Here is a 143,203-nt window from a genome sequence, read left to right on the forward strand (position 1 = left end):
GCGTTCTGGCCTGTGTTCCCCCCCCCCCCCCCCCCCCAAATCCTCGGTCATCCCGTTGCTGCTTCCACCTGCCTACGTGGATGTCTGCTGTTGCTGCTTCCGCCTGCCTGCACCCCCCCCTCTGGTCATCCCGCTGCTGCTTCCACCTGACTGCTGTGTGCTGCTGACGCCCCTCCCCCCCACCTCTGGTCATCCCGCTGCTGCTTCCACTGGCCTGCTGTGTGCTGCTGACGCCCCTCCCCCCCACCTCTGGTCATCCCGCTGCTGCTTCCACCTGCCTGCTGTGTGCTGCTGACGTCCCCGACTCCCCCAGTCTGGCCTTCGGCAGGAGGGTCCCCCCTTATGATCCAGGTCCTGCTCAAGGTTTCTTCCCTCCTAAAGGGGAGTTTTTCCTTGCCACTGTTTGGCTTAAGGCTTTTCTCCCACTAAGGGAGTTTTTACCTGCCATTGTTTATATAATAATTGCTCGGGGGTTTATGTTTATGTTTATGTTTATGTTCATGTTCATGTTCTGGATCTCTGGAAAGCGTCTAGAGACAACATCTGTTGTATTAGACGCTATATAAATAAAATTGAATTGAATTGAATTGAAGAGTAGCTCTGGATGAAGGAGTGAATTAGAGGGAGAGTAGCTCTGGATGAAGGAGTGAAGGTAGAGGGAGAGTAGCTCTGGATGAAGGAGTGAAGGTAGAGGGAGAGTAGCTCTGGATGAAGGAGTGAAGGTAGGGGGAGAGTAGCTCTGGATGAAGGAGTGAAGGTAGAGGGAGAGTAGCTCTGGATGAAGGAGTGAAGGTAGAGGGAGAGTAGCTCTGGATGAAGGAGTGAAGGTAGAGGGAGAGTAGCTCTGGATGAAGGAGTGAAGGTAGAGGGAGAGTAGCTCTGGATGAAGGAGTGAATGTAGAGGGAGAGTAGCTCTGGATGAAGGAGTGAAGGTAAAGGGAGAGTAGCTCTGGATGAAGGAGTGAAGGTAGAGAGCCAAAAGCTGTTTTAATTCCTGCTGTAGCGCTGTTAATATGGCAATTTATTAAGTTTTAATATTTTTTCAGGCGTAAAAGTCACCTTTAAGATCCCCAACCTGGGCTCAGTTTATCCAAATAACGCCTGTTAAGAAATTTGACTGGAGAGCCGGCAGCCCCGGGGCACAGCAGCTCCTCAGACGGCTCAACCTGCGCAGTCTTCCCGGGGGAGAAACCTGCAGCTCTGTTGAGAATTACGCTGGATGAAAAAAATCAATTAGGAAGATAAATGTTGGTTTAATAGATGAAATCTATCAGTTGTAGCTACGCCTGTTAAGAAATTACGGCGTACGGCACGCGTCGCCGCGTACATCAACGCAGAGCCTAGGCGTAGGTTACGTAACCTACGCCGTAGGCTCTGCGTTGGTGTAACGCGGAACCCGAACCGCGGGCTGGGACGCAGGCTGGGAGGCGTCCCCGCGGGCCGGGAATTTTTATTAAATAAATGGATGTAATAATAAAAGAGTCTGCTAACTTAACCGCCGTCTTCAACACTCGATCGGCGGGCTGAAGGCTGGAAGCGGGCTGAAGGCTGGAGGAACCACGGATCGAGCGGCGGGGGACGCGTCCCCGCGGGCCGGGAACCCGCCGATGGAGCGGCAGCCTCGCGGGCTCGGACGCCAGGCTGCCGCTCCATCGGCGGGCACGGAGCCCGCCGACGTTACTGTTGATGGATTGTACCGTAGACCACTGCTGCTTCTGTTTTACATCCATTATTAAATAAATTGATGTAATAATAATAGAGTCTGCTAACTTAACCGCCGTCTTCAACGCTCCGTTATTTAAAAACGGCGCTCTTCCGTGTTTACTCTGCTTTCCTTGTTCAGTAACACCGCCCCCAGCCCCTGGGGGGGGGGGGGTTCTGAGGGTAGAAGGGGGGGGGAATAAGGGGAACTGTTTTATTGTTACAGTGGAAAGTTAATTATCTGTCGGGTTCTTTAATAATGTTATAAAAGAATTTTGAGTTATGGCTTACTTGAAGAAAAGAGAGATGTTATGGGTGGTATTAGAGTACCACCTATTGGATGTTTAGTGTAACTGCACTTTACGTTAGGCCTGGCAACCTCCTAACATGCTTTGCACGGGCGCTACTGTCATTGTACTGTGATCTGAGTCCACGCAGTAAAACTGGTATATTAAAAGGAACCCTGGCTATTAAGACATGTAGGTCTTAAAAGATAAATGTTGGTATCAATTATAACAAAGTGATATAAAAAACCTTGTTGATGTCTTCGTTTTTATAAAATTTGAAAATATAATTTAACTCGTAGGTCGCCATTGTTGTTTACATTCTGGGTAGTGACGTCAGACGGTGGCACCTGCTAACCCCCGTACACTGTTTTGACACCCAGAAACAGATGAAAACACAGCTAAACAGGTGACGGCGCACCAGAAACACAGATCAAAACACAGCTAAACATTAAGGTGACGGCGCACCTACAAAAAAGTAAAAAAAAAAAAGAAAAAAAGTGCTGCGCCATAAAGCATGAACTATAAAAACACCATAAAACTCAGACAGACTAACAGACCACACGTTTCAACTAGCAGATAGCCGATGCTACAATAAAAACCCCAGCCAGATCTGGCGACATTAAATTAAATAAAGATGTTCTTGCCTATTTGAAGCGAAGTCTGCGCCTCCCGTTTCGTCAAAGTCCCAGGCCAGTCCCCTCAGCCTCTGGTCTGTCATCACCCAGCACCGAAGCCGGTTTTAGGGGGGGGCAGGGGTGGGCTATGCCCACACAAACGTGCATATTGCCCACCGGCGTCTCCATCCCGGCCAGAGCGGAGAGCGCAGAGCGGATGGCGGTGCGCTGCAGGCTCTAAAGCCCCGGCTACGCCGTCTACGCCGTAGCCTACGCCGTAGCCTACGCCGTCTACGCAGGAGCCTAATGCACTGGTAAGATGCGCACGACATTGATCATTTTTGCAGATCTCCCGTGCATCACAGAACTTTGATCCAGTTTGCCTGAACCGAGACGTCTTATGGGCTCCCTCGTCAGCCTCCACGGCCGGGAGAGTGCTGCTCATCTATGTTTTAGATACCTGTCCCAGTTAAACTAACGGGGCTTATCTTCCCAGAGCCACCGCTCTACGTCATCGCCCCCAGAATGCATTGCGCAGGTAAAACATGGCGCATCCCGCAGGTCAAAATATGTGATAAACATTGTAGATTTTTAAAGCAATTAGATTATTTTATGTGTTTCTAACAACATATTTTAGTATAAGAGAACAATTGTGGCTAATTAGGGACTACATGTCTTAATAGCCAGGGTTCCTTTTAACAAGCTACAAGTGTGCTGTTTCATCTTTAATACACCACACACTCAAACAGTAGGCTGCATTCAGGTAGGATAGCTATTATTGTGTTGTTTTATTGGTCAGAGCATTAAAAACACATCCTCAGAGTTTTTATGCTTTATTTGGCATTTTTAAATATGCAGAGGCAGAGGGAATTGCACTCAAATGCCACATGTGATCTGACTGTAACATTTTTATTGTGCAAAATTCAAATAATCCAAGGTATGAGAATGTAACCCACAGCGTTGAAGTGGAAGAATACCACCGTGGCCTCTCTACACATCCCCTGTACTCTGCGTTGTGTTTTAATGTGGTCGTCGTGGGGTGTTTTGTAGAGAGAAGGAGGCACCACACACTGGATTCGGGATTGTGGTTGAGACTGGCTTCGCTTTAATCCTTCTTCAGGTCACCTTACAGCACATGGAAGATGAACTGACTTTTAGAAATAAATCAATAAATCCCTCAAACAATAATAATGTAATTTCCCCCAAATAATATATAAAATATATAAAAAATATATAAAAATAAGGGTTACTGTCAAATTAAATTAAATACACCTTAAAAAGGACTCAATTATAAAATATGAGATACAAACTAACAGAAAAGCTGATAATGTGCTGGCCGAAATTACCATGTCTCTTAAACATCACAAAACACATCTAAAAAATATTCAAAGTCATGGCAGAACGTAGTGTACAATGTAAACAAACAGAATCATAGCACAAATTAAGTGGATGGGTGGTTTTTAGCACTGATGTTTGAGGATAATTCGGGGACCCAAAAACCATGCTTACCTTACAGCACATGGAAGATGAACTAAAAAAATGGCGGCCCGCACGGGACGTAATTCAGAACCGCGAGAACTGAGACACCGACAGTGCAACAGCGACACCTACTGACACACTCAGACCACTGTCCTACATCTGCCCCTTCTTTAATTGATGGCGTCCCCGTCATCAGAACCAACTAATTGCAACAGAAACCACCCAACGCACTTGAATAAAGCATAACCGAAAGAATCTAAAATAGAATCAAAGAAGGGTTGGTGATTCACAAAGGTGTTCTACCATCAATATGCACATCCACTGTAACACAGTGTATGCAAAAAAAAATGTGTTGTGTTAGGCAAGTCCTGTTGTTCGTTTTGCTTTCACCCTCTGCCATAATTTCCATCCTCTCTCTATCTTTTCTTGGTCACTCTCCAACTCCTTCACCCGTGACTCATAGGACAGCTTCTTTGGGGGACGACGATTTCTTGGGGGATTTCTCCGAGGGGGACTGGGACTTTCTGGTGTGTCAGCACCACGGACAGTTCCATCTGTCTCTCCTTCGTCACTCATTTGCCCTGCCTCCAGGTCCACATCCTCATCCTCTGAACGTTCATCCTGTCCATTTGTTGCCTCCAGTTGTGCTCTATCCACATCTTCCTCTGTATCGTCCATCCACACACCCTCTGCTGTATCCGACACTGTTTCTGCCTCTCCTGCATCCAAATCCAGCTCGACAACTTCCCTTGCTTCATCGACCTGCTCAACTGGAAGAAACATGCACTGTGTCAAGAGGTTACGGTGCAACACTCTTTGTGTTTCACCACCCTCTCGTTGCAGCACGTACACAGGCATGCCGGGTTGCTTCTTCACCACAATGTATGGTCGAGACTCCCACCTGTCTGCAAGCTTCTGTCGTCCCTCCACATGACACACTTTGACGAGGACCCTGTCTCCTGGGCTGAAGACTTGACTCTTTGCCTTTTGGTCATAATATTTCTTCTGCTGGCTCTTAGCATGTCGAGACATCTGGTTGGCTTGGGCATACGCCTGTGACAGACAGTCGTGCAGAGTCTGGACATACTCACTGTACCCACATGGCTCAGTGTTAGTGGGGAGACCAAAAATCAGGTCAACAGGCAGTCTGGGATGTCTACCAAACATGAGATAGTATGGCGTATAACCAGTGGAGTCATGTTGGGTGCAGTTATAAGCATGAGTCATAGCATCCACATACTCATGCCAGCGGGGCTTCAGGTGAGGCTCTAAAGTCCCCAGCATGTTCAGGAGTGTTCTGTTGAACCTTTCAGTGGTCCCATTTCCCTGGGGGTGGTAAGGGGTTGTGTGGGTCTTAGTGATGCCAGTGCACTTACAAAGCTCTCTCACAACAGCACTCTCGAAATTGCGCCCTTGATCTGCATGCAGCTTTGCTGGGAAACCAAAACGACAGAAGAAATTTCTCCACAACACCCTGGCCACTGTACAGGCTTTTTGGTCTTTAGTGGGGTAGGCTTGGGCGAAGCGGGAGAAGTGATCTGTAACAATGAGCACATTTTCAATACCACCCTTGGACTTCTCTAGAGTCAGAAAGTCAATACATACAAGCTCCATGGGGGCACTGCTGTGGATGCTGACCAGGGGAGCCCTGAGACCTGCTGTGGGGGTCTTCCGAAGGCAGCACCTCTCACACTGCTCACCCCAAGCCTTGATTTCCTGGAACATTCCTGGCCAGTAAAATCTCTCTCTTATCATCTGTAATGTCCTTTCAAATCCAAAGTGTCCAGAGTCGTCGTGCAGAGCAGTTTTCACTGCTGTTCGAAGCTTTTCTGGCAGTACTAGCTGCTCCACTGCACCTCTCTGGCGGTCCTGAATACGGCGATACATGATGCCATCCCTTATCACCAACCTCCTCCACTCCTTTAAGAGAAGGCAGACCTGCCTACCACCTCCGACTCTCTCACTGTGATTTGGTTTGTGGTCACGGCTTTTGAAGTGCATGACAGGGCCAATGACAGGATCTCCTCTCTGCTCTGCACGAAGTTCCTGTGTTGTCATGGAAGGGAGCGACTCCGTCCCCACACCACCATAGGGCTCGCTGGGTTCCAGAGGCAGCCTGTGGTCAGGTACCTCAGACGCTGCAATGCTCTCAACTGGGGGGCTCTCTGGCTCTGGTGTTCCACCCGACCTCACCCGCTGAGGGCAAGTTTGCAAGACCTGGGTGACCTCCTGATTAGACAGACGGGAGAGGGCATCTGCATTTGCGTTATTCCGACCCCTCCTATACTGGATATCAAAGTCAAATGCAGACAGACGAGACACCCACCGCTGGCCTGTAGCATCCAGCTTTGCCGAGGTCATCACATACTTGAGAGGGTTGTTATCAGTCTGGACAGAGAATCTGCGGCCATAGAGATGGTCATAAAACTTATCAGTCACAGCCCATTTCAGAGCAAGGAATTCCAGTTTGTGCGCAGGATATCTCGTCTCCGCTGGGCTCAAACCCCTGCTGGCAAAAGCTATGACCCTCTCAGTCCCATTCTGCACCTGAGCCAAAACAGCACCAAGTCCTCCCCCTGAGGCGTCTGTCTGGAGAACAAATGGCAGACTGTAGTCTGGGTAGCCGAGCACTGGCGCAGTCGTCAGCTTCCCTTTAAGGGACTGAAATGCCTCCTCACACTCACTCGTCCACAGGAAGGGCGTGTCTGGATTTGCACCCGATTTTCTCCCTCTCCTCTTCTTCCTGGGGTCGCCACTGGTGAGGCGATACAGTGGGGCAGCCATGGTGGAGTAGTTCTGCACATATCGCCTGTAGTATCCCGCAAATCCCAAAAACTGAAGCACTTCCCTCCGGTTGGTAGGTCGTGCCCAGTCCTTGACCCTGCAGATCTTTTCTGGGTCTGTACTAACTCCCTCAGCAGACACCAAGTGGCCCAAATACTGGACCTCCCTCCTCACAAGCTGGCACTTGGAAGGCTTTAACTTTAGGCCATGCTGCCGAAGCCGATCAAACACCAGCTGCAACCTCTCCAGGTGCTCATCAAAGGTTTTAGAGAAAATAATGAGGTCATCCAGGTAGATCAAGAGATGGGTGAAGTTTAGATCACCAAAGCAGCAGGTCATTAGTCTCTGAAAGGTGGATGGAGCATTTTGCAGCCCAAACGGCATCCTGTTAGCCTCGAATAGCCCCATAGGAGTGCTAAATGCTGTCTTGTGTCTGTCCTGCTCCGCTACTTCCACCTGCCAGTAACCAGATGTGAGGTCGAGGGTGGAGAAGTATTTTGCTTGCCCCAGAGCCTCCAGAGCCTCCTCTATCCTCGGCAGTGGAAATGCGTCCCTTGTGCCGCAGCAGTTAAGCTTCCTATAGTCTACGCACAGCCTTAGGGAGCCATCTTTTTTTGTTACAACAACCACTGGTGATGCATATGGGCTCTTACTAGGCCGGATGACACCTGCAGACTCCATCTCTGTCAACAGCCTTCTGACATCCTGCCACTGGGCGGGGGGAATTTTGCGATATGGCAGCCGAAAGGGCTTTGAGTCGACCAGCGGGATTTCATGCTGAATTGTTTTCGTGTGACCATAGTCCGTGGGATGCTGAGAAAATACACCTGTGTTTTGCTCCACCAACTGTTGAAGGAGAGAGCGCTGGTGCTCATCCTCCACTGCTGCCTCGCTGAGGTCCACAGGACAGCCTGTGACCACCTGACCAAAGCTCAGGCAAGCCTTGTCATCCTCTAACTTGTCACCTTCTTCCTGCTTCCCATCAGGAACCTCCACAGCACTTTCCACCAGGAAAGCCTTAGCGAGGTGAGTCTGTGGCTTGATTGTAATCACTCGCTGTGACAGGTTCATCACCCTGACAGGGGCACAGCCTCTTTTCACGTCGGCAAGGACCTTGGCAACAAAGAGGTCGTGGGGGAGGCGCAGGGAGGGGTGGCCTTCCATCAGGGCTGTGTAAGTCTTTCTCTGTGGGCCAGCTTTAATTTTGCAAGTTAAGTCCATTTCTTTTCCTGCAGGAATGCGAATCTTATGGCCAGTGTACACAGCTGGGCCCACCATGTCATCTATTTCACCCTGTTCTGTGCCACCAATCCCCTGTAGAGCCGAATACCACTCTGGGTGGCTGTCTTTGACCCTGTGGAGATACTGCTGGCCAAAAGTTGCTTGGAGGTGTTTTATAGAGGCCCGAATGACATTGGTCCCTATAAGTAGGGGGACCGCTGAGCGATAATCGGAATCTGGAACAACAAAAGCTGGAACAGTCTCGAACTCTTTTCCCAGCGCCTTCAGTGTAACATGTAGGACACCATAGTAGGGCACAGTCTGCCCTCCGGCACCTTCAATGGGTATTTTAGAGGGCTGAAGCTTTTGCTCCCGGAGGGCGGGGTGGTGAAGCCAGTAGCTGTGGGTGATACTGGTTACTTGAGAGCCTGAGTCTATGAGAGCTCTGCATTTTATACCATTGACATCCACCTCTCCCTCGTTCCTGGGGCCCACCAAGGACGGGCCCTCTCCTCCATCAATGTCCTCTCTGTCCAGCGATAGGGGACCTCGCTGCTGGCCCATGGTTGCCCCGGTTACCATGGGCTTTAGGTGTTTAAAGGATGGGTTGACTGATGGATGGTACCCTCTGCAGGGGTCCCTGGCTGGGGCTGAGGGTTCCAGGTTGGGTGGGAACCTGAGAAAACTGCTCTACAGACCCGGGCTATATGTCCTTGCTTTCCACACCGGTGGCATGTAACACTTGCACTCTGGGTGGGCCTTACAGGAGATGGCTGGGGTCCCGCTGGGAGGATGGGAGGTGGGGCAGAGATTCTCGATTCAAGGTGAGACAGCTTGGCCATGTGTTCCTGTTGATTGAGGGCTAACTTCCTGACCATCTCAGTCAGTTCTGATAAATCTGAGGCATGCTTTGTTTTTTCTGCTTTCACAGTTGCCTCACATGCCGGTGTGACATGGACTTGGGCATACGTTTTCTTTGGCTTCTGTTGTGACTGAAATTTTTTAGCCTCTCTCGCCAAGTTTCTTAGCTCAGCCTGCAGTTCTCTGAAGCTTAGAAGCCTGGGCTTCATTGGTGCAAGTCTCGCATAGACCTCCTCATCATTAAGCCCTCTTAGAAACTGTCTGGTGAGTTTACTGTCACGATCAGAAAAGGGTTCACCTCCTCTCTGACTTTCTTCCACAGCCCGCAATGTGGACTCTAGCGCAATAGCATAAGAACATGGAGACTCTCCTGGCCGTTGACTACGCTCGTAGAAGTCAGCTAGTGGATCCAAGAGGCTTTGTGCATCACTGTACTCTGCCCTGAGCTCCTCAAATGCCTTCTCTGGGATCTGTTCGTGGGGGGGCAGGTTAAGAATCAGTTTTCTGGCCTCACCACTTAAATGTCGCACCACAGTAGAGAAGCGGAGGTGGGCAGGAAGCTCTATTGCTTCCAGGAGATACTGCATGTCCCGTATCCAATCATCAACCAGCATCTTGCTATCAGCACTACCTGTAAACACTTGGACATTCTTGACCTGATGGGTCTGCATGAACCCACCGTATGTCATCTGGGGGGGGGCTGAGTTAGCAGTGGTGATGGCAGAGGTCTTCGGGGGTGGGTTGGATTGGTATGGGTGCCAAAGTGGGACAGAAGGAGGAGGCAGTGGCGTGGAATGTCTGAAGTCACCAGGGAGTGTGGCAGCTCGAGGGTTATTGGCCGGTGTCTGATAGTACACAGAGATAGGGGTATGAATGGGGGCTGTGTGACCGAAGGTTGCACCTGCCGCATTTAGGGGGCTGGGCGTTGTCGAGTTTGGGTCCCATGTATGGGCAGGAAGTTGGGGTATGGGGACTGTACAGTCTTGAGAATTATAGGCGGGGGCTGGTCCTGGCTGCACGTGGGGAGTTGGCCCAGCAGGAGGGGTGGTATTCATTTGGTGGAGTGTTTGAGGGGTTTGATATCTTAGCTGAGGATTGTGATAGATTGGGGTAGATTGTGAGTAGCCACTGTAGCCCTGGGGGCCAGGCTGGGTGGTCTGGGAGTAGTGGGAGGGAGATGGATGAGCCATGGTGGGCTGCGGTATGGTTTGTACATCTTGAAGGGCATGGGCTGGAGGCCCTTGGGGAGACAGGGGCGCAGGGGGCCCATGGAGGTGAGCTTGGGGTGGGCGGGAGTAGCCCGTCATAGACTGCACAGCTGAATGGGTTATCGGGGCACTTGAGGGGGGCATCACGCTTGGTGGACTGTCATCCGATAGGTATACCTGGTGTCTTGGCTCTGTGGCTGGGGGGACATCAAAGCGGGGCAAGAGGGTTTGTCTTGGGGCTGCAAAGCCTCTTTGGGTGGGCGTACTGGCTGGAGTGACACCATGTTTAGCATAGGGTCGGGGTACTGGGGGTAGTGGGGAAGGTTGTAGGCCTAGTTCAGACCCCGGGGGCTGCTGGTAGGTCTGGCGGTCTTGGATGGGGTATATCAGGTGGGGTTCAGCAAACCTGGTGTCGTGTTTGACCAACTTAGGTCTCACAGCTTGTTGCCCACTCACTGAGCCGTCCTCCACCACTATTCGCTCACTCATAGGGTTGGAATATGTATTGTGCGGGTCATGATCATGGCTTGTTGCCGGACTGTGGGCATGCTGACTGCTTGGGGCTGCGGCAGAGGGTGACACTAAACTCATTTGAGAATCTGCAAAATTAGTCGACATTTTTTTTTTTTTTTTCAATGCACACTATCTGGGGTAAATGTATAACTTTACATCAAACATGAATTAAACTCAACTATGCAGATATGGTCAAAGAAAAGAGAAAAGCTACTAGCAATGTTAGCTTGAATACTTTCCCTTTTTTTTTTTTTTCAAAATACGTAATATGACAGAATTAAACACCCCATTTGTCCTAATATAGTACAATCAAAACAGGCAATTCAGTTCTTCCCTTTTTTTTTCTTTTTTTTTTTTTTTTTTTTAACACCAAAAATACAGATAAAGCAAACACATTAAAGTTCCATTCAACACTTCAGAAGGATATATTGATGCTTTATCACAGCAAAGTCCCTGGAACAAGGGGTTGTGACTGCAGGGCACCGTCAGGCTCAGTTTACAGTCTCAGAGGGACACAATCCGGGGTCACGGCACCAAAGATGTAACCCACAGCGTTGAAGTGGAAGAATACCACCGTGGCCTCTCTACACATCCCCTGTACTCTGCGTTGTGTTTTAATGTGGTCGTCGTGGGGTGTTTTGTAGAGAGAAGGAGGCACCACACACTGGATTCGGGATTGTGGTTGAGACTGGCTTCGCTTTAATCCTTCTTCAGGTCACCTTACAGCACATGGAAGATGAACTGACTTTTAGAAATAAATCAATAAATCCCTCAAACAATAATAATGTAATTTCCCCCAAATAATATATAAAATATATAAAAAATATATAAAAATAAGGGTTACTGTCAAATTAAATTAAATACACCTTAAAAAGGACTCAATTATAAAATATGAGATACAAACTAACAGAAAAGCTGATAATGTGCTGGCCGAAATTACCATGTCTCTTAAACATCACAAAACACATCTAAAAAATATTCAAAGTCATGGCAGAACGTAGTGTACAATGTAAACAAACAGAATCATAGCACAAATTAAGTGGATGGGTGGTTTTTAGCACTGATGTTTGAGGATAATTCGGGGACCCAAAAACCATGCTTACCTTACAGCACATGGAAGATGAACTAAAAAAAATGGCGGCCCGCACGGGACGTAATTCAGAACCGCGAGAACTGAGACACCGACAGTGCAACAGCGACACCTACTGACACACTCAGACCACTGTCCTACAAGAACATGTGTAAAAATAAACCTGTGTTGACACTGTACTAGTTGTCCATGAGCAAACTATGAATGTGATGGTTATTTTCATTACTTCAGGTTTCTCACCTAGTGAGGAAAATGGTTCTGATGTTGATGATGAAGAGGCTCCTCAGACACAGACTGCCCCACCTGGACCTCACCGTATGTTGTGACATTTCATCTTTCAGTCTACACTACATTATGAGTGCCTTCAGTGTAAATATCACGCAACAAGTTGTTATACTGTCTACTATCCATTTTTTTGTGTTTACTATTTTTTTCTCTGTACATTACACATTTTTCTACATTTTATATTGCTCTTTTTTTATTATTTAGCTATTTACTGGTTATTTCTATTTTATTTTTTTACATAAACCGTTGAGCGTGTGTGTGTTTGGCTGCTGCACGATTTAATTTCTCCTCTGGGAGATCAATAAAGTCTTCTATTCTATTCTATTCTACTTAACCTTATAACTAATCTGTTTGAATGCAATTTGAATGTTATATTCTTGCTCATATGTTATAAAATTATGCAACAATGCATTGATACATTGTAACAGTTAGCCTCACACTGATGGACTTTTGATTTTGATGATTATTTGCAGATCTCTCCCAGTCCAGAGCAGCAGGTCCAACAGTCTCATCTGAAGGTATTTCCTGAGACCTGCAAGGTAACAGGAACAGGTGCTTCCAGAGAGACTGGTACCAACAGTATCCATGGCTGGAATATTCCCAGAGCCAAGACACATCAACTGTGCAGTGCAATACAAAAGCAAGTGCTTATTGGGAACCTCTTATTGTTCTTGACTTTAAAAGTTTATAGAAGAGTGTGTTGTTGTACATAGTGTATTCTTATCATATTGTGTTTGACTTATTTATCATTTATTTAAATCAATATTCAAAGGAATCATTACTTTTGACCTGTATCATTTTTTTAATGATTATACATTATACCTGGATATAATGTATAATCACAAAGCCTACCATGGATAAAGTTAAATCAAGGACCGTAACGTCGCCCGGATCGGCGTCACCGGGGTCCCGCCCTGGAGCCAGGCCTGGGGTTGGGGCTCGTAGGCGAGCGCCTGGTGGCCGGGTCTTTGCCCGTGGAACCCGGCCGGGCTCAGCCCGAAACGGCGACGCGGGTTCGCCTTCCCATAGGCCCACCACCCGCAGGAAGGACCATGGCAGGCCGGTGCATTGTGGACTGGGTAGCAGTCGTGGCGGGGTGCCTCGACGACCCCTGTCACCTCGCTGGGGGGGAAGAAGCCGGAGCTTGTGCGTGAGGTTGAGAGATACCGGCTAGAGATAGTCGGGCTCACCTCCACACATAGCTTGGGCTCTGGAACCCAGCTCCTTGAAAGGGGCTGGACCCTCCACTACTCTGGAGTTGCCCATGGTGAGAGGCGGCGGGCTGGTGTGGGCTTGTTAATAGCCCCCCAGCTCAGCCGCCATGTGTTGGAGTTCACCCCGGTGAACGAGAGGGTCGCTTCCCTGCGCCTTCGGGTCGGGAAAAGGTCTCTCACTGTTGTTTGTGCCTACGGGCCGAACAGCAGTGCGGAGTACCCGGCCTTCTTGGGGTCCCTGGGAGGAGTACTTGATGGTGCTCCAACTGGGGACTCCATTGTTCTACTGGGGGACTTCAACGCTCACGTGGGTAATGACAGTGATACCTGGAGAGGCGTGATTGGGAGGAACGGCCTCCCCGATCTGAACCCGAGCGGTGTTTTGTTGTTGGACTTCTGTGCGAGTCACAGTTTGTCCATCACGAACACCATGTTCAGGCATAAGGGTGTCCATCAGTGCACGTGGCACCAGGACACCCTAGGCCGGAGGTCAATGATCGACTTTGTTGTCGTTTCATCTGGCCTTCGGCCGCATGTCTTGGACACTCGGGTGAAGAGAGGGGCTGAGCTGTCAACTGATCACCACCTGGTGGTGAGTTGGATGCGCTGGCGGAGGGAGAGGTTGGACAGACCGGGCAGACCCAAACGGATTGTGAGGGTCTGTTGGGAACGTCTGGCTGAGCCCTCTGTCAGGGACATCTTCAACTCCCACCTCCGGGAGAGCTTCTCTCGGATCCCGGGGGAGGCGGGGGACATCGAGTCCGAGTGGACCATGTTCTCTGCCTCCATTGTCAACGCGGCGGCTCGAAGCTGTGGACGCAAGGTCTCCGGTGCCTGTCGTGGCGGCAATCCTAGAACCCGGTGGTGGACACCGGAAGTACAGGATGCCGTCAGACTGAAGAAGGAGTCCTACCGGGCTATGTTGGCCGGTGGGACTCCTGACGCAGTAGATAGGTACCGGCAGGCCAAGCGGGCCGCGGCTCGGGCAGTCTTGGAGGCAAAAACTCGGGTCTGGGAGGAGTTCGGGGAGGCCATGGAGGAGGACTTTCGGTCGGCCTCGAGGAAATTCTGGAGGACCGTTCGGCGCCTCAGAAGGGGGAAGCAGTACTCTGCCGGCACTGTTTACGGTGTGGGTGGGGAGCTGTTGACCTCGACTGGGGACATTGTCGGACGGTGGAAGGAATACTTTGAGGATCTCCTTAACCCGACTGACATGCCTTCCACTGAGGAAGCAGAGGGTTGGGGCTCGGAGGCGTGCTCATCCATCACCCAAGCCGAGGTCACTGAGGTGGTTCGTAAGCTCCTCAGTGGCCGGGCACCGGGGGTGGATGAGATTCGCCCTGAGTACCTCAAGTCTCTGGATGTCGTAGGGCTGTCTTGGCTGACACGCCTCTGCGACATTGCATGGAGGAAGGGGACAGTACCGCTGGGGTGGCAAACCGGGGTGGTGGTCCCTCTGTTTGAAAAAGGGGGACCGGAGAGTGTGTTCCAACTACAGGGGGATCACACTTCTCAGCCTCCCGGGGAAAGTCTACGCCAGGGTACTGGAGAGGAGATCACGGCCGATAGTCGAACCTCGGATTCAGGAGGAACAATGCAGTTTTCGTCCCGGTCGTGGAACACTGGACCAGCTCTATACCCTCCGCAGGGTGCTCGAGGGTTCATGGGAATTTGCCCAACCAGTCTACATGTGTTTTGTGGATCTGGAGAAGGCATTTGACCGTGTCCCCCACTGTGGGGGGTGCTGAGTGAGTATGGAGTCCGGGGCCCTCTACTGAGGGCTGTCCGGTCTCTGTATGATCGAAGCAGGAGTCTGGTTCGCATTGCCGGCAGTAAGTCAGACTTGTTCCCAGTGCATGTTGGACTCCGGCAGGGCTGCCCTTTGTCACCGGTCCTGTTCATAATTTTTATGGACAGGATTTCTAGGCGCAGCCAGGGACCGGAGGGGATCCGGTTTGGGAACCTCAGGATTTCATCTCTGCTTTTTGCAGATGATGTTGTCCTGTTGGCTTCATCAGACCGGGACCTCCAGCATGTGCTGGGGCGGTTTGCGGCCGAGTGCGACGCGGCAGGGATGAGAATCAGCACCTCCAAGACCGAGGCCATGGTTCTCGACCGGAAAAGGGTGGCGTGCCTTCTCGGGGTGGGTGGAGAAGTCCTGCCTCAGGTGGAGGAGTTCAAGTATCTCGGGATCTTGTTCACGAGTGAGGGAACAATGGAGCGTGAGATTGACAGGCGGATCGGTGCAGCGTCCGCAGTAATGCGGTCGATGTACTGGACCGTCGTGGTGAAGAGGGAGCTGAGTCGAAAGGCGAAGCTCTCGATTTACCGGTCAATCTACGCCCCTACCCTCACCTATGGTCATGAACTTTGGGTAGTGACCGAAAGGACAAGATCGCGGATACAAGCGGCCGAGATGAGTTTCCTCCGCAGGGTGGCTGGACGCTCCCTTAGAGATAGGGTGAGGAGTTCGGTCACCCGGGAGGAGCTCGGAATCGAGCCGCTACTCCTCCACATTGAGAGGAGTCAGCTGAGGTGGCTTGGGCATCTGTACCGGATGCCTCCTGGACGCCTCCCTAGGGAGGTGTTCCAGGCATGTCCCACCTGGAGGAGACCCCGGGGAAGACCCAGGACACGCTGGAGAGACTATGTCTCTCGGCTGGCCTGGGAACGCCTCGGACTCCCCCCGGAAGAGCTGGAGGAAGTGTCTGGGGTGAGGGAAGTCTGGGCATCCCTGCTGAGGCTGCTGCCCCCGCGACCCGGTAACGGATGAAGCGGGAGAAGATGAGTGAGTGAGTGAGACATTATACCTGATATTATCGGCACATTGATTTTGTTAAGGACTTTAATGTTCTACGAGATGAGAATGGCTCTGAAAATGTGTAACTACCATAATAGGTTGAAATGGAACAGGAATGGGAAAACTGTCAAATGTCAAAACAACAGTTTTGCTAACATGAGTTCTAGAATTCAATTATTATACATATATGTAGATGTTGATGCAAAGCAATGCGATATTTACACATTTTGATCACATGCCATTCATAAAGGTTCTCCCGGTATGGCCACCCCAGTCTGGCTCTGTGTCCCATCTTGGCCACCCCAGTAAAAATGTCCTGGATACGTCACTGCAGTCAGCTGGACGTTCATTTGTTCCTATGGAATCATCTCCAGCAGGTGTGTGAAAGTCCATCCATGGTTTACTATTTAATCTGGGACCAGGCTGTGGATCTACAGACCTCCTCACACATTTACTTACTCCAGCTTTAACAAAGACACAAGACTTTACCAACACAACCGAATGTGGAACTAACTGGCCTGAAGGGGGGTGCTATAATTAAAAATATATCTGAAAAACACATCCAAATAAAGCAACGGTTATGTGCATCTTGAGTATTTAATATTATGCTGGATTCAATAGTGTACGTTTTTTTATTCGTGTGACTGCCTTTTTGTGATTCCAAAAAGACTCAAAACCGTCCTCCCGTCCGACAAACTGATATTTAGTATGTAAAAACTACCCAAAACTTCGTGGTCATACACTTCTGACCTCCTGTGGTCAGAAGTTGTATTGCTATTGAGGTGCAAGAAAGAATCCTACTTCCAGATTCTTCATAATTTCATCTCATCAAAAGGCTAATAACATTTTTTTAAACTGTCTCAAAGTTATAGGCCTAAGACAATTAAAGGCTGTTAAAGGCTGTGTGAACAATATTTTCTGATAATTCTATATTAAAAAATAATTTGGACTATATATATATATATATATATATATATATATATATATATTTATATATATATATATATATATATATATATATATATATATATATACCATATATATCCATGTATTATGGATCTATACCGATAGTTGTCAAGCCAGGGTAAAAGCATAACACCATCTGTCCAGCAGGGGGCGCTAGTGCGTCGAACATCTGTTGTCCAACCGCACTGACGTCAGACAAGAAGAAGAAAACAGCCAGTATTGAGCTCCGTGATTGGCTCCGTGAGCAGCCAATGAGGGAAGCGTTTGTTCACAAGACTCTGCAGTCCATGTGAGCGACATTAGCAGCTGGAAACATGGTGAGTTGAGACAAATGTAAACAGTTTTGTGGGTTTTAGGCGATATAGATGATAAATGTGCGCAGGAGACATACTTGTTTAACGACAGCGTGGCCTGAGAGCCTTGTGATCTTTGTTTTCTCTCATTAAAGGTTCACAGAGCTAGCTGGTGGGAGACTTGCTGGTGTTTTACACGCCAGCAAGTCTCCAAGATTGTGTTTAGAAGATGATTTAAACAGTTATTTCTTGGGATGAGTTTGTAAATAAATCAAAAAAGTAGAAACTAGTTCAGATTCAGATCCTAAACTTTTTCAAAAGACCCTACTCGGCTAAACACCGTTTATTAATTTACAAGGATCACAAGTGAGAATGTGACCTTATGAGCCTTTATCCTGACTGGAAACGTCTTGGTTGAGACCGTTTTTTAACTGGTATCATGAAAGTATGATTAATTTCTGTCTTAACTTAGCTCCATGGGGTTCAGGTAGTGACAATTAAAAGTATCAATCATATCACATACAGGACTGTCTCAGAACATTAGAATATTGTGATAAGTTCTTTATTTTCTGTAATGCAATTTAAAAAAAAAAAAAAAAATGTCATACATTCTGGATTCATTACAAATCAACTGAAATATTGCAAGCTTTTATTATTTTAATATTGCTGATCATGGTTTACAGTTTAAGATTAAGATTCCCAGAATATTCTATTTTTTTTAGATAGGATATTTGAGTTTTCTTAAGCTATTTTTGTAATTGCATTACAGAAAATCACAATATTCTAACTTTCTGAGACAGTCCTGTATCTTACTGAGTAATTAACATGATTGAAAGTAGAGGTACATATGTGAAGCACGCGTAAAAATTGGACGTTTGGATGCAAATTCTGACTTGACATATTGATGCTTTCCCTTGTAAAGCAGCCAAAATCATTTGTTGTTGACCTTTTTTTTATTAGAAAGGCAGGATTATGGTATAACAAGGCTGTGTCTTTGTTTTAAGCAACTTTTGTATATTCTTATGATGTAGCTTCGTCGAGAAGTGAGACTGAGGCGGGAGTATCTGTACAGGAAGGCACACGAGGACCGGCTCCGTACAATAGAAGACAAGAAACAGACCCTGAAGGGCGCACTTGATGGTAAACTGGCAAAACCTTTACATTCAAGTTCTCTTACTGCATATTGTGTTGTAAGTGCTTTGCACTGTAAGTAACACTTGCTGGCTTTTTCTCACTTGCAGAAAATCGTCTCATCCCAACTGAGGTGCGCAAAGACGCCCTGCAGCTGCAGAAACTGCTGGAGTATGACGATGAAGGGGCAGAAGGCGAGTGTCTGTTAATCCCCCTGGCATCAGGAATAATCTAATTCTGTCTAACCATCAGTTATTTTGTGCGCGCAGGAGTCAGCTCTCACATGGACGATGAATATAAATGGGCTGGAGTGGAAGATCCCAAGCTCATGGTTACAACGTCCAGAGACCCGAGTTCAAGACTAAAAATGTTCACGAAGGTCTGTCACCTTTCTCTGGGTTGCATTTTAAAGTCAGATTAAGAGTATTAAGATCTGTACACGAAAGAGAGCATCATATAAGTCGCTGTATTATATTTATTTTGATATTAATAATGTCGCTTACTGGAAAATATTATTTCCCTTTGGGGATTAATAAAGTATCATTGAACTGAATTTAGTCCAGATTTAAGCATACACATGCTTATATCAGATCACGTGGAGCCCAAGACATTTCCTACACGAGTAAATAATTAAATTTTATTAAATGGATCTATTCTTTTATGAGAGAAAATGGATAGATTGATTTTATTGTAGCAATCTAAATGCTGAGCTTCTGAGGTCTCTTTAAGGGTGAATTAATAAATACAGAACGGAGAGCTCACTCGTTCCTGTCTGTTTGAAAATGAAGGTTTAGAAGAGCGAGCAGAGAGTAAATTCCTGTCTTCCAGGAGGTGAAGCTGATGTTTCCTGGAGCCCAGCGCATGAACAGAGGAAACCACGAGATAGCCGCGCTGGTGCGGGCCTGCAAAGCCAACAACGTCACAGACCTCGTCATCGTTCATGAGACAAGAGGACAGCCAGGTGTGCTTACTCTGTCTATATTTTAGATTTATTTTTGAGATATCTGTGGTATTTTCCCGATTTATTCCAGGATGTTGCTTGAAAGTGTGAACTCTTATGTGTCTAACTCGTCTGTCTACCCATGTATGTTTGTTCTTCTGTCCGTTTCTGATGTCGTTCTTTTGTATTCCCAGACGGCCTGGTGGTTTGTCACTTGCCATTCGGGCCCACAGCTTATTTCACACTTTACAATGTGGTCATGAGGCACGATGTTCCCGACATCGGCACCATGTCCGAGGCCTACCCCCACCTCATCTTCCACAATTTCACGTCTCGGCTCGGCAGGAGGGTGAGTTTACAAGAGCACGCCCACACGTGCTCACGGGCCAGTGATCTTCTCTGCCAACACTCGGCTTCTGCATACCGCTAATTACTTCTTCTTGCACAGGTTTCAAATATCCTCAAGTATCTCTTTCCAGTACCAAAGGATGAGAGTCGACGTGTGATCACATTCGCCAATCAAGAAGACTACATTTCTTTCAGGTGAGTGCAAAAACACCTGCTTGTTCTAGTTCAGGGGTCAGCAACCTGCGGCTCTTTAGCGCCGCCCTAGTGGCTCGCTGGAGCTTTTTCAAAAATGTTTCACCTTTTTTTTTTTTCCCCTTTTTTTTTCTTCTTTTTTTAGAAATGTTTTCCCTTTTTTTCCTTCTTTTTTTCTATTTTTTTCTCATTTTTTCTATTTTTTTTCCTTTTTTTTTCTTTTTTTTCTCTTTTCTTTTTCCTCTTTTTCCCTTTTTTAATCTCGCCATTTCGACTTTTCTCAACATTTTGACTTTTTTTCTCGACATTTCCACTTTTTTCTCGAAGTGCATAATGAAAAAAAAAGTCTTCCCCCAGTTCTAACTAATATAGAAACATGCAGCATGTGTTGTCTTCATGCTAAGACTTATACAAGGCTTTTCATTTTTTGCGGCTCCAGACATATTTGTTTTTTGTATTTTTGGTCCAATATGGCTCTAAAACATTTTGGGTTGCCGACCCCTGGTCTAGTTGTTCTCAGGCGCAGCGTTTGTTGTGCTAAAAACCAATGTTTTCTTTTTAAACAGACACCACACTTACAAGAAAACGGACCACAAGAACGTGGAGCTGACAGAAGTAGGACCACGGTTCGAAATGAAATGTAAGCAATAAGCATGCATGTATAGTTTTTGTCTTGTTTGTTTTTCCCCTCCCTCTCTTTCTTTAGTCATTCACCCAGCTCAAAGATTCTCCCTTGAAATAAGGGCCATAATCAACTGGGGAGGCTCTGAAGTGGCAGTCGTCAGACAAACGGAGGAGCAACTGTAGACGTGTTAAGATAACCAAATATATAGCTCACCATTTAACAAGATGGAGGACGGGTACTGCGTAAGGAGATGAAGCGAGCAAGGTTGGATTCCAACGCATGGATTTCCAGTGACGTGAAAGTGGCTCTAGTTTAACCTGGGAATGTCGCCAGGTTGAAATCATGACCAAATCGCAAGTGAAAGGTCTCTGTGGATGTTGAATAAACGTTGAAAGTGCTGAATAGATACACACCCGAGATAGACTATGACATGAGTATATCAGAAGATTCAGTCAGCAAAGTTTCACAAAAATATTTTACGGAACAATGTGAGCAATGTGCATGTTTTGGACTCGTGTAAAAAGCTTTAGAGCGCCTGACAGCTGCACCACACAAACTACAACATTGACAGTATGTTGTTTTGCATTGAACAGACCATAGAAAAATAATACCTTTTATGCTGCATTTTATGTCGTTTGGATTGCAATTGAAATTACGTTTTCTACTTAGTTTTTTCAATTCAATGTTATTTATATAGCGTCTAATACAACAAAAGTTGTCTCTAGGCGCAGCTTCTGAAGCTCCGGCCTGCAAACATGCACAAAAGAGAAAAAAGGGGGCCAGCACAAGAAACTATGGGAACGATGGACAAAATTGATGGCTATGAGATATTTATAATAAATAAAAATGGAAAAGGAGAAGAGAAAAAGGGTGATGTTCACCGCCCAGTGGATCATGTCGGTGCCCCCCTGCAGCATAAGCCTATAGCAGCATATCTACCACGGAGCTATGTTTGAGACTAACTATTAGTCTTGCGCTATAGCTGCAACTATAGAACAAGAACCTTTTCACTCTCAAAAACTGCCCTTTTTAGGTGTCGGGACTTGGGAGGTTGGTGAATTTTATGCTAAAGTATCATTTAAATGACACATTTTTACACCATGGTGCAGGAGAAAGCCGGAGTTAAATTCAGTGATGATCACTGGTCCAGGTTGTGTGTCACCTATAAGTTTCATGAGTTGACAGTCTCTAAAAAATAAGAATAAAAACCTGGCCTGGCTTTATTGAGCAGGCTTTTTAGCATCTCTCTGAAACTGGGTACGTTCTGGTTACGGTAATTGTGATTTTAACATTGTTGAGCGTGGACTGGTGCAAAATTCTTTCTTTAATTGAATTCATCAGATGTCCCTTTTTCTATATGCATTTTAGTTTCCATGGTGATGTAAACTAGTGGTAAACCCCCTTTGAGACCAAAAATAATGAGACAAGCCTAAAATGACCAGACTAAGCTACATATTGCTCCATAGTACCGCCCCAGGCCTATGTGAACGTTTGTAGTCCCACAAGAGCTAATGAAAAAGTCGTTATCACGGTAGTTTTTAACAGGACAGAAGAGTTGTTTCTCTTCTGAACCTTTTATGTTCTTAGATTGGTAGTTAAAATAACTGTAAGGAACTGTCTTTTTTTTTTTTTTTGTCTTAATGCCATTTTAGCACTATAATCACACTAGATATATTTATAACCTATTGTACTGCGTAGAAAACTTTGGCTCCAAGTCAATATATTTGGCTCATTCAATTCAAAAATAATTAATTTCTCCCCAAAGGAAGATTAATAGTCAAATGTAACCCAATGTTATCCAATATAAATGTGTATGTATGTATATATATTTATTTTTTCTTCTGCGGGCAAACACGTTAATGTCAGGCATAGCATGCTTTCAATTGTGAGAAAGACTTCAAATGTGAATATTGTTTAATGCAATGCATGGAATGGATGTGGGATGGCCCCTCGATGTCCACAAACATGGTGAATATGCAACTAGGCATCCACACCCACAGATGCAACTGTTGAATAGCAGTCCACTGTACTGATCATGATTCATGAAGGTGTTAATCAGGGAAATAGATTTTTTTTTCTAATAGTAATCCATAATGATAATTTATTATCATAATGATATGATAATCTAGTGATTTCACTTTTTTTATGTCATTCTCTGTGGTTCATTATTGAATGTTTTCTTCTTTCTTAGTGTACATGATCAAACTGGGCACCCTGGAGAATGAGAGCACTGCAGATGTGGAGTGGCGCCACCATGCATACACACACACGGCAAAGAAGAGGAGGTTCCTCAGTGTGCAATAAGAAAAACAATAAAGGAATACATAAAGCATAAACCACACATTTTATATTGCACCATGTCTGAATTTGTAAGGTTTATTTAAGTCTGACAAATTAGAGAGTGGAATTGCATCATATCCTTTTATAAGTAACAGTACTGTTTGAGTAAATTGGGGCTTTTATTTTGACATCCCTACATGCAAGACCCATACTGTATTACATATCCCAAGATGTTTTGTAATAAAGATCAGAACTACTAATTTGCGTTGGTTTTTTTTCCATCTACCTAAAATCATACTTTGCTGTGAACCACTAATTTTTTGAGGGGGGCGGGACGTACTTAATATTAACTGACTTGTTCTCATAAGTCTAAATAGAAATTACAATATATATATATATATAAATATATTATTTAACATTTGCAAAAAGTACAATGATTACAAATCCTCACATTATGCAATTTCAAGTTGAATTATAACATATAAAGAGTATAACTCAAATAAAAAAAAAACAAAACAAAAAGCACAACACATTATAAACAGCCAGGGAGGATGAAATTATAACAGAAAGCCAAAACATTTACATGCATTTATGGTTTTGATTGCTTTTGAATTAATAGAAAACAGTAGAGCCCAGATACTGATTGAGTTCACAATGAAAAGTAAAAAAAGAGGGTTTACACATATCACTCCAAAAAAGTTTGAACAATGGGGCACAGCCAGAATAAGTGGGTATCATTGTTTCCCAATTTGCAAAGAAATTACAATATATTCTGCTCAACGCAAACCAAAAATTACATGACAAGTTGCAACCAGCAACCACCTCTCATGGCTCAAGGCTGGTATTTGTCCAATTACGCAGCGTAGCTACGCGAATCAGCCTATCAGGCTGCAGAACCAGCCAGAGCGACGGGAACATCAGCCAATCAGGATGGAGAATCCGCCAACGAGGGACAGAGAATAAGCCAATCAGGACGGAGGCTTTGGCGTCTTCCTCAAACTTCTTCTGACAGATCAACTGCAGAGAGTTCAAGATGGCGGCTACAGGTGAGCGCTCAACTTATCCAAACTCCTCGAAAACACCGGGGAGCACGGAGAACGGGACGTCGGTTCAACGGGCGCACAGCGAGGACTGGTTCGCGTTGTCTTAAGCGTTGTCAAGTGGTAAACCGGTGTTGCGGTGAGAAGACGGTGTTTGAGCAGAAGTGTCTAGACCCAACAGGTCGGCTATCGTTAGCTCAGGCAGAGCGGGTCTCTACGCGGCTCTCGGGGGTTTAAAGGTTGTTTAACTGTCGGATCCAGCCAGTGCCCGGCTCGCTGGCTCGGGGGGGGCAGCTGAGGGCAGGTTTTCTGCGCTTTATTAACTTTTCATCGCGGGGATTAAATGTTGCCATTGTCTCCTTTTTTATCTCTTTGGGAAAGACATTAAGGCTGATTTAGGGTTCCGCGTTACACCGACGCAGAGTACGGTGCGCGTCGCCGCGTACCTTACGCCGTAGGCTCTGCGTCGACTCAACGCAGTACCATAAATCAGGCTTTAGAAGTGACGGCTAGTTAGGGCCGCGAGGCCTCGGGATCTGCGGGGATTTCTGCGGGATCTGCGGGACCTCAGGTCCCAGATCAAGCTGCTCATTACACCCGCCAACCACACGGCTGGGAGGCAACTTTGCTTTAATTTAAGTAGAGTAAAAGTAAATGTAAGCCAGGCAAACAGATAAATACTCACCAACCATGCTGGAGATTGTGTAACCACATGGATCCAGATCACACACATATTTTGGAAATGTATGAATGTACACTGGGGGAATGTTCACTCAGTTCTCTGCAATGTACTGGGATATGCAGTACTCGAGTTGTAAAACACCTGCAGGAATGACATAGCAGCAGTTAAATGCAGCCTTCTGTAAGCTTTAAATATCCACTGGGCTTACATCAAAACACAACAATAAAAAACAGTTTTCTGAACTTATCAATATGACTCTGTCTTTCACAGGATAAGTAAAATGGATCACTGCAAAAACTCAAAATCTTAAGAATATTTGTCTTATTTCTAGTTAAAATGTCTCATTTTAGTAAAAAAATCTTATTACACTTAAAACAAGACTCATCACTCGAAAAAAACAACACTTTTCACCTGTTTCAAGTAGATTTTCACTTAAAATAAGTAGAAAAATCTACCAGTGGAACAAGATTTTTTTGCTTGTAATAAGAAGATAAATCTTGTCCCACTGGCAGATTTTCCTACTTATTTCAAGTGAATTTTTTCTTGAAACCGGTGAAAATTGTCAAATAAGTTATTTTTCTGGTATTATTTTTTTTCTGGTCATGACTCTAAATGTTGAAATAGCAGTAAAACCACATTCATTGATGAAATGACATAAGGGATGGAAAGGGGGGATGATTTGGACCGTTTTTATTTCAGGGGGGATGCCATCCATCCCCCCTCAACTCCAGTACTGGGTATATGTTGGAGACGGATATCTGGTCAAGATTCTCCTTGTGGCTGGGAAAACTGGCTCAAGTCTGATTCCCCCCCAGTAACAAACAATGGATGTCAATTATAGATGATATACTGATGATGGAACATCTCACATATAAGTTGAAATGAAAGATCTCTTTGTAATGAACTGGGGGAAAATGGTTGTCATATAAGGAAAGAAGTGACTCTACATAACTGTGCACAGGCTCTCTGCAATCTTTCTGAATGGTTATGTTTTTTTTTTTTGTATCAATTTGTTTTATCCTCTTTAAGGTGCGGGTATGGTTCTGCGTCACACACACGCAGAGCACACGGCGCACCCGTGACGCCGTCACGAATCGTTCAGAGTTCTCCGTCTCTCCATTTGGTCGCGGTGCAGTACCCCCCGCGGCCACTAGTTAGCGATCTTTTTCTGAATGGTTTATCCGACTTTTTCCGGTCACAGTAAATCAAAGAAATAAGGACAACTATTGTGCAAAAAACAAAAAAAATCACATATAAACGAAGAAAAAAGCCCTGGAAGTTCACTACTGATTCAAACCGGAAACCGGAAATGCTTCGCTTTCAAACGAACCAATCACAGCCCTCTCGGTCTGCGTGTGGACGGCGTCTCCTCGACGCGTAGTTACAATTTTCGGGAGGTGCACGTCACTGACGGCGCATGTGACGGCGTGTTCTCTGCGTGTACAGAAACCACACGCCGTAGACACGGCGTCGTTTTGACGCAGAAGCATAATTCAGCCTTTAGTATCATAATTATTGCTATTATTTTCTATTTGACAGTTTCTTTCCTGATCCGTAGATCTGAGGAATTCGTCTTAAATATGTTTGTTAACATTGATAATTGAAGTAAATAAAAATTGATTAAAAAAAAAAAGTATGCCAGGCCTGTCTAAATCCTAGCGAGGGGCATGTGCGATACATTAGTTTTATTTGCTGCTCTCATACCCAAGTGTAAGTTATTGCCATTAACCGCTATGTACCAATATCGTCTGTATCTATTTTATCATATTTTTAACAATATGTAGAAGTTGCCGTTGGGAAATGAATTAAGAACCATAATACAGTTCAGAAACAGTTGATAGTGTTAATTCGGCGTGATTCTATTCACCACACAAACTCACTTATTGATGTCATTAAGTCTAATGGGTTCCGTTTTGAGTTTGTTTCCAAACCTGAACTTTTCATAGCATACATAAATACATTATGTATGCTATGAAAAGAATAAAGGTGTTTTGCTGTCAAATTCTTCTTTCCTCATGGCTTTATTATTATTCACATTGGTTTTTTATTGAGAGACTTTTGAGACTTTATTGAGTTTGAAACTGTGGTAAAGGTAGATGGTCAAGACCTGCAAAGCTTTTACGTGATTGTGCTGCCTTGCTGTGATCTACCTGAAGCTTTGGTTTAGTTTTTGATTATTATAATGTAATGTTGTCACATGGGAAAGGCTTTGCATAAATACGCCCTCAACTCCCCCTTGCAGTAATTGTACAAGTGGTGTCCTGTGCCTGAACCGAGACATGTCTTGGACTTTGCAGGACCTAATTAAAGGGCTTCTCCAGGCGCCGCCGTATATGAAGCTCTCCTGAGGTTCCAGTGCTGAAGTGCCGTGACGTCCCCCTCCCTCCCAGCTCCTCTTGGACATCATGTCCTCAACCTCGTCTTCGTACTCCTCCTCAGGGGAGACCAGCCCTGAAGATGTCCCCCGAGGTGGGGGTACCATCCGTGTCTACCTCCCCAACAAACAGAGGACCGTGGTGAGATCATTGGCTCCGTACTCATTCTGGTTTTATAATGGCTTTATTTTGAGAAACACATTTTTGTATTCAACATATTTAAAGTACTGTATTTTACGAACTATAAGGCGCACCTAAAAGCCTTTAATTTTGTCAAAAACCGGCAGTGCGCCTTATAATGCGGTGCACCTTATATATGATCATTAGAGTAATTTCAGGGGGATTGTAGCTACTATAGTTGGTGTCGCCGAAGTAATGGCACTAAAAACGTCAGGAATCGTCACAGACAGCAGCGACGCTGACTCGCATAATGGCGACGTTGACGAGACGGAGCAAAGCATGTTTTTATTTTGTTAATAAAGTTTGACATACAGTACTTCTTGTTTTTTTTTTTTTTTGCATTTGCTGTAGGATTTTGTAGCATTTCCTGTAGCGCAGCTCCATCAGGTAGATGCGTAACTCAACCTCAGCCACTATAGTACGGTATTTTACCGGATATTTGGTTCGCCTTATAATGCGGTGCACCTTATATATATATATATATATGGAAAAAGTTTAAAATGCGTCATGCATTGAAGGTGCGCCTTATAATGTGGTGCGCCTTATAGTTCGGAAACTACGGTATAGATATACTGCAAATAGGTTCAATTCAATTTTATTTATATAGCGTCTAATACAACAGATGTTGTCTCTAGACGCTTTCCAGAGATCCAGAACATGAACATAAACATAAACATAATAATATAATAAATAGGTGTATTGGACAACATTCTTCTGTGGAGAAAAAGAGATTTGAGCACCATTTGTAGTTAATCACAGGATCTCTGGCATCTTTTACAACATGTGAGTTCCCAGATGGTGCCAACCACCATCCTCCCATTTTACTTGTGTTTTGTATCAGTCATCAGCATCGCGTTTTGATAACAGAACATGGTGGTCAGGGTGTCTTTTCACCTCGTCATTGTGCTGAGTCGTGACATTTCTGATCATGAACCACAGTGTGGAGAACAGCGTCACAGACACCGTACCTGTGACTGCTCAAACAGCTTTCCTAACTTTTATTTCTCAAGCAACTTTGGGATTTGAATGGTTATGTTTTTACTCATAGGTGGACTTTAGTTTTTAAAGAGTCAGTGTCAATGAGCTGCCCTGGTCAATGTCTGTCTTTTAAAAAGCTTTGCAATCAGAAATGATTTCAGATATTTGTCCTCCAGGTCAAGTTTGAAAAAGCTGTTGCAAAGAACTCAAGTAATCTTCCTTAGAAATAACAAACTGCAACAGGAAAGACAAACCAAAAGATTCAAAATATCAATAAGTGCAGTTGAGAAGGTGCTCACTCAATAGTACCTCATCTGAGCCTTCCCCTAAAAGGTTGCTCACATTCCCCAGAGTTCCTTTCCCCGCAGAAGATAAGTTAACCTGTGTCTAGTCTGAGTGAAGCACTCTTAGTGGTTCCACTTGAGGACTTGTGTCCAACAAAAATCTCTGCACAATCTATTTACTCCAGGTAGGAGACTTCATAGAAAGACTTCCTTTTAAACCACACCAAACCCCCCCCCCAAAAAACAAGAAGTTGAAGTAGACTAATGCCCCGTTTCTACGTAGCAAAAACGGTGATGTTTTCATGCATTTTGGTCGTTCGTTTACACAAAAACGAAGCTCAAAGTCACCAAAAACGACCATTCCTGAAAACTCCGGCCAAAGTGGAGATTTGCAAAAACTTCACGCTTGTAAACAGAGGGAAACGGACATTTAGGCTTCAGAACGTCACATTATGAGACAGAAACGTCACCAGCGTCATGTGTGAGACCTGTGTTTACAATTTGTTTGACAACGTGTCATTTTTTGACGTTTTTTTCCAGGATTCTGATTGGCTAGCATGACTTTATGCTTCTCGTTACACTGCCCCCTGTAGGTTTGGCTGCTCATAGCACCTTAACGGCGTATTCATGCGGGTTCGTGTAAATGATGGTATTTTTACAAACGTAGAGGGGGAAATATCAATAGTTTTTGTAAATACTATGTGTGAACGTGGCCTAAGACACATCTGTATTAGACTGGGGATGAGTGGACCACAGGCTTATGTATAAATTAGTTCAATATCTTTGGTTTGGACTATTGTGTACAACCCCGTTTCCAAAAAAGTTGGAACGCAGTGTAAAATGTAAATAAACTGCAGGGACATTTTCAAATGTAATAAACCCATATTTTATTCTCAATGGCACATAAACAACATATCAGGTGTTGAAAACGAGACATTTTGCCATTTGATAGAAAATATTCTCTCATTTTGAATTTGATGGCAGCTGCACATTTCAAAGTTGGAACAGGCTGATGTGTACCATCCCCTCTTTAACCACTGCCTGTAGATATCTGGGGAGTGAGGAGGCTGATGCTGGAGTTTTGAGAGAGGAATGTTGTCCCATTCTTGTCTGATATAGCAGTCTGGCTGCTTAACAGTCTTGGGCTTTCCTTGTTGACATTTTTTGTTTCATGATGTGCTCAGGACCCAGACTTAACCAAGCCATGCTGTTATTTTGGATGCAGTTTGTGGTTTAGCATTGTCTTGCTGAAAAAATGCGATGCCTTCCCTAAAATAAATGTCTGGACGCCGAGGACGGGGACATATGTTGCTCTAAAACCTCAATGTACTTTTCAGCGTTGATGGAGCCCTTTTAGGGGTATAAGCTGCCCACACCATGGGCACTACTGCAGCCCCATTCCTTCAGACATGCAGGCTTTTAAACTAAGGTCTAATGATGAGCTGAACTGTCTCTTCTTCAGTTTGCAGTAGTGATGCACCGATTGTTCGGTAACCGAAATTGTTCGGCCGAAAATGGCAAAAAAAACACTTTCGGTGTTCGGTGGAATAAGTGGGGGAAAAAACCGAACAATTAATAACGGCGTTGTAAAATAAGGAAATAGACTGGCCGCTCCGTCCCGTAACGTTGCGCACTACATAAATCGTTGGCCAACCAAAAACTAACCCCATAAGAATTTTACCTAATAGACTGGCCGCTCCCGTTATAAATCGTTGGCCAACCAAAAACTAACCCCATAAGAATTTTACCTAACATTCACCAGGAGGTGGAACCAAAACAACATAATGCTGGGAAATTAAAACATTTTCATTTTTTTATGTTCAATAAATATTTTCTACCTTGTAATTTTGTAAAAGATTTTTTTCTTTGAAAAGCATGCCTAAATCAATATGTATTTGATTTATGCAATGGTGAAAAAATTGGCAAAATAAATGAAAAACTGCTGAAGAACCTTGTTCGGTATTCGGCCAAGTGTTTATTATTATTTTTTTGGTTTCGGTTTCGGCCACAAATTTTCATTTCGGTGCATCACTAGTTTGCAGGGCATGGCATCCACAGTTTCCAAGTAGAATTTCTAATTTTGAACTCAGAACAAATTTCCATTTTGCATCTATAAGTCTGAGAGCGTCTGTCTCACTGAAATGCTCCTATTTATATCCACTCATGTTACTGACCTGTTGCCACTAATCTAATTAGCTGTCAAATGCTCCTCTAGTTTGATTTGTGCAAATCACTTTTTCAGCCTTTTGTTGCCCATGTTCCAACTTATTTTGAGGTGAGATAATGCCATCAAATTAAAAATGAGGAAATACTTTTCATGAAATGGCGTAATGTATGTTTCACCATCTCATATGGTATATTCAATTGTGAATAAACTATATTTTATTTATTTTATTTTTTCAAGATTTGGAAATCATTGCATAAGGGCTCTATATACATTTTTCACAGCTTTCCAACTGTTTTGGAATTGCGGTTTCTAAAAAGATCATGATTGGGGGCACGGTGGCGCAGCTGGTAGTGCAGCCATCTCACAGCAAGAAGGTCGGTAGGAGCACTGGGTGATATAATAGGGATAAAAATATATAAAAAAAAAAAGATCATGATTCTTGCGTGTTCCTTCGTCATACTGTAAAGCCAGGGTATCAGGAGGGTATTAAAAGGTGATACATCAAAATTGCCAGCTTTAAGGCCATTAAAAATGTTAGTTGGTTTTAGAGATATTTAATTTTATTTTCAAACTATGAGGTGTCCTATTTTGATTGAAAGATGTGCGTTTGACCTCTCTTTGCGCTCTCAGCACAGCTGGGTAGTCAGCTGGCTGGCTTATGTGTTTTTTACATGTTCAGTGTCCAGGCAGCCATCATTGTCATGGGCAAATGCGAGTTTTCTGACTGCTGGGTAGAAGACCCAGCATTTAAGGACTGGCTCAGGCCTGTAGTAGGCTATAACCCACATCAATATTAACTGGATGGGAGCAAATGCACCTCAGTCAAGCAAGTGCAAGTGGAATACGAGGTCGGCGAGAGCAGTTATTTCTGCCACTCTCAACTCTGCAAACTAGTGTCACGGTACGCGTGCGAGCGAGAACTGTATACTTGACTTGCGTCTCAGTCTAGGCAAAGCTTAGTTTACTAGTATAGGGCATTTTATCTTAAAGTGCTTTACACAAAAACATTAAAGTGCAAAAGCAGAATTAAAAAAATAAATAAATGGAGACATAAGTTGGAAAAAAAGTGGTTCATTGTGGTAGATAACTGAAACTCAAATTTGATTTAAAGGAACTGAGAGTTTCAGCAGCCCTGATGCATTCTGGGAGTTTGTTCCACAGGTGAGGAGCATAAAAGCTGAATGCTTCCTCACCAGCTTTGGTTCCAACTGTGGGTACAGAAAAAGTAGGCCTAACCCTGATGGTACTGGTTGGTTCATAATGGACCAGGAAATCAGAGATTTTGAAATCAGCAGCGGGATGTTACGTCTGTTGTAACAGGCAGAAACCCAGTGTAAAGATGTAAGAACTGGAGTTACATGGTCTGCTCTCTTGGTCTTGGGGAGGATTGGGGCAGCAGCGTTCTCAACTACCTGCAGCTGTTTGATGGATTCTTTATAAATATAAATCTGAATAAAAACCTCATAAATAGATTGAATCAAAGCGCTCTCCAGCTCTGCGTCTGATATACACGTCTTTTTCTCCTCAGATCATGCCGAGCACAGAATCTTTTGACGCTCATTTCTGAGCATTGCAGGAGACGCATCTGCTGCAACGTGCAGGAAATGTGTTTGTGCGTCAAATCGCTGTGGAACAAGTCCTTAATCAATCTTTAAAAAATAATTCTTAATCTGTTGTTCCAGCGCCGCCATGGTAGCCATGGTTACCCGAACTGCCGCGTACCATGGATGTAGAACATTTCTGGGTCACGTAAACCCGAGCAATTAAATATTAAAATCAAATTCAGTCCTGTGGCCCGTTTTTTCTATTTCGTATTTTTGATCTGTGCCTAAAATTGAAATACGAAAAACCAGACGTTTTTCCGTTTTTTGTGTTATAATAAAAAAACAAAATAACCAGTCACTTTTTCATGTTTTGGTTTTTGATTGTAAATGGAAAGAACGAATGATACACGGATTGAATTAGATCTTGATAATCGATTTTGAATCTTAAGAATCGGAATCCAATCGATTCTTGACATTTGAATCGATCCCCAGCCCTATGTGGCAGATTTTTGAGGAAATTGCTTAGGGTCTTATGTGCCACATTGTAGCTGCTCCGTTATCAGCACAATCTACGATCCACTGGGAGTTTTCCAGAAGTGGAGGACTGTGCGAGCGCTGCATTCATAACTCAATCTGTGAGATAAAAGGTTCTGCTAAGATGAGCATCTCTTTATCCTCTTTGAAATGTCTTCAAAGACCCTTTGATTTGTTTAGGTGGCCTTCCTTCCCAAAACTGATGTAAAAGTCAGGGTCCACTCATGGTGGTTTTACTTTTTAAATCAATCATGGTTCCTATTAGGGCTGGGCGATATGGCCTTTTATTAATATCTCGATATTTTTAGGCCATGTCACGATACACGATATATATCTCGATATTTTGCCTTAGCCTTGAATTAACACTTTGATGCTACAATCACACCAGTATGATGATTCTATATGTCTACATTAAAACATTCTTGTTCATGCTGCATTAATATATGCTCATTTTAAACTTTCATGCAAAAAGGGGGAATAAGTCAAATTGACCAAAACTGTATTTATTAAACAGTTACTAAGCAGTGAGTGGCACAAACATAGAAAGTGTAATTTCAAAATAGAAAGTGCACATTGCATCTCTGACTCCCCGTCTGAAGAATATCTGTTAAGAACATGTTCTGGTCCTGGTTTTACCTGGTTTTACCTGGTTTTACCTGGTTTTACCAGGATGAGCTGCTCTGAGCAGCAGGGGCCCCTTTAAGCAGCTTTATATTAAATTGTAGGTGCAGGGACTGCAATGTTTCATCCTCTCCTCCTTTACTTTGCATCACTTTCATTTATTGTTAGAAATATGATGTCATATAGTCTTGTTTGACTTTGTTTTGATGATAGTGATTGATTTCATGTGGCCACATTTAAGCAACACTAGGTGACGTTTCTCAGTTCTGGAAGAGAAAAGTCTGAATTATGGTTCCGCGTAAAATCGACGCAGAACCTACGGCGTAAGGTGCGCGGCGATGCGAGCTTACGCTGTAGGCTCTGCGTTGGTGTAACGCGGTACCATAAATCAGCCTAAAGGCTCGGCTGCGTGTGTAGCGCTAAGCGGCTCCTCGGCTCGGAGAGAGCCGTGCGAGGAGAAAACATCCCCTCCCGTCTTTACTAAGCCGGTTAGCTTTGAAAAGAGTCCGCCGCGCGTAGCAACCGCGCAGATGAGCTCACGGCGCAAACAGTCCGAGTTTGGAAAAGTTAAGTTAAAGTTAAAGCGGGGAAGTGACCGGCGGCATGGATGTATTAAATAACGCGGCGTCCCGGACAGCAGCGCTGACACCAGCAGCTGGTCGGGGGCCAATGATAATACACACACGACAGCACGTGACTGACATGTGTGACAGGGTGCGCTTGTTTTATGTCTCAGAGAAGGAGAGACGAGACGAGAGAGCGAGAAAAGCCTGTAATTTAATGCCCGCGGTTAAAAGCAGAATGCGTGAAAATTTATATTCGAATATGCACGATAGAGTCATTTTGTACATCGCGCAGAGTAGAAGCCGAGATACATCGGCTATCCTCGATATATCGCCCAGCCCTAGTTCCTATGCCTTTCATGTGCCAGTTGGTGCAGCTTGATGCAGAAATAGACTTATCTGTACTGGATTCTGCAGGGCTTCAGGTATGACTTACCAGTGAATGTTGTTTGAACAATACACATAATGAACAATGTGTTTCTGTTGACAGGTGAATGTCCGGCAAGGACAGACGGTGTACGAGAGTCTAGACAAAGCACTCAAAGTGAGAGGCCTAACCCAAAGCTGCTGTGCTGTATTTCGCTTCCTAGAAGGGTAAGATCTCAGGCTGCTCTGAATATTTCCCATCAGCAACCACTGATAAGCGAGATGTCATGTTTCTCTTGGTTAACGTGTCACGTTTTATCACCAAATGCAAATAGGTGAATTCATACCACCACAAGTTTAAAGATGTCAGCCTTGTTTAATACCCCCACATTACGATTTTAAAACAAAAAGTTTCTGTGCTGTTTTAGTCACAAGGTGCTGACAGACTGGGAAACAAATGTCACTCCTCTGGTCGGAGAGGAGCTTTTAGTCGAGATCCTGGATGATATTCCTCTCACTATGCACAACTTTGTGAGTAACATTCCTACCTCAATGTTTCTAAATATTTACTTGCTTCACAAGTGTATTTTATGGTGTCTTTGTCTTTCACAGGTACGGAAAACTTTTTTCAAGTTGGCTTACTGTGATTTCTGCCACAAGTTTCTTTTTAATGGCTTCAGGTGTCAGACATGTGGCTATAAGTTTCACCAGCACTGCAGCAGCATGGTCCCCACTGTGTGTGTGGATATGGAAACAGTAAGCAAACGGTAGGTTGGACAAATTTGTCTATAAATGTATCATTAGGTGCTTGTAGTAGACTCTTGTCATACAACACAAATAAGAATGAGTTGTTTTTACCACATTCTGTCCAGAAGTTTGAAGCATCAAAACTACAAATATCTAAAACCAATCTTACAGATACTCAAAACCCTGTTAAATAGGACTGTAAACTGAAGTACATTTTTATGGGAGCTTTCTTTGTCCTTTTATGATTTGGTTTATGGTTGTTTTTCAGAGCAATGAGGTTTTAGGTGGATTATAAGGGCACATGACATGCGTCCCTTTTGAGTTTACAATCCTGGTTGGCATGAGAGCTTTTGATGATCCAACAATGGTGACTGAACGTTAAAAATCACTGGATGCAAGTCAGTTTACATCAGCTACCTTTACTCTCCTTACAGAGTTAACATGTTAATTTTCTTTAATAAAAACATGAGGTATTTTTGGGTTGGCCAAAGAAGATGCCACATCCCATTTACATATGTTAATTTAAGGCCATCACTTGCGGTAGTTTGTAGACGCATGTGGAGCAAGAAACCCTCTTTCATCAAACTCAAAGCCTCTCTGACAGCCCAAAACCTTTAGGGTAACTTAAAACTTAAAATATACAGTTGTGTGAAAAAGTGTTTGCCCCATTCCTGACTTTTTTTTTTTGCATCTTTTGAAATGCACTTAAATGTTTCAGATCATCAAACAAATTTAAATATTAGACAAAGATAACACAAAATGCAGTTTTAAATTAAGGTTTTTATTATTAAGGGGGGAAAAAATCCAAACCTACATGGCCCTGTGTGAAAAAGTGATTGCCCCCCCTGTTAAAACATAAATTAACTGGTTTATCATCTTTGGAAAGCTGAGTTCAGTTTCTCCACCACACCCAGGCCTGATACTGCCACACCTCTTCTCAATCAAGAAATCACTTAAATATTACCTGCCTGACAAAGTGAAGCAGACCAAAAGATCCTCAACAGCTAGACATCATGCTGCGATCTAAAGACATTCAGGAACTAATGACAAACAAAGTAATTGAGATCTATCAGTCTGGAAAAGCCATTTCTAAAGCTTTGGGACTCCAGTGAACCACAGTGAGAGCCTTTATCCACAAATGGAGAAAACATGGAAGAGTGGTGAACCTTCCCAGGAGGAACCGACCAAAATGACCCCAAGAGCAGCGACGGCTCATCCAAGGGTCAGTAAAGACCCAGAACAACATCCAGAGACCTGCAGGATCACCTGCCTCAGTTAAGGTCAGTAAAGACCCAGAACAACATCCAGAGACCTGCAGGATCACCTGCCTCAGTTAAGGTCAGTAAAGACCCAGAACAACATCCAGAGACCTGCAGGATCACCTGCCTCAGTTAAGGTCAGTAAAGACCCAGAACAACATCCAGAGACCTGCAGGATCACCTGCCTCAGTTAAGGTCAGTAAGACCCAGAACAACATCCAGAGACCTGCAGGCCTCACTCGCCTCAGTTAAGGTCAGTGTTCATGACTCCACCTTAAGAAAGAGACGGAGCAGAAATGGCTGCATGACAGAGTTCCAAGACCAAAACCACTGCTGAGCAAAAAGAACATAAAGCTCGTCTCAGTTTTGCCAGAAAACATCTTGATGATCCCCAAGACTTACTCTGTGGACTGTTGAGATAAAAGTTGAACTTTTTGGAAGGTGCATGTCCCATTACATCTGGTGCAACAAACATGGAAAAATATAAGAAATCAGGAAGGGGGCAAACACTTTTCACACACCTGTAGGCCTCCATGCCATTTTTTGATTTTTGTCAGTTGTCAAAACGTGACAAACACAAAGTGTGTACGTGTGTGTGTACCGATCGTAGCTTTTCGACCGATCGATCCGGTCGCCTGGTCACAACGAAGTCTGATGGATCTGATAAGTCTGATCTACGGTAAAATACTGATGTAAACAACCACCACAAAATGAATAAATTTTATATCTTGTTTTTGTTTATTTATTTTATTTTGTGGTGGTTGTTTTAGATGCATCTTTTATCAGACTTGGTTGTGACCAGGCAGCTCATTTGAAGTGACCTGCATTCACCACCACACCCCCCCAGAGTGGACACATTTATGAACTAATTATAATAATAAGAAACCTGAGGAAACGTTTAACTGGTTATGTGTGGAGCGGTGGCTTCAACATCTGTGCAAAGACGTGTGTAGATCAGCACTGACCTGACCAGCTTTAAGCTTTGAACATTACACATTTAGTTAAAAACATCCCGCCAGTAAGGAATTGTGACATTAACCACATAACGGTGACATCAAAGGCAGATTAGCTGTGACCCCACAGTTCAGACTGATGATTGGACAATATCGGATATTAGTACTACATATGAATGTGACCCAGGTCTGGTGCGGCTCATTTTCTGTTTGAGTTTGAGATTCTGAATCATAAAAGGAAGGTTATTGTTTTTGTTTTTTATCTTTGCATTGATCAAGTGTCATATCCTCTTCTGTCTTTTGGCCAGGTATGATTCCATGTCCTGTGCAGATGAATGCCCACAAATAATGTTGTCAGAAAATTCCCCATCGCAGAGCAACCTAGCCTTAACCCCAGAACCTGCTGGGTGAGTTGTCTGTTAAAACTAATCACATTTGGGCAGCGTGGGACTGTTCTCCATATTGAAATTGTGCCTGTTTTACTTTTATCCACCAGAATGGACCACCTGTCCCCTCCCTCGACCTTTCACTTCCCCATAGCAGATGGAGACGGCCAGTCTCTCCAAAGGCATCGCTCCACGTCCACTCCCAACGTCCACATGGTCAGCACCGTGGACGCGGCCGGCATCAGCATCATTGAGGTCAGCATTGATGCCTGGTGGCGTTATCTTTTGCCGCTTTTCCACTAGTACCTACTCAGCCCGACTCCACTCGCCTCGCCCTCGTTTCTTTTCAACACCCAGATCAGAAGTAGGACGTTGGAGTGAAGCTGCTGTGACGTATTTGATTGTGTATCTAAACAAAGAAGACAACAACACTAAAGATGTAGAACCTGGAGGAGATGATAGATGTGCTGCTGGATCTGTGGCTTGTGTTTGATATCAAGTTAAAAATGAGAGTGAGAGAAGCTTCAAGTGGCGACGCTTATTCATTTTTTTTTTGTTAGTTTGTCTCTGTGCTGCTGAAAAGTCAGCTGGAGCCGTGAGCAGCTATGAAGAGACAGAGCTCCTGGTAGATCTGGTCGTTCCTTATCGCCGTCTAGATCGCTTTTTAATTTTCTCCTCAGCACCAGGTTTATGAACATCTGACCCTCAGAGTTGGATCATGAAACAGACTTCTGCTGCCGTTGCTGGTTGAATAAAATGAACAATAATCCGTCCGAGTCTCTTTCTCTGATTTCCTCCTCCTGACTCAGACGTCTGACTCCAACCCCCTGACCAATCGGTGGCCTGTAGTGTGATGATGTCAGATACAGCCCACTCAGCAGCTTAGAACCTCGACGGAGTAGATACAGAAAAGTATCTACTCGGCACGTTAGACCCCTGGTGGAAAAGAACCGAGTCGGGCTGAGTAGGTACTAGTGGAAAAGTGCCTTTTTTTTTTCTTTTTTTTTTTGGTAGGTTGTTGTGCCAATCTTTTATTTTCTGTGAATTGTAAAACGATAATCTTGTGTTGCTTCTCCTCTGTTTAGGAGACGCTGAAGTACAACACAATAGGTACTGCCTCGTCTTCTTTTTTCAGAATTGGTGAGCATATTTGATTTATTTATTTCATAAATGTTTCCTGTTTGCATATTTGACGTGTCTGGTTTTGCTGCTCCACTCCCAGCAGGTCCTGAGCCCTCACCGAAACCCTCCACTAGTCCACCATCTTATCTCAGCTCTCCTGGAAAGAGACCACTTAAGTCTCCCTCCGAACACAAGGACCGCAAACCCTCCTCATCTGATGACAAAAAGAAGGTAGGTAATCTTAAATCTTCTCACGTGAAATAACTTGTCTCTATAGAAGTGTACAGGGTTAACAGTGGGGGAACACGGAGGTTTAAACAATGTTGTGTTGCAGACCCGAGGCATCAGAGATTCCAGTTACTACTGGGAGGTCCACCATAAAGAAGTAAACTTCCAGAAGAGGATAGGTACTGGCTCCTTTGGAACGGTCTACAAGGGAAAGTGGCACGGTGATGTGGCTGTAAAGATCCTTAAAGTTAAAGAACCAACACCTGAGCAGTTACAGGCCTTCAAAAACGAAATGCAGGTCTTGCGGTGAGTCTGTCTTTTTGATTAAGTAGTAGTTTTTATATTTATGTATTAATATTTGGTACAGTTACCCCAAGAACCAGTGGTCCATGGACATTAATATTTGGTACAGTTACCAAGAACCAGTGGTCCATGGACATTAATATTTGGTACAGTTACCAAGAACCAGTGGTCCATGGACATTAATATTAGGGATGTTAATAATTAATCGATTTTCGATTAATTGCCGTTATGAAATTACCCGATTAAAATTAACGATTACAATTAATCTTTTTTTTTTTTTTTTTTTTTATCCCGGTTTTGTCCCCATTTTATCACCCAGTGCTCCTACCTAACAGTCCTGTGCATTGCCATCCTCTACCAACCCTGGGAGGGCCCTGCACTGAGCTCAGGTCTCCTCCTTAACCTGAGGAGTGAGCAGCCGCATCTTTTCACCAGACAGGGTGGGGCTTCTCCGGCCGGACGTAGCGCGTGGAAGGATCACGTTATTCTGGCCGGATCCTCCCTACCCCATCTGGCGCCCCGGTTGGCCGGAGGGGGCATGTATAGCCCAGGACTGTGTGCATGTTTTTTTGAGGGTAGCTCCCATTAGCTACCCAGGGGAACACGGGGAGAACATGCAAACTCCACACAGAAAGATCCTTTCCAACCCCACCCAGGGTGTGGGTGCTGAAGTCATGGGGGAACTAACACGCACTTCAGCGCCCACAGCGTCCCCGGCGGGAATCAAACCCAGGACCTTCTTGGCTCTGCGTTGTTGTAACGCAGAACCATAAATCAGCCTTCACCCGGTACATACATAGGTTTCTCTAAACATCTGTCCCCGCTACAGTTTTAACTAAAAGAAAATGTGCTCCAATACAGCAGGTCTCATCATTTTATTTTGAACACTGCCAAAACTCTAACTTAAAACGTAACTAGAACTTAAAATTAGCTTGACACAAATGACACTATTATGGCTGCTGCTACTACTAATAGCCTTGAAGTGCACTTTATATTATATTCCTTGTGGTACAAAAATGTCTTTTTGTTACTTTTGTATCAAATAAATATTTGATTAAGGAATACATTAAAATGTCCTTTGTATTTTATATAAGCAAAAAAAATTATGTTTGTATCTCAGATGGGGGAAAAACGCCGCTTATCAACTAATCGTTGATCGATCGATAAGGTTATCAACTATCAATTAATGAAATAATCGATAATTTGCATCCCTAATTAATATTTGGTACAGTTACCAAGAACCAGTGGTCCATGAACATTAATATTTGGCCACCAATCCAGTTTCCTGATATTTATATGTAGGCAGGATTTGTTCTAGAAATTTAAGTGATGAGGACACTGAACTTGATGATTTGACCGTTTAACGTTAGCTACCCAAAAATCCAACATTACCTGATACAAAATGGGAACCACAAATCCACGTTTTGGTGTCTGGAATCCAGTTGTTTCTGTGAATTGCAGCGATCCATTTGTCTCTCTTAAGCTTATTTTTCGGCAGTCTGTAAAACAATAACTCCAATTTCTTGCTAAATCTACAGTCGATGGCACACCATCTTTTTCCCATTTCAGATGTTTTCGAGTCGCTCAAACTGAAAGATTACACTGCCGCTCAGTCTTTCTGCCGCTCAGTCTTTCTGCCGCTCAGTCTTTCTGCCGCTCAGTCTTTCTGCCGCTCAGTCTTTCTGCCGCTCAGTCTTTCTGCCGCTCAGTGGGCGTAACCCGCTGTGAAGTTGCGTCTGTGACGTCATGCTCATTCCCTCTATTGTTTACTCACATGAGTCAGAGGTGACTTATGGTGTTTTATTTTGAAAATCCACCAGATTCTTTATACCATTCTCATGACTTCCTGGCAGCTTGATCTCCTGTGTGTAGTTTGACTCGGATAACGAGCAATCACGCTTGGGAATAGACTTGAAGTGTATTTTCAGCAGCGCAGCGTGGACGGCTGCTTCTGTGATTCATGGTAGCTGCTCACATCCTTTGCTAACACGGCTTCAAGGATACACCAGCTATAACTTCACCCAATTGTTTTTGGTAATGAAATGATAGAATTTTTTTAATGTTTTCCCCACTTCTGTCTCTCTGCAGCAAAACCCGCCATGTCAACATCCTGCTGTTCATGGGCTTCATGACTGTTCCCGAGTTCGCCATCATTACGCAGTGGTGTGAAGGGAACAGCCTGTACCGCCATCTGCATGTCACCGAAACCAAGTTTGACACGATGCGGCGCATTGACGTGGCCCGCCAGACGGCACAGGGCATGGAGTAAGACCTGCTGCACAATCTCACTCTGATATCAACATGCAGTGGAGTTTTGATCAATCCAGTTCTTTACGAACCTGTCCACCTGTCAGAATGGACTTAAAATAAGCATGTTCCAACTTTAGAATAAAGGCTGAAACTTTATTATAAGATATTTTTTAGAGTTTTGAGATTATTTTAGAAACATTTTTTTTAAAGGAGCTTGAGGCTCCTTTTAAGAAATTAGACTCTCTAGCGCCACCCTTCACCACGACGGCCGTTGGGGGTACTGCAGCCAACAGTGAAGCTGGCACGGGAGAACGGGGAGAACGTGCATGCAGCGTCATGTGACGTCACATCCGCAGCCCAGCGCGGGAAATTCGGGCCCCGAATTGCAGCACATTTTGCAGCACACAGCCTGTTCAAGGCAAAGGAGAGATACACTAGAGGGCTCATTATTTTGGGTTTGGAACGCTTCATCCTACATTATTACTAGAAAACTTAAAACGTATACGAATCTTTTTCATAAATCCTGCCTCAATCCGGCCTCAAGCTCCGTTTAATGTTTTGCAGGCTTTGATAAATGCAGTCAATACATGTCAGAGTTTGGTTTCTAAGTTGATTTATTCTGTCCCTCTCTTACAGTTATCTTCATGCCAAGAATATAATTCATCGAGATCTAAAATCAAACAGTATCCTTTCCCTTGCCGGTCTGTATGCTAGTAACTGCTAATGCCAAATCGGTGTAGGTTTCTGAGCTCGGACAGATGTAGCTATAGCCAGTCCAGCTCCAACTTTAAAGCACCAGGTATGAAGAACAGTGAAAGTCTTTTTGATCAAGCTACAAACAGTTGAATGTGGATTGAACCGGTCCATTCTGGTTTAGTCTTTGTTGGTTTTCTCTTTGACTTTTCCTGCATAGTTTTTGTGGTCACTGTTATAATGAACGTGTACATCGGATGTCTGTAACATTTTCTTAGCTAGGCTGCCAGATATTTTTCTCCACGAGGGCTGGACTGTCAAGATCGGTGACTTTGGTTTGGCCACAGTGAAATCTCGATGGACTGGCTCTCAGCAGGTCGAACAACCAAGTGGATCCATTCTCTGGATGGTAAGCGTGAAACTGTTTGGAAATACGTCAATCAGACCACAACTGAAAGTGTCATCTTTTTGTCTGAATAGAGTGTATGCTTTGACGTCACTTCCCCACTGGACCAGCCCCCTTACTGCACTGAGTGGCAAAAACAGCTGCAACTAGTGGAGAAGACGGGATATCAGCTGATTATGGGCTTAAATTAAAGGCAGTTGGACTTGACAGTGACCCGTACAGTTACCAAGAACCAGTGGTCCATGGACATTAATATTTGGTACAGTTACCAAGAACCAGTGGTCCATGGACATTAATATTTGGCCACCAATCAGTTTCCTGATATTTATATGTACTTGATTTCTACGCTGGGGAAATACACGAAGCAAAGCTTGAAGGCTTACAAAAGTCTTGACGCTTGCTCCGACTTCAAGGCAGGATTTGTTGTAGAAATTAAAGTGATGAGGACACCGAACTTTATGATTTGACTGTTTAACGTTAGCTACCCAAAAATCCAACATTACCTGATACAAAATGGGAACCACAAATCCACGTTTCGGTGCCTGGAATCCAGTTGTTTCTGTGAATTGCAGCGATCCAATTGTCTCTTATTTTTCATCAGTCTGTAAAACGATAACTCCGATTTCTTGTTAAATCTATGAGTACAGTCAATCACACAACAGCTCTTTCCCATTTTATATGTTTTCCAGTTGCTCAAACTGAAAGTTTACGCTGACACTCGGCCTTTTCCGACACTCGGCCTTTTCCGACACTCGGCCTTTTCCGACACTCGGCCTTTTCCGACACTCGGCCTTTTCCGACACGCGGCCTTTTCCGACACGCGGCCTTTTCCGACACGCGGCCTTTTCCGACACGCGGCCTTTTCCGACACGCGGCCTTTTCCGACACGCAGTCTTTCTGCAACTCAGTGGGCGTAACCCGCTGTGAAGTTGCATCTGTGTCGTCATGTGCATTCCCTCTATAAGCATCCTGGGGCCTCTTGTGGACGTCACTTTCCAATCTCACGCTTGGATGTTCAAGTATTAACTTTGCGTGGGTTTGTGTAGATTCTCAGTTGACAGCAGCCAACTGTAAAGTAGTGAAATTTGCTTTTAGACTCAAATAGTTTCCTCCAGGTTCTGCCTAAGTGAAAAGAGATTTGGAAAAAAAAATAAAATAAATAAATAAAATTCTTCACCTATTAGCAGACTCACGATTCACCCGAACAACGAAAGAAAAACCACACATAACCTAATTACCCTTAAAGTGATTACTCCAACCTAAATCCAGAGTAAATGAAAGGGTTTTCCGTCATGTGAAGACGTCTGGACATCCATCACAAGAATGAAATGAACACTAAATCTCATTGAGAAGAAAACGGATGATCATATTAAGAACAGGTCACATGAGATTAACTATAAAAATACACTGTTAGACAATTATGTTTCCTGCAAATTACAGTGTGAAGTCGTGTGTAATTGCACAACTGTGGAAGTGTTGGTCCAACTAGGAGACATTGAAGAGTTTGGAGGGAGCGTGTCTCCAGGGACCAGGCCGACCTGCTGGTCCAGGGTCATTGGTCATTACTGGATCCAGCTGAAAGAGGAGACCAGGACGCTGCTCCTGGATCTCTCTCTGCAGGACTGGACCCAGCCCCGCTCTGGTTCCCAGCGTTCTGAACCGTTCAGCCTGAGCTGCTGTGAACGTGGCCCCAGGTCTCCTCTGGAAACTCACCATTTTACAAGGCTGGATCTTGTAATCCCTGGTTTTTGGTGGGGATTACGTTCCAAAAAGAACCAGTGATAGATGAAATCCGCGAAGTAGAAACCTTTTATTTTGGCTGCGTCCGAAATTCCATATTTACATCCTAACGAGTAGCAAAAACAGTATGTGAGATTTTTTAGTGCGTCAGAAACATGAGTACGTACACAATAGTATGTACTATCCATACTCAGAAATGTATTAGTATGGATTGATGGACACTAGCTAAGCAGAAACTTCCCACAATGCAATGCAGCGGTGTTTGGTTGCTAAGTGCTGCACAGATACGTATATGTCATAAGTATAATAATAATAATATTATATAATATGATATAATGTCATCTTGTTTGGGCCAGGATGAACGGAGCGGTGCTGCTACTGCTGCCGTTACCATGGTAACAGCAGCGGTGCTGCTACTGCTGCTGTGACAGGAGTCGTTACCATGGTAACAACTCCCCCTCCCAACGGCAGGAAGTGCCGTGTTGCTCTGAGTAGTACGCCTGAATTAATGCGTGCTACTGATATTTACTCAAAAGTTTGCCGAACTTAAGTATACTTTTCGAGTATATATTGTTTAGTATGGCATTTTGGACGCACCGTTTGTTTACAATTATTATACAAAGCTTCAAATTGTGGAGATCAGCCCCGCCCCACCGCGAACGGAGTAACTGGATTTGAACGGGAGAAAATGAAAAATTATTCTGAAAAAAAATACAATAAGTAAAGACGGGCAAATTCAATTTTATTTATATAGCGTCTAATACAACAGATGTTGTCTCTAGACGCTTTCCAGAGATCCAGAACATGAACATAAACATAAACCCCCGAGCAATTATTATATAAACAATGGCAGGTAAAAACTCCCCTAGTGGGAGAAAAACCTTAAGCCAAACAGTGGCAAGAAAAACTCCCCTTTAGGAGGGAAGAAACCTTGAGCAGGACCAGGCTCATAAGGGGGGACCCTCCTGCCGAAGGCCAGACTGGGGGAGTCAGGGATGTCAACAGCACGCAGCAGGCAGGTGGAAGCAGCAGCGGAATGACCAGACTCAGATGAATTTTTTTGTCCCATCAGATCTATTTAGTGACGTGAAGACTTAAGAGTAGTGTGATCAAGACTCGGCTGCTCTGACGCCTGCGCCAGGAACTTCTTTGCATTGCAAACAAGACGCTATTGTTGATGCTAAATCCCCAGCGCGTGTATTTAGTTTTCATTCACTCAAAACTGTACGATGTAAGAATTTTTTTTTTTTTTTGTTAAAGAAATAAAGTCAGCCATACAGGATTTACATCATCGCAGTATCAATATTGCATTGTTTTTCATTAAAAAAAAATAAATAAATAAATCAACCAATGAATAAGAGTAATGACTAATACCAAGTTAATAAAGAAATCAAAAAGAAGATGCATCTGTAAGGGGACAGCAAAAAAGGAACCTTCACATCCGTCTCTCGAACAGTCAGAGGAGTCACCTTAAAATAGTAAATACCCCCCTCCAGAAAAAATAAATAAAGTAAAATAAATGTTTCTTTGGTACACCATCAGCACCAGTTATCGGTCAACAACAATAGCTACAGAGTCAATATATACATTTACCTCATGTAAACTGTTTGGCCTTCATATATATTTGTGAACAAAACCCTTGGTTGATAATTGTACTGGCAATAATAAAACAAAATATAATTGTAAAACAGTAGAATATTGCTAGTATGACTCTTATTAGAAAGAAACGATGGAAGAATTTTTAAGTTATATAAACAGAAAATAAATTGAATTCAAAAACTCGCTAATGACATGGGCGATAAATTTGCCCCTCAGTTTTTTGAGACCTCCCACACCCCCCTCCACCTGAATTAATTGGAGGCGTGGTGGGTTTTCTATACCATCTAGAGGGGCGGCAGACCAGGGACGTGTTTTTAAAGAGAATTGACAGGTTTTCAGTCTGGAGGCGAGCAGACGATCCACCCACACAGCATACAATGTGCAATTCACTGTTAGGTCCGGAGACTTGTCATAACCAGCAGGGCCCCATTAGGGGGTTCAGTGTAAGCACGAGCATGCAGATCATATTACCTCAATGCAAACGTGACGGCTGCCAGTCAAATGTTAAATGACTTCTCCTTCGTGTGTTGGCTCATTTTTTCTGTGCTGTTGAAATCAGACCTCTGTCATATTTCATGCTTAGTTTTTGTTAAAGCCAAACGGCTAACTTGATGTAGCCTAACCAACAATGTTAACTCGAGCACCTGCTTTTGTCTTGGTTTGGTTTCCTCCAGGCTCCTGAAGTGATCCGGATGCAGGACAGCAACCCATACACGTTCCAGTCTGACGTGTACGGTTATGGGGTGGTGCTGTACGAGCTGATGTCAGGAACTCTGCCTTACTCCAATATCAACAACAGAGACCAGGTCTGACACCACTTTTACCTCCTGCTACAACACAAGTAATGCAGTGAATGAAGCAAACACAGTAGTAGTGCATGTATAGCAGTGGCATAGCAGATGTGGTGATATTAATCACTGTAGCACCCTATAATGTAATAATTACCTGAAAATGTAATAAAGCCAGAAAATGTAATAACATTTGCACTTAATTCAATTGAAAATGTAATAAAATCCAATAATGTAATAACTTCACCAATAATGTAATAACATATCCTGACTGATATTGTAATAACATTTTTACCGATGTAATTATTACATTATTGGGAATTTATTACATTTTCAGGTGGGTCTTTTTTTTCCCCAAAACGGATAATGTAATACTTTACAAATAATGTAATATATATGTTCATTTTCAGTCCAGAGTTCTACATTTTGTGTTTTAAGTATCTAAGAATGTTTTATACGCTGGATTTGAAACACCAGAATGAATATTGGGTTAAATAGCAGACTTTGAATACCATGTAATAAATTCCCAATAACGTAATAAGGTATTACATTATAGGTAAAAATGTTATTACAATATCCGTCAGGATATTTTATTACATTATTGGGTTTTATTACATTTTTGATTGAGTTACGTGCAAATTTTATTACATTTTCAGGAAATTATTACATTATAGGAAATTATTACATTATAGGGTGCTACAATCACTTTAGTTGATCTGACACCTGCAGGGTAAATGGTAAATTGTGCATCTTTTAGATTGTTGCACTTGCACTCTTTTATTTTGTTTACAGTCTTTCTTTTTCTCTTTTGTTGCCCAGATAATCTTCATGGTTGGACGTGGTTACTTGTCCCCAGATCTCAGTAAACTGTACAGTACCTCGCCCAAGTCCATGAAAAGACTCATTATTGACTGCCTGAAGTTCAAACGGGAAGAGAGGCCACTCTTTCCACAGGTAAAGGTGTAGAGCTGATCACTGTTCCTGGTAGAGCCCGGCTATAGCGGGACTGTTTTCTTCTGACCATTACCACCCGCAACCTGTGTGTTACACTCCCGCAGTGTTTATATCCGCTCCCGCAAAACTGAGAGTTTATGCCCGTAATAATAGATATGCATTGACTATGTTTCCATGCAGTCAAAATTGGTGTTAAGGTCAATATTCCGGTTACTGAAACATTGGGAATAATGTGTTTCCATGCGTTATTCCTGTTTACATGGTAATTAATCATTCGGGATATCTGGATCAAACCAGCGACACACGGAGAACATCATGACGCAATTCCCGTCATTTCTGCTTCTTCTTCCTGTATCCAAATCCAAAACAACAACAATAACAGCAGCACGGAGGATAATCAACAGCTCAGTAGAAGTCGCCTTTTCCAGCGTCTTCCAGCGGAGCTTGATCTGGTCTGGCGTTCCTACAAATCCTGCTTCGCGCAACTTTTCACTCAACTTTTTGTAAATCTGGCTATCCCGGTACTTTCTACCGTCTACAAATGCAGAAATGTTCATATCCTTCATTACATTTATAAAGTGATTAGTCTCCTCCTGGTCTTGTGTTTCTCCGTGTTTATAAGAACTTCCTGGACTCAAAAGACCAGGATTCCTTACGAAAAGAACAGAAAACAAATCCCTGTTCCGTTTGATGGGGATATCCCGTTAGGTTATACATGACCAAATAATCTGGTTTTAAAAGGAGTAACCCAGGGGTCATTTTTGGGTTTTTAAAAAACAGAATATGAGCAAATTCCGGTTATTCAAAGGCGTCGTTGTGTTTACATGGCCGTGCAAAACCGGGATGTTGCTAATATTCAGGTTAGAAAAAGGTTGTTGATGCATGGAAACGTACTCATTGATGTTGTGTCTTCTCCCGTCCCGCAAGAGAAATGTCCTACACAAATCTATCTGATTTAATGTTAACATGATCATTGTGGAGCTTGATGGATAATTGACAGTTCATAGGTCACCTGACTGAAAGTTAGATGCAAATCCATCATTTTCATCATCACACAAGCTATTTCACCTTCGCGCATCAATTATCTGATTGAGGTTATAACAACGAGAGTAGCTGTGAGTGGCTCGAATAACACTAATAAATAACATAAAATAAACAAAGTTAATGAATGAAATGAATTAATTTAACAAATGAATCACTTGGCCATTACATTGCTGTGGAGGAAGAGAATGCTGCTGACTGACTGAGGTTCCAATCCCTCGTCTCTCTTCCAAGATGCAACACAGACACTAAACGCAGTTTCTCCAAATATCTGACCTTGTTTGAGGTTGTTTTCCACCTCATTGATTTCCATCTTGTCGATAGACTACATCCTGATCCTGCAGTGTTTTTTTTTTTTTTTGCCGCCCGCAGCAAAGTTCAAACCGCCCGCTCCCGCCGGATTTGCGTTGGGTCCCAATGCAGCCCTCTAGAACCAAGCATCACCTGCTTCATGCCAAATAAACCCCAACAATCTTATTGTCCTCAATAAATGTCTCATACTTCTGACTGGCCAAGGTTACATGATATTTTTTAATTCAGAATAAATTATTCCGAATTAAATAATTCAGAATTAAACTATTTTCCATCGAGTTTACATGGAAACAGTAATTCTGAATTCAGGTTTACATGGAAAACACGTTTGATGGTCTTTCTCCAATTCCTCTACAGCAGGGGTGCCCAAAGTCTGTACTCGAGGGCCTGCATGTTTTAGATGTGTCCCTTTTTTTTTTTTTTTAATCAAACCGTGATACAAGGAGCTTGGTCATCAACAGAACTATCCAGACTTTGATGACAAGGTGGTGACAACCGTTAATTAGAATCAGGTGTGTTGATGCAGGAAACAAGTAAAACATGCAGGACACCGGCCCTCGAGGACCCACTTTGGACACCCCTGCTCTACAGGTCTGGGGGTTGGGAAGGTTCTGATTGGATAGGGGGGGCGGCCCGGAAGCTAATCCACCTGGAAGAAAAACTAACTTAGCCGCTACAACTTTGAAAAGCTCACAATGTTTATATTCTATTCAGATTTAAAATCGGAATAAACCAGCCACTTACTTCGGAATTAAGTTTAATTTGGAATGGCCATTTTCATTCGGAATTAGGTGTTTACATGGTAATTTTTACTGATTTTTAAATCTGATTTAATTTTAATTCTGAATTAAAGAGTTAATTAAACTCTGTAAATTAAACCTCCCATGTAAACGCACTGAATAACAGTTTTCTTCCGTTGACTTGTCTCCCGTCAGATCCTGGTAGCCATCGAGCAGGTACAAGACCTGTTGCCAAAAATCGAGCGAAGTCGCTCGGAGCCGTCGCTCCACCGGGCCGTCCACGCCGAGGACCTGAACCCTCTCCTGTTCCACACCACCCGGCTGATGCCCCTCTAGGTCTCCCCAGCACCGGCCTCACGTCCCCACTGGCAGCATTCCCGTGACCGTCTGGTCACACCTCCACCCCCATCTACTCTCCACCTGCACAGTCGTGGAGCTGCAGCACTCGCTGGCACATCCCAGTAACAAACTGTAGGAGTAACAGTAACTATTTGTCTGTTAGTGAACGTCCTTGCCTTTTATACAAAGTACAAACACCGGCCCTTTAGGGAGGAAAGTTGGCAACTGTGTAGAAATATCCTTCTAATATCTGAGCAGGTGAACTGAGACCAACGGTAGAGTGGGCCCACTAGGACATGATCAGTGTTTGCAGGAACATATGAAATCCACGTTTTGCACGTTTTTTTTTCTTAATACTGCATAAATGGAAGAGCCCTGGCACATGAAACGAGAGGGTTGAAAGCAATAGAATAATAGAATACCTGTGATTGCATTTTAATAGGATCCTCCGTAATTTAGTTGTGTTTAAAAAATAATAGTCCCACAGCTCAGAAATAGATCTTAATGAAAACACGGGAGTGACGCTCCAACCCTCACACGTAGTGTCAGAGCCGGGGTACCAGGGACTATGCAAGGTAACATGTAGCTTAGTTTCAGAGCAAATAAGAAGCCTTTTCTTTTTTCCATAAATTGGATCAAAAAGCACCTAAAGTGGATGGATTTGTTTGGCCAGCACTCATCTGTCTCTGAAGTGTTTAAATTAATCTGGGGACCAAATTCCTAATGCCCTAACTCCAGTGTTTATATGGAGCTGCAGCCCGCCCCTCACGGCAAGACTGGACGTAGAGCCACATCTAAACGGTTATTTTTTGTTTTATCACTCTGTCAAGTTGCTTGAATCTTGGACAGACGTCATGGGACCATGTTTTTTCATCGTGGGACGGTTAGGGCACTAATGACCAAGCTGATCTGTACCAGCCACGGTGTTGTAGTAGTTCCAGGTCTTGGTAGAGACGGCGTAGTTATTGACTGAATGTGTACGTGTAGTGGTGTCAAACTTTCCACTGGTTTGTCGGTGTAGCCCTAAAGAACAGTTCTTACAGCCTCAGTTTTCAAGGAACAAAAAACCCTCCCAGGACTCGTTAACCCACTTCCCTTCTCAACCCAGGCTCTGAGACAGGAAGTGAGGTTTTTATCATGCGTTTTCATCAAAGGACTGTAATTTATATCCCGCCACGGAACTTGGGAAGCTTTGCAACATGATGTGTTAATTCACATTTTTAGTTGTGTTTCTGCTCTGTTTTGTTCCCTGCACTTCGTAGATCAGATTGAAGCTTCAGCAGCAATCCAGTATACACTCCTTAGTATTTTACTAGCGTGTACGCACACATGAACGCCACTGTTTGGGGATGGTTAGTATAGTATATGACTACGCTTCAAATGAAGCAGAATGACAGCTGTGAGTGTGTGTGTTTCCCCGCTCCTGAACCCTGGTGTTGAACGTGACGCTGATGTTTCCTGGCCAGGCCGGTGTGTTGGAACTTTGGAGGACTTCATGTTCACGTTGCACCCCTCGCTACCGAGTCCTGACTGACAGCGAGCCACGATCGTCACTAACACGTAATCTCGTTGATTTGCACAGACGTGTGTAGTTCAGGACTGCATTTGCACAGACGCGGTTCAGCACTCAGGTGTATGTCGCTTCACAAACCGCCTGCTTTCAATAAAAGTGGATGTAAAGTGACTGGCTTAAAAATACTAGATAGATAGCTGCCTTTTAAACAACTTCCAGTTGAACGCAACCTGTCCTGTTGCTATTTGTCTTGTGTTAGAGGTGGATTTGACATCAGCAGTTTAAACATGGAGGGGCATCAATATTCGGGTATCATCACTGTGCTCCTCTGATTCCTGGATGACGAGCTGTGCCTTTATTGATACGGGTCTAGTTGATAAAGCAGTGCCCCTGTACGGATCAGGACGTGTAACGTCATCACAGCTGGTAGTTTGGAGTCAGGACAGGCTAAACTCTTCATCAGTCCTGGAAGGCTTTACGTGCATTTGCACGATGCTGCTGTTGTCCACATTACTGGTTCCTATAGTAGCTGCATCATTCTAACAGTAGTGTGAAAAAACATCTGGTTTGAATTTAAAGTGCAGTCTCCAACTAGATGGTGGTTATCTTGCTTTCTTAGTTCTCCTGTCAATGCAGTGGGGCAGGTTCGTACAGCAGATGTCCACTAAACTCTGGGGCTTGGGTCGTCTGGTCTGATCGCTGCTGTTAAATGTCCCTGGCCTGAACTGGTGAACTGGGTTTCCCCGTCAGGTGCTCGGTACCAGACGGACGGATCAGCCTGCAACGTCTCGCCCTCACAATCTATGCATCTTGTGTTTGAAGACGTCTTTAAAGTTAGTTTTCTTGCTGGGAGGAGTTCCGGTAATAAGTGACGGCCCTCGCTGTAGCGTGTTCTCAGCGAGTGAGCCGGGTCTCAAGCCCGTTCCTGCTCCGGCCACTGGACCTGGGATCCTCTGGAAGTCCAGGGGTTTTCTAGTGAATGTGAATAGCCGTGTTTCTGTCCAACAGGTGAAGGAGGAGCAACACGTCTCTTGAAATGGTCCTGCAGGTCCTTCCCCCCCTCCTTCCCCTCACATTTCCACGATTGTTGCTTTTCTTGATTTCAGACAGACTTAATGAATTGCTGAGGCGCAGGTTGTTGCTGTTGCTGATAACTCTGGAGGTATTTGCTTTATGGTAGTCTTGGTGTTGGGTCGACACTCGAATGGAGAACCGTGGGTTTGTTCTGCTGCTCTGACGGCTCTGTGACGCTCACCACCACCCTGGCGAGCACTGGGGACCTTAATCTGCTAGTAACTCTGGGCTGGGAACCCTAACTCCTCTCACGTTTCACCAGCAGGCTCTCAGTGGACCAGAGAAGTCTCTGTACGTCTTTCTCTTATTTATTGATGTTTCTACCGCAGATCTTTGAGGTGGATTCAACGTTGACCAAGATTGTTTTGGTCACTGAAGCTTTCAAGTCATTGCCAGGGACTTCTCTCTCTGTCTCTCCGTCTCCGTCTCTCCATCGAGAAGGTTATGGTACTGTCTGCTCCTCCTTTACCTCCGACACTGCTGGGGCATTTCTAATGGCGTTGCTTTAAAACAGTCAGAGCACAAACTAGTTATTGTACTTTTGAGCAAAGGTCTGCTCATGGGGTTTCACTACAAGGCACTTGTTGATAACAGAGAAACTGTAAAGAAACATGTATTTATGTGGTGAGTTTAAACTGGAGCCTCTTCAGTGATTCAGGGTTTAGAGCCAGAGGCTGACGAGTGAAAGCTGCTTTTTAACTATTCAGCAAGTGCGTGCGTGCGTGCGTGCGTGCGTGCGTGCGTGCGTGCGTGCGTGCGTGCGTGCGTGCGTGCGTGCGTGCGTGCGTGCGTGCGTGCGTGCGTGCGTGCGTGAGCTTTCCATCATCAGAGCAGGTTTTCTTTTGAATCAGTAGTAGTGCATCGCCACTTGGAGGGACTCGCGTTAGAAGTTTTTTCTTTTCCTGCTTGCGAGGCGTCTCAGACAGTTTTGGTCCAGTTTTGCGGTAGCCTGGTGTCTCCTGGGGGAGGGGAAGGGGGGCCCTGTACCTGTACAGCTCCACCACAGTGACGTGCTACACCTGGAGGTTTCCGAGGGAACAACCAAACCCTACACAGAGGACCAGAGCCGTTTCAGATTAGTCTTTATTTTGTCTTTTCATATCTGTAGGTGAATCGCAATACTTTTGTTGATAGGTTCTGCGGTGTCAGGGGTGTTCAGTTTGCAATAAATGGTATATTCTGATGTGTACAGTTACATTTTTGTAATTACAGAAATTGTATTTGGGTTTTGTACATTTTTGTGATGGTTTCAAAAAGAACAAAATTTTAAAGTTTAAAGGAGATCTGAGTATTTTTAGCTTTTTGTCTTAAGATATTGATGCAGGATTTATTCTTGAAATAAATAAATTCATCTGTGTTACCCTTCCTTTTAAATGTGTTGCACATTTTTGTGGTTTCCATCACGACCTCAGTCTGGGCGGGGTTGAGGCTTCACGTCAGAGAGCAGGAGGAAGTGGAGTGAGACGACACGAGCCGCTCAAATGAAAGGGACAGCCGTTTATACAGGAAGTGTACTTTATTATTCAAACTTTCAGTTCAGCTCAGAATACTTTGTGAAAATATTTTACAGATATTTCTTTAAAAAAATTTATTTTGACAAACGTACCTTGTAGAGACGCATACAAAAAATAAAGTAGAACAAAATAGTTAACGTGTTTATAGATTTTTCATATGTACACAAAAACGCCTTGATGTCGAATTTAATGATACCTTCGTCTTGTTTTGAACTGTTAATGTGGTCAGCCTGTCAATCATTTTAAGACTTTTTTTTTATTGAACACAATTTATAAACAAGAACACACATTTATACAAACTGCTAGTGGAGGAAATACAATATAAGAAAATAGAAGATATTTTTTGGAGGTATCATGAACAACATATAACATGGTGTGTTGAAACAGCGGGTGTAGCCCCGCCCACCTTTCTCAGTACGGGCTAAGCCCCGCCCCTCATTACCACGTGATCGGCGGACCTGCGTCTGATTGGTTCACAGGAGCCGGAGCCAAACTCCGCGCTAACGGAGCGGAAGAGGAAGACGCAGGTTCCTGATCAACAGGGCCGGCCCAAGCTTCCATGAGGCCCTCTATTACTGCCAATAATACTGATTATTGATCATTCACACACCCACTATAAACTTATTTCATGTTCTTCCCTGTTAGTACAAATACACTTGTAAAACTAGATGTAAGAACTTTTTGTTGTAGTTAGATTGTAATCCACAGGGATTAAGACCATGGAAGCAAAAACGGATTAACAAACTTGTAGAAAAATCTTTCAATTAATATTTTGCAAAGTCAGCAACTGCCCCTACTGGCCACACAGAGAAGCAACAGGTCAAAGGTCAGAGAGCTGCACAGTTGCAGCAGTGTTGTTTCCATCATCCTACTGTCAGCCTGGCAGGTTTTTACCATCTATGGTTTTTAATCTGAAATGGGAGAAAATTCAGCTACAAGAGCGGCCTGGGGTTGATTTACACTTAATATTTAAAGTGATATAGTACTAAGTGTGATGCTGAGTGTCATCTACAGTGTAGGCCTACTAAAAGAAACAAAATAATCAAATAGATCATTTATAAACCATTTACTGTAAACACGTTATCTACTTTATTTTTGGTTTTAAATAAACAGCAACAGCAATTTGAAGTACCACAACAAAGTACTACAAAAACTAGAACTATAATTAATATTAATAATTGTGTTTTTGTACAATAACATACCTTTGATAATGTATGAATCATCACTCACACATTAAAAAATATATTTTTTAACTCTTGGGGGCCCCCTAGTGGTCACGGGGCCCTTGGACCGGCTCTGGTGATCAACATGAGCGGGGAGACGGGGCGGGGTGAGAGTGAAGGCTGCAGGTTCCTGATCAACATGAGCGGGGACGAGGACAGGGGGGTCAGGGCAAGACAGGGTGGGACGGGGACCTTTAAGGAGCCTATAGCTTGTATCCCAGTCCAGATCTGCTGATGTGGCAGAAGAGCGTCATGGCGAAGCACATCCCCAACACCTGCAACAAACAGGAAACATGAGCACCATCACGCCGCCAGGGCCTGACGCTTGTCCTGGTTTAGAGACAATGATGATGACGTCCCTGCGTGGGACGTGAGGACAAGAGCAAAGCACTGGTCTGTCTCAGAGAAGGGGCTTTGAAAATATAGCTTTCTCTCTGGACTTCTTTAAAAAAAATAGTCCTGTTCATAGTAAAATAGCATGATGTAATTACATGATTTAAGGGAATTTACCTTTGAGATGAACATGTTTAAACTGTTTTAAAATGGAGGCTTTGGCTGAGCAGCGGGAGGACTAACGTCTGCACTGCTGCTGACAGAAGCCCCGCCCACGCACAGCCACGCCCACGTCCAGACCACGGAACATCATTCAGTTTAAATATGAAAAATTCAAAGAGGCAATATTTGAAATCTGAGGAAGCTGTAGTTCTACATTTTTGGAATAATAAGTTGCGTCCGAAATTCCATCCTTCCACCCTAATAAGTAGCAAAAACAGTATGTGGGATTTTTTAGTGCGTCCGAAACATTAGTACGTACACAATAGTATGTACTATCCATACTCATTCGGGAGAAATGTATTACCGTATTGGCCCGAATATAAAACGGTGTTTTTCGCATTGAAATAAGACTGAAAAAGTGGGGGTCGTCTTACATTCAGGGTCTACACGTTATACCCATTCACAACGCTAAGGCCAGGATAAACGGGAAAGAGCGGAGCGGGGCTGCTACTGCTGCTGTTACCATGGTAACAGCTGCTACTGCTGCTGTGACAGGAGTTGTTACCATGGTAACAGGAGTTGTTACCATGGTAACAACTCCTGTTACCATGGTAACAACTCCCCCTCCCAACGGCACGAAGTGCCGTGCGGCTCTGAGTAGTACGCCTGAATTAATGCAGACTACTGATATTTACTCAAAAGTGTGCCCAACTTAAGTATACTTTTTAGTATACTGTTTAGTAGGGAATTTCGGACGCACCGATAGACTTATTTTGTCTGAAATCTGTCCTTCATATAATCATGCTATTTTAAAAGATTAGCGGAAAGTAAGCATTTTTATTTTAGCCATTCCACAAGAAAATGCAGAATTAGACCAAATCCTGCCGAGGCCTCTAACAGGCTGGACGTGTGCAGGTGTCCATGGGCAAACTCGACAACATCCTGCCGCTGCAGCAACAACAAGGAAGCTCAAAGAAAATCCAGAAAACTAAGCTAATTTGGCAGTTTCAGTACAATAAAAAAAAAAAAAAGAAATCTAGGCAGCGATTAAAAGTGAGACATGCAGTCCCGGCTGTGGCCCCTCGGCCCTCATCACCTCACCTCGATTATGCAGAGAACAATGACGGAGATGCCGGTGGTCAGGAAGTTCTCCTCAAACCAAGCGTTCAGCTTGGTCAGGCAGCCCTGCAAGTTCAGCACAAGTTTAGAGAGCTGGAAACCCGTGAGGGAGCCACTTCTTTGACCTCAACCCTCGTGTTGTACTTGTGCTTGTGTACCTGGGGCCAGTACTCGGGCCGGGGCTGCTCACACGGGCTGTTCATGCAGCAGGACTTCGGCACCGGATTCCCCCAGTCCGCCGAGCCGTTCACACCGCAGCACTGGAACTGTGAATTTTATGAAATTGTTTAAGAGTTTGAAGAGTTTTTCTATAAGATTCTAAACTGGTGGTTTTTCTCTATTTGCAGAGTCTCCTGTTCAGGAGTTCAACTATACAGGACTGTCTCAGAAAATTAGAATATTGTGATAAAGTTCTTTATTTTCTGTAATGCAATAAAAAAACAAAAATGTCATACATTCTGGATTCATTACAAATCAACTGAAATTTTGCAAGCCTTTTATTATTTTAATATTGCTGATTATGTTTTACAGCTTAAGATTAAGATTCCCAGAATATTCAAATTTTTTGAGATAGGATATTTGAGTTTTCTTAAACTGTAAGCCATGATCAGCAATATTAAAATAATAAAAGGCTTGCAATATTTCAGTTGATTTGTAATGAATCCAGAATGTATGACATTTTTGTTTTTTTAAATGCATTACAGAAAATAAAGAACTTTATCACAATATTCTAATTTTCTGAGACAATCCTGTAAATTGTCTTCAGGCCTGTTTGGACTTTCTTCAAAGCAGACAAAACCATCCACAAACCTGTGTTTGACACAATTAAAACTGTTCTTTGAAGGAATAAGTGATGCATTTTTATTTTCTTCAGAGTAACATTAATAGTACTCTTAACAGATACAAAACCATAGAGTGCTTTACAGAGTGCTGCACTATAGATGAACATGACATTAGGATACAGTAACAAAAAAGAATAGCAACAAACAATAATAAATGATAAGAATAAGTCCACCAAGTTGACTGAGAAGTGCTGAAGTCCCTGAGTCTTGTCCTAGTTTCTCTAGTTGCAGGGTCAACTCTTGTTTTATGACCAGGCTGTTAAAATAGTTCAGATATTTACTCTTCGTTAGGTGAAGACAATGAAGAGAAACAGATGTTTTAACACTGATGGGTCTTATCCGTTATCTGGGTTGACATGTAGGAAGCAATAAACAGGTCTGAAGGTCTGATATGTTTGGCAGATGGGGTTCACGTAGAAAGAACACCTCCCTTTTTAGTATAAATACGACTGGATCCATGACCACGGTGTGCATTTCTCTCCTACCTTTGTGGTTTGAGAAAAGTGTTCCTCCGGCCGTAAAACAATGTGCAGATTATAATAAAGTTTGTAATAACTGATTGTGTTCACTGGTTTTCTTCTGGTGCACCAGACAAAGGAACACGAGGATCTTTCAGAGTGGTTCTTACCGTCTTCTGCACCAGGTCCCAGTCGCTCATGCTGCTGTTCTTACTGCCCTGCCCTTTCACTTTCTGTAAACCTTCGTTGAGGTCTTTTCTTATCACGTCACCAATCTAGAGAATAAAAGGGGTCAGCAGAGAAGATAACAGGTTGCCTTGGTTCCCGGAGTACCGTGATGGATGAATCCCTACCTGGTCCTCGTACATGAGCAGCAGGCAGGCTGCCGTCAGCTCCACCAGCATCAGCAGGAACAGCACCAGGAAGAACTGTGGGCAGTGTCCAAGAATAATATTAAATCCAGTTCAGAAGTCCGTTGTGGTGTAGTGAGTTTTATTCAGTAGCCGGCGGTGAGCAGACCTACGCAGAGCGTGTCTGGGTTGGTGTGCCGATCCAGAGTGGTTGGAATCATGACTTTTTATACAGTAAGTTCAAAGTACAAAAGGCAGGAATAAACAAGCCAAGTGAGAGACAAAAAGCAATTTACAGTCAGATGTGATCTGTGGCCAAATGCCGTTATCGGGCATTTGGCATGACTGTCACTTAAGCTTGAGTCATGGTTCTGTTTCAAAACGACGCCGTGCCTACGGCGTGTGGTAGGCGTCGACGCCGTCACTGACGCCGTCACTGACGCCGTCACTGACGCCGTCACTGACGCCGTCACTGACGCCGTCACTGACGCCGTCACTGACGCCGTCACTGACGTGCACCTCCAGAAAATTGTAACTACGCGTGGAGGCGACGCAGACCAAACACAGACGGAGAGGGCTGTGATTGGTTGGCTTGGACGCAACACATTTCCGGTTTCCGGTTTGAAGCAGTCGTGAACTTTCAGCGCTCTTTTCTTCGTGTATGTGTGATTTTTTTTTGTTTTGTTTTTTTGCACAATAGTTGTCCTTATCTCTTTGATTCACTGTGACCCGAAAAGTCGGATAAACCATTCAGGAAAAGATCGTAAAACAGCGGTCACGGGGGGGTTAAAGCACCACGGAGAAATGGAGTGACGGAGAAGTCCGAAGGTTCACGACGGCGTCACGGTGACGGCGTCACGGTGACGGCGTCACGGTGACGGCGTGTGCTCTGCGTTGGTTTGACGCAGAACCATAACTCAGGCGTAAATTGTAAATTACCCCATAGGTGTTCTCGTGGTTCAAGTCTGTGGCCAAATGAGTTGGTATTAACATATCAGTCAGTCAGGAACTTGGTCATATGGCATTCCCGTGGTTCAAGTCTGTGTTTGAGGCCAGTTCCAAGGTGTGGCCCCTGCAGGGGGTAGGAAGCTGGAGTTTCACGTCAGCCACGGTGTCACAATGCCTCTTCAGCAGATAGCAGTTTAACAGCAGCCCCGCCTGGGCCCCTGCTTGGGCCCCAGGCGGGGGCCCAGGCAGGGCAAGCGCTAGCGCGAGCGAGCGTGGGCGGGCCTACCGTCAGCAGCAGGCAGCGGTTCTCCTTCAGGGCCCCCAGGAAGCCCAGGAAGGACACGCAGGTGATGATGATGCCGCTGATCAGCAGCATGTTGGGGATGTTGATCTGGGACAGGCTCGGCGTCAGAGCAGACAGCCTGAAGCTCACCATCATGTAGGCACCAAATCCCAGAACTGCCACCCCAGACATCTGTGAGAGACGGACAGACGTGAAGCAGCAGACCGGATCTCTGGCCGGGTCAGGACTCGTCATTAGGACGGCTCATCTGAACCGCCAACACATTCAGGTGGTCTTGTGCCCTCCCTCCTCCACAGTAGGTGCAGTTCAGGTAGAGCATCATTTTCACTTTACACACACACACACACACACAGTTACACACACACACACACCTGCTCACTCACCTACACAGTTTGGGGACAGATAATCGTAGTAGTCTAGCTCTGATTCAGTCTCAGGGACCTGGAATGGTTGCTGTTTGTGTCTCTGCTTGTTCTAGTGTCTGTTTGTTTTTTCTCTTGCTCTCTTGTTTTTTCTCTCTTTTTAACCGGGCTGCAGCCTGACATCAGTTAACCTTGTTTGAAACTGGTCATGTGAGACTCCAGCTCCTCCGAGGGAGCTCCGGATTTAAAAGGGACCTATTATGACCTACAGGTTTTTTCTTGCATTAACATATATAAAGTGGTCTCCCCTCAGCCTGCCAACTCAGAGAAGGAGGAAAGCAACCAGATTCTGCAGTGTCTGTACAGCCGCCCGGATGAGCCGTCCAGTGTCATGTGGATCTACGAGCCAATCAGATTCTGCTCCTGTCGTTACCTAACGACAGGAGCGATGTGTGAAACCACGCCCACAACTAACTCCTCCGGCCGGAGCTTCCGCCATTTTTTTCGTAGTGGTGTATCGCGTCAGGCAGCCAATCAGCACAGAGCCTCATTATCATAGCCCCGCCCACTCAGAATCCCTCATAGATAATGAGGTTAGAGAATGGGAAGATAAAGACATGGCTCAGAGGCTGAATTTCTAATTTATTTAGCAAAAACAATCAAAAGCTTGTTTTTAAGACATTCAAGGCCTGTTTAAAATAGGTATTAGATGCCATAATAGGTCCCCTTTAAGTTTAACTACACACAATGGACTAAAGAAATGCTCAATAGCAATAGAGTGTATGCATTGATGGACCTTTCCCACTGGACCAGCCGCCTAACTCACACTGCAACTAGTGTGTTAGACGGGATAACAGCCGATTATCCTGACCTCCTGACCTCCTGGTCTACGCAGCGCTAACGGCTCACCAGCCACAGGAAGGGCTGTTCCCGTGGAAACGGTGACTAGGGCCATGTGAGATGTGAGTGTGATGCTCGATAACAGACTTGTACGTACAAAAATGAGGAAGTTGGCGGCACACATCGTGTACTTTAAGCACTTGAGGCAACCTTGAGCCATCGTTGATGCTGATCAGACCTGCCAAAAGAAACATTTTGTGTAAACATATTGATCAGTACAGGAGAAAAGCCAAGGAGAGTCTATTTTTGTAATTTGTACTGTTTCTAACAGGATATCAGGTCTATTTCAGGTCTTATGAAACATCGTGATCTCGCTGACATATATCACTTCCTCTTCTTTTTGTGTTTAAAAGGAGAACTCAAATGGTTTTTGTTCATTAAACACGCCTCAAGTGTTTATAGTTTAAGATTATATAAAAGTACAGTGAAAGCATCAGGATTTAGCCCAGAATAGACTGAATACTTGTGAATACTCCTGGGTCATCAACATTCATCATGAAAATGAAAACAAACTAAAACCTATAAGACAAAATACGAGAACCAAACATTAAATGTTTGATTTGTTCATAATTAATATTAGCTCTGAGAATAACTTAACATTTTAAAAATGGTATATTTGAGATTTTGGGTTACTGAATTCTTTGAAATATATTCAGTTTTTCAGTTAAAAACATTTCTTTTATGCACATTTGACCCTTTCAGTTACTTAAACATGCCAGACTCCATCAAAATACACCTATAATCTGTTCTTTCTTTCTTTCTTTTTGTCTTGATAGTAGAATAAAACTTTTGCATCAGTCAAAAGTGAGAAATTTCACCACATTGTTATGAGGTGGAAGTGCCAGCTGGGAGGAAGACATGAGGCTGATTTCTTACCGGACTGAAGAGATGGGGACCCGCTGGAGCTGGAGACGTTTTCAGGGCAGCGTTTTCAGGCCGGTGTTCAGTGGAGTTTGCTGCTGTTCACACTTCCCTCTCTCATCACACGTTCAACTGAGCAAAATGGCTCATCATGGGGCTTTCTGCTGCCGCTCTCACTTCCTCCTTCCTCCTCGGTGCTCACCATGTCTGACAGAGTGCAGCGGAATGGAAAAAATAGAAAAGGGACACTTATTCATATTTAGATAAGAAGTTCACTCAGAAAAATACCCGACATGTTTACGGTCAAACTGGTACGGAGTTGATCTCTGGCCTCGTCACTCAGAGGGTTGGGAACAGATTCATATATATATATATACATATATATATATATATATATATATATATATATATATATATATACAGTATATAATGTATATAATGTATATATATATATATATATATATATATATATATATATATACATACATATATACACACATATGTATATATATATAATGTATGTATATATGTATGTGTATATATATTTATGTGTATATATGTGTATATATATATGTATATGTGTATGTGTATGTATGTGTGTGTGTATGTATATGAGAGAGAGAGTGAGGTGTGAAGCCGCTGACTGATTTGTGTCTGGGCTTGTGTGTTGCGTTGTGTTGTGTTGTGTTGCGTTGCGTTGCGTTGCGTTGCGTTGCGTTGCGTTGTGTTGCGTTGTGTTGTGTTGTGTTGTGTTGCGTTGTGTTGTGTTGTGTTGTGTGCAGAGGTTGCAACAAGCATTCACTTCCCCTCCAGCTTTGGCTTGAGTATAAAAAGAACAGCGACAGTAAAACCCTTCTGCTCATGGTGGAGGTGATGTCACCCTGTCAGTCGTCGTGTGTGACGGGAAGTTCAACTGTGCAGCAGACAAGAGAAACAGCAATGTTGTAGGGCGTAGATAGGAAACATAAAAACAACAGAAAACAAGTGTAAAACACAAACATCAACAATAATGCAACAACCGTCTTGGCCTGCACTTCGTCTGACAACGTTGGGGCTTCAAATAGCAGCGTATGTGGGTTTAGACGGGGGATTCATGTGTGGGCAGCGTTCATGCTTCTGGGACATGACATAACCACAACTAGCAGACCAGCACAAGTCCTCCAGCACAAGTCCTCCAGCACAAGCCCTCCAGCACAAGCCCTCCAGCACAAGTCCTCCAGCACAAGTCCTCCAGCACAAGTCCTCCAGCACAACCCTCAACCCCTTCATGCCTGATGGATCACACTTGATACGTCATAATGAATAATAACGTTGTAAACAGTAACAAAATCTCTCTCTCTCTCTCTCTCTCTCTCTCTCTCTCTCTCTATATATATATATATATATATATATATACAATTTATAAAACTCTTTTGATGAAGAGAAAATTAGAAAAACTGATTAAATTAAAACATTGATTTTTGTGTATTATTTCCTACGTTGGGTATTAAAGGGTTAAAGAAGAGAAGGGACAGAAGAAATAAAACCTAATGCATGATGGTTCTGTTCTGCAGTGACCACATCCTGTGTGGTTTGTGCTGTTAATGTCATTGGTTTTGTTACAAGTTGAGCTCATGTCCGTTTTTCTTGATTTGGACTATTTACTTAGTGGAACAACACTGAAGTCATCATCTCTCTGAGTCATGGAATATTCTCGTCTTCATAGGCTGATTTATTGATTTCAGTATTCATCACCTGCTGTTGTTGCTGATGTCCACCTTTAGTCCGCTGTTTTCAGTCCAACTCATTCTATTTTTTCTTTTTTTTTCTTTTTAGTGACATTCAGCATTAGACATTCACATCCGGTACATCATGTATGCTACATCTTACATCTGTTGTCTGTCCTAAATGTCGGAATAATGTTTTTGTTTTATGTCCAAACAATGAAAACTACTACTGTATGTAAAAGTAGGGAGTGAACTTTTCAACATAACACAGTCATCGACTTGAGAAAATAAATTCTGCCCTGTGGAACGTGACGTAGTTGACCCAGTTTTCCCAGTATGAGGGGAATTAACTTATTTATTTATTTATTTTTTTAATATTCAATATCCTCAGGTGGAGGAGTTCAAGTATCTCGGGGTCTTGTTCACGAGTGAGGGAACGATGGAGCGGGAGATTGACATACGGATCGGTGCAGCGTCCGCAGTTATGCGGTCGGTGTACCGGACCGTCGTGGTGAAGAGGGAGCTGAGTCGAAAGAAGAAGCTCTCGATTTACCGGTCAATCTACGCACCTACCCTCACCTATGGTCATGAACTTTGGGTAGTGACCGAAAGGACAAGATCGCGGATACAAGCGGCCGAGATGAGTTTCCTCCACAGGGTGGCTGGACGCTCCCTTAGAGATGAGTTTCCTCTGCAGGGTGGCTGGACGCTCCCTTAGAGATGAGTTTCCTCTGCAGGGTGGCTGGACGCTCCCTTAGAGATGAGTTTCCTCTGCAGGGTGGCTGGACGCTCCCTTAGAGATGAGTTTCCTCCCTTAGAGATGAGTTTCCTCTGCAGGGCGGCTGGACGCTCCCTTAGAGATGAGTTTCCTCCGCAGGGTGGCTGTACGCTCCCTTAGAGATGAGTTTCCTCCCTTAGAGATGAGTTTCCTCCGCAGGGTGACTGGACGCTCCCTTAGAGATGAGTTTCCTCCGCAGGGTGGCTGGACGCTCCCTTAGAGATAGGGTGAGGAGTTCGGTCACCCGGGAGGAGCTCGGAGTCGAGCCGCTGCTCCTTCACCTTGAGAGGAGTCAGCTGAGGTGGCTTGGGCATCTGTACCGGATCCTCCTGGATCCTCCATAGGGAGGTGTTCCAGGCATGTCCCTCCTCCCTAGGGAGGTGTTCCAGGCATGTCCCTCCTCCCTAGGGAGGTGTTCCAGGCATGTCCCTCCTCCCTAGGGAGGAGTTCCAGGCATGTCCCTCCTCCCTAGGGAGGTGTTCCAGGCATGTCCCTCCGGGAGGAGACCCTGGGGAAGACACAGGACACGCTGGAGAGACTATGTCTCTCGGCTGGCCTGGGAACGTGTCTCCCCTCGAAGAGCTGGAGGAAGAGATGGAGGAAGAGATGGAGGAAGAGCTGGAGGAAGAGCTGGAGGAAGTGCTGGAAGAAGAGCTGGAGGAAGAGCTGGAGGAAGAGCTGGAGGAAGAGCTGGAGGAAGAGCTGGAGGAAGAGATGGAGGAAGAGATGGAGGAAGAGTTGGAGGAAGAGCTGGAGGAAGAGCTGGAGGAAGAGCTGGAGGAAGTGTCTGGGGTGAAGGAAGTCTGGGCATCTCTGCTGAGACTGCTGCCCCCGCGACCCGGGAACGGATAAGCGGCGGACGATGGATGGATGGATGGATGGATGGATGGATGGATGGATGGATGGATGGATGGATGGATGGATGGATGGATGGATGGATGGATGGATGGATGGATGGATGGATGGATGGATGGATGGATGGATGGATGGATTTTTATCCCGATTTTTTTCCCCCATTATATCACCCAGTGCTCTACCTAAAGCTGGGCATACACTGTGCGATATTTTAAATCGTATGAGACTGCCCCATCTCACACTGCATGACTAGGTCGCGTAGTTCAAAAGTTCACAGCCCACGATTTATGTTCTCACACTGTACGAGCAGATGCTCGGATGCGACCCGTCTGCTCACACTACGCGATCATAATCCTCCCGTTGGACCTCTGTGTACTGGAACTCGAGGCCGGTTTTGGGGCAGGGGTGGGCTGTTCCAACCCAAACGTGCGTCCTGCCCACCTGATCAAAGGTTATGGGGATCCTTTATTTTTTTATAATTATATATATATATATATATATATATATATATATATATATATATATATATATTTTTTTTTTTTTTTTTAATTTTTTTGACACAACAAAGAACGCATACCGCAAAAGTTGTGTCTCGACGGAGGGACCCGACGTCCCAGCAAAATGAGAAGAGAAAAAAGAGTTGTCCCGAACAGCAGACAGCGCACACACTAAAGGCTGATTTATGGTTCCGCGTTACACCAACGCAGAGCCTACGGCATAGGGATCGCCGTAAGGCTGATTTATGGTTCCGCGTTACACCAACGCAGAGCCTACGGCGCAGGGTACGCGGCGACCCGCACCATACGTGGAAATGCAGTCTTTTTTTGCTATTAAAACATGATTTGTAATGTGAATTTGCAACACTTAAACTGCAAATAATAGTTTTTGACGTGACATCAGAGATTGCGCATGCTCTCTGTGAAAGGATGAGGCAAATCGGGTCGTAGCTGCTTCAACTGTGATTCCTTCACGAGGAGCGACCAGGATTTCAAACAGGCTTGATTTTCTTGCGAGCTCACGATTTGTGATCGGGAGCTCGTCGTGAGGTGTTAATCTCTCGTCGTTACCCCACGTATACTGCACGAGGCACGAGCAATGATTGGGTCAAAATCGGGCCCGATCAAAAAAAAGTCGCACGACTGGAAAATCGGCTCAAAACGAGCCGATAATCGCACAGTGTATGCCCGGCTTTAAGTGACAGACCAGGGGCCTCATTTATAAAGCTTGCTTGCGCACAAAACAGGGCTTGAAAGATGTGCAAGCCACCTTCTACGCAAAGGTTGGGATTTAAAAAGAAAAAAATAACGGGAAAATGTGTGTATCCCTACGCCAACCCTGACCCTCGCGCACAAACATTTTGAAGATATGGAGAACTGGCGACGCAGGCGGTGAGGTGGTGAAATGAAGCCAGATTCATGTCATACTGTTAATGTCATCACATATCAGACTTATAGATCCATGTACACCCAAGCCAGTGTTCTGCCGAGGTGTCCTACCTCGGCAGAACATACTACCGTACCATCCCCGTTTCTTTTATCTCAGTTTCTTTTTTTTCAAAGGCTTTTTCATGCAAATAGACGATTTAACAGCAGGAAGTCAGAATGTGCTTCCACATAGATCTATGTGTACGACGCTTTGGCGGAAGAAAAAAAAAAAGTCAAATCACGCTTCCACATAGATATTGGCAGGTAGGATGATTTGACAGATGAAAATATCCCGTCAAGCGTGATTTGACACCGGCTCGACACGTCTCATTCATCCCGACGCACGGCAGAAACAGGCTGCAGGAGCCGCTGCGCATGCTCAGCAGGCTCATTTATATGCAAATACAGTCATCAAGTAGTAACAGCTGCACCACCGTGCCCCCAAATTTCTCCAATTTATGATTAATAAATGCCATTATCCTCTCCATTTTATAAATGTCCATTGTAATTTCCATCCATACCTTTAAAGTTGGGCTCTCCTGTGATAAACATTTCCTTGTAATAGTCTTTTACAGGCCACTAGCAGGATATTCAATAAATGTTTATCTCTTTTTGGCCAGTCCTGAGCTATGTGACCAAAAAACATGGTCTTGCATTTGTAAATATCCTGTAGGGCTTTGTGTATCTCTTTCCAGTGATTCTTCATGACAGGGCAGCCCCAGAAAACATGGTAAAGCTTTGCATTTTGATTCCTAAAGTTTCCCCACCAGACAGAGGAGTTATTATCATAATGAGACTGATTGTGAAGCGTCCCTACGTGTGCTGAGGCTGAGCTGCCACGCGGCCACGCGGCCTCTGGCTCAGGGCGTGAGCAGAGGCAGTCAGGTGGAACAAAAACACCATCTTTCTTTCACTTTTAAGGGGTTTGAACATCAGGATTCGCTTGAATGATTCAAAGAAAAACAGGTTTACTCTGCTTCTACATTTGCAGTTACCTTTCCAGCCACGTCCTCACCACAACCGGGTCATCACAGCATGTTTAGTGTTTGTTGTTTATTGGATGGATCTCCATTAGCTGCCGCCTTGGCGACCACTAATCTTCCTGGGGTCCATAAAGTACATAAAATATTACATAAATGATAACATATAAGACATAAATACATACAGTCATACATTCCTAGCATAACTACACTTATAATAAAAACAACAATAACAACAATAATACACATGCTTGTACACACACACACACACACACACACACACACACACACACACACACACACTCTGATTGTTCCATATCTGACCTACTGTGTTGAAGTTTGGGGAAATGCCTGTAAAACATTTATATTCAGTCAATTTTCATTTTGCAAAAAAGGGCCATAAGAATAATCAGTAGAAAACGATATAGAGATCCAACAAATCCATTATTCCTTCAGTTACAATTGTTGAAATTTCATGAATTAGTAGACTATAGTATTCTGCAAATTATGTTTAAAGCTCATTAAAAAACTTTACCGATCAACATTCAGAAAAGATTTGAAAAAAGAGAAAGCAAGTAAAACTTAAAAGGAACAGAGATTTAAAAAAAAAAAACAAGATTCAATTCAATTCAATTCAATTTTATTTATATAGCGTCTAATACAACAGAGTTGTCTCTAGACGCTTTCTAGAGACCCACACCCAGAACATGACCCCCGAGCAGTTATTACATAAACAATGGCAGGTAAAAACTCCCCTAGTGGGAGAAAAACCTTAAGCCAAACAGTGGCAAGGAAAAACTCCCCTTTAGGAGGGAAGAAACCTTGAGCAGGACCAGGCTCATCAGGGGGGACCCTCCTGCCGAGGGCCAGACTGGGGGAGTCAGGGACGGTAACAGCACAGCAGGCAGGTGGAAGCAGCAACGGGATGACCAGGGGTGGGGACTGCAGGCCAGCACGCAGCTCCCGAAGCTCCGGCCCAATCAACAAGTCCCAGGTTGGGGTGCAGGGTCGGGGAAGACCCTGCACCCCAACCTCAAGATTCAGGACTAAATTGATGGAACGTTGTGTTTCTGTGAAAGGAATCAGTTTATGGAACAATCTGAATAAAGAACACAAAGAATCCAAATCAAACATTACATTCAAAAGAACAATTAAAGCCTGTATGTTAAAGAAATATAATGAAATATGTTAGTTAAGTTTGATTGACATACCTATAGACGGCGGTAATCTTTCTGCTCCCTTTTCATTCACAATTTATGAACATTTGTATTTGTAATTGTACTGAATTGTATGTTTTATTTTTTTTAATGAAATAAAAAATAAAATGAAAAAATGAAACAACACACACACACACCAGTTATATATGCATAATATCATAATATACTGTATAATATCCCATCTCTGCTCCAGGACAAGCTCTCCCAGCTGAACGTGCCTGACTCCACCTGCAGGTGGATCACTGACTTCCTGTCTGACAGGAAGCAGTGGGTGAAGCTGGGGAAACATGTCTCTGACCCTCGGACCATCAGCACCAGATCCCCTTAAGGCTGCGTTCTCTCTCCTCTGCTCTTCTCCCTGTACACCAACAGCTGCACCTCCAGTCATCAGTCTGTCAAGCTCCTGAAGTTTGTGGACGACACCACCCTCATTGGACTCATCTCTGATGGTGATGAGTCCTCCTACAGGTGGGAGGTGGACCAGCTGGTGACCTGATGGGTCAGAACAATCTAGAGCTCAATGCTCTAAAGACAGTGGAGATGATAGTGGACTACAGGAGGAACGCAGCCCCACCGGCCCCCATCACCCACTCCCCAGCAGACACTGTGGAGTCCTACCGCTTCCTGGGCTGAACATCACCTCCCTCATCTTCCTGGGGACCACCATAACCCAGGACCTCAAGTGGGAGCTGAACATCACCTCATCATGTAAAATATGCCAGAATTAGCCAAAAAGGATATTTTGCATCTGCTGTCCCTGGACTAGTGTAAAATAGTCAACCTAAAAGAAAAGTTATTAAGATATAATCAATAAAACATTTCCAAATAAGAAGGCTACATCAGAATAAAGATTAAAAGGTAAGAGACTAAGCTAAAATACATACACACACAGGTTAACATACGCTCAACAACAGACAATTGCTACAAACGAAAACAGAAACAACATGAAGCAGCAACAGTAACATCAACATTAATAGCACGAGACACAGTAACACACTAACAGGCCTGAAACAAACCAGACAAAAGCACTAAACACAGAACAAAAAGCCATGCACAAAAAGCAACAGTGTAGCTAGACAAACTAATAGGCAACACGACAGGTGGATCAGACAAACACCGACAGGCAGGGCAGCAAGCCAGGACAATTAAGCACTAAAATGTAATGTTGACAGCCTTGGCCACTAATTAACCACTTTTTTAGATAAAATTTAAAAGAAGCATAATTTGATTGGTTTCTAATCTCAGTTGGTATGAAGTTCCACTCACGAGCAGCCCTGATTGAAAATGCAGACTGGCTAAAGGCATTTTTCCTAAACTGAACCACACAATCTCCTGTAGCTGCTCCGTGTGGATGTTGATGCCACATTGCCACCTATTAACTGCCGCTTGTGACTTAAAGGTTAATTCGTGTCATCCAGCAGCCTGTGATTCTTCTCCATGAGCACTTTTACTTCTGTCACCTGAATGGCTAAACTTTCTATGCACTAGTACTTTAATACTTGGGTCTTTTTTGTGACCTGCTGCAGAACCTTTCTGATTTAAACCTGAACCAAAAGCTGCTGGGACACATTTCACACTTCCCCAACACAACAAAATAGCAATGTGCAATACGAGGAATTTATTTGATCTGTGACGGTAAAAATGAATCCAATCAGACACATACATGTGATGCACCCATCATTTTGATTCGGTTCAACACCGGTAATGTTCTTAGATGAACTGTGTTTGCAGCTTCTTTTCAACTGAAGTAATAAAACATGTCTTTTATGACATGAAGGCAGGAGTGTCCCAGCTGAGCCCTCCAGTTCTTCTCCTACGGCCCTTTCCTCCAAACCTCCTCTCCAGAGATGTACCTGGCTCTGACATTGAGCTGGCCATCGAGCAGAACCAGGTCTGTGAAACAGGAAACAAACTGTCATACGATAACTTGGAGGGTGAAGTCTTAAAAGTGCAAAACAAGAAGCGAAAGAGTGGCTTACAGTGATTGGTGGAGTTGATAAGACAATTTGAACTTGGAGGTCAATGAGATGAACTCACTGATGGATTGTTACAGCCGCTGCCCTTTTTGCTATGTTTTAATTTGTTTTCTCCCCCTGCAAATGCCAAGCTGCACAGCTCCTCCCTCGTTGCCTTGATTGGTGCGGCCTCCCGGCTCCTGGCAGTCCATCCCTCTGATCACCTGGGTCCCTGATTGGTGCGGCGTGTCTGGGGCTGGCCAATCCCAGCCGCCCAATCAGGAGTGAACACCTGAAAAGCCCCTGCCAGGCTGTCAGTCTGGGCGGCTGATTGTGGGACAGCTCGCCTCTGTGTGTTGTGCAGAACTTTGTGCTAAAGTTAAACTTTGTCTTGCAGCTATTGTGTGGTCCTTTGCTGTAGTGTTTTGTTCAACCTGTGAAGTGTGGCCAGGGTTTAGTTTGTGTTCTGTGTTTGTGTGACAAACACCTAGTAACCTTTATGTTAGAAACTCTAGGTGCAGGGGTGCTGTTTTTGTTCTAGTTTGGTTTTAGTAAGTGTAGACAGCCTTTGTTTTCCTTTTTGGTTTTTGAGTTAGTTGGGTTATCCATTTTGAGTCCTCTTTTGGTTATATTTGTTTTTTGATTTAAACAGCACCCACCGGCCCTCTTCCTTGGTTTGTTTTTTCCTTTTGTTAATCTGTTAACCGGCATTTCTGAGTAGCAAATAAACTACCTTACCTTATACCAACTGGGTTTTGTGTTGCTTCCCTTTTCCCCTGTGAGCCGGGTTGTAACATAAATGGGGGCTCGTCCGGGAATTAATATCCGTTAAAGGATTCCCGGTGCTAAAAGTAGTAGTTGTTGCTTGAATTCTGGTAATTTTGGTTAATCGATTGTGCAGCTGTGCACCTTTTGTAATCAGTCATGTCTCAGTTTGACTTGGATAGCTTCTCCCTCCCTCACCTTGATTGATAGCTATCGTAAGGAGGATTTGGCTCAGATAGCGAATCACTTTTGCCTCACGTACTCTAAACAGATTCTGAAAAAAGAATTGAAGGCTCTTGTTGTTGGTGGAATTGGGGTTTATTAAAATGTCGGCACCGACAGAGTCAGCTGTGCCGGAGGATGGCATCCTGGGTGAAGCGGCTGGTAGCCGACCACTTAAGGTTGATCCTCCAGGTGGCACTGAGGAGGAGAGTGAAACAGAGGAGCGGCCACCAACTCCTGTACCGCTGCCTCGCTATGACCCTCTCCCTCCCAGTCTCGCGGCTCTGGGTCCACAAGGGAGGCTCGGTTGAAGGTCCGCCTCCAGATGGAATCCCAGGAGAAAGCCCGAGGCCAGCACGCTGAAATGCAGTATCAGCTGGAAGTCAAAAAAATGGAGATTGAAGCTGAAGTCAAAAGTCAGTTAGAAGCCAAAAAAATTGAAGCTGATACAGCTGTTTGGATGCGTCGGTTGGAGCTTGAGGCTCAGAGGTTGACTCATGTGCCGAGTGCTGCTGATGGTCCTGTGACTAAGCCTTCTTCTTCCACCACTTTCCCACCAGGAACCTTTAGTGTTGGTAAAAATATTGTTTTGGTGCCTACGTTCCTTGAGACTGAGGTCGATTCCTATTTGAGCGCATTGCAAAAGCTTTACAGTGGCCACCTGAAGTTTGGGCTATTTTGCTCCAGTGTAAAATTCATGGGAAAGCTCAAGAGGCTGTAGCTGCTCTGCCTATTGAAGACAGTCTGAAATATGACTATGTAAAAGCTGCCATTCTGCGTGCCTATGAACTGGTCCCTGAGGCCTACAGACAAAAATTTAGAAATCATAAAAAAAGCCTCAACCCAGACTTATGTTGAGTTCGCTAGGGAAAAGGGGACTCTCTTTGATAAATGGTGTACAGCTTGTAAAGCCAGTGACTTTGACTCTTTAAGGGAGTTGGTCTTGATGGAGGATTTTAAGAAGTGCCTCCCAGAACGTATTGTGGTGTACATTAATGAACAGAAAGTGTCACAGCTCTCTTCTGCTGCTGTGTTGGCTGACGAGTTTGCTTTAACCCACAAGACGGTTTTTTCTTCAGGCTCTGATGAAAAGCCTCGTCAGCCTCCAGCTCGGCAAAACTCTCACCCCACAGCTAGTACTAAGAAAGAGGACAGGGAGTGTTTTTATTGTCATAAACCTGGACATCTCATCTCCAACTGTCTGGCCCTGAAACGCAAACAGCAGGTTTCTCCCAGCGTGTTGCAACCAAAAGGCGTCGGTTTGATTAAGGCTGAGCCACGCATCAGTGCTGTTCCTGGCAGTGAAACCCCTGACGCCTGTTTCAAACCATTCATTTTTGATGAGTTAGTTTCACTGACAGGCGAGTCTGATGATCAGCGTCCGGTGCGCATTCTGCGTGACACTGGTGGCTCTCAGTCGGTGATCCTCGCGGACGCATTGCCTTTTTCGGAGCAGTCTACCTGTGGTTATGGTGCTGTTTTCCGCGGCATAGAGATGGGTTATGTTCCCCGTCCGGTACATTGCATACATGTTCAGTCCAAATTGGTTAATGGTTTCTTCCCTGTTGCTATCTGCCCTGCGTTGCCAATTAATGGTGTAGTATTTTTAATGGGTAACGACATAGCCGGTGGCAAAGTTACTCCTGCGCTGGAAGTGTTGGACATCCCTCAGTGCCCACAAACAGAAAAAAAATCTGCCACCTACTGATCTGTTTCCTTCTTGTGTGATCACTCGTGCACAAGCTCGCAAATTTAATGATGTTTCTCTCTCTGACAGTGTGCTGATGCCCGCTTTTTCAGGAGAGGTTGAGAACGAGGCGGAGAGTGGCGCTGACTCTCTTTGTATAAGTGCTGCTGAGCAGGTGCGTCCTGTCAGCCCCGAAACAACCTCTCCTGACGGCTTGTCTCTCCCGGTGTCCCGAGATCGCCTGTGTGCTGCGCAAAGGGCTGATCCGACACTGCAGAAATGCTTCTCAAGTGTGGTGAGTGCCGACAAAGCAAAGGGTGAGAAGGTGGCTTATTTACTAGACAGTGGCATCTTGATGCGTAAAATCACTGCTACTTTTGTTAACGCTTTGACCAGATTATTTTCCACATTCGGCCTTCCCCGTGTAATCCAGACTGATCAGGGCACAAATTTCAAGTCCAACTTGTTTAAACAGGTTTTAGCAACTCTGAAGGTGCATCATGCCGTTTCCAGTCCTTATCACCCCGAGTCTCAGGGCGCGTTGGAGCGCTGGCATCAGACGTTAAAGTCGATGCTCTGCAAATATTGTCTGGAAACTGCTAAAAGTTGGGATGAGGGAATTCCTTTTGTTGTGTTTGTGGCTCGTGAAGCTGTGCAGGAATCCCTCGGTTTCAGTCCTGCTGCACTCGTCTTTGGTCACACACCCCACGGTCCATTGAAATCCCTACAGGAAAAGTTCCTGTCATCTGCCTCTTCTCCTCAGAAGAATGTGTTAGACTACGTCAGTAAGTTTCGTGAGCGTCTGCACCATGCCCACACCTTTGCTAAAAAGTCTTTGTCTTCACAAACCGTGATGAAGCACCGTTTTGACCGCTCCGCTGTTCCCCGACAGTTTCAGGTTGGTGACAAAGTTTTGGCGTTACTGCCCATTCCCGGCTCCGCACTCTCGGCCAAATTCTCCGGCCCATATGACATCCATGAGCATCTTAGCGACACAGATTATGTCATCCGTACTCCCGGGAGAAAACACAAAACCCTTGTTTGTCACGTTAATATGTTAAAGCGGTATTACTCCAGAGACGCTTCCCAAAAGCATCCATAGTTCCCCACGGCTGTGCCAAGGCCCATGACCTGCCCGATGTGACAGTGCATCCATCCTCACATCAAAGTGCTCGATTGCCAAACTCAGAAATGTTGAAAGTGTTGCCATCCCGGTTATCTCACTTGTCACCTGAGCAGCAAGTTGATATAACTGCACTAACAGATCGTTTTCCTTGTCTCTTCAGTGATGTTCCGTCCCGCACCACAGTTACTCAGCACGACATTGATGTTAACAACGCTCGGCCCATCAAACAACATCCGTACAGTGTAAACCCCGCTAAGCATGAGTTAATGGGGAAAAAGGAGGCTGAGTATCTCCTCCAGCATGGCTTAGCCATACACAGCTCCAGCTTCTGGAGTTCTCCGTGTCTCCTTGAAGCTAAGTCTGATGGTTCACCCCGCTTCATCAATGATTTCCGAAAAGTAAATGCAGTTACTGTCCCAGACTCCTACCCTCTGCCCCGGATGGAGGACTGTGTAGATAACTTGGGTACAGCTAAATTTGTGAGCAAGCTAGATCTCCTCAAAGGCTATTGGGACGTGCCATTAACCGAGCGCGCGTCACAAATCTTTTGCCTTTGTAACTCCCAACTACTTCCTGCAATACACCGTTATGGCCTTCGGTATGTTCAACGCTCCAGCCACCTTTCAGCGCTTTGTAAATTCTGTTCTGGCTGGCATATCAAACTGTAATGCATATTTGGATGATCTGGTTGTGTATACCACCACTTGGGAGGAACACATTCAGATCTTGGAGCAAGTATTCGCCCGTCTCGCCGATGCGTCCCTCACTATCAATTTGGCTAAATGTGAGTTCGGAAAAGCTACAGTCACATACTTGGGGAGGCAGGTGGAACAGGGGCAGGTATGCCTAATAGAGGCCAAAGTGGTTGCCATTTCAGAGTTCCCCGTGCCCTCCACAAGGAGAGCCCTCCGCCGGTTTCTACGCATGGCCGGTTATTATCGCAGTTTTTGCCGCAACTTCTCCACTGTGGTCGGTCCGCTAACTGACATGCTCAGCCCAAAAGTGTACTTTGTGTGGTCCCCAGAGTGCCAGAATGCTTTGAGTGTAAAATCTCTCCTGTGCTCGACGCACCCGACCTTTCTCGTCCCTTCAAATTGGAGGTTGAGGCCGGGGCCGGCGCTGTGCTGGTACAAGATGCTGATGGGGTAGACCATCCTGTATCTTATTTTTCGCGTAAGTTCAACAGGCACCAAGTCCACTACTCCACCATTGAACAGGAAACCCTTGCTTTGTTGTGGGCACTCCAGCATTTTGAAGTTTACCTCAGGTCTAGCTCTTTGCCAGTAACAGTGTTTACGGATCATAACCCACTCACTTTTCTCACTCATGTACAACCACAACCAGCGACTGATGCGATGGGGCCTGCTTGTGCAGGACTAACTTACGGATCTGTCACAAGAAGGGGTCAGAAAATGTGTTGGCTGATGCCCTGTCCAGGCTGTGAGTATAAGAGACAGTAGTCTAGTGCAACTTGAAACCTGGTTTAAATTTTAAGGGGGGGGGGGGAGTGTTACAGCCACTGCCCTTTTTGCTATGTTTTAATTTGTTTTCTCCCCCTGCATCTGCCAAGCTGCACAGCTCCTCCCTCGTTGCCTTGATTGGTGCGGCCTCCCGGCTCCTGGCAGTCCATCCCTCTGATCACCTGGGTCCCTGATTGGTGCGGCGTGTCTGGGGCTGGCCAATCCCAGCCGTCCAATCAGGAGTGAACACCTGAAAAGCCCCTGCCAGGCTGTCAGTCTGGGCGGCTGATTGTGGGACAGCTCGCCTCTGTGTGTTGTGCAGAACTTTGTGCTAAAGTTAAACTTTGTCTTGCAGCTATTGTGTGGTCCTTTTTCTGTAGTTTGTTCAACCTGTGAAGTGTGGCCAGGGTTTAGTTTGTGTTCTGTGTTTGTGTGACAAACACCTAGTAACCTTTATGTTAGAAACTCTAGGTGCAGGGGTGCTGTTTTTGTTCTAGTTTGGTTTTAGTAAGTGTAGACAGCCTTTGTTTTCTGTTTTGGTTTTTGAGTTAGTTGGGTTATCCATTTTAACTCCTAGAGTCCTCTTTTGGTTATATTTTGATTTAAACAGCACCCACTGACCCTCTTCCTTGGTTTGTTTTTTCCTTTTGTTAATCTGTTAACCGGTATTCCAGCATTTCTGAGTAGCAAATAAACTACCTTACCTTATACCAACTGGGTTTTGTGTTGCTTCCCTTTTCCCCTGCGAGCCGGGTTGTAACATGGATCCAGACCCTGGTGGCCGGTAGAGGAGCCGCGGTTCTGGATCCAGACGTCTTTGATCATAGACATATATAAAGGCTAGATGACTCAAGGCGGAGTCTCCAGCGTCGTTCACCGGTGGCCATCTTGCCACAGGAGAGACGCTCACTCATAACATTGTGTTTAATGGAGCATGTACTGCTTAAACAACCTTAACTTGCTCAATTCTCAACAGATTTTCAAACAGTTTGGTTTGTTATGAACGTCAGAGATGTAGTTATGACACTGCATACTTGTGAATAATTATAAACATTGAAAAACATACTTTTGTATGAAAATAACAGATAGCTGTGACATGGTATTTATATTAAATATTTCTATAGTATTCTTAGTAATAATATTATAACATATATACATATATTACCTTATAACATGTATATACATTATAACCTGTTTATATATTACATTATGATGTATTATATTATGACATAACATGTGTATATGTGTACATTATAACATGTGTGTGTGTATATATATACACGTTATAATGTCATAATATAATACATTATAACATGTTTATATATTATTACATTATGATGTAATATATACATGTTATAAGGTAATATATGTATATATGTTATAATATAAATATGACTAAGAATACTATAGAAATATTCATTTAATATAAATACCATGTCACAGCTATCTGTTATTTTCATACAAAAGTACGTTTTTCAATGTTTATAATTATTCACAAGTATGCAGTGTCATAACTACATCTCTGACGTTCATAACAAATCAAACTGTTTGAAAATCTGTTGAGAATTGAGCAAGTTAAGGTTGTTTAAGCAGTACATGCTCCATTAAACACAATGTTATGAGTTCAATTTTATGTATATAGCGTCTAATACAACAGAGTTGTCTCTAGACGCTTTACAGAGACCCATACCCAGAACATGACCCCCGAGCAGTTATTACATAAACAATGGCAGGTAAAAACTCCCCTAGTGGGAGAAAAACCTTAAGCCAAACAGTGGCAAGGAAAAACTCCCCTTTAGGAGGGAAGAAACCTTGAGCAGGACCAGGCTCATAAGGGGGGACCCTCCTGCCGAGGGCCAGACTGGTGGGTCAGGGACGGCAACAGCACAGCAGGCAGGTGGAAGCAGCAACGGGATGACCGGGGGTGGGGACCGCAGGCCAGCACGCAGCTCCCGAAGCTCCGGCCCAATCAGCAAGTCCCAGGTTGGGGTGCAGGGTCGGGGAAAGACTTGTGCTCCGTAATGCAAGCTACAAGCCACCCACGACCACCTGCAGGTTCCGGTGTCCGGCAAAGGATGCTGCAACATGGACAAAAGAGAGAAAAGGGAGGAGAAGGGGGGGCCAGCACAAGAAACCACAGGAGCGACTCTGACACACTAAAGTTTACACTACCTAGAGATTTACCAACACCAGCTAGAGGTTTACTAAACACTAACTATAGGCTTTACTAAACAGAAATGTTTTAAGTTTAGTTTTAAAGGTGGAGGTGGTGTCAGCCCCCTTAACCCAGATTGGAAGTTGGTTCCATAGTAGTGGTGCCTGATAGCAGAACGCCCGCCCTCCAAATCTACATTTAGATACTCTAGGAACTACGAGTAAACCTGCACTCTGAGAACGAAGAGCTCTGACAGGAACATAAGGCACTATCAGGTCTTGCAAATAATGCGGAGCTAAGCCGTTTTGGGCTTTATACGCAAGTAATAAAATTTTAAATTGGATTCTGAATTTTACGGGTAACCAATGGAGCGACGCTAACACTGGAGAGACGTGGTCTCTCCTGCTAATTCCTGTCAGTACTCGTGCTGCTGCATTTTGGATCAGCTGGAGCCTATTCAGCAAATTACTTGGACATCCTGCTAATAACACATTACAGTAATCTAGTCTAGAAGATACAAACGCATGAACTAGTTTTTCTGCATCACTCTGCGAGAGGATTTTCCTAATCTTTGCAATATTACGGAGATGGAAAAAGGCTATTTTACAAACCTGATTGACATATGGTTTAAACGACAAATCCTGATCGAAAATAACACCAAGGTTTCTCACAGTTGCACTGGAAGCCATCGCAACACCATCTAATCCCTTCCTAAGGTGCTCTGGACCAAGAATGATAACCTCTGTTTTATCTGAATTTAGAAGCAGGAAATTTCTGGACATCCAGTCCTTGATGTCCCTAAGACATGCCTGAAGTTTAACTAACGGTTCTGTTTCATCCGGCTTCATAGACAAATAGAGCTGCGTATCATCAGCATAACAATGAAAGTGTATGCCGTGATTCTGGATTATACTTCCCAACGGCTGCATGTATAAACTGAACAAGATTGGCCCTAGCACTGAACCCTGCGGAACACCATAACAGACCTTCGACTGTTCTGAAGAAACCTCATGTACATGAACCTGTCAGATAGGTATGATTTAAACCAACATAGAGCTGTCCCTTTAATCCCAACAACATGCTCTAACCTGTGCAGTAAAATGCCATGATCAACAGTGTCAAAAGCAGCACTGAGGTCCAGTAGAACCAATATGGAAACTAATCCCTTATCTGAGGCCATAAGGAGGTCATTCGTGACTCGAACCAGTGCTGTCTCTGTGCTATGATGCATTCTGAACCCTGACTGAAAGACTTCAAACAGATCATTTCTATACAAATAGTCACATAACTGGCTTGAAACTGCCTTTTCCAGAATTTTAGACACAAATGGAAGGTTGGAAATTGGTCTATAATTAGCTAAGGTGTCTGGGTCAAGAGAAGGTTTTTTAAGTAAAGGTTTAATTACTGCGACTTTGAAAACCTGTGGTACATATCCTAAACTTAGGGATAAGTTAATTTGGTCCAGTATTGTCGCACCAATAAGAGAAAAAACATTTTTGAATAGTGGAGTCGGGATGGGGTCTAACATACATGTGGTAGACTTAGCTCTATTAACGAGTGAAGTCAGCTCAGGGAGGTCTATAGGATCAAAACAGTCTAGAGACAAGTCAGAGCCTAGGGAAGTCGCTAAAGCTGAAGAAACACCTACAACCGGCTGGTTGATTTCTTCTCTAATTCTCGCGATTTTACTGTTGAAGAAGCTCATAAAGTCCTCACTACTGAGAGCTGCAGGAATGCACGGCTCAACAGAGTTGTGACTCTTTGTCAGCCTGGCTACAGTGCTGAACAGAAAACGTGGGTTACTTTTGTTATCCTCTATCAACGTTGAATAATAAGCTGTTCTGACTTTGCGAATGGCTTTTTTATATACTATTAGAATATCTTTCCATTCACGATGAGAGTCTACAGACCTACAAGAGTACCACTTCCTTTCCATTTTACGCACGTTTTGTTTCAACATGCGGATATCTGAATTATACCAGGGAGCACTGTCGTAAGATAAGCAATGGCCTCCCTAAATTTAACAATAACTTCATCAGACAAACATCTGCTAAAATAATACCTCCTATTTTGCACTTCAACATCAACAAAATTAAATTCAAACGTTATTAAGTAATGGTCGGATAAAAGGGAGTTTACAGGTGACACCAACAGACCATCAGTTTCAACACCGTAGGTGAGAACGAGATCGAGAGTATGATTAAAACAGTGCGTCGGTTTATCCACTTTTTGTGAGATACCCATTGATTCTAGAAGAGAATCGAAGGCTAATTTAAGATTATCGCTTTCAACAACCATATGAATGTTAAAATCACCCACTATGATGAATTTATCTGTGCTGATCAATAATCCAGAAAGGAAATCTGAAAATTCAGACAAAAACTCCAGATACGCACCAGCAGGGGGCCGGTACACTACCACTAACACAACTGGCTTCTCTGATTTCCAGCTCGGAAATTTCAGACCAAGCATGAGGCTTTCAAATGTATTATAGTTGCACTTAGGTTCAATTTTTGTTTGGAGACCGGAGTTATAAGTTGCTGCGACTCCTCCGCCCCGGCCCGTGTTTCTAGGAATGTGATGATTAAAGTAGCCGGGCGGAGTTGATTCATTCAAACTAACATACTCTTCCTCCTGTAACCATGTTTCTGTTAAGCAGAAAATATCACTCCTGCTCTCTGTAATTATATCATTTACTAACAGAGACTTGGAGCTTAACGATCGTATATTTAGTAGTCCGCGTCTAATTTTTCGGTCTGTAATTGGTACCAAATATACATTGGTTTTAATTTTTACAAGGTTATCTTGGTTAACGCCTCTATAACGCTGCACCTGGTGAACTTTTGGAGGGCGGGGAACTGCAACCACTTCTATTTTGCTAGGCACCTGGCCAGAGTCGCCAATATCATGTAATCCTACAGTTTTAGAGTCGCTAATTACATAATGCAATCCTACAGTTTTGTTGGCAGGCGTTGGTCCTCGAGAAGCAGCAGAGAAGTGTGTTAAACTACAGCTCTGCATCCTGGCCTGGACCCTGCATTGTCAGGGGGAGTGTCTAATAACATTGGCCAGATTTCTAGACATAAGAGCTGCACCATCCCGGGTGGGATGAATGCCGCCCCCCAGTAGCTTCAAATTTGCTTCTATGTCGCCCGCTCTGGCCCCCGGGATACACCTAACTATGGTCTCTGGAGTCGGTGAGTGAGCGTCTCTCCTGTAGCAAGATGGCTGCCGGTGAACGACGTCGCTCTGCATTGGAAGCAGCGCGGACGAGTCATCTAGCCTTTATATATGTCTGTCTTTGATAACCAGATGTTTCTCTGTGGTTGTATTGCTACATTTATTCGTAACATCAGTATCCTGATGAATGTAAACTGGGTTATTTCAACTAAACAGCAGATGGAGACTAATGTTCATTTTAGCTGTTTTTATTTCATTAAAGATCCTTCCTGTGGTCCTCTAAACTAATGAAACTAAAAACAAGTCACTGCCTTATCCATGTTCTCAACCTGATGCCTCTCAATACCGTCCCCTTCCTCGTTTTGGTCTTACTGACGTCAACGTTAACACACCTGCATCACCGTCTCCTCCAAAAGAAAAGCTTGAACTTTAGAGGTGGATTACAGGAGCTTTGGTGCTCATGCTGCCTCCAGCACTTCCTTCTTTCATCACTCATTCTGGCACGTTCTTGTTACCTGTATTTTATTTCCTGTTTGTAACTGTCCGTTTCAGTTTGAGCAGCCGTGAAACATCTATGTAAACTTTTGGAGTCTCTTGAGTGACAGCAGGAGAAGAGACGAGCTCAAACTCTGCAGTAAACCATAAAAATGATACTAAGAGTCTGTCGGGGCTGGGAGCTGCACTCTGCAGAGGGGGATTATTGCAAATATCAGTTCAATTTTCAAAGTGCAAATGTTCTCTTGCCCTTCTTTATAACTGACTGGACTTTTTTTTTATTTAGGTTGTCATAAAAAACTCAAGTGACCAGTTTCTAACTTCCGTACTGAAGCCAACAAGGAAGTATGAAAAGTTGCAGTTCTTCTACGGACCACTAGGGTCATGAGTGGAAACGGTTCCACATATGTTCTACTGCTATAGTACTATACTGTACTATACTATACGGAGTACTTTTCTGACAGATGATGATGGAGGTAGCAGCTGGAGGAGGGTCTGACCGGCATCCGATCCGTAGTCCAGCTTGCCCGACAAACTTTGTTTAGCATGTCTTAAAAAAAGAGCAGTAGTTCAATTGTCTTTATTTGAAACAGTTTCATCAGTTTTCAGGTGAATCTTCTGATCCTCTGCAGCTTTTTACCACAGTGTCAGAAGAAAATAAAACAAAACACTGAGCATTGCTGGGCTGCAACCAGTTATTTCACATTCATGGTCAAATATTAAAAGTTATACCTCATAATTTTATGTGAAGATCCAAACATAAATCACAACAAAAAGACCTTCTGTTGACAAAAAGCCACGTATACTAGCATCAAACAGTGAAAACACAACTCAGAATCTCATAGACGCTAACAGGACGCTTCTTCCTCCCTGCCCGTCCTAATTCTGGGGACGGAGTTGGGGCCAAAGCCCGCTGTAACCACGGCAACAGCAGCAGCAGCAGCAGCAGGATCACAACTAGCTACTGGTGAGTTAGGAAAGACCTTCCTGCCACCCAGCACTTCTTCATCAACGCCGGTATGAGTGATGAGTGCCGGGGCTTGTGGTTAGGACAGAGACAGATAGCTTAATAACCATTCAGATAGAAAACAATCTCTTGAGAAAGTGAAGCAACGGCCCTCGTGCCCAGAGGCAACGGGCAGGGGAGGGGTAAGGCAGAGGAACAAAGCTGGACGGAGGGCAAGAGTCTGTCCATGCAGAACATTCAGTACCGGGGTTGTTGTGCCCGGTCAGCGTTTACCGAGCTCCGGTCACGCGGTGGGCCGACATCAGGGCCCTGAGGAATCCCATCACTGGTAACACTGGCAACAATTTCAACTTCAACTTCAACTTCAACACATTCAACTGACTTTTGCATTTACATGAAACACAAACAATATGAAATGAAAATAGTGAACCGTATGAGCTCCAATTAAACATGGCAGGAAGGTCAAACCCACAGAGCTTCTGTCTCTGTGGGGACCAAACTTTCCATTATAACTAACAGATCTGCACGTTTTCACAGGGCCATGTTTGAGTGCAATACGAGAGGCGTTTGGGCAGGGACGTCCTCTGTCAGTGCTGAGGGGACGGAGCAGGACCGGGACGTCCTCTGTCATCAGTGCTGGTGAGGGGACGGAGCAGGATCGGGCTGCTACAGGCGTGTTAACGGCCCCTCCACCAGCACAGAACCACCAGCGATCTCCACGTGGTGGGCTCGCCGTGCAGCTGGGGGTCAAAGGTCATGACAGCCACTGCCTGCTCCGTCAGCGGTGCTGGGGGTGTGGGGGGGTCACGGTGGGGGTGGGCCCGGCAGGCCCGGGGTCACACAGCTTCCCCTGAAGTCACTCGTGAACATTTTCATCGCCATTCTTGGGCCGGCGTCGAACCCGGGCCGTGAATTCTTCATCCTGTTGGAACAAGCACAGAAGTGAGTGGTGGATGTTCAGTCCTCCCTCTTTAGCCTAGGGACGCCACTGCTCTGAACCCCGGACGTCCCTGACCGTCCCTCACCGTCTCTGCAGTGTCGGCCGTGTCCTCTCCTTCAGTGTGCTCGCTGCCGGGCAGGAACGGCTCCAGGTCCGAGGGGGCGCTCTCCCCCGCCTCCTCCTCGTAGTCCGTCTGGTACTCGTCAGACAGCTCCTCTGGACACACGGGACAGGACAGCATGAGGACCCGGCCCGACCCGACCCTGCCCCAACTAGCCCCGACCCGGCCCTGACCCCAACTAACCCCGATCCCAACTAGCCCTGACCCCAACTAGCTCCGCATTATTTGCAAGACCTGATAGTGCCTTATGTTCCTGGCAGAGCTCTCCGTTCTCAGAGTGCAGGTTTACTCGTAGTTCCTAGAGTATCCAATCTGGGTTAAGGAGGCTGACACCACCTCCACCTTTAAAACTAAAAACTGACCCCAACTAGCCCCGGCCCTGACCTAGCCCCGGCCCTGACCCGGCCCCGACCCCAACTAGCCCCGACCCCAACTAGCCCCGGCCCTGACCCGGCCCCGACCCCGACCCCAACTAGCCCCGGCCCTGACCCGCCCCCGACCCCAACTAGCCCCGGCCCTGACCCTGACCCAGCCCCGACCCCAACTAGCCCCGGCCCTGACCCGGCCCCAACTAGCCCCGGCCCTGACCCGGCCCCAACTAGCCCCGGCCCTGACCCGGCCCCAACTAGCCCCAGCCCCAACTAGCCCCGGCCCTGACTCCAACTAGCCCCGGCCCTGACCCGGCCCTGACCCCAACTAGCCCCGGCCCTGACCCGCCCCCGACCCCAACTAGCCCCGACCCCAACTAGCGCCGGCCCTGACCCGGCCCCGACCCCAACTAGCCCCGGCCCTGACCCGGCCCCAACTAGCCCCGGCCCTGACCCGGCCCCAACTAGCCCCGGCCCTGACCCGGCCCCAACTAGCCCCGGCCCCAACTAGCCCCGGCCCCAACTAGCCCCGGCCCTGACTCCAACTAGCCCCGGCCCTGACCCGGCCCTGACCCCAACTAGCCCCGACCCGACCCTGCCCCAACTAGCCCTGACCCGGCCCTGACCCCAACTAGCTCCGCATTATTTGCAAGACCTGATAGTGCCTTATGTTCCTGGCAGAGCTCTCCGTTCTCAGAGTGCAGGTTTACTCGGAGTATCCAATCTGGCTTAAGGAGGCTGACACCACCTCCACCTTTAAAACTAAAAACTGACCCCAACTAGCCCCGGCCCTGACCTAGCCCCGGCCCTGACCCGGCCCCGACCCCAACTAGCCCCGACCCCAACTAGCCCCGGCCCTGACCCGGCCCCGACCCCAACTAGCCCCGGCCCTGACCCGGCCCCAACTAGCCCCGGCCCTGACCCGGCCCCAACTAGCCCCGGCCCTGACCCGGCCCCAACTAGCCCCGGCCCTGACCCGGCCCCGGCCCTGACTCCAACTAGCCCCGGCCCTGACCCGGCCCTGACCCCAACTAGCCCCGACCCGACCCTGCCCCAACTAGCCCTGACCCGGCCCTGACCCCAACTAGCTCCGCATTATTTGCAAGACCTGATAGTGCCTTATGTTCCTGGCAGAGCTCTCCGTTTTTTACTCGGAGTATCCAATCTGGCTTAAGGAGGCTGACACCACCTCCACCTTTAAAACTAAAAACTGACCCCAACTAGCCCCGGCCCTGACCTAGCCCCGGCCCTGACCCGGCCCCGACCCCAACTAGCCCCGACCCCAACTAGCCCCGGCCCTGACCCGGCCCCGACCCCAACTAGCCCCGGCCCTGACCCGCCCCCGACCCCAACTAGCCCCGGCCCTGACCCTGACCCAGCCCCGACCCCAACTAGCCCCGGCCCTGACCCGGCCCCAACTAGCCCCAGCCCCAACTAGCCCCGGCCCTGACTCCAACTAGCCCCGGCCCTGACCCGGCCCTGACCCCAACTAGCCACGGCCCTGACCCCAACTAGCCCCGGCCCCAACTAGCCCCGGCCCCAACTAGCCCCAACTAGCCCCGGCCCTGACTCCAACTAGCCCCGGCCCTGACCCGGCCCTGACCCCAACTAGCCCCAGCCCTGACCCGCCCCCGACCCCAACTAGCCCCGACCCCAACTAGCCCCGGCCCTGACCCGCCCCCGACCCCAACTAGCTCCGGCCCTGACCCGGCCCTGACCCCAACTAGCCCCGGCCCTGACCCTGACCCGCCCCCGACCCCAACTAGCCCCGGCCCTGACCCGCCCCCGACCCCAACTAGCCCCGGCCCTGACCCTGACCCGCCCCCGACCCCAACTAGCCCCGGCCCTGACCCGGACCCCGACCCCAACTAGCCCTGACCCCAACTAACCCCGGCCCCAACTAACCCCGGCCCCAACTAGCCCCGACCCTGACCCGGCCCCAACTAGCCCCGGCCCTGACCCGGCCCCAACTAGCCCCGGCCCTGACCCGGCCCCAACTAGCCCCAGCCCCAACTAGCCCCGGCCCTGACCCGGCCCCAACTAGCCCCGACCCCAACTAGCCCCGGCCCTGACCCGGCCCCAACTAGCCCCCAACTAAATCTGTTTGATTTGGCCCTACAGGGAAAAGTGTAGCTTCTCTTTGACGGGAGAAGCTGAAACTCAGCGTGAAGAGGATGGTGAGGGTTCGCCAGAATGGCCTTTGCCCTCTGAGTGGCTCTGGCTTGATAGAAATGATCCAGATTATTCAGGCTAATGCCAATTGTTTTCTGGCAGAGTTTGACCACATTCCTCAGCTTGTTTTTATTTAAAATGCTGAGGTTACCAAACCAGCAGATCAAAGCACAAGTTAAAATAGACTCAATAAAAGATGAATAAAACATTTTAAGAAGCTTCTTATCAACGTTAAAACATCTCAATTTTCTCAGATAAAACAATCTCTGATTTGCCTTCCTACAGATAGCATCTGAGTTGATTCCAAAAGAAGTGCTTGCAGAGGAAGCACAAAACGTACACGTGACAGATATTCCAACTCTAGTTGGGTCCAACTCAGTGTGTTGAAGGTTTGACTGACCGTCCACCAGGGGGTTCTTGACCGGCTCGATTCTGGACACGATCTCCGCCAGGTCGGTGAAGGAGGCGTTTGGACACGTGACCACCTGAAACATGCACACACGGTTCCGTCAGCAGCTGGACCGGCAGCAGGAGGACAGAGGATACAACAGCTGCCCGCCCCCACCCCCGCCCCCGCCCCCGCCCCCGCCCCCGACCCCACTCACATGGCCCGTTTTGGTCTTGTGGAACTCCTCCTGGTGACGGTCGGTCATCATGCTGTCCACCACACCGCTGCGGTGCCACACGTCAAACAGAGTCTTCCCATGCTGGTACCCCACCTCCTGCACCGCACACAGGACCACGGGGGGTCAGCAGGTTCACACATATTTATGGCACTTTTCCACTAGAACCTACTCAGCCCGACTCCACTCCCCTCCACTCGGTTTGGTTCTTTCCCACTAGGGTTCTAAGCTGTATCTGACATCATCACACTACAGGCCACCGATTGGTCGGGGGGTTGGAGTCAGACGTCTGAGTCAGGAGGAGGAAATCAGAGAAAGAGACTCTGACGGATTCTTGTTCATTTTATTCAACCAGCAATGGCAGCAAAAGTCTGTTTCATGATCCAACTCTGAGGGTCAGATGTTCATAAACCTGGTGCTGAGGAGAGAATTAAAAAGGGATCTAGACGGAGATAAGGAACGACCAGATCTACCAGGAGCTCTGTCTCTTCATAGCTGCTCACGGCTCCAGCTGACTTTTCAGCAGCGCCGAGACAAACTGAAAAAATTAAAAAGTGTCGCTGCCTGAAGCTTCTCTCTCTCTCATTTTTTAACTTGATATCAAACACAAACCACAGACCCAGCAGCACATCTATCATCTCCTCCAGGTTCTACATCTTTAGTGTTGTCTTCTTCGTTTAGATACACAATCAAATACGTCACAGCAGTTTCACTCCAACCTGCCTGTAACTGTCTGTGAGACAGAGTTCATTGCTCAGAGTTCATTTTATAACATTTTACATGTTATAAAAACACAAATATATCCAAGTTCATGAAGTGTTTTAAATTGATTAATAAGAGAGTTTAGGATATTTTATTTTGAAAGGGTGTGGTCACTTGCCCTGGTATGTCGTGAGGGTCAACTGAGGGATTGTGGGTCAAAAGTAAAAACGCGGGACCACAGACAATGGAGGCAGGATGGCATGGCATGGGATAGAGAATTACACTGCGTTCAAGAGGCGCAAGCGGTAATTGTGTTTGACTTCAAATGTATTTTATTTTATGGTTCTGTAACAAAATGCTCTGAGCAGAAAGTGGACAGTTCATGGGTTTATTTGTTGACGGGTCAGTGTTTAGTAACGATGGACTCTCTGCCTTTTTTTTGTAGTTTTCACGGTGTTCTATGATTTTGCCATCGGAGGAGAAGGAGAATAAAAGAACAAAAATCAAGACATCAGTTTGAATCGTGGTCTGTGTTGAACCGGTGTAGCTACACCGCCTAACTTCTGCTCCAGGTGGTGGATTGTTATGGAAAAGAAACCAGGCCGAGTTGAGTAGAGGAGACAGACGGTACCAGTGAGACGGAGGACGCTCACAGCAATCTCGTCGAACTTGGCGAAGTCCAGCGTGCCGTATCGGTTGATGGGCGGACGGATGTATTCGCAGTAGTCGCTGTCTTTGACCAGCTCCAGCTGCCGCACGCAGCACACGTAGGCCAGCCGCGTCTGGATCTCCGCCATGTTCAGCACCTGCAGGGAAAGGGCCAGAATGTTTCCTCCCGTATAAACGCAGGCGGCGACCAGGTGCCTGGAACCTCCGGGGCAGAGAGCAGCGGTACCTTGACTTTTTCAGCCAGTGGGTTCAAGCGCTTCCACAGCAGCCACCAGCCGCTCAGAGAGTCGCCGTAGTTGGTCAGACTGGACTCGTCGCGGCTCCCCACGTCGATGGCAATCACGACCTTGGCTCCCATGGAGCGGGCCACGTCAGCTGGGGGCCAGAACCACAGAATTCAATTCAATTCAATTCAATTCAATTCAATTTGTTTATTTAATGACGGGGACTGTAAATGTTGATGAACACGAGTGTAAACATGTATGGTTATAGCCATAGGCTAATTTCCACCATTCGTCCCTGTGGCAAATCAATACCAAACATAAAACATAAAATCAGACACCAGCAAACAAGGAAGACAAGATATAGCGATGAAAGACAACAATTAAAAACAGGACTAAGCTAGATAAAATCAATAGGAAATAAAAACATGTTACAATTAATACCAGTGAGTGACCGTCACGTTTAAAGTGCTAAGTGCTTAAGTGCAAGAGATTTAAAGTGTTATTGCTTCTTAAAGTGCTTTAATTGTCAGATCTATAAAGTGCTAATGCTTATTGCACATCACCATTATTGCACTTTAAGTGCTTTAGTGATCAGAGTTGTAAAGTGTTAATGCTTATTGCACATCATCATTATTGCACTTTAAGTGCTTTAGTGATCAGAGTTGTAAAGTGCTAATGCTTATTGCACATCATCATTATTGCACTTTAAGTGCTTTAGTGATCAGAGTTGTAAAGTGTTAATGCTTATTGCACATTTGCCCTATTGCACTTCAGTGACGGGTTACGACAGAGAGAAAAGAAAAAAAAAATACAAAAAAAAACAACTAAATTAGCAATTAATGTTCACACCTTTGGTTTTCCTTCAGCCATATTTTAAGTTTTGCTTTAAACGAGGGTAAAGTGGTGCTGTCTCTAATAAAACAGGTCTGGGTAAATGACCGGACTCCTCTGTATGAGCCTGTTGAACTACGGAACCCACAAGCTCTGCAGCTCTGATAAAACGCCTGGGCCGAGTGTAAACCTTAACATGTCAAATGGTTTGACGGCACGTCACTGATGGATGTCAGACACGGCTGAGGCAACTCATCGCTGTGTCTTTCAGGACGGGAAAAGTCCTGGGAACGTACTGTTGGCAGAGAAATCCACCTGAATGGAAAGAATTGCTTCCTTTTTTAATGTATTATTGGAAATCCGAGTTAGCCAGCCAGCCAGCCAGCGCCCTGCTCGGACTGCAGCTACAAAGCCACCTCGTGCATCTCTGCATTGTTTAATTTAATTAACGTATTTCCTGGACTATAAGCCGCTACTTTTTCCATAGGTTTTCAACCATGCAGTTTATACAAAGGTGAAGCTATTCTATGGATTTTTCTTCCACCGCTCGGGGTGCTCTAACTGGAATTACAATCAAAACTAAGACAAAATAAATGCAAAGAAGAATACGCTACTTCTTCTTTGGCAGATAGAAGTAGGTAGAAGCAGATTTCAAACAGATAAATAAATAAATAAATACCGGTTATTTTCTCTTGGTTCTGTCCCGTTTTAATCAGCAAAGTTGCTGCCGTGTTAAAATACACTGTTAGGAAAGGATCTATTTAGAACATCATTTACAGTTCAGAATCCTTCTGTACATGTAGTAAATATCTAATCTAACAACATCAATATCTGCGGCTTGCATATCTTTTTTTTAAATAGAGCGGATGCGGCTTGTATGTAGGTGCGGCTTATAGTCCAGAAAATACAGTATTCTTTACAATCATAAAATAGTGTTTTCTATATTTTCCACAATATGGCTTTTGTGCGTAACTCAATAACCACGAGAAGGATTCTTTAAATCGTGATAATTCACACTTCACTGGTGCTTTTACACGTCTCCCCGTTTTTTCTTCTCTTTGTTGCTCAGACTGAGATTCTGAGTAAGCAGTGGTTTTATTTTGAAATCCTAAAATCCCCCTCAAATGTGTGAAGTTCCCAGCCGTGTCCGTGCGTCTCACCGGGGAGGTTGTTGATGTAGCCTCCATCCATGAGCAGGTGGCCATCTTTGGGGTCGCAGAGCGGCGGCAGGTAGCCGGACAGGGACATGCTGGCGCGGACGTAGCGCCACAACGAGCCTGAGGTACAAGAGCTCAGTCAGAGGAACGGAGTCTACACAGCTTCAGCTCTTAATCAGTGGCGGCTGGTGATAAAACATTTTTGGTGGGCGCACTGGCGAGTGGGGATTACAACACAACTATAAACTCTACTTGAACATACATTTTTTTGTTATTTTTTATTACATATCACTACACTACATATACATATACATATACTACATATACATGTAGCATATTTTACATAAACATATTTTACATTTTTCAAGTAACAAAATAACATTTGAACCATTTTTCAGATGTTTTCAGTTATTATATATTAAATATTTAGATATTGTCTGAAAATGGTTCAAATATGTTATTTTGTTATTTGAAAAATGTTAAATTTGTTTTGTAAATATGAAAATATGTTTCTCTATTTTTCTTATTTTTGTGAGGGGGGATATATATTGTTTTTCGGCACTACCTTGTTCTCTATAGCTGATATAACATGAATTACTCCTATGTGGGATCAATAAAGTTCTTATTTTTGCCATCTGAGAAAACTAAATATATTATATTTGGTGCATAACTATTTCCCAAGTATATTAGTGCGTGTGTGAATGAATAAATGAGACGTAAAACGTACATTTCTCTGTAGAGAGGCGCTTTATGAAAATAAGTCAATTTACTTGTATTAGTTTACAGCGCACGGACAGAAAACATGCTGATTGGTCACAGGTGCAGAGAGCTGCGCCCGGCGGAGAGTCTTTGAGTAACCAATTAGAGACCAGCATGAAGTCACATGGAAGAAAAGTTTAAGAACATACAATACACACTCATTTGGCCATTGAAACCTATGTATTTCAGTCTGCACAAAAAAACAACTCTGAATAAACCCAGTATGGGATGGGAAGGCTTGAAAAATTAAGTCAGAAACATTTTATGAGTGCACAGATGTGATAATTACTTTTTTATTACGTAATTTAGGTGTACTGTGTCTATTTTTTACCCCCCCCCCCCCGTAATTTTAATGGGGGCGGCGCCCTAGCGCCCCCTATTAACAAGCCGCCACTGCTCTTAATCCCAGAGGGAGGAGCGAGTGAACGGCTCTAGCGGAGAGGAGAGGTCGCAGCTTGACTCACCGTCAGTGTGAACTCTCATGGAGGACGCAGTGATGTCCGTGGTGATGTTGAAGTACGGCAACCACAGGTCCTGGGGGGCACAGGGACACAAACGGGACCAGCATGATCAAATAAAGGTGACAGGATGAGATTATGTTGGGAAATAAATTATAAAAAATGATGAACCTGGAAATGATATTCTACAGGTATTTGTTAATGCTTATAAAGACGAACCTTATAAGAAGATCATTTCAAAATTATACACAAGTCTTCAATCATCTAACAAAGAAAATACAGCTAATGTTAGATCAAGATGGGAAACTGAAAGCAATATCATAATTTCTCAGGAGAAATGGAAGGACATTTTTAAACAACAATGAAAAACAACAAAAAGAGAATATGCATGGAAAAATGTCATCCGCTATTTTTGCACTCCATATCAGAAGAGATCATATTCTACAAAGACAGATTGTTGGAGATGTTGTGGAAGCAGAGAGGAGAATCACCATCACATATTCTGGTGTCGCCCTGTTGTCACCCCATTCTGGTTGGGAGTACATCAATTTCTTGAGACTGTTTTCAACAAAAATAACTTTTTGCTTTAATTTGTTATATTTGATGGATATAGAGGAACTGGAATGGAGGAATAAAGATGAATATTTACTGAGAATATTACTGGTGGCTTGTAAGAAATCAATAACAAAGAAATGGCTGAAGCTGGAACCTAGTGTAGATGAATGGATGGATATTACAGCATCTATGTAATGGAAAGAATTACTTTTAATTTAAGAACACAAAAAGAGGCATTTATTGATCATTGGCAAAAGTGGATTCCATATGTCTCTACCACAAGACCGGACTTCAGGTCATTTCAGACTGGAATATCAGAATAAAACTTACTTTTCTGGAGGTGTTTACCAGTCCCCTTATGTACACTTCTGCTTTCCCCTTGATACTTTTGTTCGGATTTATAAGTCTTCATGCTGATTGTTGGACTGTTTGTTTACATGTAAAATCAAAATCAATAAAAAGTAAATGACAAAAAAAAAAGGTGAAAGGACTTCCTGGAGCAGCTGTCCACAAACCCCAGCCCCCTTCCACGGGGCTGGGGAGCCTCGTCTCCTGTTACCCTGACAGGAGACGAGGCTCCCCAGCCCCGTCTCCTGTTACCCTGACAGGAGACGAGGCTCCCCAGCCCCGTCTCCTGTTACCCTGACAGGAGATGGGGCTGGGGAGCCCCGTCTCCTGTTACCCTGACTGGAGCAGCTGGGGTTGAACATTTACCTCGATCTGCTTGTCATGGAAGACAGAGCTGATGCTGGAGTTGAAGGAGGTTCCAGAAAACATGGAAGTGACGGGGTAGGTCAGGTCCAGGATCTTCTTAAAGTGAGAGGACATGTCCTGAGGAAGAGAGGGAGGAGAGGAAATGAAACAGCATTAACAGAAACACACACACACACACACACACACACACACACACACACACACACACACACACACACACACACACACACACACACACACACACACACACACACACACACACACATTATGAAGCATGGTAGGAGTCCACACACCATGGACCACTCCCGGGCCCGGACCCTCATCCGGCTGATGCTCTTCTCCTCGGCGTACAGCGCTCCCATGAACGAGCCGATGGAGGTTCCTCCCACGATGTCCACGGGGATGCCGGCCTCCTTCAGCGCACGCAGGATTCCCACCTGAGAGCAGCCTCTGCAGGAAGAGACAGCTTGTTTTACTACTGCTAAATGTTACATCTGGTAAATCCACCAGCCATCCAGAGGCTTTTCTATGCTTTCTGGGTGGATGAACGTTATCATCTTCATGACAACGACTACGGTGCCTTATGATCATTTATGGAGCTTTTCCACTAGTACCTACTCGGCTCTACTCAACTCAACCAAGTTTCTTTTCCATAACGATTCAGAACCTGGAGAAGTGGGAGGTTGGAGTGAAGCTGCTGTGACGTATTTGATTGTGTGATCTAAAGGAAGAAGACAACAACACTAAAGATGTAGAACAGACCGTACCTGGCCCCCCCTCCACCCAGCACCAGGGCGATGCTGTTCCCCGTCAGGATCCTGGCCAGGCGGGAGAAGTCGGAGTGACGATCCGGACACTTTTCAAACACGCGTAGGTACAGCTCTCTCTGTGGACGCACACATACACATGCATGAGGGATGCTGTGGAAACAACGCGTGTGGTCACCAGCCGGAGCAGCCGGGGCAGCCGGAGCAGCCGGAGCAGCCGGAGCAGCCGGAGCAGCCGGGGCAGCCGGAGCAGCCGGGGCAGCCGGAGCAGCCGGGGCAGCCGGAGCAGCCGCAGCAGCCGGAGCAGCCCTACCAGCCGCAGCAGCCGGAGCAGCCGGAGCAGCCGGAGCAGCCGGAGCAGCCGCAGCAGCCGGAGCAGCCGCAGCAGCCGGAGCAGCCGGAGCAGCCGCAGCAGCCGCAGCAGCCGGAGCAGCCGGAGCAGCCGGAGCAGCCGGAGCAGCCGGAGCAGCCGGAGCAGCCGGAGCAGCCGGAGCAGCCGGAGCAGCCGCAGCAGCCGGAGCAGCCGCAGCAGCCGCAGCAGCCGGAGCAGCCGGAGCAGCCGGAGCAGCCGGGGCAGCCGGAGCAGCCGGAGCAGCCGCAGCAGCCGGAGCAGCCGGAGCAGCCGGAGCAGCCGCAGCAGCCGGAGCAGCCGGAGCAGCCGGAGCGGCGGAGCAGCCCTACCAGTCGTACCAGCTTAGGGAGACTCCTCCTGGAGAAGACTCTGCGGGGGCAGGACAGGTGATGGTGTCTGGAGATCCAGCTCCTCATGTTCAGCCACTCCGTGGTTCCGCTGGGCGGGGGGCCGTCCTCCCTGTGCAGCAGCACCAGCTGCTTCTGGGCCCGGACAGAGCTGCTCTCCAGCATCCGCTCCAGCTACAGGTGCAGAGGAGGAGACGACGTTCACTCGCATCTCTGAACAAAACTAGAGAGGGCTATGTCATTACAACCACAAGAGCTCACTTAGGGTAACGATAGGGGTGTAACGATACACTTATCTCACCATACACAATACTGAGGTCACGATAACGATACGATATTATAGCAGTATTATTTTAACAACCTTGAATGAGGAACATATGACTGGAAAAAATGGTCTTTTATTTGAAAGACACAAAATACAAAACAATGCTGTGCGTTTTCCCTATTGTTCCAGTTTGTAATGCTTTATAACTGTTTAAGTTTTAAAGAGAAAGCCAGGCCAACCATTTTCCACAAACTGAACTAAAAGTAAATGTCAGGTTTGCATTATGATCTTCAGTTTCATACAAGTACAAATATTTAGACACAAACTGAATAGTTTCTCTCATGTATGATTTGACTTTTTTCTTTTCCAGAAATTTAACAACTAAAATTAAATAAATAAAAGTACATAAATAAACTATGAAAAGTCCCAAACTCCAAATGCACCATGACTGTTATTGATCTTGTGCCAGAGCTCAGAGCTTCACCTGCTCCAGCCTGAGGCCGTAAGGTGAACCCGGTATCGTTTCATCCTCACACCGCCGGGGACGACACAATCTTTACATCATAAACATTGATTCATGCTCACCTTATTAGTAAAGGTTCGGAGCTCAAAACCCTGCAAGAGTCCCGTGATCGGGACCAAAACGGTACTAGTTTCTTCTGAGCGGAGTCAGATTTTGGTCCGCGGGTCGAGGTCGTCACGTGATCCCGCTGCACCAATAGGATGTCACTAGTAAACAATATATACAGGACTGTCTCAGAAAATTAGAATATTGTGATTTTCTGTAATGCAATTACAAAAACAAAAATGTCATACACTTGGATTCATTACAATCAACTGAAATATTGCAAGACTTTTATTATTTTAATATTGCTGATCATGGCTTACAGCTTAAGAAAACTCAAATATCCTATTTTAAAAAAATTGAATATTCTGGGAATCTTCATCTTAAGCTGTAAGCCATAATCAGCAATATTAAAATAATAAAAGGCTTGCAATATTTCAGTTGATTGTAATGAATCCAGAATGTATGACATTTTTGTTTTTTTAATTGCATTAGAGAAAATAAAGAACTTTATCACAATATTCTAATTTTCTGAGACAGTCCTGTATTAATATTAATAACCCAATATCGCGCTACAGTTTGTCACCTCCACGACACGTATCGTGATGTTTTTGTATCGCGAAATTTCGTGGCAGATATATTGTTCCACCCCTACCATCTCCCCAGGGTGTGTGATATTAACTCCCATCAGACCCCACCGGGCCGTGTACCACTGATCCTGACGATGCAGCCAGCGCTGCCGTCCACACACACGTGTGTGGTGTTAACACTGACCTCCCCCACGGTGGGCTCCTGCTCCCCCAGCCCAACGATGATGATGCAGTCGGCCTGGCGGATGCAGCGCTGCGTCCAGGGCGTGAGGGTGGAGTCCGACTGGTACAGCACGATGCGGTGGATGTCCTCCTGCTGCCCCAGCCAGCTGGACAGGCGGTACTCGTGGACACTTTCAGAGAAGGTGTAAAACAAGACTGGATTACACGCCAGCTAAAGTCAGCCTGGCAAACATGCAGAGAACAGACTGGAGTGGACACTTGGAGAGTGATATGTTCCATCATGAAGGCTGGAGGCGGTTCCTCAACGCTGGTGCAGGTCACTGGACAACGGTTACAGGATGGTTTTTAATTCTGAATTAATTATTCCAATTAAATCATTCAGAATTAAATATTTTCCTTCCAGTTTACATGGAAATAGTCATTCCGAATTGAGGTTTACATGGAAAACACGTTTGATGGTCTTTCTCCAATTCCTTTAAAGAGGAATGAGTGGATACATGATTGCGGAATTATTCTATTCGGATTTAAAATCGGAGTAAACCAGCCACTTACTTCGGAATTAAGTTTAATTTGGAATGGCCATTGTCATTCAGAATTAGGTGTTTACATGGTAATTTTTACTCATTTTAAATCGGATTTCATTTGAATTCTGAATTAAAGAGGAATTAAACTTCCCATGTAAACGCACTCACTGTGGCCACCCGAGCAGAGTCAACAACCTTCTTCCTCCGACTCTGATCTGCACTTGAGTGTGGTCAAACTGAAGCTGTCTGAATGCTGGACTAACTACTGGATTTTCCACACCAAAAGGCGCATCGTATTATAAGGCGCACTGCCGGTTTTGGAGAAAAGTAGAGGCTTTTGGGTGCGCCTTATAGTGCGGAAAATACAGTACTCTGTTAACGCATCGCCACCTCATTGTGAGGTGATTTCCACCGGTTGTCCCTTCACTCAACCTGGCCGATGTAAAGCTGCCTGTGAGGGTTAGACTCCCGGGTCAGAGCAGGGAGAGGAGAGGAGCTGGAGTTGCCCTTACCTGTCCAGAGCAGCAGAGCCCAGTCTCTGTTTGATGGTGTCACTGGTGAGCAGCAGAGCAGGACCTGCAACACACACACACACTCAACACCAGAGCTGCAGGGCTGTGTGTGTGTGTGTGTGTGTGTGTGTGTGTGTGTGTGTGTGTGTGTGTGTGTGTGTGTGTACCGATGCCACTGAGAGCGTGCTGCAGCTCCAGGGTGAAGGCGGTGAGCGGCACCTCCTCAGAAACAGGCAGGATGGTCACCGTGGACAGGTTGGACGCTGGATTCCCCGTGTCCCACTTGCTGGCGCCGGTATGGAGGCTCAGACTACGACCTGCAGGACACATCTTCCTGTTAGGCAACATACCCAGACATGATTTCACAAAGAGTTTACAAAGTACAGTCTAAATCCCAACAGAATGATGAGATTGTGTGTTTATGTGTGCGGGCTTCGTGTATCTTTCTTTGGTCTGACCTCAATGACTACGTTTACATGCAGTCAAAATTTGGGTTATTGCTAATATTCCGGTTACTGAAACATTCAGAATATTCAGTTTCCATGGTAATTAATCATTCAGGATATCTGGATCAAACCAGCGACGCACGGAGAACATCATGACGCAATTCCAGTCATTTCTGCTTCTTCTTCCTGTATCCAAATTCAAAACAAATTATGTTTCACGCAACTTTTCTCTCACCTTCTTGTAAATCTTCTATCCCGGTACTTTCTACCGTCTACAAATGCAGAAATGTTCATATCCTTCATTACATTTATGAAGTGATTAGTCTCCTCCTGGTCTTGGTTTCTCCGTGTTTAGAAGAACTTCCTGGACTCAAAAGACCAGGATTCCTTGTGAACAGAGCATGTGCAGAAAACAGATTCCTGTTCCGTTTGATGGGGATATTCTGTTTGGTGTTTACATGACCCAATATTCAGGTTTTAAAAGAAGTAACCCAGGGGTCATATTCGGGTTTTTAAAAACCTGAATATGAGCAAATTCTGGTTATTCAAAGGGGTTATTAGTGTTTACATGGCCGTGCAAATTTGGGTTATTGCCAATATTCGGGTTTTAAAAGGGTTATTGATGCATGGAAACGTAGTCAGTGATTCTGATCTCATAAATACATTCTAGGACCTGGATCTGTTCCCTCAAATGTTCTTCCTCGATTTGATTTAAAGCATGTTGCATGTTTAACTTAATACATATCCATATCATCATATTTAGTGGTTAAACGGCCACAGCAGGTACTGGATCTGATCAGCTGCAGCTGGTTAATGTCACCAGATCTGCCCGTGACCTTCTGCAGTGCAAGCAGGTCCATTCATTCCCATGTTTAAGTGTCAGAGCAGCGGGCCGTTACCAGCTAGAGGCCCGTTGACCTGCTGCATGTTTAAGTGTCAGAGCAGCAGGCCATTACCAGCTAGAGGCCCGTTGACCTGCTGCATGTTTAAGTGTCAGAGCAGCGGGCCGTTACCAGCTAGAGGTCCGTTGACCTGCTGCATGTTTAAGTGTCAGAGCAGCGGGCCGTTACCAGCTAGAGGCCCGTTGACCTGCTGCATGTTTAAGTGTCAGAGCAGCGGGCCGTTACCAGCTAGAGGTCCGTTGACCTGCTGCATGTTTAAGTGTCAGAGCAGCAGGCCGTTACCAGCTAGAGGCCGTTGACCTGCTGCATGTTTAAGTGTCAGAGCAGCGGGCCGTTACCAGCTAGAGGCCCGTTGACCTGCTGCATGTTTAAGTGTCAGAGCAGCGGGCCGTTACCAGCTAGAGGTCCGTTGACCTGCTGCATGTTTAAGTGTCAGAGCAGCAGCTAGAGGTCCGTGGACCTGCTGCATGTTTAAGTGTCAGAGCAGCAGGCCGTTACCAGCTAGAGGTCCGTTGACCTGCTGCATGTTTAAGTGTCAGAGCAGCGGGCCGTTACCAGCTAGAGGCCCGTTGACCTGCTGCATGTTTAAGTGTGAGAGCAGCGGGCCGTTACCAGCTAGAGGTCCGTTGACCTGCTGCATGTTTAAGTGTCAGAGCAGCGGGCCGTTACCAGCTAGAGGTCCGTTGACCTGCTGCATGTTTCCCAGGATCTTCTGTCCCAGCACGTGGATCAGCCTGGTGACCACCTGCGGGTATCTCCTCTTGATGGAGTTCAGGGCTCCTTCAGGCAGCTTGGCCAGCTCCGAGTCCCTGACGGCGTGCACGGTGGTGGCTCGGTTCATGTGCGTCAGGGCCTCCACCTGCCCACAACACAGTGGCACAATTGTTGCTGTTTCATAGTTTCATTGTTGAATTAGGATCCCCATTAGCTACAGCAGGACTGCAGCTATTCCTCCTGGGGTCCGCCAACATTTTAAAATATTACACCACTAAACATAACATAATAAAAGCTAACCAAATACATTTCCACTAGATAAAGAGAATATCAAATTAAAAATACCACAAAATGAAGACAGTGAAATGAGAACATAACACAAAACAAAAATACTGCACAGTTAAGATTCATCTGAGGTCGTCAAAAAGTCTGAAAAGCAGTCCACAATTTCATTTCATTTGTAGTCTAGAACTTAACAACTGATCTAATACAGAAAAAAGAAAAACAAATACATTCAATAACCAACTATGTTTCCATTTCCAGCATGTCAGACAATCAGAGTCAGCAGCTGCTGGTTTCAGGGATCTCTATTTCAATGTTCTATAATTGTTACTTATACTGATTCAAAAGATGTTGCTTAACTAATAATTTGAATGTTCTTATGGTGTGTGGTGGCAAAAATTGTTGTTCGTTCAATAAAGTGTTCAAAAAAGAATGTCTTGACACGTCAGCTGTCTTTCTCGAGTTTTAATAAAAGGCATTCATGAATGGAGTCACACAGTACAACTGATCACAAAAAGCAGTCAGTGAGTGAGTGAGCTGCAGATGTTTAGAGACACCCTGTCTTATATTTCAGCCTGGCTGGGAACAAAAGACAAAACAATGTCACCCTGACAACCATGCCTGGCTCCACCACCTGATAGTGAGAAATTCCACAGGAACTGTGTCAAAGGATCTTGACCTCGGCAGCAGGTCTGGTGATTTATCTATGATAGTCAGAGCTGTAACATCCTCCTGGTAGAATACCTGAGGAGTCTTTGTTATGGACATATTTCAAATAAATGATAATAATGAGTTAAGTAATCTGTAACTATCTATGAACCAACCAAGAACGCTTGTTGTCCAGTTAACACTAAGAACACTGCGTGCAGCCGTGTTTTGTATTTTTTGTAGTTTTGCAATCATATCTGCAGTTGCATTTGACCAAACTGCCAGCCAATAGTCAAGATTTGATATAATTAAGGACTGAATTACTAGTTTAGTTGCTTTTCGAGTTAAACATGTTTTATGTCTTCTTATGACAAAAATACCATTTCCCATTTTATTAACTATGTATATTTATATGTAATTTCCATGACCATTTTTCATCATGACTATTCCCAGCAGCTTGGTCTCCTGCCCCTGCTTGATACCGGCCTGTTTGGATACTCTGTTCATCCACTCACCACCCCGATCAGGTCCCCGCGGCCGTACTCCCCCGCCAGCTCTTTCTTCCCGTTATCCTTGGCGATGACGGAGCGCAGGCGACCGCTGAGGACGATGAAGGTGCTGTCTGACTTGTCTCCTTGTCTAAGAATACAGAAATACTTAAGCATTCACAAATATCCCCCAGGATATTTACAATCCATACTGCATTTATATATAAACTTTACTTGCAGACGCTGGGTCCAGAATACAAAACGAGATACAAAGACACAGACATTAAACACAAAGAGAAATAGATTCACTTGTGCCGTTCAAATTAGTTAAAAACATACAAACATTTCCTCCAGTGTTTCCAGAAACAGGAGGAGAACCTTGTATCGCTGTGTCGTCTCTGTTAAGGCCATAATTAAAACATTCTTTCACTCCTTCAGTCTACACATAAATCTAAACATAAAATTCCTCAGTGCAGCAGGAAAGTGGGAACATCACTGGTCACAAACATTTCACTTGCACTAGGGAGTTTTAGAAAAATTCTAAAAGCATCGTTGTATGCCACCTGTAGTTTTTTCATTTTAGCACTGGTATAATGGCAGCACAAGTGAGCAGTGTATAGCGGAGTGCAATATGTTTTAAACAGTGCTGTTTTAACATTATCTGTACACATGTGAAACTTACGTGCCAGCATTTAAATGCTGCTAAATCTATTTAGCAATTATGTATGTTTTATGTTTGTTCCCTCGTTTGATTGTATTGTTTGACTGAATTGTTTTTATGTTTTCTGTGGGGACTGCAGGTAGAAATTAGCATTTCTGCTAAAATCTGGTGTATTTACACTGCTTAATGTAGTGTTCATTAACATGCATCGTGGCTGCCTTTCTATTGTCTTCCAGCCGCCTTCCTAATTCAGAGACCGCGTCAAGACCGCAAACAATCACTGTCTGGCTTGTATTGAACAGAGATTTATTAAACTCTCGATCCTGCAGTGTCCACAACAAAACATAAGTAAACTTAGGCCTGGACAAGGAGCATGAGGCTCCTTTTAAGAAATGAGACTCTCTAGCGCCACCCTTCACCACGACGGCCGTTGGGGGTACTGCAGCCAACAGTGAAGCCGGCACGGGAGAACGGGGAGAACGAGCATGCAGCGTCATGTGACGTCACATCCACAGGACAGCGCGGGAAATTCGGGACCGAATTGCAGCACATTTTGCAGCACACAGCCTGTTCAAGGCAACGGAGAGATACACTAGAGGATCATTTTTTTGGGTTTGGAACGCTTCATCTGACATTATTACTAGAAAACTTAAAACGTATATGAATTTTTTTCATAAATCCTGCCTCAAGCTCCTTTAAGCTTTTAAACGAAAATAAAGAGAGCGGTCCAAAAACAGCACGGCTCTCCCCTGTGACATCAGCCGTCCCTCGCTCCTCTACATGTCATTTCCTGGGAGGAGGACCTCATCATATAAACATTTACCATTAAACTGAAATAGAAAATTACTTCACTGTCCATAACCTACAGTATTATTACAAATAACAATATTCAAGCAAAAGTAGGCAGAAATGGCTCTAATATGCATTGTCCCTTCTAAATAAACTTTGATTTGACTTGATTTGATTTGAGTCTGGCGGTGGAAGATACAGTAGCCGCATCAGCGGATTCCATCTCTGAGTTTGCGGTGTGAGTGCACGTACCGGTACACGGCACGGCCGGCCTCCAGGGCCATCCAGTCCAGGGCGAAGTCGATCTGCCTCACAAACGGGGACACCCTCCTCACCACGGTGTGAGCAACATTCAGCACCACCCTGGGCTCCTCGCGCATGATTCTGCAGACACGGGAGCAGACGTGCTCAGACCCTGGACCCTGGAGCAGACCCTGGACCAGGCCCTAGACCAGGCCCTGGAGCAGGCCCTGGACCAGGCCCTGGACCAGGCCCTAGACCAGGCCCTGGTCCAGGGCCAGGGCCTGGACCAGGCCCTAGACCAGGCCCTAGACCAGGCCCTGCTCCAGGCCCTGGACCAGGCCCTGGAGCAGGGCCAGGCCCTGGAGCAGGGCCAGGCCCTGGAGCAGGGCCAGGCCCTGGACCAGGCCCTAGACCAGGCCCTGGACCAGGCCCTGGTCCAGGCCCTAGACCAGGCCCTGGACCAGGCCCTGGACCAGGCCCTAGACCAGGCCCTGAATGCATAAAAGAAATGTCTAAATGCTCTGTGTGTGTCCGTACTCGTAGAAGTGGGCCTTGGAGATGGACAGGAAGGTGCAGTCCCGCTGCGCCCTCACGGTGAAGATGAGCGGCTCTCCCGTGAGGACGGCCAGGTGACCCACCATCTCCCCAGGGTGGGTCACAAACAGCAGACTCTCCTCCTCGCGGTCTATCATGCGCTGGTAGACGTGGAGCAGCCCCGAGATGACGAAGAACACACTCACATCCTGAAACAGAGAACATGACTGATCTGGCTCAAGTCCTCCTAACCATCACAACATTACACTCTTATAACACTTATGACACTTTTCCACTAGCACCTACTCAACTCAACTCGCCCGGTTGTTTCCCACTAGGGGTCTAACGTGCCGAGTAGATACTTTTTCTGTATTTATTCTGCCGAGGTTCTAAGCTGCTGAGTCAGCTGTATCTGACATCATCACACTACAGGCCACCGATTGGTCGGGGGGTTGGAGTCAGACGTCTGAGTCAGGAGGAGGAAATCAGAGAAAGAGACTCTGACGGATTCTGGTTCATTTTATTCAACCAGCAACGGCAGCAAAAGTCTGTTTCTGATCCAACTCTGAGGGTCAGATGTTCATAAACCTGGTGCTGAGGAGAGAATTAAAAAGGGATCTAGACGGAGATAAGGAACGACCAGATCTACCAGGAGCTCTGTCTCTTCATAGCTGCTCACGGCTCCAGCTGACTTTTCAGCAGCACCGAGACAAACTAACAAAAGAAAAAGCGTTGCCACTTGAAGCTTCTCTCACTCTCATTTTTAACTTGATATCAAACACTGAAATGAAAAATAGAAAATCCTTTTTTTAACAAAGTTAAAAAAAAAAAAAAAGAAATACAGAACCAGCTTTGTGGCCTGATGGACACACATCCAACCCATACAGCAGGCATGTCGGTGCACTGGTGCCTCCAAGTATTCATGAGACTAACCGGAGGAAGCTGAACTTGCTATACGGTATATCATATACAAGACTGTCTCAGAAAATTAGAATATTGTGATTTTCTGTAATGCAATTAAGAAAACTAAAATGTCATACATTCTGGATTCATTACAAATCAACTGAAATATTGCAAGCCTTTTATCGTTTTAATATTGCTGATCATGGCTTACAACTTAAGAAATCTCAAATATCCTATCTCAAAAAATTAGAATATTCTAGGAATCTTAATCTTAAGCTGTAAACCATTATCAGCAATATTAAAATAATAAAAGGCTTGCAATATTTCAGTTGATTTGTAATGAATCCAGAATGTATGACACTTTTTTTTTTTTTTTTTAAATTTCATTACAGAAAATAAAGAACTTTATCACAATATTCTAATGAGACAGTCCTGTATATATTATATATATCACAATGTTGACATGTTTGCGTGTCCGGTTCTGCACATCCACTCAGAACGGATCTCTTTGTAGGTATGCAGAAGTATGCAGAAGTATGTAGAAGTATGTAGAAGTATGCAGAAGTATGTAGAAGTATGTAGAAGTATGCAGAAGTATGCAGAAGTATGCAGAAGTATGTAGAAGTATGTAGAAGTATGCAGAAGTATGTAGAAGTATGTAGAAGTATGCAGAAGTATGTAGAAGTATGTAGAAGTATGCAGAAGTATGCAGAAGTATGCAGAAGTATGTAGAAGTATGTAGAAGTATGCAGAAGTATGTAGAAGTATGCAGAAGTATGCAGCAGTATGTAGAAGTATGCAGAAGTATGCAGCAGTATGCAGAAGTATGCAGCAGTATGCAGAAGTATGCAGCAGTATGCAGAAGTATGCAGAAGTATGCAGAAGTATGCAGCAGTATGTAGAAGTATGCAGAAGTATGCAGCAGTATGCAGAAGTATGCAGCAGTATGCAGAAGTATGCAGAAGTATGTAGAAGTATGCAGCAGTATGCAGAAGTATGTAGAAGTATGTAGAAGTATGCAGAAGTATGCAGAAGTATGCAGCAGTATGCAGAAGTATGTAGAAGTATGCAGAAGTATGTAGAAGTATGCAGAAGTATGTAGAAGTATGCAGAAGTATGTAGAAGTATGTAGAAGTATGCAGAAGTATGTAGAAGTATGCAGAAGTATGCAGAAGTATGCAGAAGTATGCAGAAGTATGTAGAAGTATGTAGAAGTATGCAGAAGTTTGTAGAAGTATGTAGAAGTATGTAGAAGTATGTAGAAGTATGTAGAAGTATGTAGAAGTATGCAGAAGTATGTAGAAGTATGTAGAAGTATGTAGAAGTATGCAGAAGTATGTAGAAGTATGCAGAAGTATGCAGAAGTATGCAGAAGTATGTAGAAGTATGTAGAAGTATGCAGAAGTTTGTAGAAGTATGCAGAAGTATGTAGAAGTATGTAGAAGTATGCAGAAGTTTGTAGAAGTATGCAGAAGTATGTAGAAGTATGTAGAAGTATGCAGAAGTTTGTAGAAGTATGTAGAAGTATGTAGAAGTATGTAGAAGTATGCAGAAGTATGTAGAAGTATGTAGAAGTATGCAGAAGTATGCAGAAGTATGCAGAAGTATGCAGAAGTATGTAGAAGTATGTAGAAGTATGCAGAAGTTTGTAGAAGTATGTAGAAGTATGCAGAAGTATGCAGAAGTATGTAGAAGTATGTAGAAGTATGCAGAAGTTTGTAGAAGTATGTAGAAGTATGCAGAAGTATGCCACCACACAGGAGTCATTAAAGGGATGAATGGATGTAATTTTACTTTTTTTTTTTAAATTCCCTCTCAACAAAAACGTAGAAAGAGACGTGTCTGAAATCCAGACAGATCCACTTTTAAGTCCTATCACAGACAAAGCAGCAGGACCGGGTCCTGAAGGGGAGCACTCAGAAGCCTCACCTGGTCTCCTTGGTGACCGACCACAGAGCCGACCTTGACCTGGCGGAGAGCCACGCGTCCCTCCAGCAGACTGGCGTCCTGGGAATCAAACAATCACATGAGCAGAGGGAGCCGCTAACGGACACGAGCACTGACTCATTCCTTCAGAACCTGCTCTTTCTGGATGAAGATAGAGGGAAAACAAACATGACATCCCTCGTACCCGTTCTGAGGCAAAGCTGTCATGAAATGTTTTCTTTCTAAAGTTTCAGCCATGCCTGTCCCGTCCGGGTGGATCTGCTCTCCTGAGATTCTAAATGTGGACTTGGACACTTGGACATGATTCTGGCTACACGGCTCTAAAATATTACAGTAATCTTGCTCTCTGTACATCCACGAAGCCTTGATGCTTCATGATGCTAAAGAAGAAATAAATAAAGAACTATCATATTCATTGATTCGTCATATCGTCCCGGAGGGTTGAAGGATTTTTCCTTCACTTCACCAGATAAAAATCACACGATATTATTAATTAGAAGTATCTCATCACCATCATTGTTGTTGAATTGAAATCTGGAAATAGAGATGGGAAATATCACATTTGCTTCAGCCCAAAGGGTCTGAACAAGACTGTGATTAAACAGAAATCACTGCATTTAAAGACTGGCACTGAACTTAATTATTGATCCCGTCAGTAAAGCGCTTTGAGGCAACATTTTTGTATGAATCGTTGCTACGGGAATGAAGTGAATTTACTCGTGTGGAAGTGAGGCGACGACCTCCGCGTTAACGACACTGACCGCCACGATTGTACTTCAGGTATTTGCCCCCGGTGCCACGGAGAGGGCAGAAATTACTGCTGTATTATTTATTGTTATATAAGATAATGTCACGTCACAGCAGTGTTTGTGACCTCTGTTGCATCTCAAGACAAAACAAACCTTCTGATTATAAATACAATGATTCAAATATTTCATTCATATTCCATTCAAAAATACTTTATTGACCCCCAAAGGAAAATTAACTCATATGATTGGCTTTGGTCTGAAATCAATACAGAACTGTTAGTCGTACCTATCATTTGTGCAGTGACAGTTAATTCAATTATTTAATCTGTTGATTGTACGATTGCTCACAAGACTAGTGAGTATTCCCTACAAACAGTCATTTGGTTCGAGACTTATTTATTCTCTGAAATACCTGCAACTGGATGACCTGCAGCAGATCCTTTTTAGCAGCTTGGAAAATGGCGTTAACTTTATTATGGTGGACATTCCCTGTTCCGGCGTCACTGTAATGGTAAACAGCAGAGGGAGCGGCCTGCATCGTCACACTCTTCTTTAAAATAGACTGAGGAAGGAAAGTGGGACAAGAAAGAAACACAGTGGTCAATAAGAAGTGAATGAATACACAACTGGATTCATGTGAGGAGCAGAGTGGAATCTCGTCCAGAGACCTTGACGGGGCTGTGAGGCGTCACGTCCTCTTTGGTAGACTGAGATCGCTCATATAGTCTGTTAAGATCCACTGGTATTTCACCTAAAAAAACAAACAAAATAATAATAATAATAATAATAATAATAATAATAAATGTAAATAACAAAACCATTTCCATGCTTGTACTTTGATAAATTTGATGTGTACTTTGAGGGCCGTTTGGCGCGATATGGCAGTCACGCTTCCATCAGTCTGCAGGGCAGCTGTGGCTACAAACGGAGCTACCACCACCAGTGAGGATGTGTATGACAGGGGAGACGGGCAGGGGTCTATGCTGGAGGAACTGTGGAGAACAGCTGGCGGATCATTTTCATATATTCTGGAGCTGCCCAGCTATTCTGCCATATTGGCAAGAGATCATACAGGCAATACTAAATATTTTTGGAGATGTAATTGATTGCTCTTTCTCCGTTATTTTTTGGGCAACATCACACCCCACTTATTGGTGCGTGATAAGTACCTACTCAAAATATTGCTAGCAGCCAGCAAGAAAGCTGTAACACGAAGATGGTTACAGGCTTCTCCTCCGACAGAGACACACTGGATAGATACTGTGTCCAACAGTCAAAATATGGAAGTAATGACCTTCTCACTAAATCTACGGATGGAAAAATATCTGCAATACTGGGATAAATGGATTGTGTATGTGACCACAAGAGATGTCCACTGACCCACTTCAGTATGGACTGACATGTATCCCCATGAGAATAGTTGTTAAATGTTATTCTGTATGATTTTTCTACAAATTAAAGTATAAAAAAAAAAAGAAAACAAAATAATCCACCATAATTAACATGCTCGAAAAGGTGCACGAAAGTAGGAAGAAGTAAAAACGTATTAAATCCTACCCCCTAAACTCTATTTCATTCTAATCAAAATGAATTTAATTTCTATACAAAAAACAAAAGATATATATATATATATATATATATATATATATATATATATACATATACATATACGTATATATATATATATATATATATATATATATATATATATATATATATATATATATATATATACACACACACACACACAAATGTTATATGAATATCAATAATAACACATCCTCACACCTATATACACTGATATAAATATACCCATTTATACATTAGTATATCAGTATCACAATATACAAAAAAGAAACGCAAACAAACAAACAACTCCTAACGGCAAAGCCCCCCCCCGAAAGAAGCCAAACCCCCTCCCACTCTGACGTACCTGCGTCTCCACTGGGGTGGGAGAAAGAGTGAGACTTCCTGTGTTTGGGTGCAGGAACGTCTGCAGGGCTGGGCTTTTCTGCTAATGTTGAGAGGGACAAAACAACAGAACTTAGGATCAACACTGCTGAACAAATGCAGCGTGAAAGTGAAACCATGGAGCTGAGGATGGATGTGAGACCTGGGTCAGCTTTCTCAGAGCCCACCTCGTCGGGGTGGGAGGCCTGCCGGCGGAAGCCTTTGTGAGGGTGAGAATCTCCCAGGACGTTGGCTACCGACACCAGGGAAATGGCTTGGCTCTCCTGTTCCACACACACATCACTAGTTGAGTGATTGATTGAAATGTTTATTTCGAACATGAAACAGTAGTGAATACAAAACAAAACAATAATAAATAAATGTAAATAAGAACACAAAAAACTAAAATATAAATAAGAACCTGCATACATCATAATTAACATGCTCAAGTAGGAAGAAGTAAAAACGTATTAAATCCTACCCCTTAAATTCTATTTCATTATGATCAAAATTAATTTAATTTCTATAAAAAAATACATACATACATATACATATACTGTATGCACATACACACACAAATGTTATATGAATATCAATAATAACACATCCTCACACCTATATACACTGATATATATAAATATACTAATTTATTTGTTTCTATTTGTTTTTCAGTAGTTGTCATGCACGCATCTATCTCTCATTCCATGTAGCCTGAGACTAAACTAGACTAGACTAAACTTCAGCAGCAACAGCAACAACACGATGGAGGTAAAAATAGAAACCAACTTGTTCTCTACTCAACATGATGAGTTTGGTCAATTATACGAACGCTTACTAACATAATACTGTTAATAGGAAAGAAAAAAGGAAAAAGTGTATATGTATAGTTTATGGAATGAGCTTCTTTACAATGAAATCCACAGGGCAATGTTTAACCCCCTTAAAGCAGGACATGTTATTTCCTGATGAACAAACAAAGGTTTGACGGAAAAAAAATCCGTTTGTTATTATTGTTACATGAAAGCTTCGTTCTTATACTCCTGTGCATAATCCATGCGTGTCATATTTAAAGGGGACCTATTATGGCATCTAATACCTATTTTAAACAGGCCTTGAATGTCTTAAAAACAAGCTTTTGATTGTTTTTGCTAAATAAATTAGAAATTCAGCCTGTGAGCCATGTCTTTGGGCCAGTCCCAATCCCCCCTAGTCCTACTTTTCAGTCCTACCCCTACATTTTGCGTGTTCCCGTGAGGGTAGTGGTGTCCCAATTCCTCTTTGCATGTAGGGCTAGTGGACATAACGAGGGCTAGTGTGTATCAATCTAGCTCTTCACAGCGAGGGATTTCAGATTCTGACTTTGCGACCGAGGGCCTGAGAAAATTTCCCAGAATGCTTTACGTCATCATTTGCAGACTGAATCAAACAAAAAAACATGGCGGACATTTCTTATTTTTTAGGGAATAAAATCAATATTTTGAGTTAGTTTCTGCATAATAGCGTTTTGATGACATTTCTAGCAAGAAATATATATTTTACTTTCATAATATTCACTCAGTGAATGTACATAATCACTCGCTTGCTCGGTGTTGCGAAGTCTTTTCAGATCTCGCCAGAATAAAGGCGGATTTATGGTTCTGCGTTACACCAACGCAGAGCCTACGCCGTACCCTACGCCGTACCCTACGCCGTACCCTACGCCGTAGGCTCTCTCGATTTAACGAGGAACCATAAATCAGCTCCTGAGCCGGCAGGCTGTTCTCATCAGGAAAACATCGGATCAAATTTCTTAACAGGCGTTATTTGGATAAACTGAGCCCAGGTTGGGGATCTTAACGGTTACTTTTACGCCTGAAAAAATATTAAAACTTAATAAAGTGGCATATTAACAGCGCTACAGCTGAAATTAAAACAGCTTTTAGCTCTGGGCTTCCTGATATGGTGTGATGTATGTGCAAACGTAACTACGCAGTCGCTTACGTACCCGAACGTAAACCACGCAGTGACGTAGCAAGTGGTGTCCCAATCCCTAGGGAACATTACAAGGGCCCTAGTGGTAGAAAGTAGGGGGGGGATTGGGATTGGCCCTAAATCTTCCCATTCTCTAACCTCATTATCTATGCAGGATTCTGAGTGGGCGGGGCTATGATAATGAGGCTCTGTGCTGATTGGCTGCCTGAATGACGCGATACACCGCTACGAAAAAATGGTGAAGCTCCGGCCGGCGGAGTTAGTTGTGGGCGTGGTTTCACACATCGCTCCTGTCGTTACGTAACGACAGGAGCAGAATCTTATTGGCTCGTAGATCCACATCACACTGGACGGCTCATCCGGGCGGCTGTACAGACACTGCAGAATTTGGTTGCTTTCCTCCTTCTCTGAGTTTTCAGGCTGACGGGAGACCACTTTATATATGTTAAAGCAAGAGAAAACCTGGTTTTCAAAATGGGTCCCCTTTAATAAGTAATCTAACATGAACTCACCGGGTTGAAGAGCTCGGTGGTGAGGCCGAGGTAGTTGTGTAGGGCGAGGAAGGTCACTCTCTGGAGACGCACCATGATTATCTACAGGGTGAGAGGAACACATGACCACCCCTCTGAACCAGTCTCTGGATGGAGCAGCAGATGAACCGTACCTGGATCACGCGCACAAGAGTCTCCGGATACTTGTCAAAGACGGACTGGAAGGCCACGGCTGGCAGACGCAGGACTGTGGAGGGAACGGCAGCTCTGGCAGACACCGTCTTGTACGGACCTGCGTGGCCCTGCAGGGACGACAGGAGATCTTACTGGCCAAGGGGACACCAAGGAGGAGAAAAACCTGCTGAAACCAGAGCTCCTTATTTTAAATAGGAAAAAGCCGATAGGAATAATATATGAAATATATGTAATGGAAAAGTTGTCATTCTCTCTAAAAATCGAGAAGGAGAAATTTGACCAGATGTGTTGTAAGTGGACTGAGTACCGTATGTTCCGCACTATAAGGTGCACCTTCAATGAATGACGTATTTTAAAACCTTTTCCATATATAAGGCGCACTAAATATCTGGTAAAATACCGTACTTTAGTGGCTGGGGTTGAGTTACGTATCTACCTGATGGAGCTGCTACAGGAAATGCTACAAAATCCTACAGCTAATGCAAAAAAAAAACAAGAAGAAAAGTACCATATGTCAAACTTTATTAACAAAATAAAAACCAGCTTTGCTCCGTCTCGTCAAAGTCGCCATTGTGCGAGTCAGCGTCGCTGCTGTTGTCTTGAACGTCTGTGACGATTCCTGACGTTTTTAGCGCCGTTACTTCAGCAACACCAACTACATTACCCACAATCCCCCCGACTACATTACCCACAATCCCCCTGACTACATTACCCACAATCCCCCTGACTACAGTAACAGAAATTACCGTAATGATCATATATAAGGCGCACTGCATTATAAGGCGCACTGCCGTTTTTGAGAAAATTAAAGGCTTTTAGGTACACCTTATAGTGCAGAAAATACGGTACATAAAACCTATTAGGTCAGACTTTTGCTAACTTGACAAAAATAAGGAGTGGGATCAAAATGTGTTTTGTAATTTGATATATTGATATAATCTACAGCACGATCTCTACTCATTCTGCTTTGTGCGTAATTTTCTGTATGTAATATTTAAGAAGAGAAGCTTTCCATGTTCCATGTTAATATTTTACAAAGAAAATTCTGGAAAGAGCCAGGAGGCAAATTGGACATGAGAAGTTCTACAAAATGTCATCCCAATCTTATGTTAACTTACTTGAAGTGATTTTGACGCTATGTAAATCTGCATCTGTGAAATCAAGGCTTTTCCAAATAAAAGAAAAGCAGCCAGGGATAAGGAGGGAGTGCCTACATACTGTGATGACATCCATGATGCTGAGTAAACTGTGAACACTGTCTCCTGGTAACACGTCCTTCACCGCAGCCTCTGTACCGTCCTGCAGCCAAGAGCACAGGCCGGGAGGAAAGCAGAAAAACAGTGAGAACCTGGAACGTAAAGACCAGCCGAAGCCACGGCAACAGCCGGACCATTTCTCCATGTGTGCTGTACAAGGGGAAGATTGTGCTGACAAGCTGTGAGCATTTGTCTCTCACACTCTCGTGGATGCAGAGCTCCAGGCGGCCGTCCTGGACCACGTAGATGCTGTCGTCCGTGTCCCCGGGGCGGAACAGCCCCTCTCCCTGGTGCAGCTGGATCAGCACCATGTGACGACACAACTCCAGGAACAGAGGCTTCTCGAAGTGGCCCAGCACCCTGGACGCACACAGTACTGCTCCATCACTGCTCATATTCTAGACAATTAAGGGCTAAATAATATCTACCAAATGCAGATTGATTGAATTCAATGTCCCAGACTTTTTCAAATGGCTTTCAATAGCACAATGTATCGTGCATTGACGTTTTAATGGTCCTGTAAAGTTAAGCTTTTCCTTGACAACTTTAAATTTAATCTTTCAATGGACTGGTATCATGCTAATTTGTAAAAGTTAATAGGTAGGGTTAAAGCCTGAAAAAAGCTAATTTAAAGTCTACCATTAGTAATTTTATCAGCACTATGTATCTTAATTTCTGCTTTTAACCTGCAGAGCATCATTAGATAATCCCATTATAATGAAAAACCCTGAAATCCACCAGGGTGGTGCCCATGAGATACGCAGCAAAAATAACTATTTACACCTGGATAATGCAACAAACATGTCCATTTGTTCTTTTTCTTATTAAAGTCCATCTTCTTCTTCTTTGCTCTCACTCCACTTTGCACGATAATAAAAGCATATCAGTCCTGATCACTCAACAGGTGTTCAGTTAAGAATAAATAAACGTCCTTCTACACCACTGGAGGGCGCCCTTTAGCTGTGGACTTCTTCTCTTATGCCTTACTATGTTGTTATTCCTTCTAATCTCATTTGTATAGACACCTGAGGGTCTTCAAAGACCTATCACACCTAAACTTCCTCCAAATTTCTCTAAACCAAACTTTTCTTGCAGTCAAAAAGTTATATCCTGTAAACTCCTGTATAAAAATACAACCTTGTATGAACTTTAAAATTTAGCTATCCTGAAACTAAGAGGCCCCTTTGTTTTTTTCTGGTTTTCTTTTCATCACTAGATATGTATGACGGCCAGCTGGCCTGATGTTTCCTTTTCTAGTTAACTAACGCACCATGAACCGTGGCAGCGCTGCAGATACTGATGTGGGAGGATAATCATCCCCTCCTGACTGTTCGGGGTGTTTCCACACCTAGTCCCCCAAAGCAGTATGTATTTTGTCAATTATGGTTGTACTTACGAGGTTTTGTTTTTTAAGAAACTGATGCATTTTCTTTTAATTATGTCCTAATACACCCAACTCTATGATTCAAAAAATGTGTTCCCTTTTTTGCACATTTCAGTTAATTGTTAGGCCCATATAATTCCTGAAAACACCTTTATAATTTAATTTAAATAGTAAATAACAATCAGGTAGCTCATCCCCAAACCTCTTTTTTTTAAAAGACATCAATGACATGAGATAAAACTGGGAAAAACTGCAAACCGTTTCCATTTGTTTTGTCTTTAATTCATCTGTTAACACCGTAATACAGAAAAACTGCTTCTGAGTATTTAACTTTCCACGAACCTGACATTTTTCAGCATGTACAGCACCTCGGAGGGCAGATGGGAGTTCTGCACATCAAACTCCGTCAGGTCGGCCTCCAGCACGCAGGGCGGGGGCTCTTTCACCTGCAGGGTGGGGGGCTCTCTCTGCAGACGCAGCAACCTGACACACACAAGCAAACACGCAACATTGTTTCGTTTCAATATAAACACAAAATGAATAGAAGTTGAAATATTCAAAGCGGTGTGGCGCTGACAAAAACATCCTCCAGTTTAAAGTAAAACCTCCTCTGATCAATCGAAGAAAGAGTATTTTACTGCAACTGTTCTCGGCTGAGGAGTTGATTGTTAACTCTGCTGAACTTCTCTTCTTTAAAAAGTGTGTAAAAAGGTCTCACTTGCGAGCGATGGACAGGACTTTGGTCCTCTTCTTCACCCTCTGGCGCGAGGCTGAGTTAGAGGTGGGAGCCGTGGATAAGGTCTGCACCTGCAGCAGCAACACACAGAAGAGAGATTTACACCGGGCAAGAGAAGAATTGTCCCCCGGAGGGTTGGCGAGAAGCCGGCGCCGGCGCCCCCCCCCACCCCTACTGCGGGAGGACGGCCCAGCACTTACTCATTGCAGGGTATTCACGGGATTTCAGACGCAGCTATGGAAAAAGAAGACGTGTGCAGTGAAGTACGTGTCGCAGGAGTGAGTGTATGCACGTGTGTATATGTGTATTAGGGATGGGCGGTATGGACTAAAACATTTATCACAATAATTTCAGGCATTTATCCCGATAACGATAAAAATTGAGGATAAAAAAATACCAATTCAACTCCACCTTTGTAACTATAAATCTATCACCACATTCAGTCTTTGGAGCCCCCAAAACACTGCTCTAAAAGAATACTGAATACTACTAAACTACACCAATTAAATTGAATTAATAAAAAACCAATTAAATGAGTTTCACCTGACCTGTACTGCAAAACTGGAATGACTCCTCGCTCTCAGATCCGCCATGTTTGTTACACAAATACGTCATCAACGGGAATTTCCTTCCTTCCTTCCTTCCTTCCTTCCTTCCTTCCTTCCTTCCTTCCTTCCTTCCTTCACGTTGTGTGTGGATTTAACGCAGAACCATAATTCAGCTTTACACAAAAACGTCATCAATGGGAATTTATCGTTTTTACCGCGAGATGACACATTCTTACCGTGGGGAATTTTTTTGACGGTATATCATGAACGGTAAAATATCGCCCATTCCTAATGTGTATGTGTATCTATTTATATACAGACACATAGATTCCTACTAGTGTTGACGTTGTTATGCTTGGTACGATGGTTTGACACGTATGGAATGAACCATCAACATGAATGAAAATATGATACCCAAACGACCAACATTGATGGAATTCATGGCGCATTATAAAAAAAAAAGGTTAATTTACATTAGCAGCTTACAGAAACCTGCGTTTTACACTTTTTCTTAGCTCTGTGTGTCCGTAGAGAGGTGAAGCTGTCGTGTCAGATGCCACTTACCTTTCTCATGATCTTCCGGCCGTAGAACATCACCTTGTCTCTCTTTCTGAAGCGATAGTGAGGGACACCAGCCTCCTCTTCTGAAACAAGCAGGTATTTGCTGTCAGGACAGCTGCCTGCCTGGGACAGGTACTGAACGCTGCCCTGCCAGTGCAACACCTCTGCTCTACATCTATATATATCTATATATGTGTATATGTGTGTATGTAGATATAGAGCACATGGAGTTAATATAGATACAGTACAGTGTAAATAAGTATATTTATATGGACATGTGTGTACAAATATATAGAAATATTCAACTATGTGTATGTATGTATAGGTAAGTGTGTAAGTATAATTATAGTATTATTAGTTATTATAAATACATGTTAATAAATGATTAGTGAATGTAGGATTAAATAAGTTTACAATTCCTACTCCTTTTTGCACATGTAAATTAAGATGTAAGTGTTAAAGGATGAAATTCTTTGTATTTTTTTGTTTTGTTTAGTTTACTTATCTTCTCTTTTAATTGTTGTCTTTTTACATGTACAAAATAAATCAAATCAATCAATCAATCAACCAATCAATCAATCAATCAATCAATCAATCAATTCAATCAATCAAGTTTCACACACACTGCATCTGCATTTTGGCTTCGTCTTGTTAATAAACAATGACAACTCGAAATACATAATGTGGCACACCCCCCCCCCCCCCCCCAATCATGTTATTAAATGTAAAAACTGAGTATTGAAAGAGGAAAATGACTGTATTCATATTGAACGCTGCACTTGTACATGTACAGTGTGTGTGGTACTGACTTGACCGTTTGTATCTTCTGTAAAGAAGAAACACAACGATGCCAACAGCAGAAACAGCCACCACAACTCCCATGAGCACAGAAATCCACTGAAAGATAAAACACACACACAAAAGTGAACAAAATCACATCCAACTCAACACCACTACTGCCTGTTTTGTAAAACAAAATACAGGACTGTCTCAGAAAATTAGAATATTGTGATAAAGTCCTTTATTCTCTGTAATGCAAAAGTGTCATACATTCTGGATTCATTACAAAATCAACTGAAATACTGCAAGCCTTTTATTATTTTAATATTGCTGATCATGGCTTACAGCTTAAGAAAACTCAAATATCCTATCTCAAAAAATTTGAATATTCTGGGAATCTTAATCTTAAACTGTAAACCATGATCAGCAATATTAAAATAATAAAAGGCTTGCAGTATTTCAGTTGATTTGTAATGAATCCAGAATGTATGACATTTTTGTTTTTTTAATTGCATTACAGAAAATAAAGAACTTTATCACAATATTCTAATTTTCTGAGACAGTCCTGTAAAGGAAAACAACAACACTTCAAACCAGTGTTACCTGCAGTGTTACTCTAAAACTGCTCATATGTCTGTATTTTGTGGGTTAAAATGTACCGTTAGAAAAATGAGTTCTTACCAAAGTGGCCTCAGTTCTTTCCTCCACAAACTGCTCCATTCTGGTTCTGATCTCACTGCTGAAGGGAACCAGGGCCTGAAATATCCAGCACACAAACCAAACCAGCAGGATGAAACCCGCACACCTCAACTTCACACAGCCTGAGTAATAACTGCATGAACCTTATAAATACGTGCCATTTTAAGGAAAATCAGAGATATATTGTATTGTTATTTTTATAATGTCATTAAGCACAAAATGACTATATAAAAGCCTGACATACCGGGTATACGGGTATACTGCAGCTGTCCTCCTCGTCACTGCCTTCCATGGCTGCCTGTCAGAAAACATCATTCAGCAATAAAACAACCTGAAAACTGCACATCACTTATCCGCTTTTGTGCTGTCATTTAAGTTGTCTTTATTGTTAAGTATGTCTAGGGTTGCTAACTCCCTGAGAAATAAATGAGGGACCCCTCATCTGCAGGGCCGGCTGACCCGGCAGCCTTCACCCTTCCTGGCACGGTGAAGCTTTTTAGACCCTTTTTTTGTGAGTGAAATTATTTTTTTAATCATTTGACTCGAACCTGAATTGAATTAGATGTATATTTTTGAATGCCATGAACATATGGAAAACAAATTATTATCCAGCAATTCACTTTAATACAAAATAACAAAATGAACTGAATAAAATAAGTATCTCTCTTAAACAGAAACCTGTCCTGCTTAACTTAAAATTGTATAAATGAATATAAAACAATAGAAAGAAAGCAGAACATCCATCCTGTAATAGTGCACATTCTTAGTGCAATAACAAAAGTGCAAACAGAAAGCCTGTAGAAAACTTGTAAACATATTTGTGCCTCAAAGGCCATGACTGTAGCTACAGTTGGAGTAAAACAGAAAAAAATAACTTATGAACTCAACAGCTCAATGCCATTTTCCATTGGCATTTTACGACTATTTTCTGACTCACAGTAATACGGGACAAAGTGCGTTCTTTTCAGCTCAATACGGGAAGCGTACTTTGGTTTAAAATTAACTTTTGAACTTAAAATGAAAACTGGGACATAAAGGAAATAAGTGGAAAATGGACTATATATGTTGTAAAGTCTATCCAGCGTGACATTGGTGATAAATTTGCTTTTGTCATCACAGAAATATGAAACTACCATATTCTATCTTCAGCCAATCAGAATCCAGCCCCACACTCACAAAGATGTTTGGTTGTCATTACATGTCTATGTCATGTTTGACTTTACTGGTGAAGTTTGTTTCACAAATGAGATTTTAATCAACTAACTACACCTACAACTTACGTGGTCTCTTGTGTTTGCCACAAACTTTGCTCTTCTCTATTTTAAAGTTTAAATTGTGTTTTTGTATTTTGATTGTTGTACGGCGACCTTGAGTGCCATGAAATGAAACCTAACAAATGAAATGTATTATTATTATTATTATTATTGTTGTTATTATTAATAATAAATACGGGACGATTACGTTTTTCAAGGTTGGCAACCCTATGTATGTCATTTATTTATTGTTGGTGTGGATGAAATGTACTGTCAGTGAAGACAAATCTCCCTACAGTACAAATAAAATAAATCTAGATCTTCATGGCAAATGGGGATTACTGGTTGAAATTAGGGGTGGAATGATACGGGTAACTCACGATTCAATACTGTGGCGATACCTGTATGTGGCCCACGATAACGATAATATCACGATACACGATATTCCATATATTGTAAGAAATGTCATCAATGATATATCACGATCTATGTGACTGAAAAAGAAAAAATACCCATAAAAAGGAAAACGTCTGTAGTTATGCATTTATTCAATGCCAAAACTTCCTACAATGTACAAAGAAAGTGCATTTGTATAGAGCCTCACCTAGGCTTGTAACTGTAAACACTGAACAGCTGGACAAATTAAAGTGCATGAACAATAGTGCGGTGACAACCGCATAAAATCCATTATGTGTTGTAATAAAATATTGATATTTGCCGTCAGTTATCGATTATTTATTGCGACAGAGAGCGCAACAATTCTTATTCTTCGTACCTTAATCAATTATTTTTAATTCAGAAAAGATTTTTGAGAATGATTTCATATTCTATTCATCAAGCACCTTCCGCACCCTTATTTAGCAAATTTAAATTATTATCAATTTCTTCTATGAATATTTTTCAAACATGCCTGTTTATGTTTAAGTTCATTCATTCCAAACAAGACATTCCAGGCACTTTTCATCATTTTTTTCTGTTATCATCAGATATTCACTCTTATTCAGTTAGAGGTGGAAGAACTTTCATTTCCCTCTTTGTCTTTTACCTCCAGTCACAAATCCTTTATCAAATTCCATGGCCCTCAACTCTGGAACTCTTTAGATAGGTCTCTTAAGTTTGCATCATCCTTAAAAATGTTTAGGACCAGCTTGGTGGAGAATCTCTTATCTAGGCAAAATTAATAGGCTATTGTAATTGAAATGAAATTGCCATTTTATGGATATTTTTTGTTTGTGTGTTTATTGTGTTTTTCTTTGTTTCTTTTACCTTTTCTTTTTTCCTTTCTTTTCTTTTTCTATTGATTGATTTGTTTTTGTGATTTTGTATTGAGGGGGAGTATTTTTTATAAGCCCTTTGGGCTTCTTTTCCTCTCCTGCACAATTATTTGTCCTTGTATTGTTAATATAATAACTGTTTTATCATTGTGCATATGAATAAATACATTAAAAAAAAAACAACAATATATTGCAATATGGATTTTCCCCCCCACCAGTAGTTGAAGTGTTTCCCCCTGGTTTGTGATGTGTTGGTGCAGCCGGCTGACCTGTCAGCTCTCACAATCCTCGGATCTGGGTTAAAGGTCAAACCTCCAGCTCGGTCCACCTTTGAAACCGGACCCTCCTCCCACATGGGTCTGCACAGCTACCAATGCTGCTCCTAGTCGGAGAAAGAACACATGAGATCCCAATAACACTTCAGTTTACCCAAATCCCAATAATATTTTAGTTTACCCAAACACCTCCCTCTCTCTGTCTGTCTGTCTGTCAGTCTGTCTGTCTATCAGTCCGTCTCTCCGTCCGTCCGTCCGTCCACTAGAACACATGACGGGTCGTCATGTTGACTTTGTTCGCCCTTATCTTGACAACGTTTTTTCAATAGTTTAGTAACTATTCCCTAAAGTTCAGACGTTGTACGAAGTAGTAGATTTTCAGTGAGGTTACCTCTCAGGAAAAGTGAGTATTTAATGAAAAGCAGTGAGAGGATAAAAAGTTATTACAGGGTATTAGGGTCGCTCACAACACTGCGACTGTGTTGACACTCATAGAAACTAAATCAAATGTCAAAATGGTCAAAAATAAAGTTGCAAATTTGTTGTAGTTTATAACTCCCCTGCTAAGCATCTGTTTTAATCTAACAAGCTCTTTAGAGATGAATAAAGCAAACAACGTTCCAACTCACCACTCTTGTGTCAAAGTTTTTGCGTATACATGCCTGACAAAAACATGTAAAAACAGTTTTTTAAGTAAACCTGATTTCCTGTCATCCTTTCAAAGTAAAGCTCAGTCCCTAACAACACTTCCAAATGGGAGAAGATACTGAAAATCACGCAGAATACAATTTGAACATCACCAGAAAATATGATCCTTATATAAGCGAAAGTGAGCTTTATCTTTTAGGGTAAGTTAGTAACATCAGAGACGTTCACTAAACTGTATAGAGGATCTTTGGTAACATCTACTCCAGCTTTACTAGACAGGCTCACTGACGTCACCAGTATTCCTCGTTTTCATTGGTCAATGTTGATGGCTGTCGGCCAATCAACGAGCAGTTCACTGTCAGGTCCCTCAGTTCGGTTACATCGGGACAGCAGTGTGGCAAGGTGAGAAGAGATTTTTAAATACATATCATAATAGTGTGCAATTTGAAAATCCTCAATCAGTTTAGAATTACGAAATAAAAAGTGCATATAATATTGTGTAAATAGATTATTAACTTCTCAGGGACTTATATGACCTTTAATGGTAGCTGGGTGCGTTGTCAGCTAGCAGACTAGTGGCAAATCAGTACAAATAAAGACAGCAAAGGTTTATTAATTTAGTTGTTGCAGTAAAAGATGTAGATTAAGAGTTTAATCGGCCAGATCCAGATCCAGATTGTTAAACTCGCCATAGAAAATGGGCTTCATCAGCCGTGTTTACCCCCTTGTCTCGTGGATATAGAGGACTGTCTCAGAAAATTAGAATATTGTGATAAAGTTCTTTATTTTCTGTAATGCAATTAAAAAAACAAAAATGTCATACATTCTGGATTCATTACAAATCAACTGAAATATTGCAAGCCTTTTATTATTTTAATATACCGTAGTTTATTATGGCTTACAGTTTAAGATTAAGATTCCCAGAATATTCTAATTTTTTGAGATAGGATATTTGAGTTTTCTTAAGCTGTAAGCCATGATCAGCAATATTAAAATAATAAAAGGCTTGCAATATTTCAGTTGATTTGTAATGAATCCAGAATTTATGACATTTTTGCATTACAGAAAATAAAGGACTTTATCACAATATTCTAATTTTCTGAGACAGTCCTGTATATAGAAAAGGTACAAAACTTCAGGATAAAATGCAGTTACAAATTAAGGACAATAAATTATATATCAAAATAAAATAAAAGGCTTGAGGTTTAAGGAGTAAAAATAAATAAAAACAAAAGGTCAGGAAATATCCTATTTTTCACATAGGCTTCTCGTTTTAAGCTTTGGGGTGTATTTCTGTTTAAGACTGTCTGAATACGATATTAATATAGCTTTGAGAACAAAAATATAATTGTTGGACGTTGGCTAGCAAATTTAGTACAGTTAATATGATATTTAGCAATAATTAAGAGAAGGTTGATTAAATATACTTTGTCTGGGCTTGTCATATCATTTTTTGATACACCAAATAGAATAGAATACTTTATTGTCACTATTCATGGGTACAGTGAGATTAAAACAGCATCACCTTTCCAGTGCAAGACAGTGCAAACTGATACAAGAAATATAAATAATATAAAAAGGTTAAGTGTATTTTTAAATAGTCAAATCAAGACCTGAGATCCTATCTACAGATAATTACACATATTTACACATGTAGTGGAATATAAATAGTACATGTTGATTAGGGGTGGGACGATACGGGTAACTCACGATTCAATACGGTGGTGATATGTGGCCCACGATAATGATAATATCACCATACACGATATCTACCATATTAAATATATAGTAAGAAATTTCATCAACGATATATCACGATATATGTGACTGAAAAAAAAAACATAAAAAGGAGAACGTGTAGTTATGCATTTATTCAATGCCAAAACTTCATACAATGTACAAATAAGTGCATTTGTATAGAGCCTCACCTAGGCTTGTAAATGTAAACACTGAACAGCTGGACAAATGAAAGTGCATGAACATTAGTGCGGTGACAACCACGTAAATCCATTATATGTTGTAATAAAATATTGATATTTGCCGTCAGTTTATCGATTATTTATTGCGACAGAGAGCGCAACAATATTGCAATATCGATTTTTTTTCCCCTTCTCCCCCCAACCACTAATGTTGAATGCTCAACTTAAAGGAAGAATCAACTTTAGCATTTATAAAATTAAGCTCAATCCAGAGAACATGACAGTTTAAGAAAACTGTAATCCATAATCAGCAATATTAAAATAATAAAAGGCTTGCAATATTTCAGTTAATTTGTAATGAATCCAGAATGTATGACATTTTTGTTTTTTTAATTGCATTACAGAAAATAAAGAACTTTATCATAATATTCTAATTTTCTGAGACAGTCCTGTATAGTCACTTAAAGGAAGTTTTATTTATACACAAAACAGATTCCTACAATCTAGACCAAACTTTGTTGCCTTTCACAAAGAAATTTGCCTTTTCTTTTCATCACTGAAACATTATGAAAAGAAAAAAGGCTGGTGTGAAACTTTTCATGATGGTAGAGAACGTCAACCCAGTGATATGCCTAACTTGGAACTTTACGGACATTTTTGAATGTATTTCGTTTTTTGTTCGTTTCTATTTTCATTTATTGTATTTTCCTCTTCTTTCTATTGGTTTTTTGGTGTGTTTTGTGGCCTTAGGAAAGCTCGGGGGGCAGCATGGGCGTCCTATCCACGCTGCTGAGAGGGCTGGTCCGAGGGGCCGACAGGATGTCCGAGTTCACCAGCAAGCGCGGCTCCAGGACCCACAACAAGGGCCGGGGGGCCCGGCCCGCGGGGCTCCGGCTGGCCAGCGGGAAGTTCCTCTCCATCCCAGCCATGATCCCCGAGTTCGTGGTGCCCAGCTTGGAAGGATTCAAGCTCAGGCCGTACGTGTCGTACCGCTCGCCCAAGGGCTCGGAGCCTCCGGTCACGGCACAGAGTTTATTTGACGACATTGTTGCCCCTCAGATCCAGAAGGACTTTGAAGAAGGAACTTTCAACAAAGACCAACTGGAGAAGTACGGCTTTGAGCCCACACAGGAAGGGAAGCTGTTCAAGCTGTACCCTAAGAACTATGTGCGTTAATGGTGGATGGTTGCAGACGTACCGGGACCGAGCCCAGCTGAGGAGACGCCTCACGGAGAATCACAGCTCACACCAAACTATTGATTTATTGCAGGTGGCTGTTTTTAAATATCCAGCTAATCACATTTCAAGGGCATGGCTAAATTTAAAATAAAGTGTACAATATCATACAGTTTAGGCAATCATTGTATGTAACAAAGCATTTAATAAAAAAAAAAAAACTTTAATGTGGGTCTGTCATTTGTATAATTGAAATAGAGGCACGTGAGATTGCTGATAGATGTTAATACCAACTAGGGCTGGGGATCGATTCAGATTCTTAAGATTCAGAATCAATTATCACCATTTGAGTCGATTCGATCCAATATTCGGCAGCACGTTGGCTTAGTGGTTAGCACTGTTGCCTCACAGCAAGAAGGTTCCCGGTTCGACTCCCAGGCCCAGCAGGACCTTTCTGTGTGGAGTTTGCAAGTTCTCCCCGTGGTGCTTGCATGGGTTTCCTCCCACAGTCCAAAAACATGCATGCTAGGTAAATTGATCATTCTAAATTGCCCGTAGGTGTGAGTGTTAGTGTGTCTGGTTGTTTGTGGGGACTGCGGGTGGAAACTAGCATTTCTGCTAAACCCGGTGTATTTACACTGCTTAATGTAGTGTGCATTAATATGCATTGTCCCGTCTAAATAAACTTTGAAACCTATTGATGTGGGTTAGTGTTATTAAAAATGTTTTTTGAGCTGTTGCCTGAATGACTGTAAAATAACTAGTGAAATAATTAATTTCACAATAAGTATTGTGAAATAAATATCCATTTAAAATGCAAAAAAAGAGAAATTGCAACAGCTCATGCAGTAAACAAATCATTTTAGCTTGTCTGATTTATTCTGTCACCAAACACACAGCTTGCCATGATGCATTTTTCAGGTTTTCATGACAAACCGTGTCCGATGGAAAAATCAAACAAGCTAAAGTAAATATAGATAATATGAACTTCATTGAACTAATAACATTTAGAAATGTAAGCTGAAATATCCAGCATTTTCTCTCAAGAAAAGTTCATTTAGTTCAGGAGTTTTCAAAACCAGTGCTTTAACGCTACAGCTACTCTTCGGCTCCATGTTCATTGTTAGTTTCACACCACGCCCATGTGTGAATTAAATGACGTGAAAAATAATCAATCTTTACACATACAAATCGATATTTAGGAATTAATGAGAATCGATTTAGAATCGGAACATCATTTTTTTTTCAACACAGGCCTAATACTAACAGATGATTTTTAATTGCCATTTTCCTTCCTTTCTAAAATTCAAATAGCTCAATTCTAAGAATCTCACCTCCAGAATATTGACAGTTAATGTACAAATGGGCATTAAAACCCTCCTGGTAATTAAGTGACTACAACTCCCAGCCATAGAAGTGAAGAGAACACCACCACGGATGTATTTACACTTTACTCTGGTTTACTGCAGTACACATTCATTGAAAGAATAGATATATAGTGTAATCTCAAACATTGTCCCGGCTCCATCAGCATCAGTTAGTTTCCTGTTGAGTGTCATTAGGAGTCCAGTCCCAGCGCCACACGTGCAGCATGTGGTCGTAGAAGGAGCAGCTGGCCAGCAGGCAGGACAGCGAGGGATCGTGGTGGTCAGGGCCGAGGGCGAGACGGGCCGGAGCTGAAGCTGCCGTTCCCTCGGGGACGTACCGTCCAGCATCGTCCTCCAGACACGTGTCGAAGCTGGCCGTGGGAGACTCGTACTGGATCCTCACGTGTCCTGCTGGTTCTGGTTCTGGTCCTGGTTCTGGTTCTGGGCCGGGGGAGCAGGGACCCGGCTCCTCCAGGGCCAGCCGGCTCCAGTCTGCTCCGTACGCCAGGGAGTTGTGGAGGACGTAGGAGGCCACGACAGGACACGCTCCCCCGCTGCCACCTGAATAATGGACAAACAACCAGGATCATTCAAATGTACAATAATAAATACATAGCAGAAACTCAACATGCAACTTATTTCAAACTGTTGTTAAATTGTACAACCTGATCTTAATTTTCCTTTTAAGTGCCATCATGAAAACCACATTTACAGGACTGTCTCAGAAAATTAGAATATTGTGATAAAGTTCTTTATTTTCTGTAATGTAATTAAAAAAAACAAAAATGTCATACATTCTGGATTCATTACAAATCAACTGAAATATTGCAAGCCTTTTATTATTTTAATATTGCTGATTATGGTTTACAGTTTAAGATTAAGATTCCCAGAATATTCTAATTTTTTGAGATAGGATATTTGAGTTTTCTTAAGCTGTAATCCATGATCAGCAATATTAAAACAATAAAAGGCTTGAAATATTTCAGTTGATTTGTAATGAATCCAGAATGTATGACACTTTTGTTTTTTGTAATTGCATTACAGAAAATCACTATATTCTAATTTTCTGAGACAGTCCTGTATCATTGCCACTGTACTCTTCTCTACAGTTAAAGTTGAATATCCAATAGAATCAATAATTCGAACAAGTAATTTCTCTGCAGTGATTCTTAAATATGTAATTTCATGTATATTTATAGCTAAAATCTTAAAAGCTACAGGGCTCTGGAGATGCTGGTACAGCTGTCTGCACCGGGTCACAGCTCTGTGACGGTCGGGACCGGGACGACTATTCACTTTTGGCGCTTTTCCACTAGTACCTACTCAGCCCGACTCGCCTTGGTTCTGTTTGGTTCTTCTCCACTAGGGGTCTAACGTGCAGAGTAGATACTTTTCTGTAACTATTCTGCTGAGGTTCTAAGCTGCTGAGTCAGCTGTATCTGACATCATCACACTACAGGCCACTGATTGGTCGGGGGGTTGGAGTCAGACGTCTGAGTCAGGAGGTGGCAGTCAAACCAGCAAAAATTTTTGTTTGCTGGATGAAATATATTAATTCCTGATAAAATAAGTTTGTTAATGCACAGCTCTGCTCCTGTACGCATGTGAATGAGTGTATGTTTGTGTCTACATGAAAGTAAAATCTGCATTGAGGGTTCTCGCTTTGGGAATCCTGGTCTGTGATTGGACGCTGCCTCGGCGTCGCTGCTGCTCGTTTGCATAAAGTTGAGATTCTCTCAAATTCATATTGACGCTGCGGACGCCTCCCGACGCCTCAGTGGCCTCCGACGCCTCTCACAGCGCTTTCATAGAAAATGAACGGCAACCTGTGACGCCCGTGACGCTTTCAGTGTGAATGCAGGGTAAACGAAGAAGGAAATTCTCAGTGTCGTTGATGTAAACTAATTCTAGAGTGTGTCCTTGTCCGTCCTCCAACACCGACCTGTGTCCTGCTGGCAGTGCAGGATGTGGAAGTGGTTGTGCATGCAGGCGGCCAGCAGCAGGTGCTGGTGGGTGGGGTGCCACTTGAGCCTCCACACCCCCCCGCCCAGCGCACTCTCACTGAGCGGCTCCCGCATGTTCCTGCCGTCCCACAGCAGCACCTGCTCGTCGTAGCTGCACAAGGACGAGATCAGCACAATCAGGGGCTGGGAGAGCCAGGAGACCGGGGACACGTCAGCGTGGGTGGGGGTACTCACCTGCCCGTGGCTACGATGTGTTCCCGGTGGGGGTTGCTGTGAATGCTGCACACACCCATCGAGTGCCTTAAGAAGAAAGCACCAGATTTTGTTAACGGCAGTTTGCCGCCAACGCCAGTAAGCAGTAGTCGAGATGAGGGTAGATGAGGGGGGATGAGGGGGGATGGCATCCCCCGTGAAATAAAAACGGTCCAAATCATCCCCCCCTGAAATAAAAATGGTCCAAATCACCCCCCCTGAAATGAAAATGGTCCAAATCACCCCCCCTGAAATGAAAATGGTCCAAATCATCCCCCCCTGAAATAAAAACGGTCCAAATCATCCCCCCTGTAAAACTGCCATCCCCCCTTTCCATCCCTTATGTCATTTCATCAATGAATGTGGTTTTACTGCTATTTCAACATTTAGAGTCATCACCAGAAAAATAACACCAGAAAAATAACTTATTTGACAATTTTCACCTGTTTCAAGTACATTTTCACTTGAAATAAGTAGAAAAATCTTCCAGTGGGACAAGATTTATCTTCTTATTACAAGCAAAAAAATCTTGTTCCACTGGCAGATTTTTCTACTTATTTCAAGTGAAAATCTACTTGAAACAGGTGAAAATTGTTGTTTTTTCTAGTGATGAGTCTTGTTTTAAGTGTAATGAGATTTATTTTAATAAAATGAGACATTTTAACTAGAAATAAGACAAATATTCTTGTTAAGATTTTGAGTTTTTGCAGTGATCCATGTTACTTATCCCGTGAAGGACAGAGTCATATTGATAAGTTCAGAAAAGTGTTTTTTATTGTTGTGTTTTGATGTATTTGATGTAAGCCCAGTGGATATTTAAAGCTTACAGAAGGCTGCATTTAACTGCTGCTATGTCATTCCTGCAGTATTTCTGCAGGTGTTTTGGTCACTGCTATTATTTGTAATATATTATATTACAAATAACATCCACCATCCCCCCTGATTTTTTTTTACAACTGGAGTACTGGTAGTAAGGACACATAAACATCAACTTCCACTACCTTTTACTGGTGAAAACAGGCGTGGATGGATTGATCCTGAGATCCCAACCTTTGAGTTTGCAGTCATCGCCACCTGGGTAGAAGGTACATACACGCACACGCTGGTGTTACACGTCTCCAGAGCCAGGAACAGATACTGGATCAGCCTCAACGTTACAGTCACCAGCAGATACTGAACCAGCCTCAACGTTACAGCCACCAGCAGGGGACGGGGACGGGGACAGCGCTGGGAGTCTCAGTGTTCTGTCAGCTAAATCCTGACTCTCAAATATGGACTTTGAGGCAAACCGTTCACCTAAACATCTCAGAGTGCATTCCCTCCTGGTCATGGCACCCCGGGGGATTAGCAGCCCCCACCAGGAGAACTTAAAGATAAGATACGCATCAACAGCTCCAGAAAATGACAGAGCTCAGGGCCATCACCAGAGGTCAACGCCCCGGAGTAAATAATATAAATAAAATATAAATATAAATAAGATAATCAAGTAAATATAAAATATATATAAAAATAATAAAAACAATAATAATGATCTATTACTAATATTAATTATTAATAATAATAATAATAAATACAGGACTGTCTCAGTTTAAGAAAACTCAAATATCCTATCTCAAAAAATTATAATATTCTGGGAATCTTAATCTTAAACTGTAAGCCTTAATCAGCAATATCAAAATAATAAAAGGCTTGCAATATTTCAGTTGATTTGTAATTAATCCAGAATGTATGACATTTTTGTTTTTTTAAATTGCATTACAGAAAATAAAGAACTTTATCACAATATTCTAATTTTCTGAGACAGTCCTGTAAATAAAAAAATATATAAATAAGGTAATCAAGTAAATATAAAATGTATATAAAAAATACGATAATAATAATTTATTAATAATAACAATAATAATAATAGTGTATTAATAATAATATTTATTAATAAATAATAATAATGATAATATATATATTTATTTATTGCATTTTCAACTCTGTTTTTCTGTTTGTTTTCCTCTTTTTAAATGTCATGAGCTGTTTGACAACTGATTTTCCCCAGAGGGGACAATAAATGTTTCAAATCAATCCCCCAGAGGTCAATGCCCCAGATCCAAACGGGACGGTGGAGCCAGATAACCAGCCAGATAACGGGACACGCCATCACGTCCCAACAGGTTTGCCAACATGCGTGTAACCTACTGTTAGAAGAAAACTGTAAATATACGTATTGTCCTACTCTCTATGACCTATAATCACTTTGATGTATACACCTCCATGTATGGTATTTGGTTTTCTACTTCTCCGCCCCGCTGGTCTCTCACTCCCACGCGTCACTCTGATAAATAAAGGAACAAGGAACTGTTCAGCGCTTCTCTGCTACAGCGTTGCCTGAGCAGTGAGCCCTTTGTACAAAGACAGCTCTGTGTCTTCACTCATTCTTTGATTCTGATGTGCAGCTTACGAGCGTCTTCTCCTGACACCTACATAACGTGGCCCAACTGTTAATCGAATAGTTCATCAATTATCTTTTGCATTTGTGTAAAAAATTGCTGTTACAGCAACCCTCCAAGGAGATAAATACTACCGTTCACAGATATCCTCCCAGGTACCACCTGAACATGAGAGATGGAGGTGAGGTACCTGAGTAGACCAGCTGCGTGTCCCAGTAGGAGAAGGCAGAGATCCAGGCCTCGAAGTCGTGGGCCTTCCACTGAGCCGGAGCCGCCAGAGCCCCGTCGGCCAGGGAGAACACGGACACGCAGCCCGCAGAGTCGCTGCACACCGCTCGGATGTCAGCGCTGCTGGAGACAAGGGGACGGCTGCCGTCACCACAAACCTTCGTTTTCTGGACACGTGCAGAGACGGGGGACGGAGTTTACCTGTCCAGCCGTCCCGTGGACCAGTCCAGGGACAGAGCCAGCCGCTCCTCTCCAACCTGCACCCGGTGCAGACTCTGCAGACTCCGCCCGCCGTCCTACTGAACACACACATGCATGAGCCGTCTGCAGCGGCGGAGGAAGGAATATGTTTCTTGGTGGGACATGTTGTCCCAGAAAAAGCGGACTTGTATAAACTTATCTTTCATTGAACACAAACAGATTAATACACATTTACACTCTTCATCAATATTAATAGATACTAACAGAACAGGTGCAATCGTGTACAATGAAATAAAAAGACATGAAAAGAAATAAAAAATAATAAACCAAAACATAAAATAAAAGTCGAGAGAGAAAAATAAAAACAAAAGGCTAACAGGAAGTGTTCATAGCTTTGTCAATGCTTCTGTTATTAGTGCCCAGCGGTCACTGAACTGGTTCGTTTTTAGCCTCAATCTTGCTGTAATTTTCTCCATCACATACACATGTCTTATCCTCTCTCTCCAGTGTGTCATGCTTGGGGACTCTGCTTTCAGCCAGTTGACTGTTATCATTTTTTTGGCGACTAAAAGCAGAATTCTCAGTAGAGAAGCCAGATCTCTCTCCATCATATCCTCCGGAAGTATACCTAGTATGACTAAGGCCGGCCCCGTAGTAAAATCCACATGCAGAATCTGTTTTATCTCCAACTCAACCTTCCTCCAGAAATCAGTGAGCTTTGGGCAGTCCCAAAATATATGTGTGAAGTCCCCAATCAGACCACATCCTCTCCAACACGGCTCAGACATATTGCTGTATTTTGATGTGATGACAGGGGCGTCAAAGTACCGCATCTTCACCTTCCAGTCAAATTCCCTCCATAATGGGCTATTAGTCAATTTATGTCCTGCTTTAAATGTTTCCTCCCATTGGGAACTCAACAGCTCAATGCCATTTTCCATTGGCATTTTATGACTATTTTCTGACTCTCACAGTAATACGGGACAAAGTGTGTCCCTTTTCAGCTCAATATGGGACGTACTTTAGTTTATAAATACGGGACGATTCTGTTTTTCAAGGGACGGTTGTCAACCCTAGGAACAACACGGTGTCCTACTGTGGTACTCATCACTCCCAAGATGCTGAGAGCTCCCGCAGCCGGAGACAGTGACAGTTTGTATTCTCCTGTGATTGTTCTGGTGATGTTTCTCACCTGACTCTCTGCCAGCGTGTACAGCTGTAGCTCCCCCGTTGCAGCTGCCATTCCCAGCACCGGCCTCTCACACACGGGCACGTGGCACCTGAAACCAAGCAACGCTGTCAACAGGACAGAAGAGATACGAGGAGAGTACACACACTGGTCCAGACTGCTTCCTCACCACTTCAGATCTAGGATAGCTGGCGTGTCCAGGCGCTGCAGCTCGGCCAGTGGACGGCCCAACGATTCCTCTCTCCCAAACTCAAAAAGATACAAGCGCCCAATCCGGCTGGGGGCGGCATCCTCTTCTCCTTCCTGCTGAAAGAGTGTAATTGATATGCAACAGACATTAGGTAGGGTTACCAACCGTCCCTTGAAAAATGGAATCGTCCCGTATTTATAAACTAAAGTACGTCCCATATTGAGCTGAAAAGGAACGCACTTTGTCCCGTATTACTGTGAGAGTCGGAAAATAGTCATAAAATGCCAATGGAAAATGGCATTTAGCTGTTGAGTTTTTCTATTTTACTACAACTACAGGACTGTCTCAGAAAATTAGAATATTGTGATAAAATTCTTTATTTTCTGTAATGCAATAAAAAAACAAAAATGTCATACATTCTGGATTTATTACAAATCAACTGAAATATTGCAAGCCTTTTATTATTTTAATATTTATGATTATGGCTTACAGTTTAAGATTAAGATTCCCAGAATATTCTAATTTTTTGAGATAGGATATTTGAGTTTTCTTAAGCTGTAAGCCATAATCAGCAATATTAAAATAATAAAAGGCTTGCAATATTTCAGTTGATTTGTAATGAATCCAGAATCTATGACATTTTTGTTTTTGTAATTGCATTACAGAAAATCACAATATTCTAATTTTCTGAGACAATCCTGTAGAATAGGAGGCTATTTCAGCTGCTATATGGTTTGGTGGACAGTAACGGAGTAAATTTACTTGAGTACTGTACTTAAGTACATATCCAAAGGATTTGTACTTTACTTGAGTATTAGATTTCTTTGGTACTTATTACTCTTACTTGAATACATTTCCAAGACAAATATTTTTACTTTTACTCAAGTAAATTTCTAGGAAGGCTGAAAAGTACTCGTTACTTTCAGGTCTGCTCTTTTTTCTTCTTCCCTAAAATCCTATTGGACACAAGCTGTTTTTGTCAAAGGAGGAGACCTATCACAGTGCACGCTCTCCACTGGGATGTACGTGAAGCGGAAATACGTCAAGCCTCCTCAAAACGATACCGCCAAAGTAGCCTGCGTTTGTCAAGACAGACAATTTTGAGTTATTGATGCAGTTATTGAAAGCAGAGATGTAGTTTTTTGTAAAGCAGTGGTCTTTGAGGGGGATCCAGACTTAGTCGGATGGTGCAGGTTCATTTGGTTTCAGTTCATGATTGTTAATAAACTCTGCATCATCTGCTGTCCTCTTATGATCCCATTCATTTGATTTGTTTTTGGTGTTTCTGCAGGTTTTATATAACATTGTGGTTCTAAAAGCAGCACATCAGTGCAGCTGGTTTAGTTAATTCTCAGAAACAAGAGTTAAAAGATCCTTAAATTAATTTAGAAAAAATATAGTAATTTACTGATGTGGAAAATAAGAAGTTTACTCTTACTCTTACTTAAAGTAAATTTAAAAGCATTTACTTTTGGATACTTAAGTACCTTTAAAAGCAAGTACTTTTCTACTCTTACTCGAGTAATATTTTGACTGAGCTACTTTTACTTGTAACGGAGTAAATTTTGACAAGTAGTATTTGTACTCTTACTCAAGTACTGGGGTCGAGTACTCTGTCCACCTCTGGCTGTCTGTATAGTTATGCAAGTTCAATGCTATTAAGGCATTTTAAACTTTAAATCAAAGCATTTAGTTTTTTCATATAAAATAATTACATTTCTATGCAGTTTAGACGTTTTGGGGATGTTAAAAAAAGAAATCAGGGGGGATGGTGAATTTTATCATATGGGGACAGATAATTTGTGCTGATTACAAATAATATAATATATTACAAATAATAGCAGTGACCAAAACACCTGCAGAAATACTGCAGGAATGACATAGCAGCAGTTAAATGCAGCCTTCTGTAAGCTTTAAATATCCACTGGGCTTACATCAAATACATCAAAACACAACAATAAAAAACACTTTTCTGAACTTATCAATATGACTCTGTCCTTCACAGGATAAGTAACATGGATCACTGCAAAAACTCTAAATCTTAACAAGAATATTTGTTTTATTTCTAGTTAAAATGTCTCATTTTAGCAAAAAAATCTCATTATACTTAAAACAAGACTAATCACTGGAAAAACAACAATTTTTACCTGTTTCAAGTAGATTTTCACTTGAAATAAGTAGAAAAATCTGCCAGTGGAACAAGATTTTTTTGCTTGTAATGAGAAGATAAATCTTGTCCCACTGGCAGATTTTCTACTTATTTCAAGTGAAAATTGACTTGAAACAGGTGAAAATTGTCAAATAAGTTATTTTTCTGGTGTTATTTTTCTGGTGATGACTCTAAATGTTGAAATAGCAGTATAACTATGGAAAGGAGGGATGGCAGTTTTACAGGGGGGATGATTTGGACCGTTTTTATTTCAGGGGGGATGATTTGGACCGTTTTTATTTCAGGGGGGATGATTTGGACCGTTTTTATTTCAGGGGGGATGTCATCCCCCCTCATCTCCAGTACTGGGTATATGTATTAGTGAAAGGAGCCAGCCCCGGCAGCAGCAGGATCTCACCGGGCTCTGCAGCTGGTAGGTCCCGCAGACCAGCAGGTCGTGTCCGGGGGGGACGGGACACCACTCCACCGAGTCAGCACTCAGCTCCGTGTCAAACACCTGCAGGCTGCGGCTCCTCGACGTCCCGGCCATGGCCTCCTCATCCGCATCACGCTAGTGGAACAGCTGGGAAACACACACACAACGACGTTTCCTGCCATTCACTTTTGAAAAGACTAGTCAATTATGACAGGCCTGTGTAGCAGGCTAACTAAGGTAACTGTATATCACTATATCAACCTGCAAATGGACAAAAAGCTAAATCACGAAAATATATATAGGTCTTAGCATTTCAGTAACCTGACGAATAATAAACATTGATTATCCTCAAAAGTAAGTTTCAACAAAAACTCACATGTGGTGCCAGTTTGACTTGACGCTGTGCGTCCTGACGTCATCGCTGAACGCAGTGGTGCATTCAGGGACAACAGAAAATTGATATTTCTTATTTGAATTTTTTTTTTAACTATTACCATTTCCGCGGTTTCTGTTTTATACTTTACACATGAGCTGTTTTGACCATATGCATCCATTTGTTACATCAATACTCTCTTTGATTAAGAAAAAAAAAGATAAAAGGAGCATGACGTGCTATTTTTGATGGCCCAGGTAGAGGCCACCCTAAGGAATACTAGCTTGGACATTTTTTTAATTTGATACTTGAAACTACATTGCGAAGTCAAATGACCAACATGCACTCCCGGACAATATATAATTGGTGGTGAGTGTAACTGTTTGTTGGACCCACTGAAGGACCGCTCCACAGGTGTTGATGCTTCTCATTCACACACCAGAAAGATCTTGCTTCAGTCTATAATTGATCTTAAGGTGTAGGACGGTGTTCTGCCAATTTCTGCTGCTTTGCCAAAAAATGCTCCTTAATGGTTTTCTATATCTTTGCAGAGTTACAATTTTACTGTGTTTTACTCCCTAGCCCACTTCCTTTTCCCCCAAGTGGTCCTTGTCTCTTGCCAGGCCGTCGTTGTAAATAAGAATGTTCTTAATGACCTGCTGGTTAAAGGAGCTGTATGTAAGAGCAATAATAAAACGAATCATAAAAGGACCCTGATATGTCAACAGACATTTAAAAATCATGTTCATTTCAAATACTTATGTCACTGACAACAGCACTCGAGCCAGGATATTCCAGTTTAAAAAGAGGAGTTGCAGCCCTCAACTGATGTTTATGTTGTCATTTTTTGTTTTGGCCTGAAGCTCCACCCTCCACCTATCTCCCAATCACCAAGTCAGTATTGTTTCTGAAGCTCCACCCTCCACCTATCTCCCAATCACCAAGTCAGTATTGTTTCTGAAGCTCCACCCTCCACCTATCTCCCAATCACCAAGTCAGTATTGTTTCTGAAGCTCCACCCTCCACCTTTCTCCCAATCACCAAGTCAGTATTGTTTCTGAAGCTCCACCCTCCACCTATCTCCCAATCACCAAGTCAGTATTGTTTCTGAAGCTCCACCCTCCACCTATCTCCCAATCACCAAGTCCGTATTGTTTCTGAAGCTCCACCCTCCACCTATCTCCCAATCACCAAGTTAGTATTGTTTCTGAAGCTCCACCCTCCACCTATCTCCCAATCACCAAGTCAGTATTGTTTCTGAAGCTCCACCCTCCACCTATCTCCCAATCACCAAGTCAGTATTGTTTCTGAAGCTCCACCCTCCACCTATCTCCCAATCACCAAGTCAGTATTGTTTCGGCATCCGGGTTGCCAGGTCGGCTCTAATTATCGCAGCCATGGCAGCCTACGTTCCTGCTGCATTCTGCTGCCTACCTGGCAACCTCTGGTCGGGGGGAGGAGGGGGAGGGTACACGCCGCTCAACAATATTTTGAAAGTGACTGCAGTACCAGTTTTGGCCATTTCTTACAGACGGCTCCTTTAAATAAAGGCCAATGACTGAATGAATAGTGTAGCGACCCGCTACACGGCCCCTTTAAGAGTGACTGAAGGCGGGACTTCCGGGAGCCGTTATGTTGCTAAGAGACACAGGTTGAACCATGGATGTATTATACAACTGGATACAGTGCCAATTCTGCTCATGATTCTGCTCAGCCAGCGCATGTGCCGAAAAAATTTCTGACTTCCTGGTTTACTTCCTGGTACACGGGCCCATAGAGCATGCGCAGTTGAGTCACCTCCCATGATGCTCTGGGGCACATCAATGGCACCGACACGGCCGTGATGTCACGCCCAGAAAGAGACTTTTCTTTGACTTTTCTGGCCGTTATAAAACATTTTTGACGGATATAAAGTCCATGACTTAAAAATATAGAATACAAAGATTAGTAATTGCCGGTGATTACAGCTGGAGGTTCCTGTGAACAGTTTTAGAGGCTTCTCTTTTACTATTGCGGTCTATGGGAAAAAAGCTTTCTGGGCCCCATGGGATTTTTTGTTGCAGTACCGCGGCTGGCCACTGGGAAAATTCGGCACACCTTCTGAGCGCGAGACTGGGGGGCTGGGTTGAACTGTTAGTTTTTGGGTTAACTGGTCAGTTCGGACTGTTGGGGTCTTGAGGATGAGTACTTTCTGACTTGTGTCTGGCTGAAGCTGTCTAATAAACCTGGATCTTGGAAAAACCTGACCTTTTCCCTCTGCTGATGTTTCCAGGAACATTACACTGGTGTCAGAAGTAAACCTGAACTTTCGATCGGACAGTGGCTGAGACGTAAGTGTTTAACATCCGATTAGTCAGCTGGCTTAGCTTCAGTTAGCGTGACCCGCAAGACAACATGGATAGACTGAAAGTTAAGACTGAGCCGCAGAACAACGCGGATTTCGGGCTACCAGGACCCTCGGACATGCCGCGGCTGGAGTGGATACAGCAGGAGGCGGTCCACCGTGGGAGCCGCGCTGCGGGGAGCGCCACGGGGAGCGCCGCGGACGGAGCGCCGCCGCCAACGGCTGTTCTCTCGACCGTTCTCCCGACCGTTTGTCCATCTGCCGCTTCAGTTAAGACACCGAAATACAACGGCGGGTCGGACTGGGAGGTGTTTCAAGCCCAATTCGAACTGCTGGCAGATGCTAGAGGGTGGGGAGAGGGGGAAAAAGCGTTACAGTTGGCTTTGTGTCTGGAGGGGGACGCTTTGTCGTGTCTCCTGTTGCTGGACCCTGAGCAGCGTTGGTGCTATGTTGCCCTGGTGGGGGCTCTCAAGAGGCGGTTTGGGAAGTGGTCCCAGCCAGCACTCTTGAAGAATGAACTGAGAGGGAGATGCAGGAAGCCTGGTGAGTCGCTTCGGGGGCTGGCTAATGACATTGAGGGCCAGGTGCGGCGGGCGTACGGTCACATGCCCGCCGATGCACGGAGCGAGTTGGCTACTGACTTGTTCGTTGGGGACATCTCTTCCCCTTGGCCGCTGCCTCCCCAGATGGGGGAGGAGGCGTCAACGGACACTGGGTACCTCCAGTGCCGGTCAACAACTGCGGCCCTGCCTGACGGCAACAGGGGTGAGCTACCTTCCGGGGTGTGGAGAGAGGAATACGGAGACTTAGAGAAGAGTCAAGAGACAGCTGCTTTGGGAGTTCCGGGGCTGTTTTGCGGCGAGTGAGGTGGGGAGGACCGATATGCGAAGCATGTGATAGACACTGGTCTGGCGCCGCCCATCAAGTGCCGCCTCCCTCTCGGCCGTCAGCAGGCGTGTGACAAGGCCTTGGATGATCTGTTGCAGGCGGACATTATTGAGCCATCGGACAGCCCGTGGGCGTCGCCTGTGGTCATGGTCGCAAAGAAGAATGGAGACTGGCGGTTCTGTGTGGATTATAGGCGGTTGAACGACGTGACCACAAAGGACTCGTACCCGATTCCTCGCATCGACGAGTCCCTCGACCTGGTGTCTGGGTCCTTGTGGTTCAGCACCCTGGACCTCAAGAGCGGCTACTACCAGGTTCCCCTCGCCGTCGAATCTCGCCACAAGTCTGCTTTCTGCACCGGACGGGGGCTATGGCAGTTCAAGGTCCTCAGCTTCGGGCTTTGTAATGCTCCCGCCACCTTTGCCCGTCTCATGGACAAGGTGCTGGCTGGTGTCCCCCGCCTGGAGTGCCTGGTGTTTCTCGATGACTTTTTAGTTCATAGCCGCTCCTTTGAGGTGGCCCTGGGGTCTTTGAGGCAGGTTCTGGAGAGGCTCAGAGCTGCGGGGCTGACACCCTGAGAAATGCCACTTCATGCGCAGGGAGGTGTCGTTCTTGGGGCACGAAGTGGGCGCGAAGGGTATCGGCACCATGAATGACAAGGTGCGGGCCGTAGAGGAATGGCCCACCCCCTGCGACCAGAGTCAGCTGAAGAGTTTCATCGGACTGGCCTCGTAGTACAGGAGACACGTGCAGGGTTTTGCCACCATTGCATCGCCCTTACACAGGCTGCTGGAAAAGGACAGAGACTTCATCTGGTCTGAGCCGTGCGAGGAGGCGTTCCTCAGTCTGAAGCGGGCCCTGTGTGAGGCTCCAGTGCTCGCCCCCCCTGACCCCACACTGCCCTTCATACTGGACACTGACGCTAGCAGCGTGGGGGTGGGGGGCGTTCTCTCGCAGCAGTGGCCAGAGGGGGAGAAAGTCGTGGCGTACTTTAGCCAAAAGCTCAACAAGGCTGAGTGGAACTATTGCGTCACCCGCCGGGAGCACTACCTGTGCGGCATCCCCTTCATTGTGAGGACTGACCACTCGGCCCTCCAGTGGTTAATGACTTTCAGGGAGCCGGAGGGGCAGGTTGCCAGGTGGCTTGAAGAACTGCAGGAATACGTCTTCAAGATAGAGCACCGGCCAGGTGTTCGCCACTCCAATGCGGATGCCCTCTCACGCCGACCGTGTGCAGCAGATGGTTGTCGCCACTGCGAGAGGAGAGAAGCGCAAGAGCTGGAATGGTGGATGGAGGGGGAGGAGTGTGCTGCCATCAGAAGAGTCGAGGGAGTCGTCTGCAGGGAGCTGCAGACAGTGACAGACGCCGACTGGAGAGCTGAACAGGAGAGAGACCCAGACCTACAGCACATCTTGCGGTGGGTGGAGACCCAACAACGTCCACCATGGGAGGAGGTGGCGCCCTTTTCCAAGGCAACCAAGGGTCTGTGGTCTATGTTTGACTCACTGCGGTTGTCCGGAGGAGTGCTACAGCGGGCGTTCAAGACAGCAGCCACCGGGGAGGAGCGGTGGCAGATGGTGGTCCCTCGAGGCTTCCAGGAGGAGGTGCTGAAGGCCATGCACGGAGCGGGTGGGTCTGGACACTTTGGGGTAACCAAAACGCTTCGCCTTCTTCGACAAAACTTCTACTGGGGGCGGCAGAAGAGAGACGTTGCTGACTTCTGTCGTTGCTGTGACCTCTGTGTTGCCCGCAAGGGCCCCACCGGGCGCTCGCAAGCACCGCTTCAACAGTTCCCGGTGGGGTGCCCCATGGAGAGGGTGGGGATAGACATTACGGGGCCTTACCCACACTCTGATGGCGGCAACCGCTATGTCCCCTCTGCCATAGACTACTTTACGAAGTGGCCGGAGGCGTACGCCATTCCAGACCAAGAAGCTGAAACTATCGCCAACGCTCTGGTTTGGTGTCATGGAATCCCTTCACAGCGATCGAGGGACAAACTTTGAGTCTCGGGTGTTCGCTGCCATGTGCGAGCGCCTGGGCATACACAGGACCCGCACTACTCCATTACACCCTCAGAGTGACGGGCTGGTGGAAAGATTCCACCGGAACTTGGTGGATCAGCTTGCAATCGTCACGTCCCGTCACCAGCGGGACTGGGATGAACACCTGCCCCTGGTGCTTATGGCGTGCCGCTCTGCAGTGCAGGAGTCCACGGTGTGCACACCGGCTCTCCTCATGCTGGGGCGAGAGCTCCGCACCCCGGCTGAGCTGGTCTTCGGTCGCCCACCAGATGCCCCGGCCGTTCCTGCCGGGCCGGAGTATGCCAGGAAACTGCAGGACCGCCTGGACTCAGCACACAGCTTCGCCCGGGAGCAGCTACGGGAAGCCGCAGTGAAACAGAAACACTGCTACGACGTGAAGTCTCGGGGCCGGGACTTTATGCCAGACGAGCTGGTCTGGGTCTACAACCTGGTACGCAAGAAGGGACGGAGCCCGAAGCTGGACAGCAAATGGACTGGTCCCTGCAAGGTACTGGGGAGGCTGGGAGAGGTTGTTTACCAGGTGCAGATGCCTCCCCAGGGCCGGAGGGTGGCCCTCCACAGAGACAGACTGGCCCCGTACAGGGGGGACCCTCCGTCCCCTGACCAGAATGCACCGGCGGCCTCTCCCCCTTCCCCAGCTGCCCAACACCCTTCTTGTTCTCCTCCCTCGTTGCCCCTGCCCCGTTCCCGCTCTGACTCATCCCCCTCCCCTGCCCCTGTTCCCCAGGCTTTGACCCCCGTGAGGTCTCGGCCGAGGAGGCAGCCTAGGCCTCCGGCCTGTCTGAATGACTATGTGGTGTCCTCTGGGGCGCTGGTGTGACTTGGACTTTAAAAAAAAAAAAAAAAAAAAAAAGATTTTTTTTTGGAACTGTTGGAAAAAATGTGTTGTTTTCTTTGGTTGATGTTGGTCTGGGTGTGTGTTCGTTCCTGCCTGTGGCCCCGGTCCTCGGGGTCGAGGACTTTTGTAAGGGGGGGTAGTGTAGCGACCCGCTACACGGCCCCTTTAAGAGTGACTGAAGGCGGGACTTCCGGGAGCCGTTATGTTGCTAGGAGACACAGGTTGAACTGTTAGTTTTTGGGTTAACTGGTCAGTTCGGACTGTTGGGGTTTTGAGGATGAGTACTTTCTGACTTGTGTCTGGCTGAAGCTGTCTAATAAACCTGGATCTTGGAAATACCTGACCTTTTCCCTCTGCTGATGTTTCGGGGAACATTACAATATCAAATAAAGCGATAGAACACAGGGGTGAGCTACCTTCCGGGGTGTGGAGAGAGGAATACGGAGACTTAGAGAAGAGTCAAGAGACAGCTGCTTTGGGAGTTCCGGGGCTGTTTTGCGGCGAGTGAGGTGGGGAGGACCGATATGCGAAGCATGTGATAGACACTGGTCTGGCGCCGCCCATCAAGTGCCGCCTCCCTCTCGCCCGTCAGCAGGCGTGTGACAAGGCCTTGGATGATCTGTTGCAGGCGGACATTATTGAGCCATCGGACAGCCCGTGGGCGTCGCCTGTGGTCATGGTCGCAAAGAAGAATGGAGACTGGCGGTTCTGTGTGGATTATAGGCGGTTGAACGACGTGACCACAAAGGACTCGTACCCGATTCCTCGCATCGACGAGTCCCTCGACCTGGTGTCTGGGTCCTTGTGGTTCAGCACCCTGGACCTCAAGAGCGGCTACTACCAGGTTCCCCTCGCCGTCGAATCTCGCCACAAGTCTGCTTTCTGCACCGGACGGGGGCTATGGCAGTTCAAGGTCCTCAGCTTCGGGCTTTGTAATGCTCCCGCCACCTTTGCCCGTCTCATGGACAAGGTGCTGGCTGGTGTCCCCCGCCTGGAGTGCCTGGTGTTTCTCGATGACTTTTTAGTTCATAGCCGCTCCTTTGAGGTGGCCCTGGGGTCTTTGAGGCAGGTTCTGGAGAGGCTCAGAGCTGCGGGGCTGACACCCTGAGAAATGCCACTTCATGCGCAGGGAGGTGTCGTTCTTGGGGCACGAAGTGGGCGCGAAGGGTATCGGCACCATGAATGACAAGGTGCGGGCCGTAGAGGAATGGCCCACCCCCTGCGACCAGAGTCAGCTGAAGAGTTTCATCGGACTGGCCTCGTAGTACAGGAGACACGTGCAGGGTTTTGCCACCATTGCATCGCCCTTACACAGGCTGCTGGAAAAGGACAGAGACTTCATCTGGTCTGAGCCGTGCGAGGAGGCGTTCCTCAGTCTGAAGCGGGCCCTGTGTGAGGCTCCAGTGCTCGCCCCCCCTGACCCCACACTGCCCTTCATACTGGACACTGACGCTAGCAGCGTGGGGGTGGGGGGCGTTCTCTCGCAGCAGTGGCCAGAGGGGGAGAAAGTCGTGGCGTACTTTAGCCAAAAGCTCAACAAGGCTGAGTGGAACTATTGCGTCGACCGCCGGGAGCACTACCTGTGCGGCATCCCCTTCATTGTGAGGACTGACCACTCGGCCCTCCAGTGGTTAATGACTTTCAGGGAGCCGGAGGGGCAGGTTGCCAGGTGGCTTGAAGAACTGCAGGAATACGTCTTCAAGATAGAGCACCGGCCAGGTGTTCGCCACTCCAATGCGGATGCCCTCTCACGCCGACCGTGTGCAGCAGATGGTTGTCGCCACTGCGAGAGGAGAGAAGCGCAAGAGCTGGAATGGCGGATGGAGGGGGAGGAGTGTGCTGCCATCAGAAGAGTCGAGGGAGTCGTCTGCAGGGAGCTGCAGACAGTGACAGACGCCGACTGGAGAGCTGAACAGGAGAGAGACCCAGACCTACAGCACATCTTGCGGTGGGTGGAGACCCAACAACGTCCACCATGGGAGGAGGTGGCGCCCTTTTCCAAGGCAACCAAGGGTCTGTGGTCTATGTTTGACTCACTGCGGTTGTCCGGAGGAGTGCTACAGCGGGCGTTCAAGACAGCAGCCACCGGGGAGGAGCGGTGGCAGATGGTGGTCCCTCGAGGCTTCCAGGAGGAGGTGCTGAAGGCCATGCACGGAGCGGGTGGGTCTGGACACTTTGGGGTAACCAAAACGCTTCGCCTTCTTCGACAAAACTTCTACTGGGGGCGGCAGAAGAGAGACGTTGCTGACTTCTGTCGTTGCTGTGACCTCTGTGTTGCCCGCAAGGGCCCCACCGGGCGCTCGCAAGCACCGCTTCAACAGTTCCCGGTGGGGTGCCCCATGGAGAGGGTGGGGATAGACATTACGGGGCCTTACCCACACTCTGATGGCGGCAACCGCTATGTCCCCTCTGCCATAGACTACTTTACGAAGTGGCCGGAGGCGTACGCCATTCCAGACCAAGAAGCTGAAACTATCGCCAACGCTCTGGTTTGGTGTCATGGAATCCCTTCACAGCGA

General features: G+C 44.5%; 6 protein-coding genes across 15 annotated transcripts; 3 read left to right on the forward strand and 3 right to left on the reverse strand.

Moving 5' to 3' along the window:
* The first annotated feature begins 17,255 nt into the window (after positions 1-17,255).
* imp4 (IMP U3 small nucleolar ribonucleoprotein 4) lies at positions 17,256-23,092 on the forward strand. Its single transcript, XM_061730191.1, has 9 exons — positions 17,256-17,340; positions 18,348-18,456; positions 18,558-18,641; positions 18,717-18,826; positions 19,276-19,408; positions 19,582-19,736; positions 19,836-19,930; positions 20,494-20,567; positions 22,744-23,092. The coding sequence occupies exons 1-9, from the start codon at positions 17,338-17,340 to the stop codon at positions 22,854-22,856; spliced, it is 876 nt and encodes a 291-aa protein (XP_061586175.1). The 5' UTR covers positions 17,256-17,337; the 3' UTR covers positions 22,857-23,092.
* A 739-nt stretch (positions 23,093-23,831) lies between these two features.
* Positions 23,832-53,987, forward strand: araf (A-Raf proto-oncogene, serine/threonine kinase). 5 transcript variants are annotated; one of them, XM_061729672.1, is made up of 16 exons: positions 23,832-23,878; positions 26,852-27,070; positions 34,291-34,394; positions 34,595-34,697; positions 34,779-34,933; positions 37,434-37,532; positions 37,622-37,766; positions 38,597-38,651; positions 38,734-38,864; positions 38,968-39,167; positions 41,253-41,429; positions 42,051-42,097; positions 42,398-42,516; positions 46,527-46,658; positions 47,460-47,594; positions 49,883-53,987. In XM_061729672.1, the coding sequence occupies exons 2-16, from the start codon at positions 26,960-26,962 to the stop codon at positions 50,021-50,023; spliced, it is 1,854 nt and encodes a 617-aa protein (XP_061585656.1). In that variant the 5' UTR covers positions 23,832-23,878; positions 26,852-26,959; the 3' UTR covers positions 50,024-53,987. The 5 variants fall into 5 exon arrangements, with proteins under 5 accessions (XP_061585656.1, XP_061585658.1, XP_061585659.1 ...); XM_061729674.1 differs by having other exon boundaries at positions 38,737-38,864; XM_061729675.1 differs by having other exon boundaries at positions 38,597-38,621.
* A 123-nt stretch (positions 53,988-54,110) lies between these two features.
* On the reverse strand, positions 54,111-62,188 carry zgc:64051 (leukocyte surface antigen CD53). Its single transcript, XM_061729677.1, has 8 exons — positions 62,005-62,188; positions 61,226-61,306; positions 59,849-60,037; positions 58,618-58,692; positions 58,435-58,539; positions 57,123-57,230; positions 56,947-57,030; positions 54,111-55,625 (listed from the first exon to the last, which is right to left on the reverse strand). Exons 2-8 carry the CDS (start codon positions 61,286-61,288, stop codon positions 55,554-55,556), a joined length of 696 nt encoding a protein of 231 aa, XP_061585661.1. The 5' UTR covers positions 61,289-61,306; positions 62,005-62,188; the 3' UTR covers positions 54,111-55,553.
* Positions 62,189-82,565: 20,377 nt separating this feature from the next.
* pnpla7b (patatin-like phospholipase domain containing 7b) lies at positions 82,566-120,714 on the reverse strand. Of its 5 annotated transcripts, none has more exons than XM_061729680.1 (36): positions 120,668-120,714; positions 120,033-120,145; positions 117,481-117,530; positions 117,219-117,293; positions 116,567-116,654; positions 115,761-115,840; positions 114,631-114,719; positions 114,255-114,395; positions 112,729-112,888; positions 112,491-112,571; positions 111,251-111,379; positions 111,099-111,179; positions 108,779-108,899; positions 108,599-108,679; positions 107,334-107,416; positions 107,078-107,227; positions 105,899-105,976; positions 103,070-103,275; positions 102,542-102,673; positions 100,867-100,990; positions 99,377-99,566; positions 97,527-97,676; positions 97,360-97,423; positions 96,325-96,493; positions 94,712-94,894; positions 94,022-94,140; positions 93,548-93,704; positions 93,255-93,371; positions 91,992-92,061; positions 90,772-90,888; positions 88,783-88,931; positions 88,541-88,693; positions 87,168-87,284; positions 86,963-87,047; positions 83,987-84,117; positions 82,566-83,883 (listed from the first exon to the last, which is right to left on the reverse strand). In XM_061729680.1, the coding sequence occupies exons 3-36, from the start codon at positions 117,526-117,528 to the stop codon at positions 83,818-83,820; spliced, it is 3,984 nt and encodes a 1,327-aa protein (XP_061585664.1). In that variant the 5' UTR covers positions 117,529-117,530; positions 120,033-120,145; positions 120,668-120,714; the 3' UTR covers positions 82,566-83,817. The 5 variants fall into 5 exon arrangements, with proteins under 5 accessions (XP_061585664.1, XP_061585665.1, XP_061585666.1 ...); XM_061729681.1 differs by having other exon boundaries at positions 115,761-115,837; positions 117,481-117,534; XM_061729682.1 differs by having other exon boundaries at positions 108,599-108,676; positions 117,481-117,534.
* Positions 120,715-121,012: 298 nt separating this feature from the next.
* On the forward strand, positions 121,013-124,008 carry mrpl41 (mitochondrial ribosomal protein L41). The gene is made up of 2 exons (XM_061729686.1): positions 121,013-121,088; positions 123,356-124,008. The coding sequence occupies exon 2, from the start codon at positions 123,374-123,376 to the stop codon at positions 123,779-123,781; it is 408 nt and encodes a 135-aa protein (XP_061585670.1). The 5' UTR covers positions 121,013-121,088; positions 123,356-123,373; the 3' UTR covers positions 123,782-124,008.
* Positions 122,626-134,626, reverse strand: dph7 (diphthamide biosynthesis 7). Of its 2 annotated transcripts, none has more exons than XM_061729684.1 (10): positions 134,572-134,626; positions 134,178-134,342; positions 131,590-131,723; positions 131,424-131,511; positions 130,232-130,326; positions 129,993-130,150; positions 128,366-128,438; positions 127,347-127,412; positions 127,091-127,263; positions 122,626-125,709 (listed from the first exon to the last, which is right to left on the reverse strand). In XM_061729684.1, exons 2-10 carry the CDS (start codon positions 134,307-134,309, stop codon positions 125,315-125,317), a joined length of 1,314 nt encoding a protein of 437 aa, XP_061585668.1. In that variant the 5' UTR covers positions 134,310-134,342; positions 134,572-134,626; the 3' UTR covers positions 122,626-125,314. The 2 variants fall into 2 exon arrangements, with proteins under 2 accessions (XP_061585668.1, XP_061585667.1); XM_061729683.1 differs by having other exon boundaries at positions 122,628-125,709; positions 131,590-131,726.
* Between the last annotated feature and the right edge of the window lie 8,577 nt (positions 134,627-143,203).

Source organism: Cololabis saira, chromosome 9 (assembly GCF_033807715.1).
Source record: "Cololabis saira isolate AMF1-May2022 chromosome 9, fColSai1.1, whole genome shotgun sequence".
Lineage (NCBI taxonomy): Eukaryota > Metazoa > Chordata > Actinopteri > Beloniformes > Belonidae > Cololabis > Cololabis saira.

Excerpts from the sequence above, each read along its gene's own strand:
- araf (XM_061729672.1), top strand. The coding sequence starts at position 26,960 with ATGTCCTCAACCTCGTCTTCGTACTCCTCCTCAGGGGAGACCAGCCCT. Across the intron at positions 37,767-38,596 it reads CCGGCATCAGCATCATTGAG|GAGACGCTGAAGTACAACAC; the intron begins GTCAGCATTGAT and ends TCCTCTGTTTAG. Across the intron at positions 41,430-42,050 it reads CAGACGGCACAGGGCATGGA|TTATCTTCATGCCAAGAATA; the intron begins GTAAGACCTGCT and ends CCTCTCTTACAG.
- imp4 (XM_061730191.1), top strand. Across the intron at positions 18,827-19,275 it reads GACTAAAAATGTTCACGAAG|GAGGTGAAGCTGATGTTTCC; the intron begins GTCTGTCACCTT and ends CCTGTCTTCCAG. Across the intron at positions 19,931-20,493 it reads GAAGACTACATTTCTTTCAG|ACACCACACTTACAAGAAAA; the intron begins GTGAGTGCAAAA and ends CTTTTTAAACAG.
- pnpla7b (XM_061729680.1), bottom strand. The coding sequence starts at position 117,528 with ATGGAAGGCAGTGACGAGGAGGACAGCTGCAGTATACCCGTATACCCG. Across the intron at positions 111,380-112,490 it reads GCATCATGGATGTCATCACA|GGCCACGCAGGTCCGTACAA; the intron begins GTATGTAGGCAC and ends TCGTCCCTGCAG. Across the intron at positions 103,276-105,898 it reads TCGGTCACCAAGGAGACCAG|GATGTGAGTGTGTTCTTCGT; the intron begins GTGAGGCTTCTG and ends TCTCTGTTTCAG.
- mrpl41 (XM_061729686.1), top strand. The coding sequence starts at position 123,374 with ATGGGCGTCCTATCCACGCTGCTGAGAGGGCTGGTCCGAGGGGCCGAC.
- dph7 (XM_061729683.1), bottom strand. The coding sequence starts at position 134,309 with ATGGCCGGGACGTCGAGGAGCCGCAGCCTGCAGGTGTTTGACACGGAG. Across the intron at positions 128,439-129,992 it reads CACGCAGCTGGTCTACTCAG|GTGGCGATGACTGCAAACTC; the intron begins GTACCTCACCTC and ends CCTTCTACCCAG. Across the intron at positions 125,710-127,090 it reads GCACTGCCAGCAGGACACAG|GTGGCAGCGGGGGAGCGTGT; the intron begins GTCGGTGTTGGA and ends TCCATTATTCAG.
- zgc:64051 (XM_061729677.1), bottom strand. The coding sequence starts at position 61,288 with ATGGCTCAAGGTTGCCTCAAGTGCTTAAAGTACACGATGTGTGCCGCC. Across the intron at positions 60,038-61,225 it reads CCGCCAACTTCCTCATTTTT|ATGTCTGGGGTGGCAGTTCT; the intron begins GTACGTACAAGT and ends CGTCTCTCACAG. Across the intron at positions 55,626-56,946 it reads TTGTTCTCTGCATAATCGAG|GTGTTGGGGATGTGCTTCGC; the intron begins GTGAGGTGATGA and ends TGTTTGTTGCAG.